The 144,179-nt window shown below is 42.7% G+C and overlaps 1 protein-coding gene across 1 annotated transcript; it reads left to right on the forward strand.

Annotated features, from left to right (window-relative positions):
* Positions 1-14,705: 14,705 nt before the first annotated feature.
* On the forward strand, positions 14,706-103,021 carry LOC127585235 (RNA-binding protein with multiple splicing 2). The gene is made up of 8 exons (XM_052042535.1): positions 14,706-15,367; positions 43,159-43,236; positions 46,070-46,108; positions 71,457-71,519; positions 78,577-78,727; positions 83,060-83,208; positions 98,620-98,689; positions 102,066-103,021. Exons 1-7 carry the CDS (start codon positions 15,323-15,325, stop codon positions 98,680-98,682), a joined length of 588 nt encoding a protein of 195 aa, XP_051898495.1. The 5' UTR covers positions 14,706-15,322; the 3' UTR covers positions 98,683-98,689; positions 102,066-103,021.
* The last annotated feature ends 41,158 nt before the right edge of the window (positions 103,022-144,179 follow it).

Below are 144,179 nucleotides of genomic sequence, written 5' to 3' on the forward strand. Positions count from 1 at the left end.
TGATTGTTCATGATGACCATATCGCTCTCCCTTCAGACTGCAGTGGAAAGATGGTTTAGATTAATCTGGACTGAGACTTGAACCCACTACTCAAGGGTGAGAGTGTTACGGTTAAGTTAAAATTAATAAGGGCAAGCTGTTTTAATCAGAGATAGGAGAGCTATGCGATCTGGAAGCAGTGCCATAGGTTTCAAGTCTAGCAAGACTGAGATTAGACTATACAATCGTCCCAATTTCGCAACCTGTTTTTGAATGAAGGAAGCCCTAAGTTCAAGTGTGAAACTTGCTGCAGTTACTGTCACTGAACCAAGTGGGCCTGTTGCTGAGTTGAGATAGTTACCCAATCTACTTGCCCTATTCAGTTTAGTTGAGCTAATGTGAGAGGCATAGGAACAGGAAGGACTTATTTCCTTTTGCAGCAAGGTCAACTGAGGGCGCAATAGTGTGGTGGCTAAATTACAGGATCAGCAGCCAGCAAACTGGAGATTGATCCAGCAGCAGGAGCTGGAAACCCACTTTGGCAACTGAGGAATTGCAATTCAAGTAATTAATTACATCTGGAATTTTTATCTAAAAAGCTGGTCACCGTAATGGTAACTATGAAAATACCAGATCATCATTTAAACCTAGCTGCTTCACCGATGTCCTTCAGTTAAGAAAATTTACCCAGTCTGGCTATTTGTGACCCCAGACCCAACAAGACATCTCCTCAGTTCTGGAGCCAACAGGGACAATAAATGCTGACATTACCATTGTACAAGACGTTGGTGAGACCACATTTGGAATAACGCATTCAGTTTTGGTCACCCTGCTACAGAAAAGATGTCATTAAGCTGGAAAGAGTGCAGAGGAGACTTACAAGGATGTTGCCAGGACTCGAGGGACTGAGTTACAGAGAGAGGTTGGACAGGCTAGGACTTTATTAATTGGATCATGGGAGAATGAGGGTATATAAAATAAAGGGTATATAAAATCATGAGGAGCATAGACAAGGTGAATGCATTCAGTCTATTTTCCAGGGTTGGGGAATCAAGAACTAGAGGCCATAGGTTTAAGATGAGAGGGAAAGATTTAATAGGAACCCGAGGGGCAACCTTTTCACCCAGAATGAGCTGCCAGTGGAAGTGGTTGAGGCAGGTACATTCACAACATTTAAAAGACACTTGGACAGGTACAAGGACAGGAAAGGTTTAGAGGGATATGAGCCAAACACGGGCAGATGGCACTAGCTTAGATCGGAATCTTGGTCAGCATGGACCAGTTGGGCCAAACGGCCTGTTTCTGTGCTGTATGACTCTATGACTTATTACCAGCGACATCTGCATGAATGAATAAATTAAAAAACTAGGGGACTAAAGCACTTGGGAGAGGGATGGTTGAAGGGTGAAGCAAGTGCTTTTCATCCAAAGAGTGAAACAGAGAAAGGGAGATAGGGTGGTACAGAGAGAACATTCATCACATTTAAAACACTTCAGTGCTAGCGACTGAGAGCTGGAAAGTGGGATTAGTCAAAGTACCTCGTTTTTGACCACATGATGGGAAATGGAAGCAAGACCCTTCATCAGATGTTTGATCCAAAATATTTTCTCTCTCTCTCTCTCGATACCCGCACCCCACCCCCCGCCCCACCCTCAACAGATGCTGCCTGAACTGCTGGATGTTTCCAGCAATTTCTGTTTTATTTTAGATTTCCAGCATCTTTTTAACTGTTCATGTTACTGGCGGGAAGTGGACGTTTTGTGCATCATTGATTGCAATGATATTCTAACCAGTGATTGTAAACCACCTGAACAATGAATATGGTTCACAGTATTATCAGAGAAGCTTGACGCAGGTCACATCCGGATATCATCCTTTACCCATTCAATTACAATAAACTCAACTTTGACTTTTTAAGCAAGATACAACTTGTACTATACAACAGGATCACAGGATTAAGTAATTACAGTGAATAATCACCCAGCACTTACTGCATTTAAGTGATCAGAAAGAGGGATGCCGTACATGTAATTCCTGAGGACACATCATGCTGCTCAGCAAGAAGTAACTTTTTGAGCTGCAACTCTACACAGAGCCGTGTTAATAGGTCACCATTTGTTTGGGTATTCAGCCCCCCATCAAACAAAATTACAGCCCCAATTACCAGGAATCAGGGCATTGCTGTGCAATAACTATTTGCAAATGTACAACACCTTCCCAAAGATGTTTCATCGGAGTGTTATCAAACATGCCACACAAGGAGATACAAGGGCAGGTAGCCAAAGGTTTTGACAAGAAATGTGGGTTTTACAGGATGTATTGAAAGGAGTGCAAGGTGCAAAGATTTAGGGAGGGAATTCCAGAGTTCAGTGCTGAGGCAGTGGAAGGTAAAACTGCCAATATAGAATTGATGAAAACGGGTTATTCCACTGGCTGGAACTGAAATCATGCACAGATCTTAAAGGGTTGTACGGATTGGGGAGATTACAAGTACTGTATTAACTGAGGTTTGCATTAGTGAGATGGAAGAATAGAGCAACTTGGCTGCTGCTGTCGTTTGGACGGGAACTGGGGGTTTGTTAACCAACAACCAGGAATGCAAACTTGTCTGGTTTCAGTTCTCTTCTAGAAAACATTTGTTGACTGGGCCCGTTTTGGATGTCAGCATTGCACCACCACTGGTTTGTTTGAATTGCAGAGCCCGGGGACACACAAGAGGTTACAACCTTCTCCATTGTGTGGGTAGGAATCCATGTGCACTACACTGCAACGACACAACAATCGTTTACTAAACTAACAGTGATTATGTGTGATATCTGCCGACAATAAAGGTCCATGACAAGACCCTAGATAACGTGAATGTGAACCAGCCACCTCTCAATGAAGTCAGACATCAGTGAAAGTCAAAAGTCAACACCACCTGGAGTGCATCAATACAGCCTTTGGGAAAAATAATGCCAATCTAGAAATTCTATTGCTTAGCGCAACATATGTGTGCACTAAATCATAGTCATAGAGTAATACAGCATGGAAACAGGCCCTTCGGCCCAACTTGTCCATGCCAACCATGGTGCCCACCAGGCTAGTCCCATTTTAAGATTTCTTTATTAGTCACATATACATCGAAACACACAGTGAAATACGTCTTTTGCATAGGGTGTTCTGGGGGCAGCCCGCAAGTGTCACCACCCTTCCGGCGCCAGCATGGCACGCCCACAACTTCCTAAACCGTATGTCTTTGGAAAGTGGGAGGAAACCGGAGCACCCGGAGGAAACCCACACAGACACGGGGAGAATGTACAAACTCCTTGCCCGTGTTTGGCCCATATCCCTCTGAACCCTCCCTATTCACGTACTTATCCAAATGTCTTTTAAATGTTGTTATTGTACCTGCCTCAACCACTTTCTCTGGCAGCTCATTCCATATAGGCACCACCTCTGTGTGAAGATGTTGCCCCTCAGCTCCCTTTTAAATCTTTCACCTCTCACCTTAAACCTATGCCCTCTAGTTCTTAGTTCCCCCTTCCAGGGAAAAAGACTGTGTGCATTCACCCTCTCTATACCTCTGATGATTTTGTACACCTCTATAAGTTCACCCTCAGTCTCCTATGTTCCAAGAAATAAAGACCTCGCCTACCTGATGTCTCCCTATAACTCAGGTCCTCAAGTCTTGGCAGCATCCTCATAAGTCTTCGCTGCATCTGTCCAGCTTAGTGATGTCTTTTCTATAATAGGGTGACCAAAACCGTACACAATACTCCAAGTGCAGTCTCACCATTTTGTACAACTGCAACATGACGTCCCAACTCTAGTGGTTAGCATAATGCTATTATGGCGCCAGCGACCCGGGTTCAATTCCGGCCACTGTCTGTAGGGAGTTTGTACGTTCTCCCCATGCCTGTGTGGGTTTCCTCTGGGTGCTCCAGTTTCTTCCCACATTCCAAAGGCGTACAGGTTAGGAAGTTGTGGTCATGCTATGATGGCGCTGGAAGCGAGGCGACACTTGTGAGCTGCCCCCACATCACTCTACACAAAGGATGTATTTCACTGTAAGTTTCGATGTACATGTGACTAATAAAGATATCTTATCTTAGCTAAATGTTTGAGTTCTATCAAAAACTCAATCATTGAATCCTATTGGGTTCAGGTAGTTCTGCTGATAGTTATGCTCCTAAGAAACCTCACATTATGGAAAGTTGCGTTATAGCAGAATAGGCTGTAGTTGACATTAGAGCACAGATTTAAACAGGTTTTCACTATCGCACTATAAACAATGTGGCCCAATCCATTGCACTATGGAAACTCATGTTATGGCAGAACTACCCATACTTAGTTTGCTGGTGGTGCTGTCCACTAAAATAGATGCAGCTTTTCTGTGTATGTAACCTGCCTTCACACAGAAGCCACCATACACAGTACACGCTTAATGACCAGTAACAGACATTCTGGAGTCAATTCTGCAAAACACTCTCACATGCAAGGTCCACACAACCCAGGGCTTAGCGTGTCAAGGCAGGTCCAAGCCGGCTTCATGGTTAAGGGGCCAGACCTTTTCCAGCTCTTCCAGGTAGGTTGTCCATGATGTAGTTTGGTTATTCATAAACCAACTTTGTAACTTTGAGTTACTTTTGCTCATCTTATTTAAGAGCAGTTAAGGGATTCACCACAGCATGTTAATACCATAGCTTCATAAAAATAAGTCCCTGCCCCACTCCCTTGTTGCCAGTTTTCCCAGCGACTCACCCCCTGCAGCCACCCCTCCACAACTATCCTCCCGACACAGCTAATCCTCTGATGCAGGGTTTCAACCTGAAGCATCAACAATTTCTTTGCCTCCCCACCCACAGGTGCTGCTCAACATCTAAGCTCCTCTGGCAGATTGTCTGTTACCCCCAACCTTCACCCTGCCTGACTCCCAGTCACCCAACTTCCAACCCGAGGTGCAATCTTCTGCCTACCCTTTCCCACCCCAACGCCACTCTCTATCTCAGCTGAATCCTATCTACCCACTACCCTGTACTGCAGCATGTCTGCTAACCCTGTCAGGCAGGTGAGCAATGGAAAGACCCCAGTGGCCACAACATCCAAGTTACATTGGAGCTTATGTTAGTCAATCAGTCGGCTAGGGAGACCTTTCACTAAACTTGCATTGGCCCCCAATCCAATTCTACCTCCCACTGCCTCATCCACAGCAACACTTTGACATGTTTTTTTCAAATAACATCCAATCTGTTGTCTTTCTTATTAGGTAAAATGTATCCCTAGTTGTGTTTATAAATCAATTTGCAGTTTCTAGTGCAAACACACTGGCGGTCCATATCCACAGATCCCTGATAGAGGTGTACAAAATATTAAGAGGACTAGATAGAGTGGACAGCCAGCGCCTCTTTGCCAGGGCACCAATGCTCAATACAAGAGGGCATGGCTTTAAAGTAAAGGGTGGGAAGTTCAAGGGAGATATCAGAGGAAGGTTTTTTACCCAGAGAGTGGTTGGTGCATGCAATGCGTTGCCTGGGGTGGTGGTGGAGGCAGGTACATTGGTCAAATTCAAGAGATTACTAGATAGGCGTATGGAGGAATTTAAAATAGAAGGATATGTGGGAGGAAGGGGTTAGATAGTCTTAGGTGAGGTTTAAAGGTCGGCACAACATTGTGGGCCAAAGGGCCTGTACTGTGTTGTACTGTTCTATGTAAGCTGGTTGGTGAGGCTGCACTTGGAGTACTGTGTACAGTTTTGGTCACCCTGTTATAGGAAAGACGTGGTTGAACTGGAAAGAGTGCAGAGGATGTTGCCAGAACTAGAGGGCATGAGTTAGAGGGAGGGGTTAGCCTGCTTAGGTCTTTATTCCTTGGAGAATAAGGGGTGATCTTATAGAAGGTTATAAAATCATGAGGGGCATAGATAAGGTGGATGGTGGCAGTCTTTTCCTCAGGGTAGGGGAGTAAAATCACTAAGTAAAACCTGTATTACATCACTTAGTAGATCTGTATTACATCGGTAATAATAAACCAATTACCAATTAACCGTACCTGCCTCCGTCACCTCCTCTGGCAGCTCATTCCAGATAACTACCGCCCTCTGTCTGAAAAGCTTACCTGTCAGATCTCCTTTACATTTCTCCCGTATCATAATGATCCAGCTTACAATACTTACTTTCATTTGATAGATCTTGAGTGAGAAGTAACAAATAAGTCAACATTTAAAATGTACTTATTTAAAAATTGTAAGCCTAACACTAGCATGCATTGAACTAAAATCAGAAAATGCTAAAATAGTCAATATCTGCAGAGAGAGGACCAGAGTTATCATTTCACAACCATGACTTCTCAGTGGTTTTAGCAAAACAAATGAACACATTTTTTTTGAGTGTTAGGGGAGAAAAGATTGGATGGTGAACGGGATGTTTCATGCAAGGTAAAAGTGGTTGGTAAAAGAAAAAGTTATGAGTCTAGTAGAGAAATGGAAGCATCAGATTCATTACCCTGATGTAGTTGACCTCAGTGTTGAAGGTAAAAGGTTACCTTGTGAAGTAATACTTATTGCAGACTGGAGAGAGTGTCCTCAAACCACATCAGAAAGTTCTAAAATTAGTCACTTTCCTGGTGGTTTCGTGAATGTGATGCTTGAAACTTTCCAGATTGTTATAACTCCTCAGAAATTATATAGAAGTATATTATCCACACCACTGCAATGAGAGAGCTGCTAATGTCTAGAGTGTTTTGATCATAGTCCAGGATTCATACTTCAAAGTGCCACAATGTATTACTATTACGACACAAGCTTTTGATTTTGGTTGCAATGTTAAACTGAAGCCCTGTCTAGTGAAGAGCAGAGGAGTTTCCAAGGTGTCCTAGCCAATACTTATCTGTCAACCAACATCAAAAAGATTTTATTTTCTTTAAATTTATTCACAATATGTGGGCGTCACTGGCAAGGACAGGAATTACAGCACATTCTTGTTTGAATGGAATGGTTTACTGGACCACTTCAAAGGGTAGTTAAGAAGCAACCACATTATTGTGGGTTTGGAGTTATAGAGTAAGAACAGTAGGTTTCCTTCCCCAAAGGGCATTAGGATAGATGACAATTAGGTTAGGTCATGGTTACCAGTAATCATACTAGGTTTCTTCCATTCTAGATTTACTTAATTAGTTATTTTTAAATTTCCATGGACTTGAACTTTGGATTATTAATTGAGGGGTCATCTTTGTTTATCCAGTGACACAACACTTACTAATGCTAATGAAAACTGTCTGTGTACAAAGTGCTGCATTATGTAAGAGTAGGGAAGTCAAACTACGACTGTACAAGGCACCAGCAAGGCCACTTCTAGAACACCATGAACAGTTTTGTTCCCCTAATTTAAGGAAAGGTGTATCATCATTAGAAGCAATTCGGGGAAGGTTCACTAAAGCCATACGGAATGGGGAGAGGCCATTCGGCCCACCATGTCCACACCAACCAGTGGGCACCCATCCATACTAATCCCACCTTCTAGCACTTGGCCCTTAGCCTTCTATGCCTAGGCAATTCAAGCGCTCATCTTGCACTTACTAAATGTCAGCAACTCTGCTTCCACCACTCCTCCAGACAGTGTATTCCACCAATCTTCTAACACTCCCATCCACACTCTCAACAACTCCACCAACCTTTGGTTGCCTTTTACGCCAAGTTAATATTTGGGAAATTGAAATCCTCTCGATAACCCTGGGTTTGGAGAGGTTGTCTTCTGAAGAAAGGTTGAATGGGTTGAGTCTATACTCATTGGAAGTTAGGAGAAGCTAGTTAGTTGAAACATGTAACATTCTTAGGAGATTTAACAAAGTAAATGCTGGGAGGATATTTCCTTTGGTGGGAGATTCTACAAGCAAAGGACATAATTTCAGAATAAGGAATCACCCACTTAAAACTGAGATGAGGAAGAATTTCTTCTCTCAAAGGATAACGAACCTTTGGAATTCTTTGGCCAAGAATCCTGTGGAGGCCGATTCCTTGAATATAATTAATTAGCAAGGAAATGGAGTTGTTATGACCAGAGGGCAGGAAAGTGGACTTGAGGAAAGTCAGATGAGCTGTGACCTTATTGAATGGTGAGGGGCTAAATTGTCTACTTCTGATTCTATTTATTATTGTCTTATCTGGGGAATGGCCCATCAATGACAACATTTCAAGTGTACTTCAATGATTAGAGTGCCTCATAATGTCATGATGTTGAAAAAGGTTTTACAACAATACAAGATTTTCCTTTCCTTACTAATGTCTACCATTTATTCCTGCATTCCCTAACTCGTTGCCTGAAATTTACAAGTGGCTACAATTATTCTCCTGATGCTTGAAAGTAACACAAACTTGAAAGCAAGGGGAAGGAGAAGTCAGGAAGAGGAAGTTGGGAGAACACACACCAGTCCACATTGAGGGGTCAGTGGTGGAAAGGGTGAGCAGCTTCAAGTTCCTGAGCATCAACATCTCAGAGGATCTATCCTGGGCCCAACACATTGATGCAATCACAAAGAAGGCATGCCAGTGGCTCTACTTCATTAGGAGTTTGAGGAGATTCAGTGTGTCACCAAAGACTCTTACAGATTTCTATAGGTGTGTGGTGGAGAGCATTCTGACTGGTTGCATCACACCTGATATGGAGGCTCCAATGCACAGGATTGCAAGAGGCTGCAGAGGGTTGTAGACTCAGCCAGCTTCATCGTGGGCATAGCCCTCCCCACCATCAAGGGCATTTTCAAGAAGGTGGCATCCATCGCTAAGGACCCTCACCATCCAGGGTATACCATCGGGGAGGAGGTACAGGAGCCTGAAGACCCACACTCAACAATTTAGAAACAGCTGCTTCCCCTCCGCCATCAGATTTCTGAATCCCATCAGATTTCCATTAACCCACAAAAACTACCTTGTTATTCCTTTTGTTTTGCACTATTTATTTAATTTTGTAATTTACAGTAATTTTATGTCTTTGCATTGTACTGCTGCTGCAAAACAACAAATTTCACATCATACAGGTCATTGCTAATAAATGAGAATCTGATTCCATTCCCCCCTAACAAACACCCAATGACTCTACATGGATAAAGGAACATATCATGGAGGAGATCCAATGTTCCAATCAAAAGTTAAATTAAGCAAAATAATAATTGGCAATTAGTTTATTATTATCACATGTACCAATATAGCATCTATGTGGCTGGACTAGGACAAGCTATTAGTGATATTTACACCTAGGAACTTAGACTCTCAACCATCTCCACCTCAGCACCATTGATACATACAGGGGCATGTACACCACCCCACTTCCTGAAGTCAATTCATTGCAAAACTTTTCTTATATTGTTCATAATTTTGTAAACCATTTAGTCTCAGTTCCATGTGTAATTTCTTAACAAATTAGTACTTTTTATCCATTTACAGGATGATCCAACATTTATTGCCCATTCCCAATTGCCCTTGAGAAAATGGTGGTGAATAAACTTGAAACACCACATTCAGTGCACATTACACAGACTTATAGAGGACCCCAAGCCTCACCTAAGCTTCTCTAGACCTTTGCCAGCCTATCCTCAGGTCTGCTACACAACCACAGACAAGTTGCACTATGCAATATAGAGCATTAGATTAGGACATCAATGCCCCAAAGTTACTTGCTAAAAAAAATCTGTAAAATTATTTTTAAACCATCTCTCTGAGATCATTGTTGTGATCCTTTCAAAATGAATGGTCCATCACCAAGGTGGAGTGTAATTCCGAAATCTGAATTGGATTGCCTATTGTTAATCATTTAAACTTCTCAGTGCACTTATACTAATGAATGAGTTTGCTTTGAATGACTTCCAATCTGATGAGGGTCATTATACAGATGCACACAATCCTGGTGGTCAATGACTCCAAACAGCCAGGCCCCCTTGTTTTGGGGAGGTGTTACACAAAGGACATATCTCCTTACTTAGGTTTGCAAACTGGGTGTTAAAACTCTGGGGACAAGCATGGTAAAGTTCGACAGGGTGCTGACATAACAGAAGTCTTTTCTTCTTATAATTAGAGTGAGGGTGGTTCAAGGAAAACAAATCTCTGGTGGCAAAGATGGATTATCATAGAATCACGGAACAGTACAGCACAATACAGGCCCTTCGGCCCACAATATTGTGTCGACCCTTAAACCTCGCCTAAGACTAACTAACCCCTTCCTCCCACATATCCCTCTATTTTAAATTCCTCCATATGCTTATCTAGCAACCTCTTGAATTTGACCAACGTACCTGCCTCCACCACCACCCCAGGCAGCGCATTCCACTCTCTGGGTTAAAAAACCTTCCTCTGATATCTCCCTTGAACTTCCCACCCATTACTCTAAAGCCATGCCCTCTTGTATTGAGCATTGGTGCCCTGGGAAAGGGGCGCTGGCTGTCCACTCTATCTACTCCTCTTATCATCTTGTACACCTCTATCATGTCTCCTCTCATCCTCCTTTTCTCCAAAGAGTAAAGCCCTAACTCCCTTAGGGCCAAAGGGCCTGTTCCCATGCTGTATAACTCTATGAATCTTTAACTCTAGGGACCTCTGGGAAATGGTCAGAGCAAGAAGGATTTGGGGATGTCTTATCTATTTCCAAAGTCCATGGCAGCTTAGGGGTCCAGTAGAACCTGCAGATGGACAGGTATAGCATCTATTCTGAGATCTTTTTCTATGGAAGAGCTGTATTCCTTTAAAGGCATAAGTAATAGAAGCAGAAGGCTATTTGGTCCCTGTTGCTACTTCCTCATTCGGTTTCTCTCTTATCACAAGGACACTTTCCAACACTCATCCCATCCCCCTTAAGCACCTGGGATTAGTTAAACACAATAATCAACTTGAATTTATGGAGCATCTTGAATGTAGTAATATCTCCCAGGTAACTTCATCAGATGCAATCTGACCTACCACACGGCAGATCGAAGGTCAAGCAATCAAAGTGCAGAGAGGTGAGGGTTCAGGAAAAGGATATTTCTTTTGCTTTGAGAAATAGGCACAAGCCTTGCTTTTGGGGAAGAGAATGTGGGGCTGAAAAAGTTCAGAAATGGAAGAATGCAAAGCTTTCTGCTGGTTTTAGCAGTTTACGGAGATTGAGAATGTAGCTCTCAATCCTATTGTACTCCACCCCCACCCCATACACACCACCCCCCAGAGCTATTAGAAAGTTACAGATATTCCACCTCTAATGTTACATGAATGATTTTTGTCCCTTTTGTTTCTTATTTGGTGTCTGAAAATATGTTTGGCAGAACATAATTGCTGGAGGTACAGTTTTCAAATTACAAATGGAGAATTAAAGTTGTAACATTATTGCATCAATCAATTTAAGGCAACTAGGGTTCCTGTGCATTCTTTCTATCCCGGCAGTTTACAATGCAGTCAAACAAAAACCAAACAAAATAGATAAATTATTACTTCAATTATAGATCAATAAAACGAGGATTTCTCATATCGCGCGGTCAAAGTAACTCGGCTCCCCGGAGCCACGTTCTTATCTTAGAATGCAGTCGCTGTACAATGAAAGGAAATAGTTTCAGTGACAAAATAACATGACAAAATACAGAGCTTTTAACAAGGAGTTCAGCAGTGCTCGGATTCGAGATAACGTGGGGGAAAATCGGACAGACATCAACCACACTGGCGGTTGAAGTTACCATTCGAGAAAAGAACCTTTAATCCATTTAATAACACCAGTATTTAATAGATAAAGGATACGAGTCGACGTCGGCGAAGTTAATCGAGTTTAGTTCCTGGGTAGATAATGCTGCCAACTCCGGGATCACCCAATTGCAATCAACAAAATATTTTCCACAGAAAGGAGGTACACTTCTTTGGAGGTACCTTCTTTGCCAATTAATTATTTATAGTTTTCAATGGGATGACAGTGGATTGCACCCTTGGAGATAAAACCGGAGACAGCGCACGGTTGCATCGCCTCATATCCCCTGGCAAAGATATCTTTGATTGATTCGATAAATATTAAATATAACTAAAATTAATGTATTTCGTTCGGGAGTTTTAGGAGTAAATTCGTAGAATGCAGTCTTTTCCAATCTTCAGCTCCCCAGAGTTTACGAATTTTAGTCATAATATTGATTGCAGTTGTTAAATTTGGAAATTCGGTTGTATGTATTTACGGGGGTAAACAGGCTTTATAATTTTAAACGCTTAAGTTCGCACGAATAAATGCAGGATATCCAGATCTTAAATTACAATGAAATGCAAAAATAAAACAATCGGCGAGAAGATACTGAACTTCTTGCCTCCCTTAGACTCAGTCTTAAGCGCACCTTACAGCTAACTCCCTGATCTGGTCCCATTGAGTTTCCTCGTTCTTTTGATTCCCTCCAGAGATCTGAGAGAGACGCTCATCCTTTGCGCCCCCTCCACAAACGTCTAAGTCCCCATTCCTCGATGACTTGTTAGAATTAAGAAGCCATTTGCAAAACGGTGACACCTTCTCCGGACACACTTCCCACCAGCCTTCCCCCTCGAGAAATAAAACAAATTTAATGCCCGAAACAAACTAACTGCAGACAAAATTAAACTGGTGGAACAACAAACAGTTAACAAGCCACCCTGGATATTGAAATTCCACTTACACTTGAGATACATTTTTCCCTATCAAGTTACAATTTGCTCCGAGTATTCATTGTATTTATTCCTATATTCCTTCTTGATCTGTCCTTTCGCCAACTCGCCATCCTCTTCGATCTTGGAGTTCGCGGGAACATTTTTGTTTGGCCTTAAAGAACGACATTTTTAATGATCATTTAAAGACGCTGGTCTCTGGAGGATTTGCAAGAGTTTAAATTTGAAGTAACACACAAAATGCTGGAGGAACACAGCGGGTCAGGCAGCATCTGTGGAGGGAGACGGACAGTCGACGTTTCGTGTCGAGACTGGAAAGAGGGAAGGCAGCCCCCCCCCTCACCTGGATCCACCAATCACCTGCCAGCTCTTGTTCCACCCCCTTCTCCCCACCTCTTTATACCATCTCCCCTCTTTCTTTCCTGATGAAGGATTTCGACTGTTCATTTCCCTCCATAGATGCTGCCTGACCCGCTGAGTTCCTCCAGCGTCTTCTTTTCTGTTGCTCTAGATTTCCAGCGTCTGCAGTCACTCTTGTGTCTTAAATTTAAAATACAGGGGATAGCAACCTGGAGTTCTCTGAAAACAGGCAACCCAGGAACCTCACAAAGCATTTTTCCTTGCTATGCAAACTCCTAAGCGACGTAGGAGAGAATTCACCCTCCTATGCAATTTAACTTGTTTGTCTTTTAAATGAAGCTATTTTACTTTTCAGTTTAACTGGACGTCACCGCTGTTTACGCTGGCTTGTATTTCATATGTAGCGTGTTGCAGTATTTTCCATTTTTACCGGTTCTGTCCCGCTCTCCCAATTCCACACAAAATGCCTAAATTTGTCTCGAGCCTTGCTCTCCTGGGAGTAATTCAGCCAGGAAACAATGAGCTCTTAGAGTCGGAGGTTTAATTGCTCCTATATATGGACTTCGAAACTGAATAAATGCTTAATCAATCACGTATTACCCAACACACAGGCCTGACAACTCAACTTTTTTTTCAAAACTTCTAATAATCTTCCTTCCTCTCACCCCCACCAAGAAATGACACTTTAAACAGAAATCTTAATATTTAAGATTTTGACATTATGAAATCTTTTTCTCTAAAATACACTGAAATCTGTCCGAAGGTGAGGGAGCGGCAGTTCCATTGCTCGGGGGGAGGATGTCCGCCAAACATTAGCTGGTTGGAAGTGTACGCCGTACCCGTAAATGACAAGACTTTTTGTCTTCAGATATTATGGATCTCCGCAGTAGCGATAGTGAATGGGATTACAGCAATCTCTCACCCCTTGTAGGAATATCTCAGCCCCGCAGGAGTCTTCATTTGCGTGTTTCAGGGCTCCCAATGTTTTGCACCAACGAATTCGGAATACGTTTGGAACTGCAGCAATATTATCCATGATACGATTCCCATTATATCCATGTATTCTCCAATCTCGGGATCTTGGAATTCACGGGAACATTTTTGTTTGCCCCGAAAGAACATTATCTGCCACAATGCAATGTCCCATTAATATATCACAAGTACGCAACAGCACTGGAGGGGAGAGGTTCACAATAACTTTATTCTCATACGCTAGCGTGCATTTAATATCTATACAACCACCCTGTGTTTATATATTTACGGCAAATGGGGATTACTTAAAACTCCCAGGATGATATCTGCTCTCAACAAATACTAAAACCGGGGGACAGTGCATAACTTTAAAGCTTCTCCAAACACTCACTGTTGTTCTACAATGACATTACAGAATCCGACGGGAACGCATTCCAAGAAATACACATCCCAAAATTACACATTCCAGACTACAAGTTCTGCCTTTTGAAAAGGCAACCCTTTTTTTTATACGGGTCAGTTCTAGGGGAATGATACTTGAAGGCGAGTCTCCAAGGTTCTCTTGATAACACGAGAAGGAGACACCGTGTCTCTTTTTGCTTCACCATTCCTTTCCCGGCGTGGGGGGGAGGGGGGGAGGGGGGGGTGGTATAACATGCGAGAGGAAGGGATGTTTACAAGGTGCGGGGACAAGCAATTCTCCACGCCAGCAAGCAACGAGTTAAACTGCAGTGATCACAATCAGCTTAATCGTTGCCCCATTTAAACATCTCTCGCGCTCTTTAAACTTCTTCGCTCGGTGTATATACAAGACACTCAATCACCAAACACATCAAAGTTAACTTTTAAAAAAAAGAGGGCTACGGAGCGGTCTGATTGGCGCCGGGTTTCCAATGGAGACCATGACGCAGGCGGTTTGGATGGTCTCCCAGCTGAACTAGATTGTTACATTAAATTCCGGCCAGTTTCCTCGTTGGTGATCAAATTGGAGAGGAGTTTCGCTGGGTTAGGAACTGACCGCCCGTCCTTTGACCAATTCTGCTCCTAATTGATAACAAACACGTGAACAGCATTGATGGGAAGAAAAGGGTGGGATTAAAGGGACACTGTTCTGCTCCTTCACCTTCACGGCGCACATCCATGCACTTGGAACACCTTTAGGGGGGGTTTTTTGTTGTCTTTTGTGGTGTATGGTCTATCTGTCCAATCAAGCAAATTCAACTCTTCTCCAACACCGACCACGGCTTGCCGCGCTACTGTCTGTTACCCTGGCACCGGCTCTGACCTCGGACACCACCGACCCCAGTTAATTTTTTTGCTTTGCTTTTTTTGGGGGAGAACCGTCTCCTATCGTTCCTGGAGACCACGACGGAGAACCGGCAACCTCCAGAGGAAAGTTTCAGCATGAGTACGAAAGCTGATGACCACAACAACAATAACGAGGAAGAGGTAAGAAGTGACTGGGATGGGGAGAGGGGGCGCAGACTTGTGTGTGTGTGTGTATCTGCGCTCTGACTTCGTCCCTTCGCGTTCACCCCACCGATCTTTTGAAGAGTTCACGCAGTTTTTGTTTGCCTCTTCAATCCGCTGGAATTCTTGGCCAAGCTTGTAGCGAGGGGGGGGGGGAGGGGTGTTTACTTGAAAGTATGGGACTTCCGATGAAGTTTCACTCGTGCAAATCCTGTTAAATTCCACCCCCCCCCCCGTTAAATGAGTGAACGTGCAAACCCCCACAACCCCTAAACCCACTTCGTTTAAAATGTTGCAGCCTGTGTGTGCACGCTGGGGAGAGAACCTCCTGTTTAAGGAGCGAGGGTGGTGGCTTAAGTAGTTAAGCGTTCTAGCACCCTAATTAGAGGTAGGGTAAGAGTACTGTGATGTTTGTCTGCACCTCCGAGGGTGCGTAGGATGATATTTTCCACACTCCTCCCGGGATCTGAAATGCTTCCGAAGTGGGCCCGTCCTACGGGCGGACGGGTGGCTTCAGTCTAACGCTCCCTGCCTCGAACGGGCGACATCTCGCTGGAATAGCCCGAGCTAATCTCCCCACTTGCACTGAGAATGCCTGTTCGGTTCTCCGGAGGTGACGGCAGTGTTTGTTTAAAAAAAACATGATTCTGCCGTCCAGATGTGAGGCTGAGGTTTTGGCATCTCAGGCAGGCTATAGTTTGGGCTCCAGTCTTGCTTCTACCGCCGTTTAGAATGCCTCTCCTTGTATAAGGAAGTGATGCACAATTTGACCGGCAAACGTGCCAAACCGCGGAACCTGGGCCACGGAGAGAGCCTCGTCCCGTCTCTCAGCTGGGATTGAACCATTACTTCAACTCCGCTGGAGGGGATGAGTGCTTAAGCAAACCCATCTCTATCGCTGGCTGAACAATATCAGGGTGCTGGGACCACTGTCTCCCGGCTACAAGAGCAAGTCGCTGCCGAAACAGCTGGACGGGTATCTGTTGTGTTCTACCTTATCTCCTGGACGTCTTAGAACCGCTGATCCCCTTCCTAATCGGAGTGGATGTGGGGTCGATCCCGAATTCTTTCTCTTTCCCCCCCCCCACCCCCCAAAAAAAAACTTCTATCAGCTTCCATCAATAGACCACTCGGCCCATAAGACTCGTTCAATCACTCTCTCCACGGCCCTACATTTAGTGGCATTCGCTTCTGCTGATTCTACTGTTGCAACTGGCTCGGTAACAATTGTCCTCTTAAACCGGTCAACTTGCCCTGTAGTCTCTAGTTACTGGGAACGCTCTCTTTATCGATTACCTGCGTTCAATCCAACTGACTTCTCAGCCTGTTAATGCTGTCACGCTCAAACTATTGCATTGGCGACACACTCTCCTCACTTCCACTTGAAGTTGCTAAGGGGCTGTACCGAGACTCGGGTCGCTCTGGCTGGACCGAGGCAGTGAAGGGCATGTTGGAAACTTTTTATTAAACGGCGCTCACTTCCATTCCGTGTGGGGTGGTTGACGGGGGTAGTGAAATGTTGTCCGGCCGAAGGGCACGGTTTAGCAGCGAAGGCTACAAGCAACTACTCAAATCTAGTTATTTTTTTGCGAAAGAGTACTCCTTGCAAAAAAAAAATTAATGCAGTTATCTGACTCTCGATTGCGCCGTCAATAAGAGTCCATTCTTGAGCCTATTTCATCTGCAGGGCGTTAATTAACAGGCACAATTCCTGCGAATACAATTTCTTGCGGACAGACACCGCATTGTTCCTCGGGCAGGTAGCGAGGACAAGCTGCTCGATGCCGTTTGTGCCTTTTTTTTAAAAAAGATCCGATGCAAGATCGTGCATTTAACTGCAGCTGCGTTCAAGAACAAAATGCCGATAGAATTGCACTCTCAAACTTGCCAGACTAGTTAATTCCCCCGGGTACCGCTTTCGATGACTGTCTTTGCAGATGGTCCTATAACGTAAGCTCAAGAAAATGCTTCCCTTCCTCCCCTTAGCCCTTACAGTAAGTCTCAACTCCTGACACTATGATATCCCGGGAGCGTTACTCTTGTGTCCCAGGGTACTCGTCACCCACACTAAACGTCTGCTCGCTGTAACGATTTGTGCCCAACCTTGGGTGACTAAATTCCATGTGTAGGAGACTGGGCCGGTCTGTGTTGGAGACGGGATCTCGTATCTAACAACAAACTTCGCCTCACACCAGGGTGGGAGCTTCGCATACTCGCGGTACACGGTGTAGTATTGGTGGGGAACGCGCAGGTTTGAGGTTGGGTCACCTGCCTTACTGGCCTGAGGAATTTCAAGAATCTGGTTACGTTTTTGGGGCGCTGTTGGACTCCCAGGAATCCAGCCTCCCTTCAAATATCAGGAGACAATCCTGTGACTTTTTAACTACACGTGTAGCTCTTTGGAGCTGCCAGTTACAAGGAGACCCCTCTCTTGAAGAAAAGGATCTGCCTGAATTTTCAGCAAGTGGTTCGCGGGTTAGGTTTGTCTGAAGCTTCAGTAACAATCTCTCCCGCCCCATTCTAAAGGTAATTCCTGCTGGGAAATATTGGGATTTTACACGAGTCATGTATGTCTGAACTGATGGGTAAAATGGTTCATTTTCCTTACTACAAAGGAAACTATTCAACCCAGCGAGTCTGCACCAGCTCTGAGCAATCCCATTACCGACCTGCAGCCCATTCTCTCATGTCCACTGACGCCACCCTAATTCTCTCTCCATCCATCTACAGTAGCCAATGAACCATCAGCCAGCACCTTTTTGGGGATGTGGGAAGAAGCCAAATCATCTGGTGAACAAGCAAATGCTGTACAGGCCCAAGGTTAAGATTGTACTGGGTTACCGTAGCTGAAATGGTGATACTTCTGATTGTACCATTATGCCACCTACCAATGGTACCAATGAATGTACAGGACCCAGAACTAACTAATCTGCATGAAGTCTACCAGACAGTAGCTGACAAGTTGTTAGTCCTCCAGCATGTGCCTCCTTTCCACTGGTTCACTATCTACCCTTGTACATTGTTATAGTCAAACAGTACAGATGGGCCCTTCAGCCCACTAAATCCATGCTAACCATTGTACTTGTCTATATGTAGCTGCATTGGATTCATGTGCTTGTCTGGATGCTTAAATGAGTTGTGCATTCCAGATTCCAACCACTGTGCGTGTGTGGGGGGGGGGGGGGGTGATGTTCCTTGGATGCTTGCTAAACTTCCCTATCTCTTTGTATTTCCTCAATTGGGGGGGGGGGGGGCGGAAGGTGGTGAAAGGTGCTTGCTATTTGCCTTGTGTATCACAGTGTTTTATATACTCCTTGGACTCCTGCTCTGGGGAAAACAAGCCCATCCAATTTGGTCAGTCAGACTTTTTCCCCAGTGCGACAATGGCTAACACAAGGGGACATCATTTTAAGGTGATTGGAGGAAGGTATAAGGGTGATATCAGAGAAGTTTTTTTAGTGGTGAGTGCATGGAACTCACTACCTGCAGAGGTTGTGGGGGAAGATACACTAGGGACATTAAGATAGATAGACACATGAATGATAGAAAAATAGGGGGCTATGTGGGAGGGAAGGGTTAGATCGATCTTGGAGCAGGATAGAATGTCAGCACAACATTGTGGGCTGAAGGGCCTGTGCTGTAGTGTTCTGTGTTCAATCCAACCTCTCCTTTATAACTGAATTAAAACTGTTTGTAGCTGGATATCTGCTGAGGCCACAATGTGTAGTTATAACTTGTGATGGATGCTACTCACACCCAGATGTCTGGAGAGACAGATTGAAGATGCTGGGATCTGGAGCAAAAAGCAAACAGCTGGAGGAACTTGGCATGGTCAGGCAGCATCTGTGGAGGCAAAGGGATGGTCAGCATTTTGGGTTGAGACGTCGATTGTCCACTTCCCTCCAGAGATGCAGTTTGACCCTGCTGAGTTCCTCCAGCTATTTGTGTGTTTTCTCCAATCACCAGTCTCTCCCTCAATACTTAAAATGGGGGTCCAACCAGATTATGCAGCCTTAACTGTTGTTGAAGCATTAATAAAAGCTTTGCCTTCTCAAAGCTTATTAAAGCTTGTAGTCTTGACCTTACCGATGTTATTGGTCCCTTTTGACCAGCACTACAATAAACCAATTTACCAATACTGCATGTGTGGTATCTGTGTGAGCTTAAATGTCCCACAAGTTTTGGTTTTGTGCCCACTGCCCCAGTTGATATTGGATGTCCTCTAGGTTTTCTCACCCAAACACAATCCACTAGGGGCCAAACTAATTCTGTCATTAAAGCTCCTAACTTGTTGAAATGCAAATTGCTAATAGTTTGGACGCTAATCCTCATCCAGAAGTACAAATGTAGCCAAATGATTTGCGATGGCGGTACTGTGCTTGGAAATGCTGTTGGTAGATGTGCAGTGCATGGATTTACAACTCTGTCTGATTCTGACTATTGCTGTAATTCCTTAAATATTTTAAGCAGAGTTTGTAAATCCAAGTCTGGGTGAAATGCATCCTGGATACTTCAGTACAATGCCTTCCTATGTGTGGAGAGGAGTGCACTATTTGTAAATTGAACTTGCATACTCTAAAGAATTAATGGCTTTATTGCAAGAATTAGTGATGACCAAAGCAGATGACTAGTAATTTTTAGACCAAGTGCACTGAGCAGCAGACCATGTATAGAGCTTGGGTCTGTTTTGTCCAAGGTTTGTATGTGTTTTGAGGAATCCAGATGCTGAAGTTGGTTGTAGAGCAGGAGCTGATGGATTGCTGCCTTTTCAAATTTGAGCACTGGACTAGGCGCTTGTACAACTGCAGCCCAATTAAGGTGATTCCAGTCACAACTAGAGTCGTAGAGTAATACAGGATGGAAACAGGCCCTTTGCCCCAACTTGTCCATGCTGACCAAGAGATTCATCTAAGCTAGTTCCATTTGCTTGCATTTGGCCAATATGCTCCAGCTTAATAATGTCAATAACAGGTGAACCAAAACTGTGTACATGGTACTCAAGATGTGGCCTTGCCAACACCTTGTACAACTGCAACATAATGTCCCAACTCCTATACTAAGTCCCTTGCCCTACCAGCATGCCAAATGCTGCCTTCACTCACATGTCAACATGTGACTCTAGTATCCTGACCAAGCTATCCAGTATAAGTGAGCTTTTACTTTCATTGGACACTCCATTTGCTGCATTGAGCAATGTTCGGTAGTGTAGCGGTTAGCATAACGCTTTACAGCGCCAGTGACCCGGGTTCAATTCCAGCTGCGCTCGGTCAGGAGTTTGTACGTTCTCCCCTTGTCTGCGTGGGTTTCCTCTGGGTGCTGCAACTTCCTCCCACATTCCAAAGATGTACAGGTTAGGAAGTTGTGGGCATGTTATGTTGGTGTCAGAAGCGTGGCGACACTTGCGGGCTGCCCCCAGAACACTCTACGCAAAAGGTGCATTTCACTGTGTTTTGATGAATGGGGAACTAATAAAGATATCTTACTCCTATTAATTTGGCCAAGCCTAATAGTTTTTACAACAATCCAATTGAAATCAACTTGGTGCATGGTCCTAGGATTACCACGTCAAAACCCTGTTTAAAAAAAAAATTACCTAGTGACCAATAAATATTGCAAACTGCCATTTAAAAGGACAGTAACATTTTGAACATGTTAACAATGGAATTTTTGAGGGGTGGTGGCAGGAGTGATGTAGATCACTTGGAATGAAACTACTAAAGAGTCAATGCACTTGGTATAAATGTATTTTCTTGCTCTGGAAGTAATTAGCAAATTGATGGGCCCAAAGTCATCCCTCAGTGTTTAATCTCCAACCAGGAGAGCAGTTGGATGTAATGGGTTTGAATCTGCTGTGTTTGTACACAAGTTTATTAAAATTTGAGTATAAAATTAGTGATCCAGCCGATCCTGATGGGCTTGCCCATGTGACAAGTGTAAAATTCTCTTCCCCTCTGAATAGCAGCATTAATTTTGGATTCTAGCTCTTGCATTTAACATCTATTGCACAAAACAATCTTCTTTGAAGTCTCAATATTGAAAGAAACTAAAAACAATTACTGACAAGTTTGCTGTAAACACTATTTACCAGTCACTGACACAGACTTCAATGCCTTTTTGGAAGCATTCACTTCAAAGTGTCTTCATTTGAAGGATGCATGAAAATCTTAAATCTTTTATCTTCCATTACACTTGAGCTCCTGTACAGTCATAATTGTTTATAGCTGGGCAATGGGCAGGCAAACCCATCAGGTTTGGCTAGATTGCTAATTTTATACTCCAATTTTTTTAAAAGTTTGTACAAATACAGCAGATTCAAACCCATTACATCCAACTGCTCTCCTGGTTGGAGATTAAACACTGAGGGATGACTTATGAGATGCAAACCTTTTTGAGGCACTCCCACAGGTGCAGATGGGGAGAGTTCTGGAAGCTATATTTGGTGATGAAGGAATGGTAATATTTCAAAGTTGGTGGTGTGAAAGTTGGAGAGCCTGCAGAATGGTGTTTCAAGCGCCTACTGTCCCCACTCTCTAGGTGTTTGGTTGCCTGGTTTGGGAGGTGCTATCAGAATAGCCTAGGCAAGTAGTTGCAGCACACTTTATGGATGGTATGCACTGCAGCCCCTAGTGATGCAGGGAACCAATCCAGGATGGATGTTGTCAAGCTTCTTGAGCTGCACTCATGCAGGTAAGTAGAGAGTATTCCATCATTCTCTTGAACAAGGTGGAAGGGCTCGGGGGGTGTTGGGCGGTGAGGCTTCCTGCTTGTCATCACAAGTCGTGGCTGGTCCAATTGAGTTTTGATCCATGGACCCATCCCCACAATATCAGTGGGAGCTCAGCAGTGGTAGGTGATCACTACCTGGTGTTTGTGGTGCATGTTACTTCCCACTTATCAGTCCATGCCTGAATGTTGTCCAGGTGTGGTGTGGAGGGTTTCATTTGAGGTGTAATTAGCAAGCATTCCTACTTGTGTTGTAGTAGGAAGGTGATTGAAGCAGACAAAGATGGCTGGGCCAGAGTTATTTAGCAATGCCTGAAGTGATGACATTTCAACTATACAGGTAACTTTCTTCCTCTGGGAGATGTGACTCCAACCAAGTGTTCTTCTGGTGCTAAAAACAAACCACTGAAGGAACTCGGTGGGTCAGGCAGCATGTGCAGAGTAAATGTTTCAGGTTGATGCCCTTGGGAATATTCTGAGAGCAACTGTTTAACTTTCCACCATTCATGCATTAGAGCTTTGCAGTGCTGCCTCTTCTATCTGAGCTGTTGATTGTAGGATCACTTGGGTTTTGGTGCACACTTTACTCCTGTTGTAGCTTCAGGTTATTCAGGTGCTTGTTGCTGTGTCCTTCTGTACATCTACTTGAGCCTGGGGATTAACCCCAGTTAATTGTAATGGTAGGGTGATGGATATGCTGGGTCATGAGGTTGCAGGTTGTGATCCACATCCCCTAAATGCATCACTACTGTGATTGTAGTGCCACACAACATGGAATGTGTCTTTGTGGTGATGGGACTGTGCAGTGGTTACCTGTACCACTGCTATTATGGGCAGATGTCTGCCACTCGAGGCCAGTCCCCATATGAGAGGAGGACTTCTGCAAGGTGGACTAGGCTGGGAGTGACCATCTAAATTTGGTGCTCGCACAATGCTGGGTGGTCTGTCTAGTTTTATTAACTGCTTCAAAATAATGGTATGTGGCTTGCTGGGCTGTTTTGAAGGCTGTTTAAGAGTCAACTATTAATGAGCCAGATGAGTGTTTACAGTAACCTAAAATGCAAATATTAGAAATACTCAGCATATCAGGCAGCATCTGTGAAGTGTTGGAAATCTGCAGTATTTTGGTTTTTTTTGTAATGATCTGCTGGTTTCATTCTCACAGATGTGTGATCCAGATTATTAACTGACTTTAAGTTGCCATAATGGACTTTGAACTTGATCCTCTTAGCCCAAGGCCACTTGGATGAACAGTTTGAGAATCCTACCCAGTGCACTGTGTACAGTTACCTCTACGCTCATTAACATTGACTCGTCTCCGATTCTGGAGGTGTATTATGGCCATATCCACTCCTCGGTCTATCACCTCGCCAGCTCTATAAACCCTTGTCTCCACGCTCTAGTCTGATCTCTTGCATTCTTGAATTTTGCACAGCCTTGATTAGCTTTGTCCTTATCTGCTTGGCTCTAAGATTTGGAATTTATCCTCCCTTTTTAAAACACCTACTTGGACAACCATTTCAATTGAGCTTTTGGTTACTTGGCTGAGTATACCAAGTAGCTTTGTCAGTTTGGTACTCTACTCCCTATACACGTGACTGCAGGGCCAGATTCTGCTCTAAAGCTATCCACAAGTTTGCAGATGATACCACTGTAGTACCCCAAATAATAAGACTGAGTACAGGAAGGAGAGTTTAGTGACATGGTGTTATTGACAAGCTTTCCCTCAATATCAGCAAAACGAGCTGGTCATTCCTTTCATGAAGGGGGCAGTGCACATGCTTCTGTCCACTTCAATGGTGCTGAGGTTGAGAGCTTCAAGTTCCTAGGAGTGAACATCATCAATATCCTATCTTGGTCCAACCACTTAGATGCCATGGCCAAAAGCTCACCAGCACCTCTTCCTCCTCAGGAGGCCAAAGAAATTTGGCCATGTCCCTGTCAACCCTCACCAATTTTTAATCAATGCACCATAGAAAATATCCTATCCAGATGCATCACAGCTTGTTATAGCAACTGCTCTGCCCATGACTGCCAGAAACTGCAGAGAATTGTGGGTGCAGCTCAGAACATCATGGAAACCAGCCTCCCCTCCATGGACTCTGTCTACTCTTCACACTGCCTTGGTAAAGCAACCAGCAGAAGCAAAGACCCCTCCCTCCCTCCCTCCCTCAAAAAAAAAATCAAGGTAGAAGATACAAAAGCCAGAAAGCATGTACCAGCAGGCTCAGGGACAGCTTCTATCCCGCTGTTATAAGACTATTGAACAGTCCCCTAGTACGATAAGATGGACTCTTGACCTTGCAATCTACCTCATTATGGCCTTGCACCTTGTCTGCTGGCACTGCACTTTCTCTGTAGCTGTGACACTTTATTCTGCATTCTGTTATTTACCTTGTACTACCTCAATGCACTGTGTAATGAATTGATCTGTATGAAAAGTATGCAAGATTAGTTTTTCACTGTGACCAATTCAAAAATGAAACTTCTGGCTCTATTACAGTACACTCATAAATTTGTCTCAAGATGCTGTAATTCTCTTATGAAAAGTTTAAAGGAATCTTGGCCAAATTTCATAAGTGTTTTTGATGGCTTACTAGTTCAGAATTGAATGGTGCTGCTGTTGGTTTCTGCTGTAATAGTTGGATTGGTCATGTGCTCTTAAAGTTGAAAGGAGTTGAGGGTTGCATTCCAAAGGTGAGCTGTGTTACTATGGAGTCGATTTAATATTTCAATCTAGTCCAATGGTATGTGCTTTTCTTCAGGCTAGCTTTTGTAGAATATTTGTTCTAAATGCTGGGGTGGCTAACTGACTAGAGGATGGTGGCTAACTGACTAGAGGATGTTGGACATCTCGTAGATGAGAACCAGAACAATGCAAAATGACAATGGCCATACTGGTGGTATGAAATTGCTTTAGAATGTCAGTGCTATGTCTCCTTCTCTGGTGACTCTCATTGCCCAGTGCATTAGTCAAGACAACCAACATGTCTTGCAGAACGAAGCTTGCATTGTTAATATCCAGACATTAGTGCCAGTACTACCAAAACTGGTAATGTTTTTGGGTCATTAAGTCTTATCAAACCACCTCTAATAAAAAGCCTTGTATGGCTATAACCAGTATGCATGTTAACTTGGCTGCGATCAAGCTGCCCACTTATCAAGCAGAATAAGACTGCTACAAATGATTCACAGGAGGTTTAAGCTAGGCTGCCAAAATTGCTATTTTTGGATCAAAACTTCCATAAATTGACTTGCAAGTGTTAGCAGCTTTTTGAACTGCTGTGTTCAAGTCTTCCACACTTGTTTTGCCCACTGGAGATCTTGGAGGGTTATTCAATGTTTTGACTTTGTTTTGTTTTGCTTTGACTGATGGTAGAATGGCTTGGTTTCATTGTGTGTAGTCTTTTAAAATAAGAGACTGCAATTTTTTTTTTAGCCCTGCAGTTTGCCTGGTGGGATGAGTGTGCAGTTATTGAGGGGTGTGGGAAATGATACAACTAGCTCTTGTGACCACAAGGAGGTAGATTTCTGGGGTTGGATCTTCCGTCTCGGTAATGGTGACAAAGGAACTACTACATTGGCTGCCTTTGGGATGGAGCCCATGGATTCGCATCTTTCGGGGAAAGGGATTCTGCCATATGTAACTTCTGACCTAATGAGGCTGCATCTTTTTACAGTGCCCAGGTTCTGCTGAGCTGTAATTGGAGTTTCATCCCAGTGCTGAATGAACCCTTGCTGTCTCCCTAGGGACAGAAGGGACATAGTTTTGCATGTTTTTTGATACAATACTAGATTTGATGTCTTTCTGTATTGCTGTGGATAATACAGAATGTATTCTCCCCAGTAATAGTTTGCTCTATTCTGATACAGAAATGCTCATTGCTGCATGCTGTAGATTCTAATGCTGTAGATTCTAATGCTGTAGATTCTAATGCTGTAGATACCTCAAATAGTTGAGGGCAAAGGTTGCTTGAATGTTCCATTTCCAAAGGGCTTGTCTACCCAAGATGGCTGTCAGTGGGGGAAGGAGATCGTTCAGAGTAAATTCCAAGGTGGAGAAGTCTACATTTTGCTGATGTTTCTGCATTGTTCCACATTGATGTCTGAATGGGATAAGGGACCTAAAGGATAATGGCTTTATGATTTTTCAATGTAGCAAGATGAGTCCAACATCTGCTGTTAATTGCTTGTTGGCACTCATCATGTGCATGTATCGTTCATCACTTGTGACATGGAGACCATTTGGTCCTTTGAGTCCATGATGGCACTTAGAATTTCAGTCCTACTTCTGCACTGGATTTTCTTCCTGTAAACCACTTGTTCTCATTAACTTCCCAGTGATTCTCATGCCACCAACCTCTTGGCTACAGTTTAAATTATTTGTAATTGGCAGCATACCTTTGGGATTGTGGGGGCAATCAAGCATCTGGAGGAAATTTGCACAGTCACAATATGTAAACTGCTCAGCTGATGGCAGCTGTGCAACAGCAAATATGGAACCTAGGACTGGGGGGGGGAGGGGGGTGGGATGTGAGTATAATGGGTGTTCCATCAGCCTAGCCATGATGGGCTGAAGCACCTGTTTCTGTACTGTTTGCCTCTGATCTCTGCAGTACACTAGTTTTACCCAATCTGTAAATGGAGGACCAGATGCTGGTGTCCTTGGCCATCAATCAACACATTGGCATAAGGATCCCCTGAACTGGTGCTTTGACAGCACTTGTGAAGGAGAGGCATCTACTGAGACTAGATCTGTTGGGCAGCTTTCTTTATGATGGTGCACAGCTTTGTTTTGCTGAAATCCAGATCTATACTATTCGGCCCACTATCCTGAGATTTGTGGGATATGGTCTTTGAGAAGATTTTGCCTATCCCCCTGATGCCTCGAATCTCCAATATGCCACCAGGTCATGAGCCAAGTTCTTGGGGTTAAATTCCTATACTGAAGGACATGGTGAACCTCCAAATGCATTCTCTTAAAGGATGGCTTCCACGCTGGTTCTGTTGTGGTTAATGTGGGAACTGCAGACAGATGGGGGCAAGTGGTTTGAGGTGGTGGTGCACTCCTGCTTTGGAAGGATGTCTGTATTCTTGTTGCATGGCCATCTCCACTTCAAGCAGTCATTGGGCAGAGATTCCCAGGTATCAGTGGGATGTTGCATCCCTTAAAAGAAGCCATATGCACATCCCTGAATCCTTGATTAGTAATCTCCTGTGAATCATACTAACAGCCAGTCAAGTGGCTTTTTTAGTTACCAGTTCTGAAGTTGACATTTCTACAGATTAATATATTATCATACACTCCATTGTTTTTAAACTCCTGAAGATTATGGCCTCCATTTTGGTGAGCTGCACTTGCACCCTTTCTAGTTAACACTTACTGTAACTGTTTTGAAATGGTTGAGTGCCTACAAGTAGTTGAAGCAAATAGCATTCAGCTAGATAACAAATGAGGTATGCTGATGGGCTTAGATTAGTGGGAGAGATGCCAGCAACACTTGCCAATTGGGGCAAATAGCCTGTTTCCACCCTAAATCTTGGATCTCCTAACAGTTCATAAGATCACAACTTGTCACCCTTGTGTATCTGTTCATTGATTTTTTTAATTTTATAAATCTCTATTCCTTCCTAACATCATGCTCTTTTGAAATCCTGAAATGAAGCATCATATCACCTTGACGGCTTCTAAATATTTCCTCTATTTAATGTTTATCCTAAATTCCCCACAGCTTCAGTACTCTGCATATGTAAATAGTGTAGATGGCAAATCTATACAATTCTCTCTAATGTATCATCCTGTTTTTAACTTGAGTAATCATGACTGATTTTCATTGAATTTTAATAAGGCTATTACTCAGTTTTAATTTATCAGCTGAAGTTTTTTTGGTTCCTATAGCAGTGAGAGTTTAATCTTGGCTGTAACACTGGGATCAAAGAACTTTTCCTCCATTGTAATCCAAGGCTTTCCATCTGGGGTAAGGAACTATCTTGGAGTGCAACTGACTAGATCTGTACTTCAATCTAAGTGCAAGTTTTTAGATTGCACAATAACTGTGGAATGCTCATTTATAAAGCTCTAGCAACCTACTTGGAGAATCTCCAGTGACAGTCCAGACTGACAATAGCTGTGGTGCAATTCAATAGCAACTCCTCCTGCCATGTTGAGCTAGTGTCAAGTTGCAATTGTTACAGAACTGATGACTTTTGATATTCGTGCCTTTTTAATCCTGCAGAAATAAGTTTGCATCAATGTAAATACTTGCTTCAGAGGGAGACTCGCCCTCCCTGAAATGTACTACATCTAAAAAATGACTTGGCTATATGGCAATACCCTGTACAGTAATGTATCCAACCAAGGTTTCCTATTCTTCTATAAGAGGAATGAATGCTAGTTAAGCTAATGTAGTTGGCTGTTTGACTTGATTACCTGCTGAAAAATAATAATCTAAAGGTGTATGTTCTTCCTGCATCTGCATGGGTTTCCTCCCACATTCTAAAGATGTACGGATAGGTTAACGTGGGTTTAAAATGGGTGGTGTGGACCCATTGGGCTGGAAGGGCCTGTTACTGTGCTGTATAAATGTTTTTAAAAGTAAAGTTTAAATATTGATCTTTACGGAGATGCTTGAGCTGAATTAATATTTTGAATCTGAATTGCTATTAACTTGCCAAACTACAGGAATTCGGGGTTCCTGGCACATACATACTTTGCTCTAGGTCAGCTAGAAGTTTCTTACTTTTTGAAGACCAAGCAATATATAGTTTAATGGTTGAAACACCACTTGGAGTCCAAATCTATTTAGTCGTGGAGTAATAATGCACAGATACAGGCCCTTCAGCCCAATGAGTCCATGGTTCCCATCCATCTAGTCCCAATTTCCTGCATTCAGCCCATATCTCTCCAACCCCCACCCCTCCATATAACTATCAAAGTGCTTCTTAAATACCATTGTACCTGCCTCACCCACTTCCTCGGGCAGCTCGTTCCACATACTCACCACCCTCTGCGTGGTTGGGGGAAGAGTTGCGCTTCATCCTTTAAAGCTTTCTACTGTCGCACTAATTCTATGGCCCCTAGTTTTGGACTCTACCCTGAGGAAAATACTGCTACCGTACACCTTTATCTATTCATCTCATGATTTTATAAACTTCCAATAAGATCACCCTTCATTCTCCAGGAAATAAAGACCTAGCCTGGCCAACCTCTCCTTATAACTTGGAGGTCTCTAGTCCTGGCAACATCCTTTGTAAATCATTTCTGCACTCTTTCCAGTTTAACCACATCTTTCCTGTAACAAGGTGTTATAAACTGCACACAGTACTCCAAGTGTGGCCTTGTCAATGACTTGTACAACTCCTATACTCATTGTCCTGACTGGAGGCCAGTGTGCTAAATGACATTTTTGCCACAGTGTACCTGTGACACCATTTTCAACAAACGATGTACTTGTACTCCTAGGTCCGTCTGTTCCATTTCACTCCCTAGTAGTTAAAGTATAAGCTCTACCCTGGGTTGACCTTCCAAAGTGCATCACCTCGCACTTGTCGATATTGAAATCCATTTGCCAGTCTTGGCCCACTTCCCTAACTGATCAAGATCCTCCTGTAATCTACTATATCCACCTTCACTATCAACACCATCTCCTAATTTTGTCATCTGCACATTGCTGATCAAGCCTTGTGCGTTCACATCCATATCATTTATATTTTATATAAAAAAAAAGGATCCCACCACCAACCCCTGCAGCACACCACTAGTCACTGGTCTCCATTCCGAGAAACAAGCTTCAACCACCACCCTCTAATTCCTACCTCCAAGCCAATTTTGAATCCATCTAACTACTCTCCCTGGATTCCATGGGACCTAACCTTCCAGACCAGCCTACTATGTGGGACCTTATCGAAGGTCTTGCATCCACTGCCCTACCCTTGGTTGCCTATTCAAAGAACTCCAGAAGATTAGTCAAACATGACTCTCCATGCACAAAGCCACACTGACTCCTAATAAGACAGTTTATCCAAAATGCTGGTAGATTCACTCCCTCGGAATACCCACCACTGATGTCAGGCTGACCAGTCTAGTTTCTGGCTTGTTCTTACTACTTTTGAACAATATTAACCACCTTCCAGTCTTCAGGAACTTGTGGCTAAAGATAAAGCAAATATCTCCGCAAGAGCTTCTGCAATTCCTTCTCTAGCCTCCCACAAAGTCAGGATGTATTTGGTCAGGCCCTGGAGACTTGTCCACCTTAATGTGCTGTAAGTACCTCATCCCTGGTAACATGAATGTTTTCCAAAATATTTCCACTTGTTCCCCTTGTCTCTTGAGCAACCATAATTTTTCTCTAAATACAGAGAAATATTCACTTTTAAAATCCCACTCATCTCCTGTACTCAAGATAGGCAGTCCTGCTGATCTCCAAGGGGACCTACTCTCTCCCTAGCCATCCTTGTATTCTTAATATATCTATACAACCTCTTGGGGTTTCCCTTGACTTTACCTGCCAGATCCAACTCGTACAGTGTGTTTGCCCTCCCGATTTCCCTCGTGTATTCTTAATTTCTAGTTATCCTGGGATTTGCTCATCCCTGGCCACCTAAACCCAATGTATCCTTTTTCTTCTTCACCAGAACCTTCATCTCATCGGCCATGGTTCTCTAAAGTTACCAGGTTTGCCTTTCACTCTTAACAGGAACATGCTGCCCTTGGACTCTTGATATTTCACTCCTAAAAGCCTCTCACTTGGCATCTGTTCCTTTCCTTTCCTTCCAACAGACTCTCCCAATGAACTTCTAAATCCTTTCTATTTCCCTCAAAATTAGCCCTGCTCTAGTTTAGGATTTTTCATCACTATCTTAAAACTGATGGAATTATGGTAGCTAGAGCCAAAGTGCTCCCTGACTGCTACCCTGGTTGCTTGCTCTGCCTCGTTCCCCAAGAAGAGGTCCAGTATTGCACCCTCCCAAGTAGGGCCCTCTATATTGACTCGTGAGACTATGTGTGAGTTTTCTGAAGAGTAAAAGCAACACCTTTGATCAGGTAGAAGAACCTCTCCAGAGGTCAAATGTATTGATCTATATTTTCTCGATGCATGATGGGTGATTGACAGCCATCACATGACCATATTTGATGTGCCGAGCTATCAAAAGTAGACAATTTAAACGTGGCTTTGGCCCCTCGGTATTAATGTTGGGAAGTAACCATTTTAAGTAGGAATCTATTAATTGCATCAAATCTTGCACTGTAAGTTAAAGATTCAGATCTATGAATCTGGGTGCATATTTGAGCCACTCATTTGATCTAACAGTGAGATTAGTTGGTTAGTGAATCAATTTGATCATTCAGCTAGTGGAATGAATTGCACAGAAGTTAGAAATATTTGTGTTGGTTAAGATCTAACAAAGGACCTAATCAATTCTATTGATGTAATGTGATTTAAAATATCTAGATCGTCAATCTTCCTACCATTATGTGGTCCTCCTTCAGTCTGACCATTTGAGGTAACTTCTGCCAGGCTAGGCAATGTTCTGAGGAAGGGTCTGCGATCTGAAACATGAATTCTATTTCTCTTGCCACAAATGTAGCCGGACCTGAGTATTTCCAGCATCCTCTGGTTTTTGATATCCAGGATCTGCAGTTTTCATCTACCAAGGAAAAATCCTATCATCTTTTGAGGCTATGACAGTATAGGTAATTACTCTTCAATTCCCTTCTCCCTCCAAGAGCCTGATATTCCAACTATGGCCTCTGCTGAAATTAGCACAAAGCAGGGGTCCTAAGGCTTCAACACAAGGTGCAGAAGCTGGTCGCTAGAGGAGTGCAGAACCAGTGTAATGACTACACACTGGACTAGTAGTTGCACACCTAATGCAAAATTATTTTCAAACAATAGTGGAAAAGTAACCCATGTTGAGTGCACTGATGGTACAAGCATGGAACACCTACTTGTTCATAAATCTTTAGTTCGATAACCTGTATTTGAGTGCTTTTGGTGTTGAGCAAAACTTGGTTCCTCAGTGCTTTATAACAGTACGTCCAATAATGGAAGGTGTCTGCCAAGGAACTGTCTTCCAGCAGAATGGCTGGAAGTGGGTGGGCCTTAACCCTGGGATTTGTCTCATTGGTGACATGCTGTGGTAATACTGCATGACGTTGGAAACGTGTAGTCTGACTGCTTGATTTACATCCCATCTCTGGTCTTGTGCATTCCATGAATGCCTTTGAGCAAAACAGTACTGGGTTTAAATATAATATCAGATGACAAAGTTAGTTGAAAAGGATACTTGTTATATTAGTTTAAGGTGCTTTCAACAATAGTCTTAACAGATGTATTGGTTTGGCAATAAGGACAAATATGAAACTTGAAGCAAAGACCCATGGGGTAATAGTGTATTGGATTACAAGGTTGCAGGCTGATTTCATTGGGAGAGTAAGTTTTAAGTGGCAATATTTAAATACTATTTTGCATTTGGGCATCTCTCCTAAGCAATGATGGTGGATCAAGGGATGATCAATAAATCCACTGGTAGGCCTAGCAGTACAAAGTCCAAGTATAAACTTGACCACTATGGGAATTTGACCTTGTAATGACTGCAGTTTTTCTAACCCTGTGCTTGTTCAGAGGCTCTGATGCTATAGAGGCTCAAGTTGGAAGGATGGGTTTGAATTGGTTCTCTATTTTTCTGGTGTGGATGTGATTTAATGAGACAAGCAAACTTGCCAAGAAGCTGGATCCACTTGGTTATGCTGTTGGTGAGAGTTTCCTGTTATCTTGGAGCCAACATTCAGTGTCCTGAATGAAGTGTGAATTTCTACTTCAGTTGGAATAGTGTTTGTCTTTTGCGCTAAGAAATTCTGTTTCTAACCCTCAATTGTCATGGCCAATATGATGCTTGCATTGCTCATTCGATTTTAAGGAATAGGTGCCAGTCTTTTTGTATCAGCTGACTTCAAATGACACAGGAAGCAATTTGCCCTGTTGGGTCTATTTCTGGCTCCTGGAGAGCAGTACCATTTTCCTCCGTCTTTCATTTCCTTAAACTCCCTTTGATTTTTGGATTGTAAAATCATACAGCATAGAAACAGGCCTTTTGGCCCATCTCATCCATGCCAGCTATGATGCCCATCTATGCTCATCCCATTTGCCAACATTGGGGCCCATATCCCTCTTAACCTTCCCTATCCAAGTACCTGTCCAAATGCATTTTAAACACTAATTGTACCTGCCTCCCACCTCTTCTGGCTCATTCTGGATGACTTGCCTCTGATCTCAAGTTTCTCGCCTCACCTTAAACCTGTGCCCTCTAGTTATAAACTCCTGGCCAGGGGGGGAAAAAAAGACTATATGCCCTTCAAATTTTATAAACCTAAGGTCAATCCTCTGCCCCCAGTGAGAATAAATCCAATCTCCTTGTAACTACAGCTTTCCATTCCAGACGACATCCAGGTGAATCTCTTCACTCTCACTACCACATCCTTCCTGTAGTGTGGCAAACAGAACTCTACCCAATACCCCAAAACATTGGTTAGACCACATTTGTACAACTGCAACATGATGGCCCAACTATTATACTCGATGCTTCAGCCTATGAAGGAAAGTGTATCAAATGTCATCTTCTCTAACCTATCCACCTGTGTTGCTACTTTTGGAGCTATTTATCTCGCCCCAAGGTCTCCCTATTCATCATTGCTTCAGAAGTCCCTGTATTTACTGTCCTACCAGAATTTGACCTCCCATGTACTTGTACTTATCTGGGTTAAATTCCATTTGTCCAACTTTGCAGCTAGTCTACATCCCACTGTATCTTTAGATGACCATCTTCACTAGCTACAACCCCACCAATTTTTGTCATTAACCTATACTAGGAAGTAATTTGCAGCTACCAGTATATCTTTGTGTGAGGAAACCAGACTACCTGGAAGAGAAGTGTCTTGGAGAACATGTAGAAACTGTACTGATGGCAGGAACTGATTTAACCTAGGTCTCCAGAACTGAGGCAGCACTGTTAACTCTGCTACCATGCTGCTCTGTACCTCAATGAGTTAGTACTGTACTAAACAAATGTGACAAGATGCTGAATACAGACTCCCAAAGTCAGTCATTCATAAACTTGCAAGTTGTATACTTATTAACCAGATCTCAAATTGCAATGGCTAAACGAGTTTTAAAAAAACTAAGAGCAAATCGCATACTACTTTCATCAAACGGACCTCATTGTTTAAATTTGCCTTGATTAAATCTTAGACTTGTCCTAAATCCAGTTTTTCCCTGGAGCCACATTCCACCAATACAAAAACTTGGTGCTATGGCAAAGTTGCATAAACAGCATTGAAGCCAGTATTGTCTAACTTGGCACAACTATTCTTGCAACAGCACACATGCTGGAGGAACTCGGCAGGTCAGGCAGCATCTACGGAGGGAAATAAACAGTCAACATTTCAGGTTGAGACCCTTCAGAGCCAAGACACTATTTCCCTCCATAGATGCTGCCTGACCTGCTGAGTTCCTCCAGCATTTCATGTTGTCCCAGATTCCAGCATTTGCAGACTCTCTCTCTCTCTTGTCTCTGACAACTGTTCCTGCATCTGGTTCTTAAAGGCTGAGCTCATTCTGCTTTTGGTGTTTAATCGCTTGGGTGCCTTTGCATATTCTAGGAATGACGTCAGCAGTACATACTGGTGCGCTAACAATGGAATGTGGTAAGAGGTGGAGAACACTATATAGGTCAGATGTTGCTTGTTATACTAGGCTGGTCTCCCAGTACATTGTAAGTGAATGTTGCTGCCTGGCACATTCCAGATTGCAGGAGTACATGCTGAGGGAGGCACTGAAGTGCAGCCAATGCAAGTGTTTTGTAGAGAACAAAAGCAATCAAAGTTCCTGCAGTCACTGGACAGTAAGGGGTAGGATCCTGTGGGGGGAAACCACCTCAAACATGACCTCTTTGGAGGATGCACACTTCATGAGTGACAATAATGCCTTGTACATAGAATTTGCAAACACAGACCTGTTACACAATGTATAGACTAGATGATGCAATGAATGTAGAGAAGGCTATGCACTGTTATTTTATGAATTCTTTTGAAATAAAAATTGTACTCTGCTAGTGCTGAACACAAAATACTTCAATGATGCGCTCTCCTTAGTACACAACATTCCCATTGCCTTGATCAGCCATGGGTCAGGGATTCTTGAAATGTCAGAGCAGCAAATGCATTGAGCACATTGGTCTTTATAATAGGAAGATGTGTAGCGAGCATGCAATGTCCCAAACACTCCACACTAAGCACTACTGTAGAGCAGCATGGGATTCCCAAAACAGTCTCCAGAGGAAGAGAGGATTTTAGTCATCCTTTTGTTGTAATAGTAGGCCAGATGGAATGAAGCAGGAAATGTAATGGAGAGGGCCAGTTTTAATGTAATTTGTGGGGTGAGGGCAAACTGTCAAGTTGGTGGGGTAAGTATATATTGTCTGACTGAAGAATCTTCCCTCTGTGCCAACAAGCTTGTTTTAAATGTATGAAGGATTCCTCCACTAGTCTAATCGTGTACCTATCCCCATCACAGCCTAGTTTGCTGATCCTTTCACTACTCCTTCAAACACTTCACCTGGTATACTTTGCCCTTGTCTCCTGTTTTCTCCCCACCCCCCCTCTCTCAGCAATAATGACGGTAATAGGATAATACAATGACACTCCCCACCCCATGTGACCAGCTGCTTTTGTTTACTGAGGGTGGGAACATAGGCACTGGAAGAAAAGTGACACTTGTTTTTCCCTGCATCAGAGCATGTTGGTTTTGCAGGTAACTGTTTATCTTTGTTTGGGGAGGGGAGATAGAAAGGGATTGTGAGGAAAGTTATTAAACTGTGAAACAAGACTAGGTGCTAGAATTTCCAGCAACAAACACAATGCTGGAGGAACTCTGCAGGTCTACCATTATCTCTGGAGGGAAATGGACAGTCAACATTTTGAGTCCAAACCTGCATCAGGACTGCCTCCAGTTCCTTTCCCTCCCACAGATGCTACTCAGCCTGCTGAGTTCCTCCAGCAGATTGTTGCATTGAGCCAAGGCTGCCTGTTTAAGGTGGATCATTCAGCATGAGGGTATTCCAGAAATGTACTTTAATTTTAAAATTACTAAATTCTGCTTTGATATCTTGAATTTTTTTAATGGGGCACATTGACAGGGATAAAGATTCTCTCAGTGAGAAGGATTTGAGTTTGAATGCTCAGAAGAATTGAATTTGAGGGCATGTGTGGGGGTGTTGTCTGGTAGGTAAAAGCTGAACGTGCAGCAATGGGGTTGAGAGATGCTGCAAGCTTATGAAAGTTTGGGGGGGGATATTCAAAACACAACACGGCAGCCTTGCCTCCTAATGCAACAATCTGCTAGAGGAACTCAGCAGGCTGAGCTGCATCTGTAGGAGGGAAGAACTGCACAACCAGATCCAATAAATTTGGTTTATTGTTACATGTACTGAGGTACAGTGGAAAAACTTTTGCATGCTATCCATACAGATTACTTCATTACAATAGTGCATTGAGGTAGTACAAGGGCAATAACAGCAAAGGGTTACAGATTATAAAGTGCAAGCAGACAATAAGGTGCAAGGTCACAATGAAGCAGATTGAGGTCAAGTCTATCTTATACTAGGGGACCATTCAATAGTCTTATAACAGTAGGATAGAAGCTTGCCTTTGGTAATGCTTTTGTATCTTCTGCCTGATGGTTTGAGAGGTAAGGGAAGAGAGAATATCCAGGGTGGGGTCTTTGATTACACTGGTTGCTTTACTGAGGCAGCAAGAAGTACAGCCAGAGGACATGGGGGGGAGGCTGGTTTCTGAGATGTGACCACAACTCTCTGCAGCTTTGTGCAGTCACAGGCAGGGCAGTTGCTGTACCAACCTATGATGCATCCAGATAGGATGCTTTCTATGGTGCATCAATGTCACTAAAAAAAAAATTAGTGAAGGTCACAGAGGAGATGCCAAATTTTTTTTAGCTGTCTGAGGAAGTGCTGGTATGCTTTCTCAGCCATGGCACTTACTTGGTTGGACTGGGACAGGCTATTAGTGATATTCAGTCTAACAACTTGAATTTCTCAACTATTCTTGGGCTGTGTTCCCAGGAATGTGTGCACTAGTAAAGTAGCACTATAAGAATCACTAACATTAATTGGAGTCTGGTTCTGCACTTTGGCCCACCTGAATCCACATTTACCATCAAACTCCATTTTGTACTAATCCCACTTTATTCTCCCTGTATATTTTCACCTCCCCAGATTCTACCACAAACTCCACACAGCACCAAAGATCTGACTTGAACCTGGGTCACTGGAGATGCAAGGCAGTGGGTCTACTAGTTGTTACTCTGCATTATTTAGTGAAATAGTACAACATGCTTCTGTGCCAGGAACCTGAATTAAAGCACTGCCATGCTGAGTCTGAGGGCTCTGCCCTCCCTGCAATAATAGTTACAATACAATGGTTCGTTCACCAACTGGCTCACCATAGAGCTGTGTGCAAAGACTATGCCAACTAGCTGCAGTGCAGTATGCCCTGCACTGCTCACAGGTAGAGGTACAGCACCAGGCTGCATCCCACCAGAATGAGCCCAGCCATTGCTGGGGACAAGCAGAACGTGCTCTGTGATGGGCAGCCTAGATGCTACAGTTGCTCTCCTCCTGTCTTCCCCCTTTCCATTGCACAGACCTTCCCCTGCCCCCAGTTCATTCCTCCTATGCTGACTCACTGTCAGTGATCACTGAGCTTGTTATCACAGAAGTCTCTGTACTAGGGAGAGCTGTGCAGCTTCCACACATCCCAACAGTGGTGAAAGGTTTTTAGAGGACCTGCGTGTGAAATGTCACAACAACCTAGCACCATTTTTAATTATTGTTTCCCTTTTTTCTCTAGCTTTGGGAGATGATTTGGTATCTTGAAAGTCCAGACTTGAGAACAGCTTCTTCCCCACTGCTATCAGACTTCTGAACCAATCACCTCTTTCACGTTCCCTTCCCAGTGGTGCTGGCACCTTCTCAGACTATAACTCTACATCTGTCAGTTATTCCACTATTATAAATCAAGCACTTTTGTTTTGCACTACAGATTGCAATACTATCTTTGCTCTCTTGTGTGCTGGTTGCTGCATTTATTATGTGTAGTGTTTGCTGACCTTCACATGAGCAAGGAATTTCACTGCACCCTGGTGCATGGGACAATAAACTGATCTGACAGTAACTTTTGGTTCCAAGTGGTGTCAACACAGCAGGTGTCCATCAATGGCCCTCTCTTACCAGTCTGATCAAAGTGCAGTGCTGAGCACCACTGCTCCTTTCAGCCCTTGTCATCAGCCTCTGCCCATCGCCTCAGTAGTTGACACTATGTGGCAATGATGTCACCACATCATTGCCGAGGGAGCTCCGGATAAGGGGTGTGCATCAGGTTCCTGGCGAGACGAGTGGATGCCTTTAACATACAGTAGAGGGGAGGCTTTGGACTCTAGGATCAAGAGCTCTATTACAAACTGGTTCTCTGCAGGGTGCTAGTATATACAACTATTGATTATTTGGAGTCTGCTAATGAATAATATAATGATGCTTTGTACATAGTGAAGACTAGGTGACATGCAATGCAGCCAACTAGGCTCTTTCCATTTGAACAGATGGAAAGACAATTGATCACAATTCCAGGGCACTGCATGAGCAGCTGCTATTCATGCAGAGGAGGCTCCAGCTCAGCAATAGATGAAGTAGAGTTGAAGTAGGTTCATTAAAAAAAAATAGACACTGCTTCATCAAGGGACTACCCTTGATATACAAGAGCAGTCTATGCTAAACTTAATCAAAGTACTCTTGTATCACAGCAGGCAGCTCTGGGGTAGGATCCCTGTAGCTCTTGGTTAAAAGCAATACATTTTCTGACCTTACATAATGGGAATACTGCCTGGTCTGTAACTGTATAACTGCAAATGCTGTCATATATCTGCCTTATAGTGCATTCACTGTGGTCGTCTTGCCTTTGTTCTGAAGATTGTAGATCTGGTATTGTAGCCTTAAACTTGAATTCATCTGAAACACAGAGGCTCAAAGCTGAGTAAGAGGAAATACTTGTTCATATTGTCTCTAGTTTGGGATGAATTTGCCCTTGAGTGAGCTGCTGCTTACTGTGTGTAGAGATTAATGTTTGATCTGGTACTGAGCTATGGTGATAAACCACAACTTGATACAGGAACATTCCTCTTGAGGGAAATCCTCTACTCCCTAAAGAGTCTGGATAAATCTGTCCAAACCATTAGTTCCTCTCAGTGCAAGTGTCAAGAGTCTCCAAATTGCTGAGTTCCATAAGGTTGGGCCTGATTTGGGATCTACAATGTGGAATGGAGACAAGTTGCATTACAAAGACTTGTTTCATAACTTTTCAGAAACTTTAAAGCTTTGACTGTCTGTACAGGCTTCTTGAGCTGTCAAAGGCATCCACATGGGTTTCATTGGTAAGGGATGGTTTACCATGCAGGACCCTATTTCATCTTTTGACCTTGCTGTTTGAGGCCACCTGGAGTGTAATTGGTGATTACACCCCTGATCAAGTTTCAGTGTTTCTTGCAGTTTTTTTAAAAACTGGGGAAGCTGGGGTTTGTTGTGAAATGCTGCCATGAACTTCTGGGTAGACTTGTCAAACTTTCTGCAAGCTGTCCATGTATGCTGGCAAAAGTGTGGCACTATTCATGGTTAACCTTGTAAACCTATGCATTGAGATCATGATCTACTCTGGCAGCTTCAGAACTTCCCCTGCAACTGGTCCAGCATGCTAACTAATAACCAGATGCACAGGTCACGAGGCCTTCTGACTGTTGATCTCCAAAGAGAAACCCATTGTTGCAATAAATGCATCTTGCAAATCCTAAACCACTAGTTGAAGGACAATTGGATTTTTGGGTGATTTAAAGGTTATATTGCTGGCTTTCAGCAGTAAGAGTTCCTGTTCTATAAACAATTGCCACCAGTATTGATTGGTGTAATGCTGCAGGTGTAACACTTGGTGTGAAGTCACACTGTACATATTGCTGGTTGTCAGTGTTCTGAGACTAGCAGTGCTCAATGGACTCTGCTGCAGTTGCACTTGACCATTTTCCCCACCTCTGGAGCCAAATAAATGGTGGACAAAACCAGGGTACAATGTCACTGGCTGTAAAGGGAAGCATTTGTTCTTCTGTTTGGTGCCTTGCCTGTTGCTGAATTGGCAGTCTTGAGCTTTGCAGTTTCAAACTGGAGCATCTTCCTGATGAGATTTAAAATTTTTTTTTTCTGGCAATTCCATTTGGGTTTTGCAACATTCTGGTTGTCTTTACAGTTCAATTATTCTGCAAGTTTCTGTGGGGAAAACTGCAAAAGTTAAATGGCATGTGATATTTTAAACTCTCTATTGCTCGCTCAGTGTTGGACATGGGGTATATTGGTCATAACTGTAAGTGAGGAGCTCTATTTGGGTGGAATTCCATAATGTGTCCCAGTATATGGTCCCTTCATGCTACAGAAAGTTGGTGCTAAGTATTCTTTGGACTTTTTTGTAATTCTGGTATTTCAAGGTCTTGTTCCTCCAGAGGTCTTATCTATTGAATTGTTATAGAGCAAAGTCTATTTGGAGGGGGCATCAAATTTGTACTATTTCCTGATGAGGCTGTCTTGTTCCCCACTGCCTTGCAAATTTGAATGTTTATTCAATTTCCTGTTGCTCAATTAAAACAAAATATTGTAAATACTTGCTCAGCATGAAGATTTAAAATCTTCAGCCTCTAGTTTTGATTTTTCACCCCTTAAAGCTGCCTTGGTCCAAATGAAAAACATTATTTTTGGGTGTTTTGATCTTAGTTTGTCCTGCCTTGTTGCCTGGCCAACTAATATAGGAACATTTGCATGTTAGCACCTCGTGTAAAACTGTATAGCTTCTAATGGATATTGTAAAATTTGTATCTATCTGTTAGACTTGAGATTTACCCTAATAGAATGATAACTGTTTTAATGAGGTAGCTTTGAGTTTGGGTTCCACATTAGCTATCCTGAATACTAACTGAATCTTTGCAGTGATGACTGGATTTGTTTCCAGTTAGCCAGATTGACAATGAAGAAAAACATTGCTGGAGAACTCAGCAGGTCAGGCAGCATCTGTGGAGGGAAGTGGACAGTCGAAGTCCAATTGCAGAGTCTCAATCCGAAATGCCGACTGTCCACTTCCGTCCACAGATGCTGCCTGACCAGCTGAGTTCCTCCAATTTGTTTTGTGCTCCAGGTTCAGCATCTGCAGTCTCTCACCTCCAACTGCAGCAGTGGAAGACTCCTTTTTTTGGACTGCTATTTGCTTTGTTTTTCTCATCAGTGGCACAACAAAACTGCCATGATTTGCCCCCTCCATCCCATTACTCAGAATTGGCTTTGTATAACTGAGTCATGAGCCTCTACCTTGACTATCAGTATAACTGTCCATTAGCATTGTTCAATCTTAAAATGGGATGATCTGCTATTGAATGAACAGTCAAACAATAATTAGCTGGCTGTAGGAACAAGCTTTTGTACCATCTAAAGTAACCAAGGTCTGACTAGATCCAAATTATTGCTCTTGTTCAAGCATAGGACTTGCATCACCAAGTTACGAGTGACTAATTTAATGGAATTCTTATTGCTCCTTGTATGTTTTGCAGCTTGACTGTCTTTAATGTGCTTTCAAACATGTGCATCAAACTCTTGTTGTCCTTTGATGTATGCTGGCAGACTACTCCTTCAGTATTGAAATTGAAACCTCAATTACTTGTGTATTCATCCTTTGACTGTATTTAAATTTAGTTGGATGGAAAAGCTACTCAGTTAAGACTGACTGTCAAAGCAGTCACAACAAGTTGCTGCTTCTGATTATTCTTCTCATTCCAATGAACAGATGGGCAAGCAATTTAGAATTGCTTCACAATCCAAAAACAGGCTTCCAATGTGCATTGATAAGCCTTTCATCTAGACTGGTCTGTTTAGATATGACTGCCTTGCATTGGGTTTCTTTGGGAATTAAGGTTGAAGTAAGTGTATACAAACAAGTTTTATTTTCATGCACACTCTGGAAGTGACAAACATTTAAGAATCTCTATCAACTTGAGATGCAGGGTCAAACTCCCCTGGAGATGGTCTGAATGGGTTGGTGAGATTCCTCTCAGCAGCTTGCCTGTAGGTAAAGGTGGCTAAAGCACCAACCGACACTACTCTGGTCTTAAAACCACTCGCTATTCTCTAACCGCATTTTGTGGTCTACCTTTCTGCAGCAAAGGACTGCCAGAAGGCTTTTTTTAACTTCATCTTTGTCCATGCTAAGATGGTGATACTTTAAATGACAGGATCACTGGGTTTGGCTGGCTTTGGGGGAATTTTCATAATGGCACTTCTGGCAGAGAAGTGGCCCAAGTCCTTGCTGGTCAGAGCAACTTGCCAGATATGCCCCTTGCCTCTAGGTTACAGCTCTTCAAGTGTTGTCTTTAAATCTGAAATCTCTTAATAGTCCTTGCTGTTAACCCTGTTTAGGCCTTTTTTTTTATTGTTGGGTACCTTAATCTCCCACTTTCCAAGATAACAATGCTAGTCTAGTCAATCTTTACTATATATAATTCAACCCTTAATACTGCCCCTGGTGCCATTGCATCCTGCATGTGAGTAGTACTGTAAAGAGTATCGTAGCTGTGGCTTGTTCTAGCACAACCATCTCATCAATTTTTAAAGTGTCTTGTTTTGACTTTGGTCTAGCCATCCTGGAGGGATCTATGAATGTACATTCCAAGTTCCTCTACTGTCCTTTTACCTGTTATCATCCCTTTTTTATCCTTGAGCATGTTAAATCTTAAAACTGTCTGTTAGGGTAAATGTCTTCTGTCTAACTGGATGCTATCTTTGATCTAAAATGTCATTCCATTCTTCTTTAAATTTATTTGATCCTTTTTTGAAACTGGACCTGTTTGCATTGATGGCTATATTTTGTTAATGATTTTGCTATTTTCCTTTTTTAATAGGTCCGCACACTTTTTGTCAGTGGTCTTCCCATGGATATTAAACCACGAGAGTTGTACCTTCTTTTTCGACCTTTTAAGGTAAGGTTAGTGTAATTGTACAGATACACACTGCTTCCTAGCTTGGTTTGTTGGGTGTCCTCCCAAGGTTATTTGACCAAACCAATCCTTCAGCTCCAGTAGTTTATAAATATCAAACTATACAACACCTATCTGACAGTTATGCAATTTGAATATTTTTAGTATTCCAAAACTTCGTGTTCCAACTGCCTCACTGAATTTATTCAAAGAATCGGTGTTGAAGAAGTTGCAGTGTAGTGCCACACTGACTTTTTGCCTTGAAGCAAATTCTCAGCACTCCAATGAGCTGTTGAATCCATTGTTTGGGAGAACACCTTTTCAGACCAATTGGGCCACACTGTTAATTGAACACCTGCTAATATCCTTTTATTCCACCCTGTTGCCTGCCCCCCCCCCCCCCCCCCCAATTTGTACTACACACTAGGGGCCATTCACAATGACCAATAACCCTACCAACCTGTGTCTTTGGGATGTGGGAGCAAACCAGAGCACTCAGGGGAAGCCCACACAGTCACAGGGAGCATGTGCAAACTCCACCCAGACAGCACTGGAGGTTAGGATTGAACCTAGGTTGCTGGAGCTGTGAGGAATTTGCTCTAGCCAGAAACCCTTAACTTCTGTTGCATCTTTTCTTGCAATCAATGATCCCATTACTCAAGGTTATATGACCATGGAGCTTTACTGCTAAAACTACATAACTGGTACCCAATTAGTGGTGTAACTATAATTGGAGCATAATATGGAAGTAAAGGTGCAAATTACCGTGTAACTATCGCTACTGCAAATTTTTGCTCATTTCAGGGGAATCTAACGAGGGAATGGTTCCTTCACTAGCAAAATTAGAACGGCCTGTATAAACATGTTTGGCTTTAATTACAAGGGGAACAGAGGTGGTCTCTCTCACTGCCCGTCATGCTTGTTTTCCCCTTCCTCCATGGGGATGCTTGGCTTCTGAAGACTGCTAGTTAGCATGAAGAGGCCTTTGTACAAAGCGTGTCATCCCCTGGGCTAATGTCTAAGACTTCAACATTTGGAGGACTGGTATGCAAGTGTGTTTAATAAACTGAGAATTTAATTGGTAGATTAATCCAGCAGTGCTGACTGAGTCCTCCTGGTAGTCATAACAACAGCTGTCAATCTTGCCACGGCAGTTTGGCTTGTTTTAGAGCACTTTAATCATACAATCCAAGATTTAACCTTGCTGAGCAGCTTTTAAAACCCCATTCCTTCCGATGCAAGAAGAGGTGATTTAAAATGGTTGTTATTGCAATGACTGTGCCCTGCAAAAGGCAGCATGTCATCCTTGGATTACTCTACTACATTCTTGAAGCTTTGTATTTGTGTAACTTGGTTTAACCACTTTGAGCTTTGCTCCTTGAGCAATAGTGGAAACTTTGTGGTTACAGTGCAAACCCAAGCTGCAGATCAAGAGGAAGTAGATTTAAATACTTTCAAATGAGTCTTTAATCCAAATAGTGAAGCCTGTCATGTCAAATGTCCACTTAGCAATTCTGCCAAATGGTGCATCATTTGAGAAATGAAGCAGCCTTTCACAACTTTGCTACATCAGAGTGCTTTTGATCACTAATTAGGGCTGTGAACAAGCATATTTGAATGGGGTGGGGGGGGGGGGGGTGACATGTGACTAGTATTATTTGAATTGAGTTGTACATTGGAACCCTTGCTCTAAGGTGGCCTGGGGTTCTTTATGCCCACCAGTGAGCCCCTGAGGCCAAACTCCTAATCCCTAAAAAGGGTATTCACCTACATCTTGCAGAATCCTAGAGTGGTTACAACACAGGAAACCATTTGTCCATGCCAGCTGTCTACCAGAGAAGCTAGTTATACTCAGCAGTTTGGTCTGTAACCTTATTGTCTGCACTAGGAAGCAGATGCAAGTAAGTTTTCAGTGGGAGGGATATTAATGGCAGTCCCACCACTAAAAACACATTACACAGGCCTGGTAGCTAAATGTGCCAATAATTATCTCTCAAACCATCTGATGTCCTATCACAGGCACTGTTCTACATATCTTTCCCTCCCTACTGAAAACCCACTCTCATCTCTTCCCAGTACTGACAGTCAGACCCGAAACAATTTCTCAGAGACAAGACTGCAGACACTGGAATCTGGAGGAACTCGGCAGGTCAAACGGTATCTGTGGGGCTAAAGGAACAACTGTTTCTCTTTCCATGGATGCTTCCAGACAGTTTTTACCAGCATTTTGTTTTTGGATTTCCTGCATTTGCAGTCTTATTTTCACCCACCAGCCCTTTATCTCTGGCGTGGAACTTGCAAGCACAGCTTTCTGCTACTTGCCAGTCACAATGGTTCACATTGTCTCTTCAAAGCCCCTTTGCCCCCACAACCTTTTAAGAATGGAGACTGACCAGTTGTAAAGGCTGACTACAATGCTGCCCTATGAACATTGCATTAAGATGTGATACCTAATCCCATTTAAGCTTTCGCAATGAACTGTTCTGATCAACCTGCAGCTTAAGGAGGCCTTGACATTGGAGCTGGCCTGATTCTCTGCATCAATGCACTACCTTGAGCCCAAACAGTTTAAGAAACAAAATTTAACCAGTTGTGTAATTTTGCTGTGCAATGTACACCAGTGTCACTTGAATTTATGCTAACAATTTAGGTTCTAGGGTAGTTTAATTTGCAATATCCTTGCCCCCCGTATTCCTCTACCAGGTTGCAAGTTTTGAAGTTTACTGCTAATGTTAACTACCAGTCAATGAGTTGAATTGTTGTAACTGTGTGCTTTAAGAAGCAATAACTCTTGTGTATATTTTACTTCTTATAATCATTGTAATGTTCTCTTCAGGGGTATGAAGGGTCACTGATCAAACTCACCTCAAAACAGGTAAGCATTTTTTTCTACTAGTGTCCCAGGTAACTAACATTCTGAAGGATTTTCTCGTGTGTCTTTTTTTTAAAAGAATCCCTGATGTGATGGTATCTGAGCTGCCCCGAGTGCTGGGATTTGTAGGGCTGATTTATTGTATTCTACAGCTAGCCTTTAGCAACTTCATGACTATTTTTGTAGCCTGAGGTAATATGTTAGTTTTTAAAACTTTTATTTTAATGTACATTTTGCCCCACATGGAGAGAGAAAGTGAGGGAGGGAATTGACTTAATCAAAACATGTAGGTTTTGTTGGATTTTGAACTATTCCTTCATATCCAGTTTTAAATTCCCAAATCGAGGATAATATCCAATATTGCATCCTTCTGGGGTGGTAAGATTAAGTGTAGAAATTGTTTGCACAAGAGTTTAAATGTGTTAAGCTGAAGTAGAATAACTTGTGCTTTAGGAAATTTGTTTAACTTTTCAGGAATCTCAATGTTCCCAAATGGTGTCAATGATTTGTATGCAATTTGTCTGAGGTTTCTGCTGTTTGGTCTGAAAATTGGTTCTTGATTTTAAACCCATTGAACAAGTAATTCCATTCTCTAATACCATGATATTTAAAGGCCAATACTTCAACTGTTTCCTCTGATCCTTGGGCACATTCTCATTCCCTCCCTGCACCTGGGAGTTGTGTCCCTTTTTAAAGCTGGTTGCAAAGATTACATCTGTAAAACCTAGCACCATGAAGTTCTTGCCCAGTGTGGCTGTCACCGATAGCACTAGGATGACCCACAATACCGTCTTAAAGCAAGTTGTGGAGCAATATCTAGGCCTTAATGTCAGCAGAAAATAGTGTTCCTTATAAGTAGGACTGGTTTTAAGGGGTAGTTCCTGAGGCTTGTGGAAAATTTAGAAAGTTAAGAGTCATTGCAAGTTTGAAATGGTATTAGGCAGAGCAATTATAGACTAACCGTGGGAGGTGGCTGCTGGTCAAAAAGTTGAGTTTGTAATGTGCATAGGTGTGAGGTGCTCTCAGGGCTGCTGTACTTGGCACAGGTGTGGCCTGTTCCTCGCTCCTCCGGCTTGGAAATCACCCGCACCGTCTTCCGGTCCGTCTGGGGATCCAGGATGGAGCGGGTCCGACGGGTCACCATGCACAAGTCCCTAGACAATGGGGGTAAAGGTGTCCCCAATGTTGCCCTCATCCTGATGACCACCTTCGTCTGTGGCTGCATCAGGCTGTGTGTGGAACCCAAGTACGTGGGCACCAAGTGTCACTACGTACTGAGGTTCTACCTGTCCCAGCTGTTGCAAAAGATGGGCCTGGTCCCGTGGCCACACGGTGTGCCAGTCAGCTGGACGCTGCCACACTACCTGTCCTTCGTGGAAAAGTTCTTCTGGACCAATCCCTTGGACCATAAGTCCATCAGGAAGTGGTCAGCACGGAACATCCTGCAGACAATGCAGGAGAAGGGCTCAATGGATACTGTGGGGTGGTTCCCTGAGCAGACTGTCCAGACCATCTGGCAGAATGCCTCATCGCCAGAACTCACCAACAAGCACAAAAGACCTCGCTTGGCTGGCAGTGAGAGGGGCCCTCCCAGTCAGATCTGTCCTGCATGGTTGGGGCATCACCCCCAGCGCACGCTGCCCCCGGGAGGACTGAGCTGGGGACGAGACAGTCGCCCACCTCTGTGGGCTGTGGGTTTGCGAGGAGGGTGTGGTGAAAGATGCAAGGGTCCTTGTCACATTTCATCCCCAGCAGCTGTGTAACAGAGGATTCTCTGATCTGGGCTGTTCCCGGGGACATAGAGACGGACATCAACTGCTGCCAGAAGGTCGTCATCTCAGTGAAAGACGCCCTTTGGTCTGCCTGAAAATTGTTGGTCTCCCAGGACTGCGAGATGCCTGTAAGGGAATGCTGCGGACTGGCACATTCCAGGTTGCAGGAGTACGTGCTGAGGGACGCACTGAAGCTGGGTGCAGCCAGCGCGAGGTCTCGGTGGGGAAGGATGACAGTTTAGGGTTCTCCTGCCACAGGAGGAGGAGGGGTGGGGTCAGGTGAGAAAGCCCCTCAAATGTTGTAAATATGGGATTGGGGTATCACCCCAGGGAGCCATGTGTGTGGCATCTGTGCTGTATTTTTAATATACGAAAAGGTAACACTAAAAATGGAACTGTACACGAATGTAAAGGTTTGAACAGTTATTATTGTATATAGTTTTTATTATGAATAGTTTTTAATTCAAAAATAATGAAAAACTTGCAGCAACATCACAGACACATGGCATCAGATAAGCAGCATTCACAAGAAAGATGTAAATTATACAGTTTTTACAAAACGCAATTAGAACAAAAGTCCATTGTTGTGCAGTAGTCATAATGTTGCTATACTGAGATAGTGATTTAGGGTTGTGCAGATCAGTTGAAGTAGCTGTTCTTGAACCTGGTGGTGTGGGACTTCAGTTTTCTGCAGCTCTTGCCTGATGCCATTTTAAAAGGTGGAAGTTGGCCAACTTTGGAAAAATTTGCACTATTTTCACGTGAATATTTTGCCCTATCTACCAAAGCTTGTTTTTGATTTGTCTTGGAGGTTGAAAATGACAATGTTTTTGTGGGTTACTAGTAGATAAGGATTGTAAATCAGCTTCAAGTTAAGCTGCACATTCCCAGTAGTCAAATCTAAATCATACTAAACAATGAACAGTAGATGCCTAGAAACTCCTTTTGGCTCTGATTCGCTGTACTCCTAGGCAACACATGCTGTTGTTGTGTAGTTGTAGCCTGTGGTACTCTGAAATCCATTTTGATTTGAATCTTTCCAGCCACAATTCATGTTGACACCTGTATAACACATCTAGTGTATTGTCTGGGAGTAACTCCTAGACAAATGTATCTGCTACTATAATAGAATACTTTTGATCTCCATTTAAAGGTTATCAAAAGTTCATGTGACATTTGTGAAGAATATGTAGTTCTTGGCAAATGCAGTACATGTTTAGATTGTACCATCTAACTTGGACAATTCACCTCGACCTGTGTAAGGCACCAAAGTGTAACCTTTGAGTTTGGTTTCTGCCATTCATCTACAGCCCTGGTAAATACTACACCCGTCTGGTAGAGTTTCACAGTTCTAAATCTGGAAATAATTTTTCAGGAGTTTGTATTCTTTAAGTTGATCATATGTCATTTGGTGCAGCAGTACTGGCTGAACAAATCACTTGTAATTGGGTCCATGTGTTAAATTGCACTGGCTTTATTGATGCTTGCTATCAACCAACCCAGTCAAATGGTGCATCTTGGGTACCAGTAGCATCTGGTTCAGTTGCTGGTTTAAACATCCTACTACAATCTGCACTGTCACAAACAACTGTCCCCTCCTACTGAATTTGTTTGACTGTATCTGGTATTCCAATCTTTGAGAATGCTTAAAATTTACTCTTCCATTTTGATAGTAGGCCTTATTTTTAAAGTGGTATGTCTTCAGTGGATGTTTGCAGCCAATAAAGTATGAGTTTACTCCAATTTGTCCAGATGATCAAGGGATAAATACTGGCCAAGGTGCCAGTGATGGCTCCTCCCCAAAGTTCCAGCAGCTGAATGGGAGCTTGGTGGCACCACATGCAGCTGAACCTGAACTTGGATGCAACCTCAATATTTACTTGCGTTAAATTCTCTGGAGTGGGCCTTCTGGCCACTTCTGCAACTTTATTGCAATCAGTGTCTCTTTAAGGGGTTGAAAATTGAAACTTGACTTGCTAAAAGATGCAAAGGGCACTTGTCCTATTTGAATACAAAATCTTTGGCTTTTCATTTAGATCTTTGCACCCTGGTTTCTTTTAACATTGTTCCAGTGGATCAGAGTACCTTTAACACTCCTTTTCTAAAGGAGACTGGTCTCTTTCTAAACTTTTCCTTGACACTCTGCAAGATTAACAAAGCTTTTCAGTTTTGTAGAAATAGGGGGGCTGGGGAAATACACACCCATAATAAAAGTAAGGCAACTGCTTCAGAGTATTGGAATTCAAGGTTGATTTGATGCTGAAGTTAGAGTACCATGACAATGCTGTACACCTATAAATTTTTCTTGCATGAAGTATTGGTTTATTATTGTCACTTGTACTGAGGTACAGTGGAAAAACTTGTCTTACAAGCCAATCGCACAGGTCAATTCATTACACAGTGCAGTTACATTGAGTCAGTACAGAGTACATTGATGTAGTACAGGTAAAAACAGTAACAGTACAGAGTAAAGTGTCACAGCTACAGACAGTGTAGTGCAATAAGGTGCAAGGTCACAACACAGTAGATCGTGAGATCATAGTCCATCTCGTTGTATAAAGGAACTGTTCAATAGTCTTATCACAGTGGGATAGAAGCTGTCCTTGAGTCTGGCAGTACGTGCCTTCAGGCTCCTATAATCTTCTATCCAGTGGGAGAGGAGAGAAGAGAGAATGTCCTGGGTGGGTGGGGTCTTTGATTATGCTGGCTGCTTCACCAAGATGACGAGTCTGAGTCCAAGGAGGGGAGGCTGGTGTCTGATGTGCTGGGCTGTGTCCACAACACTGCAGTTCCTTGTGGTCCTGGGCAGAGCAGTTGCCATAGCAAGCTGTGATGCATTCCAGATAGGATGCAACTTGGTTGGTTCACAACCAGCAATCAGCTAAACTTTCCTGATGGCACCCTGCTTTCTAACAATTCCCAAGCATTCAATGTCTGTGTTTCATGCAGAGTAAGATCTGACTGCTCATTCCATCCAAGCAGTGGCATGAATTAATACTTTACACAAGCCAACATTTTGCTTGGCATCTGGGTTAAAATTGACATGACCTATTGAAGCAGCAGGTGAACCTTTGCTCAACATCCCTAATTTACCATCTGTGCAGAGATTCTTTGAGTTGCATCAAGCTCTCTGCAATAAACCAACTAAGTTGAGTAACTACTTCTGAGACAACATGACATTTACTATTGTTGAGTTTAGAACAGGCCACTTTATAGAGCTTACCCAGCTAACTCTTACCAGTTACCAACATGCCTCAGTTCTGTATTTGATCAGACTCTGTGCATTCTCACAATATATGCACATCTAGTGCTCAGGATGCATTCCCAGGTAAAAGAACATTTGTAGATCATATTACTATGCTATGAGCCCCCGCCTTCAAGTTCATGGCACAGTAATACCCTAACAGTACTTGGGAATGCACCCTGCTTGCTGTGCCAGGTGTGAGCTCACTAACGCAACTCAGTGTGGAGAGCCCACCTGGGTATGGATGGGTTGGGGGTGAGAGGTGTGGCTGCTCAGTACTGAGATGTGGGACCCAGGCTGGTGTGGGGCAGTGACTGGGGGCTGTCAATGGCTGCTCTTTAGGGTCCCTAAATCCTATAGAAGCTTGCATCACCCCAGTAGAAGTTGTTGTCTCCCCCTCTGTTTTGGCTGCCCAGCTCTCCCCAGCACAAGGATTTCTATGGTAATAAGCTCAATGCATGTCTGTAAGGAAACTAATAAAAGAGCAATGGCTATGTTATATTGGGAAATGTTACTTGATATTTAAGGTAAGCAATGACCAGCACTTGCAATTCATCTTTGCACTCCAATAGACGATTAAAAACATCATTGCAAAAATTGGGAAATGTGACAAAACAAAATTAGGGATGGTATTTGATCCAAAGAGAGAATGCTGGGGCTAGGGAGCAGCTTAATTTGGCAAAGGAGGATGAAGGGGAAAATAAAGGGTCGTCTTGCAAAGAACACAAACTGATAGTAAAAGCATCCTGTAGATCTGTGGAGAGAGTGAAAATGTTGGTCTCTTGCAGTCAAAAATGGGAGAATTTAATGTGGCACAAAGAAATGGTGGATCAGTTGAATATATTGGGTCTGTCCTTGAGGAAACTCCCTAGTATGGGATCCAATGGAAGGGAGGAAATCTATGCAATTGGTAGGAAAATTGTACTAGGGAATTGATGGAATTAAGTCCCAGAATACTTCAGTGGTTCCAGAAATCGATGCATTGGTCATTTTCCAAAGTTCTATAGATCTGGAGCAATTCCAAGAGACTGGAGTGTAGCAAATGTAAATCCATTACTCGTGAAAATGGGGTATTATAGACCAATTAGCCTGACATCAGTAGTGGGGGTGAAAATGCTAGAGTTCATTATGAAGTAATGGAGCACTTAATGTTGACTTTGTCCAGTCCTGTCTCTATTTAATGGGGAATTGTGCTTGAAAAATGCACTGGAAGTTTAACGAACTGAGACTGGGAGCACCAGAGGATGTGGCGCACTTGGAATGTCAGAAAGCCTTCTAAGGTCCTGTGAGATTGGCATGCAGAATTAAATGCATGGAATTGAGCAGGGTACTGCCATGGAGAACTAGTTGAAGGACAGGAAACAGTAATTTGAGTGGCAGGCAATGACTAGTGGGATATTGCAGAACTATGCTACAGCCTAACTATTCAATGTATTAATATTGAGATGAGGGAATTAATCTATCCATATTTGCAGTTAACACAAAGCTGGGTGGGAGTGTGAGAAGTAAGGAGCAGAGCAGCTCCAGTGTGAAGTGGGCAATTGCATTGCAGATATAGTATAACATGAATAAATGTCAAGTTACCCACTTGGGTGCTGAAAACAAGGAAGATCAAAGAAGATGGCTACAGATGGCATTTCCTTTCTCAATGAGATCTGGGTGCCCTCATTCACCAGTCCAAGTAGACTTGGAGATGCAGCAGGTGGTTGAGGATGTGGTATGCTGACCTTCATGGAGATTTTGGTGCAAGACCATAGATGTATTGCTGTTACACATGGTCTTGGTGAGATCATGCCTTGAGCATTGTGCACAGTTTTGGTCTCCTTATCTGAGGAAGGATGTTCTTGCCATGGAGGGAGTGCAGCAAAGGATTGCCAGATTGATTCCTGGAATGGTAGGTACAGTGAAGAGGGATTTGCTTTGTACTAGTAAGTTGAGAAGAATGAGAAGGAATTTCAAATGTACAAAACTCTTAACAGATCGGGACAGTAGATGCAGGAAGGATATTCCTGATCGTTGGGGAGTCTAGGACTTCATTAGTCCAAGGACAAGGGGCAAACCATGTAGGACAAAAACACTTCACTCAGGGTTGTGGAATTCCTTGCTGCTGAAAACAGTTGAAGCCAAATCGTGTGTTTGAGTTGATTTCTTTAGACACAACCCGCCAAGGGATATTGGAGGGAAGTGGGTACTCTATTTGAATGATCAGCTGTGATATTGAATGGCAAAGCCAGCTTGAAGGGTTTGAATTGTCCACTCCAATTTTTGAGATAGAGGGGCACATACCTGTGAGTATATGGACTGGAGCAAGGTCATGACAAATTGGCATCCTGCAGGGTAGTGCCAAGCAAGGTGCTAGTGTAATACACTTTACATGCTTTAAAAAAAAATCAATGCTGTTGTACAATATTGATATCAAAACAGAATTGACCTTTTGATTCTTGTAAAGTTCATCCTTTTTTTCCCCCTTAAATCTGTTGCCCTTGCTCTAAACCTATTCCCTCTAGTTTTGTCACCCCTGCTGTGCAGGAAAAGTTCCTTGTCCATGTCGGTCATAATCTTGTTTACCTGTCAGATCCCTTCTCTGCTCCAAGGGAAAACGGACCCAGCCCATCTAGTCTCTCCACAACTGATGCAGCATCTTGGTGAATTTCCTCTGCATCCTCTTGTGCAATCATGTCCTTCCTATTTTGTGATGACCAGAATTGTACGCAGTCCTCCAGCTGTGGGCTGACCAATGTTCTACAAAGTTGTACCAATAATCACCTGCTGGTGTTCCACATCCCAACTAGTGAAGGGAGGTATCCCATATGCCTTCATTACCTTGGGTTTGCTGCTACTTTCAGACGTCCTTGGCCTTGTACACCAGGATTCTCCTTCCCCCTTCTTCCTAGAGACCTACCATTCATTGTGTTTGTCCTACCCTTGGTCTTCCCAAAGTGCATGACCTTGCACTTCAGGATTAAATTCCTAATGCCACTACTATGCCAATCTTGCTGATCAATAAAATCCTGTAGCCTGACCATCCTCACTGTCGACACCAATTTTTGCATCCTCTGCCAACTTGCTAATTGTACTTTCTATCAATCTGTCTGCTTCCTATTCCCAAGCTAATTTTGGATCCAACTCTCCTTGTATCCCAAGGGTGTAATCTGTTTGGCTCGTGGGACCTTGTCAAAAGTAGTCTTGCCAAGTTCAAAGTTTGCATCCTTCTGTGTATGCAGTAAACTTCAGCTTCCCAAAAATACAGACAGTTTTCACCCCCCCCCCCCCCTCCCATAGCTGGGTAACACAGCCTCTTGTGTTGTTCATGGACCACTCAACCCAACAGAAATAAGATTATGCACCCTGTTGTACAGTTTCTGGTATTGCATGTATCCATCTTCCCACTGAATCTACTGTCCTATTTGTGTTCTCTACAGTACTGCTTTGTCCAAAGCTTTGGTCTGTTAATGCTATAGCACCTAAATAACCTTGCAAATTATCTGTTCATCTGAAGAATATCAAATGTACCATTTCTTTGATCAATATCTAATCTACTGTACAGCCCAATATCAAGTGCTGTTTTCCTTTTTAATGGACAGCTTCAATCACTTTTTCCTGATTTGCCTATAACTTTGCACAGACCTTCCTAAATAACTTCACACCTGGTCACCAACAGAGTAGGTGCAAGTAGTTGAGCAGTTTCTTTCAATGGAATTTTGGTGGCCATGCCTAATCTTCACACTGCATGTTATAGGGGACATGTTTAGATATTCAATGTTGGAAGCAATTGAATAAATTTGGCATAGAGACAGACATCAATTCCAAATTGTTTTAATCAGTGAGTGTGAACAGTTCAGATATGCTTAATTTTTGACAAGTCCTAACAGTGGAAAAATGGTGCTGTAGGTGGAATTGCCCTCTATTTGGAGTTTCACTGAAGACCTATGATGTTTTCAAACCCTTATGGTGAATTTGCCACAAAAGCCATCTAATTAATGTATGGTGGGTGAAAAACCAAACTTTGCTTAGCCTTGGGGGTTTGTGATCTGAACCATACTGCTGATTCATTGTCCTTTTGAGCTCTGGGTTCTAGCTCCATCTCCAGCCTTGTTTTTAATGGCTTCTACTTGGATCCAAGATTAGCCTGAATAACATCTTTGGCCTATAAAGGCAATCTTGTTTCAAATGCCTTCATTCCACTGATGCATTGTTGGATGACACTTGACTCTCTCCACTGCTGGCAATTTGCTAGTGGAAGTCAACCCTGGGTTCAACTACAAACAGACTTCACCTGAATCCTTTTGGGCAGGTGTGACACCAGTCTGGGAGATTTGGAGTATATTCATTTACTTTGATCTGTTGCAGATTAAAAATACTTCCTCTCTTGGGTCAACACCACACAGACTAGCAAGAGAGGGAATTAAATGACCAATCTTTTGCTTTCAACTGGTGGATGCTGCAATCTTTAAAATCCTGAGCTCTAGCTGGACCAGATTCTTTGAGTACTTTTTAATGTTGACCATAACTCCATTCTGCTGTGAGATGTGGTTTCTGTGATGGGGGAAGCAGATTCAAGTCAGTTTCTGCCAACTGGATGAAAATTCAACCCAGACTAAGTCAACACCTCTCTTCCGCTGAAGGTTTTTGCAGGAGCTCTTGTTCCCACTTGGCATGGCAAGCACAATAGTGAAATCCAACTCTTTCTTGGTATGTGAGTAGTGTGGTAGGATATGGTTTCCTTGAGATTTTAAAGGTATTGATGGTGGAGAATTTCCTGTTCATTCATTGTGACTTGATGCTGGATGTACAGTGACTTCAACCTGCCAGAGCATGGCTTGCATTGTTTTATTCTCAATTACCTGCCCTTTGGTTACATCGACAGCCTCGTTGTAACATTAGGAGCTCTTTGAAGGTATGGGGTGGGTGGGGGTGGTGGTGGTGCAGGCAGAATTGTTAGTTCACCTGCTTCTCTGGTATGATAGCAACTAGATTACCTAGTGATATCAAAGAAACTACCATGTAGATTAGGATTAGTTTATGGGCATGTACACCAGGGTGCAATAAAATTCCTTGCAGGTGAAGCTAACTTCATCACATTGCTTTTGACTGGCAGTGATCAGTGATGGGAATCTCTGCTATCTTGTCCCTTTTTTTTACTGCTTGGGCTGGTCTGAGTAGTAAATCAGTTGCTACCCCTCTAGGTAAGAGGGTTGATGGTGCTTTTTAAGTGTACACAATAACATAGTGTGCTAAAGTCCAAATATCAAACAATCTGACCACTGAATTTTGAGGAATGCTATTTTTGATGTGAAATGTTTTCAAAAATTACACTTGGAATACCACAAAACTGCAGGAATCTGACAGCCAAGTTTCCATTTTTAACTACAGCAGCGACCAACTGGCCCATTCAGTCTGTGCCAACTACACAGTTCAGTTAGTCCCACGGCCCAATCTTCCTGCAATTTTCTGATGTTTATCAATTCGAAGGCTACTATGAATCTGTATCCAGTTCAGTCAGTGCACAGTCCTGACTAGTAAAGATGTGCTGTTCAGAGTAGCATTGGCAAATGCTGACTGTTTTGCCATAGGAATACTAAAATCCAGGCTGTTGAAATGGGTCCTGATGCACTCTCCTGCATACAGTCTGGCCAGAGCCATGATGACTGCCTTTGGGGTGGATCAGCTGTGCAGGGGAGCAGGAATCCAAGGCAGGAGTGGTAGGTGACTCAAGTGGAGATGGAGATTGCACTTCCATAGTTGCAGATGTGAATCCAGGCTGGTGGTGTCCTTGGTGCCAGGATCAGGAATGATTTATAGGCACTTCGAAAGGTGGAGGGGAAACAGCCAGATGTTGTGGTTCATAGTACTAATACATGGCATGAGTTCCTTTAACATGCATTTGGAGAACTGGGTCATAGGTTAAAGAGAAGGACCTCCTAAGGTTGTGATCTCTGGATTATCTGTGCTGTGTGCTAGTGAGGATAGGTTGTGTGGCTGAAGGGATGGTGTAGGAGGGAGGACTTTATATTTCCAGGGCACTGGGACCATTTCTGGGATACAAGCAGGATGGGTTGCACCTGAACCAGAATTCCAGCATTCTCGCAAGGAAGTTGTCCAGTACAGTTGGGAGAATTTAAAATTTGGCAGGGGAATAAGATATCTTTAGTCACATGTACATCACAACATAGTGAAATAACCTTCTGCCAGAATGTTCGGGGGGCAGCCCGCCAGTGTCGCCACACTTCTGGCACCAACATAGCACGCCCACAACTTCCTAACCCGTATGTCTTTTGAACGTCAGAGGAAACCGGAGCACCTGGAGGAAACCCACGCAGTCACGGAGAGAACATACAAACTCCTTGCAGACAGCAGCCAGAATTGAACCAGTCACTGGTACTGTAATAGCTTTACACTAACCACTGTAGTTTTCCTTGTTTATCTGTAGCTCCTCCCCAACAGAACATTTAAGTCTGTTCAGTAGAGATACCAGACTTGCCCATGATGGGGCACATGGAAGCAATGCAAGGCTAACTGCAAACATTAAGGCAGATGAACTTGCAGCATTGGGATCTGATATTGTTATCAGATGTGATTGAAAGGGTTAAGACTGGCAACTCTACACAGGTGTAGAGTCATTGGGGGACACTGCAATATTAAGGGCTCCATCACTGTGGTAATGTGGGAGGATGTCCAAGAAAGTTCTTCAAGTGAGGCCATGTGGTTAGAGATCTGGAACAATATGATCACTTTGTGGGTGTATAACAGGCCTCGAGCAGGAAATGAGAGAGCAGACAGACAAATTGGAGATGCAAGAGTAATAAATTGGTAATGACTGGGGATTTTAACTACCCCAGTATTAACTTGGATTGCTTAAGTGTGACAGGCTTAGAGTGGAGTTTTTAAAGTGCATGCAGGAGAGCTTTTGAGCCAATACATTCCTCTACTAGAGGAGGCAGCACTGGACCTGTTGGGGGAACATAGCCAGGCAAGTGGTTGAAGTGTCAGCGTTTTGGTGATGTTAACTATAACTCCTTCAACTTTAAGGTGTTTACTGGAAGGCACAAAGTTGGTCTGAAAATTTAAGGTCCTGAATCTGGGGAAGGCTGATTTCAATATCCTAAGACAAAAGTAGACTGGGAGCAGCTGTTTGTAGCCATGTCTACATCCCAGTGGAATTCATTTAGAAGTAAAATAAGAGTTTAATATTGGTGTTCCTATAAGGGTAGATGGTAAGGACAGCAAATCCTGGATGTCGTGGGATATTGGGGGCCAGATAAAGGAAAAGTAGCATGTGATGGGTATATAGAACTGAAAACAAGGGAATTGTGGAGGAAATTGTTTTGGGAAGGTGAAGTGGGGTCATAAAATATCTCTGGCAGATGAGTGAGGAAAATTCCAGAGTATTTTAAATGATGACGAGGGTAACCAGGGGGGAAAATGTTGGGAGGTGGAGGGCATTAGGACAATCTGTGGATCTAGAACTAAAGGATGTGGTGAGGTCTTAAATGAACACTATTTCCCTCTAATGAATACAGATGAGGGCATTGTAGTTGATGTATTTGGAAGGGGTTGGGGGAAGAGAAAGTGAAATTTTAGTGCATTTTGCCATTTTAAAAAAAGTACTTGTCTTGGTGGGCTTGATAAGACTCATTCCAGGATGCTGGGGCCTTGACAGAATTTTAAATCCCTTCTGACTCCAAGTAAGATGCTGGAAGACTGGATAGCGAATGCGGTACCCTTGTTCAAGAGCAGCAGCAGGGATAAACCAGGTTAAAGCACAGGCCTGCGAGTCTAAACTCTGTGCTATAGAAGCTATTGCACCAGGATTAATCTGCATTTGAAAAGGCAGGGATTAATCAAAGATCGTTGGTGTAGTTTTAGGAGATCCTATCTGACCACTTTTTTTGGGAAGAGGTAACACTTGAGGAAAATGCAGTTGATATAATTTGCATGGACATCAATAAAGTCTTTACTCTGTTCCACAAAGGAACAATTCAAAATTTGGAGCCCATGGGCTCCAGAGAAAATCATCAAATATGAGGTGGAGGGTTGTTCTGTTTTAAGCCTGTGACCAGTGGTGTACCATGGATCTGTGCTGGAACCTCTGCTGTTACATACTCTCATTCAAATTGTTAATGTATGAGGTGTGATTAGCAAGTTTGCAGATGATGTGAATTGCGTTGATAGTGAAGGATCACTGTAGGCTAAAGGATGATATTGAGTTGGTTTGGGCAGAGCAATGATGGATGGAATTAATCCTAATATGTAGAAGATGATGCTGTACTGGTAGGGCCTCGGGGAGTATGGAGGCACTGATCTTGGTGTACAAGTTAAAGGTGGTAGCACTGGTAGTTGTGTTGGTAACAAAGGCATATGGGATACTTCCACTAGTCAGGAGACAGAATATAAACGTGGAGGTTCTTTGTACATTGGTTAAGCCACAGCTAAGAGTACTGTGTACAGTTTTGGTCACTGCACTGTAGGTATAAATTGTGTGTAATCTGTTTTTCTTGTGAATGCTGCTTATCTGATGCTATGTGCCTATGATGCTGCTGCAAGTAAATTTCTCAATGCACCTGTACGTGTACTTGTGCATATGACAATGAATTGGACTTTGGAATAGTACTGGAGAGGGTGCAGAGAAAATTTACCAAGATGTTGCCTTGGAATGGAGCACTTCAATTTTGAGAAGAGACTGGATAGGCTGGATTTGTTCTCCATGGGGCTGAGGGGGCCTGAAAAAGTGTTCAATGTTTGGGGGTATGGGGTAAATGGAGGAAACTTTTCTTCCGCCCCCCCCCCATGGCTGAGATGCCTAACACTAGAAGGTTTAGGTTAGAAGGGATCTGAGGGAGAACTTCCCCATCCTGAGGGTGATTTGAATCTGGAACATGCTGCCCAAGTGGTAGAAGTAGGTTCTCCAAGAATATTGAAGTACCTAGGCAGGCGCTTTAATCCCATTTACCACCACTTGGCCCATGGCCTTCCGTGCCTTGGTAATTTGCATGGAGGTAGTTGGTCAGTATAGATGTGGTCCTCTGACTGTTCTTTTGTGCTGTGACTGCATGTACTGCTTTATCTCTCCAGTGCTGACCAGGCAGTACTCCAGTATTTTGTATATGCTGCCTTTCATTAAAGCATTCTTCAAATTCCAAACCTCTCCAAGCTAGTTTCCTATGGAAGATAACACTAGTTTAGCAAATGCTTCCCTCCAAATGTTTTGCTTTCTGAGTTTGTTTTGTATGGGCTGTCATTTTTAATTGAAGCTTAATCCCCAGTTTCCAAACATTAGTGATAACTTCAGTTGCACTTCTATTACAATTGCATTTGTACCTTCTGGAGTTTTGGCTCGAGTACTGCTGGGAAGTGGGTAAAATTTTGGTATTAATTGAAATCTGAAATGTGCAAGATTCCCTCAAACAAGCAATTAATTTCTAATGAGGGAAGTTGCGAGGTTTGTTTCAGTGCTCCAATGATGGGGATAGGGCAGTTGAATGAAAGGAACAGATTCTAATTAAACTCTTCAACCCTGCTCGCAGGAGGTGAGGGAGTCCCACAGCTCCCATGTAAGGGAGAGGGAGAAAGCATTGAAACTGGAATGCTGAGGCCACTTCCTGTGACAACCAGATTAGTGAAATGCCACTATTATATTTGTCAAAACTTCATCTTAAAACATCAAACCCTTGAATGAAGAAATCCACTTTGCCAAGATCAAAGTAGACTACACTCCACATAATGCTTGATGCTGAGCAGAAGTCTCTGAACTTTGAGGCTGTTAGTGGATCAGAACTATGTCCCATTATTCTGCACTTGCACTGACATTGGCCATTCACTCCCCCTCCAGATGGGGGAATGTCAGATCGTAGCTGGCCATAAATTGCAATGAAAAGTTGCTTTTAAATTCAATATCCAGTCTGTACTTAATGGGTTTGATGCCCAAAGCATTTAATATTAGAAATTGGTGTTTCTTTTCCATTCATTCAAGAGATGTGGGCTTCATAGGCTGAGCCAGCATTTAATTAACCCATCCCTAGTTGCCCTTGAAGGTGGTTATGAGCTGCTGCCTTGAACCACTGCAGTCCTTGAGATGTGGGTATCCCCACAATGCTGTTGGGAGAGTTGCAGGATTTTGACCCAGCTACTGAAGGAACAGTGATATCGTTCCAAGGAGGGATGGTGTGTGGCTTGGAGGAAAGTCAATTCAAGTTTGTCATTTGCACAATACATGTATGAACAGATGCAATGAAAAACTTGTTTACAGCAGAATCACAAGTGCATAGCATCATATAGGCAGTATTCACAAAAACGTTAAACAAATTGTACGAAGAACAGTCCATTGTAGTGCAAAGTGTCGCTATACTGAGGTGATTAGGGTTGTGCAGCTTGGTTCAAGAAACAAATGGTTGAGAGAAGTAGCTATTCTCGAACTTGATGGTGTGGGACTTCAGGCTTCTGTACCTCCTGCCTGATGGTAGCTGTGAGAAGATGGCATGGCCCGCTTGGTGGGGATCTTTGTTGTCTTGTTGAGGCTGCACCTCGTGTAGATACCGCTGGTGAGGAGGGATGTTCCTGAGAGTTGGGGTGAGTCCACTACTCTCTGCAGCTTGTTCTTGTGTGTTCAAATTGCTGTACCAGACAATAATGCAGCCAACAGTATTTCTGCAGAAGTTTGACATGCTGAACCTCCTTGACCTTAAAGTAAACAACCTTCAGGAGGTGGTATTCCCATGGTTTTGCTGCTGTTCTTCTGGCTAGTTGAGGTCATGCGTTGGGAAGGTGCTGTCTGAAGTCTTGGTGAGTTGCTGCAGTGCATTCCTGTAGACGGTACAAACTGCTGCTATTATGTTGGTGGTGAATGGATGGGGTATCTTATCAAGTGGGCTGTTAAGTCCTGCATAGTGTGGAGCACTTTGTGTGTTGAAGCTACACTCATCCAGCCAAGTGGAGAGTATGCCATCACACTGATCTTCGCCTTTCGGATGGCGAACAGGTTTCGGGGAGTTACTTGCTACAGGATTCCTAGTGTCTAACATGCTCTTGTAGCTATGTGTGTATGGCTACTGCAGTTCAGTGCTCTCCCAACAAGATTGAGAATATTTTGCACCAAAGACTTGCACAGTGATGGATATTCACTTTCCAGGCCACAAAGGTTTATTGCTAACCTCAGCTTTTTAGCACAGCAGCATGACCTGTCCAAAGGTCAAGAAGTGGTTGCTCGTTAAGCTAAAATCCCTTTGTAAAAACAGCAGAAATTGTCCAAGGCTCAAGGTGTCTGTTTGCCAAGTTAAACTTTCAACCAATATTCCCTGCTCAGCCTCTTAACATAGAACAGTGGGATCCACATTTACTTACACTCCATTTATCTGGCCTGAAAATATGGTTGTGGTGGGGGGGGGGCAGAACATCACATGCCAATGATGCCCACTAAGTGGGGGGGGGGGGGGGGGAATAAATATTCAGAAGCAATCAGCGTAGGGGAGAAATGACAGAAGGGGTTACAGAAAGAAGACCTAGAATTCATTCATCAGCCTTTGGTTTTTGTGACAGACGACTTGTTTGTCTGCAACTTGTTTGTATGACTTTTTAGTTTGTAAGAATTGCACTTGTAGCTCACAAAGGATTTTCAAACACAAGTCATTAAGAATTACTTATTAGAATTAAATGTGTCTCACTTAAAACTGTTTAAACTGCTTTATTAGCTGGAAGTATCTCTTCCTCAGTTGGGAGGAGGGACCCATAGTGACAACTGGCAACAAGACTCTTCTGTAGAGACTAAAGAAGTGAAGTAAACTAGTCCTTGAAGTGTAGGTTGACAGAATCTCCCTATAGTGAGGGTACTCGTAGATACTTATGCCAGATAGAACTTGGTCTTGACTTAAGTTGAGAGCTCTCAGATTGTACACTCAATATCGTCACAACCCTACAGAATGGATGAGTTGTATTACCAATATTATCTAATTGAATAGCCTCCTGTGGAATCTTAAAAACAAATGCTTAGTGTCAAGATGGCTCTTGTCAATTTGTGGTTTATTAAAATAAATACTTGAATGACAAGTGCCTAAATTGACTGCAGGAAATTCCCAGTATTTGACGGTAGTGGTATTGTGGTTTTGATCCTCAGCAGGGTGTATACAAGTCTGGCCAAGGCATAATGTGCATGAATATTCTGAATAATATTTTAGCAATTATAGGCAGTGCTGTATAGTTTTCCTTTGTTCTAAGTAAACGTCAATATAAGTGGAATTCAAATCATTACTCTTTTGAATAATTTAGTATGTGAGCATTGCAAGCTACAGGGAATTATTTATTCTGTAGTAAATGTTTCAAACTACCTGATCTTGGAACAAAGCTTGTCAGATTTTTGGCTACCAGTATCAGTATAATGTCATAAACCTGTGGTTGATGATTATTTTGCTTGCAGTTTGGGCATTGGTACATTGCACAGGTGATGGAGATATCTGCATGGTCCCTTGGGTGGGGATATCAAATGGGTGCCAGTGGGCAGACATGAGGCTCTGCTTGCCCAATGTGGGTTATGACAAGATGTTCTCCAAGCATTCTTCTTGGAAGGTCCTTGTTGGAATTCACTTTTACTTCTGTTGTCCATGTCTTGTCAGAAGATTCTCTTTACTGGCCTGGTCATTGAAATGACCTGGGAGGAAGGTTTGTCTCACTCTGGATGTGGATCAGCAGGTCTCCTGTCCACCTGGTCAGAAGTCCTCTGCCTTGTCCATATCTTTTGGGTTTGGAGTGACTCGAGTGTTGGTTCTGCAAGTCAAAGTGTTCGTTAATTCTGCAGGATAAGTCGCTGAGCTGCCAAACTCATTCCGGACAGTGAAGTTTGTACCATGAGGACATTCCTTTTCTAGTTGGCAATGCCAGATCAAGGGTATCCACCATGTTCTTTGAACTGACCATTCCCTGCCTGTCATGTCTTTCTCTGGGTGGTAATGTCAACAACCAAGAAAAAGTTCCTGAGCTATAGCAGGATGACATTTGGGTCTGACAATGTTTGGGTGGTTCAAGAGGCTTCTGGCATACCACGATGTGGAGTAGATGTTATCTATACTTGGGTTCTTACAACATAGGGTAGCTGTTACACACCAGCTTATCACCTGACCTTGATCAAGTGGCAAGAGACCAAGACTGGGGATGGCCACGTGGGAGATCATGCTTGCACTCATTGGCTCTGTCCTGGCTGCAGCCTAATCTTCCAATCTCAGCCCTAAACCTAGCCCCCGTTGAAGATGTTCACATCAGAGGTGGGAGTGATGAAAGGCAGTATTGACCTCCAGCACTAGTTACTTGATATAAATGACTTGTGCTGGCTGAGTAGAACTAATTAGATGATCACCCTTGGTAAAGGGCAGTTGTCCCAAATCTGAAATGGGCTTGCTAATACTCCTGTAGGTATTTTTAGATGGTAGACCTCTCAATATCAGCCCATTGGGGTCACCATGCACAAGTCCCTGAACAGTGGGGGGTAAAGGTGCCCCCCAAGTGTCGCCCTCATCCTGATGACCACCTTCATCTGTGGCCACATCAGGCTGTGTGGAACCCAGGTACGTGGGCACCAAGTGTCACTACATACAGAGGTTCTACCTGTCCCTGCTATTGCAAAGGATAGGCCTGGCCCATCACACGGCATCACAGTCAGCTGGGCACTGCCGTGCTACCTGTCCTTCATGGAAAAGTTCTTCCAGACCGACACCTTTGACCACAAGTCCATCAGGCAGTGGTCAGCACGGAACATCCTGCAGACACTGCAGGAGAAGGACTCAATGGATACTGTGGGGTGGTTCCCTGAGCAGACTGTCCAGACCATCTGGCAGAATGCCTCATCGCCAGAACTCACCAACAAGCACAAAGACCTCGCTTGGCTGGTGGTGAGAGGGGCCCTCCCAGTCAGATCCTTCCTGCATGGTCGGAACCTCACTCCCAACGCGTGCTACCCCCAGGAGGACTGCACTGGGGATGAGATGGTCACCCACCTCTTTGCAGGCTGTGGGTTTGCGAGGAGGGTGTGGCGAAAGATGCAAGGGTCCTTGTCACAGTTCATCTCCAGCAACTGCGTAACAGAGGATTCTCTGATCTATGGGCTATTCCTGGGGACACACAGACACAGCTGCTGCTGGAAGATCATCGACTTGGTGAAAGACTCCCTTTGGTCTGCCTGAAACTTGGTCTTCCAGTACTGCGAGATGTCTGCAGGGAAATGCTGTCGACTGGCACATTCCAGGCTGCAGGAGTACGTGCTGAGGGATGTACTGAAGCTGGGTGCAGCCAACGCAAAGGCTCAGCGGGGAAGGACTACAGTTTAGTCCTCTTCTGCCACTGGAGAGGGAGGGGCAGGGTCAGGTGAGAAAGCCCCAAATATTGTAAAAACAGGACTGGGGAGCCACGCATGTGGCATCTGTGCTGTTTTTGTATAGAGGTAACACTAATGAATGATGTGTACAAGAATGTAACAGCTTGCACTGTTTTATAATTGTATATAGTTTGCCTTTTTATTATGAATAAAGTTTATTGGAATTTAAAAAAAATTTCATCCATGGTTTGAATGGCTTGAGGCTGCTGTTACCTACAAACTGGTCTTCATTTTTTTTTTTGGGTTGTTGTAAGGAAAATCCAAAAAACCTTAAGCACTAGCAACTCCCAGGACAAGGTCTAAGACAAAGTTCTCTGAAGGAAACCTCCAAACCATTGGACCCAGCATTGAGTAAAAAATATTTTTTTAAAAAATTACTGTAAATGTAATTGATGTTCAGCATGGACTCAGTAGGCCGAAGGGTCTATTTCTGTGCTGCATCTCCAAATCGGAGTGCTAGCTTGTTGAGGAAGTGGTGCTATTGTTTAAACATCAATACGTGGCAGCCTGAATTGGGTGTAGTGAGTAGTGGCTTCCTGTGAATCCATACTTTGGACTTGAGGAGCAACAAACAAAATGCTGGAGGAACTTAGTGAGTCAGGCAGCATCTGCAGAGGGAGATGGACAGTCAATGTATTGGGTTGAGACCCTTCATCTGGACTGGGGGATTGGCTTTGAGGGTACTTTTCTGTCTGGGTCTTAACAGCTGAAGTAACAGATGTTTTTAAACTCTCATGTGGTCTTAAACTCTGCTTGGGTGGTTTTGCCTTTGATAGTAACAGAAATATTGCCATTAGTGTCAGAAACTAATGATTCTCTGGGATGAACCTAGGGAATTATAGGCCAACCAACTTGAGTAGGAAGATTTGTGTTTGACTGGCATTCAAAAGAGGGCGAGAACTGGGAGCTACAGGCTAATTGGCCTCACTGATTAGACCAAAAATGCTAGAATCTGTTATATGATAACATCACTTTGCAATGTAGTACTGTTTATGAAGGGGAAACACTTAACAAATTTAGTTTGAGGATGTAATTAGTAGGGCAGATGAAAGGGAGCTGGTGAATGTAGTGTATTTGGATTTCCAGAAGGCATTCAGTCAAGGTACTACAAGGTTACAAGCACAAGATACTGGGCTGAGGATTGGTTAATGGACAAAGCAAGGGTTTGTGAAACATTGGCAAGGGGTAGCTGGGGATTGGTGCAGGGAGTTTTGACTAGTTGCAATATCCTTAACTGAAGGGGCCAGCTGCAAAGCATCTTGGTGGGAAAGGATTAACAATATCTGAGGACTTGGCTACCTGAAATGCTGACAATTCCCTCCCTCAAACCACTCCCCTTCCCTCCCCCACCCCCGCCCCCCCCATGCTGTTCGACCCCATTGAGTCCCTCCAGCAGATTGTAGGTGGCGTGTGTAAAGACTGGGTGGGCAAAAAGATGGCAGATGAAAGGGAAATTTGGATCATCCATACAAGGATGGTGCTTAAATGGGTGTGACTAAATGTTGGCACTTCAAGATCTTGTTCTTGTGTAAGAGCATTGTGATAGCTGGACTAGACCATTTGACCCCTCATCAGTCGTATAGCATGGAAACAGGCCCTTCAGCCCAACTGGTTCATGCCAACCAAGGTTCCTATCTAAGCTAGTCTCATTTGTCTGAGTTTGGCCCATATTGTCTAAATTTTTATCCATGTACCTGTCCAAGTACTTTTTAAAATGTCGTTAATGTACTTGCCTCAATCACTTCCTCTGCAATTCATTCCATTTACTGACCACTCCATGTGGAAAAAGTTGCCCCTTGGGTTCCTATTAAATCTCCCTCCTCACCTTGAGCCAATGCCCTCTAGTTCTTGATTCTGCCCTACAATTCAGAAAGATCACAACTGTTTTTAGCCTCTGCCACTTCACCAATCCCACATCCCTTGGTTCCCTTTTTCTTAAATCCATTGTGTCTAGAATATGCTCAGCAACTGAGCCCCTGCAGCTCTTGGGCCATAAGTCACAGAAATCAAATACCAAATTCAGAAGCTGCTTTTATTCAAGCTGCAGAATCTGACCATAAAGTAGTTGAAACCAATCCTTGATGAACATGTGGTGAGAAATGCTGGAGGATTGATGGTTGTGTGAAACCTGAACACCGTGGACACGAGACCAGATGAGTGGCTGTTTTTTGTTGTGTTCAAGGATGTACAAGAGGCTGAAGACCGTGGTGACAAGTCACCAAAAATTTGTAAGCAATAGGGGAGGCAGGGAAGGGGTTAATAGGACTAATAGCTGAGCTTGGTGGTTAGAAGTGATGGCTCAAATTGTGCAACCTTAAACTGGGCAACCTTCAGTATTTAATCCACTTTAAATGAATGGTTAACATTTTTACCAATTTAAATGCTTAGCCAGGATGGATAAAATTGCCAAGCAGGCATTGGAGCTTGGTTTTGGCCAGTACACTGTGCATGTGTCCAAGTACTTCCAGTTTGTATGTACAGTAGTGTAGCGGTTAGTGTAACGCTATTACAGTGCCAGTGACCTGGGTTCAATTCTGGCCACTAAGGAGTTTATTTTACCCATGTCTGCATGGGTTTCCTCCGGGTGCTCTGGTTTACTCCCACATTCAAAAGACATGGGTTAGGAAGTTGTGGGCATGCTATGTTGGCACTGGAAGCATGGCGACACTTGCGGGCTGCCCCCAGAACACTCTACACAAAAGATGCATTTCACTGTTTCAATGTATGTGACTAATAAGATCTTGTACTTGGTAACGTGGCTACTCAGCATCTGCTTATAAAAAAATCCCCTCCCCCAAGGTCTTGTTTCATGTTTTCTTAGGACACCAGGAAGTGACATTTCAGCCTATTTGTGTCTGTGCCAGTTTACTGAGCAATCCATCCCCCACAACCCATTCTCCCCATCAACTATGACTCTCCAACATTATATGTGATCTACAGCAGCCAACCTGCACTAGTTTGGGGTGTGAGGAGACTGCAGTGCCCAGAGAGAACCCATGGGTCATGGAGAACATGCGAACTCCTCGTACTACACCCAGAGGTCCAGATTGATCCTGGGTAACTGGAGCTGTGAGGTAGCAGCTCCAGAATCGGCACCATTATTACCTCTAGACTAATCCCCAATACTCCACTGGCTTTTACCCTGGCATATGGTTGATCAATAATTCTAGTCCCATTCGCCATCACTCCTTGCATGTTGAGGGTGATCCATGTTGGTTCATGTATGTCAACACTTAAAATCCTTAAACAATTTGATCCCTGCATGTCAATTTTGGCACCTTGCACTGCTACCTCAACTATTCCTGGTCACATGCTGGTGCCCCCAGAGCTCTGGAGTGCTATAGCATGTTTATTCCTTGTGTATCACCTCCAGACTTATCTCTGGCTTTAGGTCCTGTTCGATTTGTCAACTCATTACAAACTCCCAGGATCATTTTAACCTGGACTGGGCACATTGAACTAGATTTTCATTTGGTTTGCTCTGAACTTTCCAGTTTTGTCTTCCATCTGCTTGGGGGATGTGCTAAAATTCAGTAGTATAATTCTTGAGGCAGCTCCTCCTGTTCATCCTAAACTAGGATGCTGTATGCACAGGCTGGTTTGAGGTATAGCTTGTAACAAAATATAATGGATGGGTTGTCTTGAGACAAGGTTGGACAGACAAGTCTTATAACTGCTGGGGTTCAAAGAGAGAAGTGACCTAATTTTGAAATCCTTGGGGCTGTCTGTAAGGTTTGTATTTAAGTATTTCCTCCGATGGTAGAATTCAGAACTGGGGTCACTGCTTTTTAAAAACAAAATTGTAGAGTTTAGAGAAGGTGCAATTCATTTTGAAGGTTTTGTCTTAGAGCTTAAAGGATGGTGCAAGCAGTGTTTGTGTGCCTTTTAAGGTAGAATCATGAGAAGGTGAAGGGTTATGGTACCAAGTGAGGATGCAGAGCTGAAGTTGCAATCTGATCAGTACTGATCGTGCTGAATGGCAGAGCTGGCTTGGCCACAAGTGCCTTGTCCATTTGTCTCCATTCATTTTGACCTCCTCTTTCCCACCCCTTCCCCTGCCACCAAATCTTCCCCCTACCACCAAACAATCTTGAACCATTATACAAATTTGTCAGAGATGCAACCTGGAACTGGGCCCTTCAGCCCACTTCTGCTGACTGTCAACCATCCCTTTTGTACTAATCCTGCATTAATCTCATCTTCACATTGTCAACTCTCCCCAGATTCTGCCACTCACCTACACACCAGGGAGACTTAGTGGCCAATTATGTACTGACCAGCATATCTTCAGGAATGTGTGAAGCAACCCATGGGGACAATGTGCAAACATAACATAACACCAGAGGTCGAGATTGAACCTTGGTCTCCGGCGCTGTGAGGTAGCAGCTCTATCAATTGTGCTGCCTTTGTGTATGACTAGCATAGCATGCACATCAATCATTCTTCGGTGAGGGGGGAATGTTGGCCAGGATAAGTGGTGATATATGAAGAGAAGAGCTACTTGCCTGTTACACTATGGTGTGCTCACATTATAAATTGGTAGATTGTAACCACTCAATTGATGGGATGGGGAATCTTGCATCCAGTTGAAGCTTGGTCAACAAATAAGGTTTGTTGCTGAAAGTACAAACTAAATCTTGTTAAATGAGTATTTAGCTTTTAACAATTCTTGGAGCTTTTGATTCTAAATTTATAGTTGTGGAATGAGTTACTTCCAATAATGTATGCTGATGATATGGCTTTAGCCTGCCCTTTTTCTAAAGCTTAGTAAGTGTGAAACAAACCCACACTTGATCGAATTTGAGCCATTTGCTAGAGTTTCAAAAGAACCCACATCAAGTTTAAATGCAGACCCAAAACCCACTTCAGGTCGATTTGTATATTGATTGTTCCAAGGTTGCAATTACCACAGCTGCTTAGAATGGATGGTTTTGGATTGCATATTTTGCCTTAATCGTAATTAGAATTTCCTAGCTAGGAAAAATCCAAAATTTGAACAATTGAGTCTACGATAGTCCAATTGTGCTTCACTATTGCCAAACTTGAATTGGATATACTTCGGTTTTGACTATTAGTTCACGTAAATTTAGACTGTCTCTGTTTGGATCTGGAAGACCTTGATATTTTTAACACTGATTTCCCAATGTGTGTTAATTTATTCATTAGCTTTCTACTTGCATACCATTCAGAATATCCAACTTTGTGGCCCAAAAGCAAGATACAGATGCCAGAAATCCAAAAAAAAATGCTTGTCTAGATATTTTGGATCCTTGGCCATTCACTGTCATTCTGGGATATTAAAATGTTAAGTAACCTGATCTTGTAACCAAAATGAGGAAAGGGTACTGACCAAGAATGTCATGTCACAGATACTGCCTGTCCAGAGTATATCCAGACTTGGTTTCATCCACACCAGTGGATGGCTCTTCTCCACATGAGTAAGAACTCCCTGGGGAAATGGAAGTCCTTGACCTGTCTGATAGCCTAATAGGAGCCTATTCAGAGGCTCTTTACAATAATTACCAGGAAGATAGACCTACCCTTGAATAGGAGCACTACATTTTTGGACCTACTTTTTCCACAAGCAGCTGTTCCAGATGCATAATCCTGAAAGAATTGCATTTATTCTTCCTGTCCAGCTGTCAACTGTAGGCACTTCCTCCTAAACTTAGCCTGTGTATATATAATCCTTCCATTTGTATGCCCTGGATTGGCTATCTTGTATTTCAGCACCTCAAAATAGAAAAATAGAAGTTGCTTGCTTTAGTCATAACAAGTGATGGTTTACCATAACTTCTCTATGAAAGTGGATATGACCAGAAGGGTCTAATGAGACTAAGCAACATGTGAAGTCAATTTAAATCAACTAATTCCAGCTTGGTGGCTGACAACCATGATATTTTGCCTTAATGTAGGGGTATTTGATTAGCTTTTAAATATGTAGCACTAAATTACTTAATTGCTTCCCTGTTTCTCTTCCAGCCAGTTGGTTTTGTAACATTTGACAGTCGAGCTGGAGCTGAAGCAGCAAAAAATGCATTAAATGTAAGTACTGACCTGTGTGATGCATCTTGAGTCAAGTCAATCAAAGAAGGGGCTTTCTGTATTAAATCCTGGCTGGGTCTTGTCTAACTGTCTACCTTCACAATGTGTCCCGACACTTACGAAATGGGTCAGTGCCTCTGGATTGAAGTGAATTTTCTTCAACCACATTCAACTACACACCACCTCTGCCTCTACTCAGAATTTGTAGTGAGACCAAGACCACATGCTCTCCCAGTCTTGCAGAATGCTTTTTGCACAAGTTGAACTTGCCAAGTCCATAGTTCGTTCATCTATTCTCCAAGGGATCATGAGCACTTAGTCTAACCTCGTCCTAAGCCAATAGACTTATGTCTTGGGGTCTAAGGTCTTTGCAACCTCTGGGCTGATGTGGAAATATTCTAGATGGGTTCAGTGATGTAAAGAGCTGTCATTGGTTAAGTAATTTGGGAACTTGAACCACTGACTCCAAATTAAAACAATCCTCATCCTGTCAGCCTGTAAATTTTGAATTTAAATCTGAAATATGAAACTGGTGAGGTCAATGGTGGCCATAAAACTGAAGGACTGTTAATGAACTGGATGGATGCAGAAGATCAGCTGGGGACTAATATCTTTTAGATGGCCACTTTCATATCATATTTCCTTGTAACATGTCCATTTGACATATTGGGTCTGACAGCTAAGCAATCAATCAATCCCACATGCACTCCCCTGTAAACCATTCTGTCGTGCCCAACAACTGCCCCATTCCCCTACAACCCACCTATACTAGGGTAATTTTCACTAGCCAATGGACCGTATGTTTGGGATGTAGGAGGAAATTGGAGCCCCCAGGTAGAATCTCAAGAGATTGAGATCAAACCCAGGTCACCCATTCTTTTTGAATTTTGAGGTTTGAACTGTCATTGCTAGATCAGTGTTCCAGAATTCTAACTGCTATAACTTGATCACAAAATGACCTTACCACAAGCCCACTAATGTGATTTAATTCTTGAGGCACACCACCTGTTGGATATTGGTAACAATCAGCCACTTGTCTAATGGTTACTGTTAGATGCCCAATCCTCTGCATGGTAATGTTACCTCCACATTGAGCTTTTATTGTTCACTATCTTTTGTAGCACCTTTTAAAATACCTTCTGGAAATGCTAGTATATCCACTAGTCCCTTTTCATCCACAGCACACGTTCCTACTCAAAAGGACTCTAGTAAATGATGAAACTCCAAAAGAACTTGCTCCCCCACCCCCCTGTAGAAATGTCAAGTATACTAGAGGACATGTATTTAAAGGAGAGATGCAGGGCAAATTTTTTGCAGTGAGGTGCCTGGAACAAGCCACTGGGGAGAGTGGTGGAAGCAGATATGATCTTGGCATTTAAGAGGCTGGTAGATATATGAAGGAATATGGATCAAGAATTAGCTGAATTCTACATGTCCAGTACAGACATTGTGGGCTGAAGGGCCTGTTCCTGTACTGTTCTATGTTCTATTAAATTAGACTAACATGATCTCACTTTTCTGACCATGTTGACTCTGCCTGATTATCCTACTATAATGCCTTCTGACATTTTAGTTTCCTTTGTTGCCCCTTTTGAATGAAAGAATTACATTTGCGATATTGCAATCAAATTCATAAATTCAGGAAATTGGGTTCAACTTTTGCACGATGTATTAGCCACCTCTGTAGCTGCCACTTTTAAGAACTTGAGATGAAGGATTCATTGGCTTGTCAATCCACAGCTACAAGCTGTTCAGTACTATATGTTTTCACTGAATTTTTTTCCTTTCCACTTCCTGGTCTGATTTTGTTCTGAGATGTTGCTTGTTTTCTCTAGTGAAGATGAGCAAAATTAATGCATCTGCTGTTTCATTTTTCATTATTAATTCCCCAGGCTTGCTTTCTTATAAGACACATGCCCATTTAAGTCTGGACACTTACTATCTTTTTGCATTTCTTCAGACTTGAGCTTTTTTGGATTTTCCTCATCTCAATAACTTTTCTGTACAGTCTCATAACACCTGCAATTATACACTGTCTTGATGCAATCCTTTAATTTTTGGTTAACCATGGATGTTGAGTTCTCCCTTTGGAATTTTTGTTGGAATGTTTTCATTCTGTATTGAGATGCCTTAAATGTCTGCTGCTGAATCTCATTGGGTCAGGACTGGTGTAGATGATTAAAGGAATGTTGGATGCTTTATTAGCTGAGGTGCAGAATATTAAGAGCAAAGTGTATCCTAGCACTATGCAACTAGCTTGGCCCTGGCTTGAGTACAGTGTACAGTAATGACTAGAAAACTCTGATAGCTTGTATCCTCCTGTTATCGGACTCTTGAATGGACCTCATGCTAAAAGACAGTCTTGTTCTTCCAGTCTACCTTGTTCTGGCCCTTGCAATTTTTGTCTACCTATATGGCACTTTCCCTGCAACTGTCACACTATCTTCTGTTTTCCTTTTACCACGAAATATGTGCATGAAATGATCTGTCTGGATATGGCACAAAAGCTTTTCTTGGTACACATAATAATATTCCAATCCCAAGATGTAATTGCACTGAAGCATCCTAAGGAGATTCCCATGTTGCCACTATTGAATAATTGTAGCTAAGGAAAGATTGGATAGCCCTCCGGAATGGAAGGCTGAGATTTGAGCTGTGTAACATTGACGAGCCTAATGGACTAAAAGACCTATTTCCCACAGTTGCACAAGTGGGGATATAGCTTTAAGTAATAGGATTAGAATTGATTTTCTTTATCCACCCAAAGGGTGGAATTGGCAGAAACAATCATTGAATTTTAATACTTAGCTCAGCAGTTGGTCTGTTACCTGCAGTTGGTCTGTTACCTGCAGGAGTGTAGATCTGATGCAGGAAGGTGGGATTAGGCTGGGTAACTTTCTTAACTAGCATCAGGTAAATTCGGATTCAAAAACCCGCAACCTTCTATGTCAACATCAATTCTTCATACTTTAACTATCTTCAAAGACTTGTCACGCTTGGAATAAAATACAACTCCCAGGAAATCTTTTGCCTCTAATGAGCTTCGAGTTGGTGTATTGAATATACAATATGTATTGAACTATTGGTTTATTATTGTCACTTGTACCAAGGTACAGTGAAAAGCTTGTGTTACAAACTGATTTGTACAAGTCAATTCATTACACGGTGCAGTTACATTGAATTGGTACAGGTAAAAACAATAACAGTACAAAGGGTCACAGCTACAGAGTGCAGTGCAATAAGGTGCAAGGTCACAACAAGGTAGATCGTGAAGTAGTAATAGTTTAAATTTAAAGTGTAGATGATTATAGTAAAGGTAATGAGTAGATCTGTAGAGAGCAGCTTGCAATGTGTTGCCACGCTCTAGCTCCATCTTGCATTTTATAGACACTTCCCTATCAGCTCCTGGTTGTCTCCTCCATGCAGATATTGCCTCTGACACAACACTTGTCCTACACAACTTTTGATCCAGTACCATCCACTTCAATTCTTGGGTAGGCCTTTTAGTGGGACAGTTGCCTCGTATTCCCACTCCTAAAAGATCTCCACTCCTGGTAAAGTTCCTTCTGGTCCATTGCAGAGATGTGTCGCAGTTTGCCCAAAACTCCTGTGAAATGCCTTTGCTTTCATCTTTAATGTAGTTAACTACATGTATGAGAGATTTGGCTTTTCATTATCAATGATGCTAAACTAGTGCCCTTTATCTTGCATTGAATAAAATAAAGCAGAACATAAATGTGCATTTCTTGAAAATAGAACTAAAATTTTCTAGTCTTTGGTCTTTAGGACCTTGGTACCTTGTTGCTAATCCCAGACTTGAGGACTTTGTCTATTCTATCAGTTGCTTTAAATTGTCAGTACTGGGATATTCCTGGTATGATGCACATGTTTGATCATTGACTTGTAAGACACTGGTGTGACTTGTAATGAAACTTGCTCTGAGAGGTCTGTCTTTTGATTTTTCTCCATTGGTATAATGAATCTCATTTAGTCCTATCCCTATGAATGTGTTTGCCACATCTCAGTTGGAGGGTTTCTTGGGTAGATGAACCCAATGGGCAGCTTTTTCTGGATTTGATCTTTGCAGGATTGAAGTATTGGTTTCAAATGCCCACTTCTTGATAAACCTGGAGTGAAGAGTGGTTTGCTCTTTGGGGTTTGATGAATATTCTGAATGTAGAATGCCAGTGAATTGTTAGCATTGCTATGGCTTATGATATTGAAATATGTTGGATGTTTTTCTAAGCCTAAATGCAATTGGGTGGTGGCTTGGATGGCAGTCTCTCATAGGGTGAAACAGAAGCCAACCTTTTGAGCTATGGAGAAAAGTAAGCTTCCAACAACTTCACCACACCTGCCATTTTTGAAAATCCTCTAAGATCTGGAGACATTAATTTGGTCATGATGGGTGTTAATATTCTTAAAGCAGTTTTTTTGATTTGATGTCCGGTATTCTTGTCCCATCCACATCTGGGAATCCTTGATTGAATGGAAGTTGACATGCTGTCGTGACAGACCCCATTTGGGTAGTTGGGCTGGAAAAGCCAAAACCTGAGGAGGTGGTGTTTGAGCAAGACTACTGGTAGGCAAGCATGTGGTCAAAACTGATGGCAAGGACCCAAGTGTTCACGTGAGAAGTATTCTTGCCTTGGGTAAGTGGAGTTTAATATAGTGTTGTTTTCAAATCTCTCAGCCTTCTCCAATATCCTACAGCTCTAAAGATATCTCTGTAGACAACTTAGTCTTGCCTCTTGGATCTCACTGCCTTTTACTATCTTGTGACTGGAAATTACCTTCAGCCACATCACAGAAAAGCTAGATTAACCAAAGTGCAATATCAGTACTTTTATGGGACTCCTTGCAGCAGCCTTCTGAAGTTTGTTTACGACTTCACCTGAACTCAGTTGTTCCTTTTATGTGGCCCTTCACTTCAAAGTAGCAGGCCTTTTGGCCCTCTGCTGGGATGTACTACAAGTGGAAATCCATCCTGTGCACAAATGTTTTATTGGGTCTGATTTTCAGTGTTTGAATTTTGTTGCATTTGATTTCATTGGAGGTTACATCAAATACCTAGAAATTGGTTTGGGAACTTTTTTATCCCTACAAAATCATTAGATGTTACTTGGCATCAATTCTCATCTTAACTTGCCTATTTAATTTTGTAGAAGTATTTTGTATCTCCTTGCTATATGGAACAGGTCACTGGTTTGCTGTGACACTACAGAATGAAAAAGTAACAAGTGGATTGCCTCCCCAAATGCAACTGAAACCTGATCTGACCACAACTGACCTTGGCCTGAAAGCATCTGCTGAATGTTGTTGGTCTTTACACTTTCTCACGTCAAAAGATGCTCCAAGCACAGGCGAACAGTTTTGTCCCTTGTTCCTTTTCTGTTCCATAGCCCCATCCACCTGTTGCAGGAAGTTGACACCAGTAAGTGCTTCCCAGCCAACATTCTCCTTCACTCCCTTGCAACTTGAACTTGGCAACCAAAAAACCCTAAACTTGATTGTCCTGCCCATGCCCTGCTAGGGTGTCTGTATGACAGCATCACTGATGGTATACCATCTCCTACTGTCCAAGATCTCTCCACATCTTCTCTTCCCATCCCCACCCCAAACCCTAGAGTGCTCTGCTGAACTCTGAACCTGACCACCTCTGAAGATGGATGTGGCTTGAGCTTTGGGTTGATGGGCTTGATCCAATCCTGTTGTGATTGGCTCCTGTCAGCTAACCAGACTGGCTTATTACTGCATGACCACTACAGGGGATGAGGATTGTTGCAGTTGTCATGCATTGCTTCCTGGTGTTGAATTCAATCCAGTTAATACCAGCTGAAAGCTGGATTTAAAAATAGCTGTGCATTCAGCAAAACTGTCCCGTCTCAATTTTCAGCATCTGCCCAATGTTTCTTGTATAGAGTGTATATAAAAATCCACCCACTTTTGATAGGAGATTGGCCTTGATTTCAAACGTTTTCCCCAGCTTGTCCATCCTATAGACTTCACTAAGCACCTCTTGTCCTTCAGTTTGGATCAAATTGCTGCAGCCAGTGAACAGTTCCAAATTTGTTGCCATAGATACTGAGGTACAGTGGAAAAACTGTTTTGCATGCCATCCAGACAGATCAGTTAATCACAACAGTCCATTGAGGTGGTAAAACAATGCAGAATAGTGTTCCACTTACAAAGAGTGCAGGCAGCCAATAAGTTAAAGACCATAATGAGGTAGATTGAGGTAGGGGACTGTTAGCAGGAGAGAAGCTGTCCTTGAGCCTAGTGGTACATGTTTACAGGTTTTTGTATCTTCTGCTTGATGAGAGAAGGGAGAATGGGTGGGGTCTTTTATGTTGGCTGCTTTACCAAGGCAGTAAAATGTAGACAAAGTCCATGGAGGGGAGGCTGCTTTCTGTGACGTGCTACCCCAAGTGGAGGACCAATTGACCAAATTATAAGGCATAAAGAAATGGCATGCATCCTGCCTTGTGTATGTAAGTGGGAGGAATATTCCAAGACCAGACCAGACCATTCAAGCGCGCACTGGGGAGATAGTTGCTTGGTTTGGCTGAACACCAGCTTTCATTTTATTTGCCAAGAATCCCAAGTACAAGAAATTACCAATTATGGTTTGAAGTGGGATGATTATATTGTGGGAAAAATCCATTGGAATGATTTGAATTACCACCTCTCTATAACCGGGAAATAAGGGGTAGGGAAGGGTTGGTGATAGTGATAAGTAGCCCAGGCATCGAGCAGTTTCATTTATTTTGCAACATCTCTACCATAATAGATTACATCCTCACTAAAGTGGTAATAACTCCCATGCAGGCAATAGTCTCTCTCCAACTCCAAACTTGGTTATTTCTGTCAAACTTGGTTTTTTTAGGCCAATTGATTTTTGTGAATGTTCCATAATGATATTGCATATTGAGCCTTTGTTTCCAACAGGCATGTGTCTAATATAACTTGTGGTCCTGAGTTGAACCTAGTACGAATCTCAATGTCTTTGAAATTGTTCTTGACTCATCGGTTGAAATGTACTTCTTTTTAAAAATAGGGTATTCGATTTGATCCTGAAAATCCTCAAACTCTCAGGTTGGAATTTGCGAAGGCTAACACGAAGATGGCCAAAAGCAAGCTAATGGCTACACCCAACCCCACAAACATGCACCCTGCCTTGGGAGCGCACTTCATTGCACGGGACCCCTGTAAGTTACTTCGGTTTAACCTTCTGCCATATGACATCTGTTTTTAAATGTGTATCAAGCATTCCAATTATAGGCCATGTACCATGACGGCAACCTTGCCAATTCCAGTAAAGGGGTTGGAGAACCATGTGTATGACATTAAGCTAAGCAGTGCTTTGCATCAATTAGAAAAGTAGAAGATTGAGGACTCTTTCTTTCCCACTCAAGTCCCCACCGCTGTCTCCAACCACTGTGCTTCCTCCAGCTGTTGGGATGGGATACTGATCAATATTTTCTCCAGGGCCAGTCAGTTCTACCCTACATGTGGCTGAGAGGTGCATTTCAGTTGTGGTGGACTAGTGCTCCCTCTTAAACCTACTTGGACTGCCACCCCACCCCAATGCCTGTCCCAAGATGGTGCACTTTGCAGAAACCAGTATGCTATCTGGCAGATGAGCTGAAGTGAAATATGTCCAAGGGATTGCTTGATCTGTCCCGTCATGGTCTCTGCTGTTCTACTCTCTTTATTTCAAGTGATTTCTGGCTGAAAGCAATAAACTGAGGTTCCATGATCTACACTTCACCTCCAAAGCTGCATACAGCATTTGCAACTTGTTTCACTTTGTCCATTGTCTGCCACGAAGCATTGATCTTGCCAGCTTCCTTCTCTCCAAGAGGCCACTGTGCCTAAATAGTGGCTGTTTAACAATGGGATAGTGTTTTTTGTATCTGATGTCAAGTGCTATTCCAGCAATTTTGCAGAATAATCAGAAAGTGTCCCCCTCCTTCCCCTAACCCCTTAGATTAGGAATTGAAGCCAGAAGCAGTATAGGTTGTTACTAATTGGAATTGTTTTGAATATCTACTGGAATGGAGCACCTGGTTTGACTAATTTGATAACTATTGGGCTGAATGCAGAAATCATTACACCCTAATTAGCCTGAAGGAAGGACAATGCAATGTGAGCCAGCTTCAAGGTTAATGGATAATTAAGGAAATCTATAAACTGAAGTATCCAATTGTAATTATCCCCAATTGAGCAATTTTCAATGATTGCATGTCATGCAGTTATTTCCTTCAATGAATGTTATTGCAATGGAACTGGTATGGTCTGTAGGTTTAGTCTTAAGTGGCAGCAGGAATCTTTGCTACCCATCACCCCTTGCAAACAATCCTGAGGAATATGGAGCCTCTAACCCCTGGAAACCAGTCAAGATAAATTCAGCTAAATCTTTGCAATTGCTTATAGTATTACTTGGGCTTGGAATAGCCAGGGGTTGGTTCTAGTTGGATTGAAGGAGCAGGGGGGCCATCTAGCCTCCAAGCATCCAATTGGATTGTGGCTGATTTATGTTGACATCATCCTCTCCACAAAACCATATTGAGTTGCATGATCTATAGTGAACACTTATTGCCAACTTTTGTGATGCTCAAACTTTAAATCCTCAAACTTGGGACTGGGAATATTGTGAAAAGTAACTTCAAAATGGAAGCAGTTGGGTGAAGGCACAAAGGTGGATTTTGACTGTCATACTTGCGGCCATTTGCCTATCCAGCTTTTAGCTCTAGGAGTGATCCCACTTCAGTCTTCCCTTGTGTCCATCCCTTGTGATCCTTCTGCCGGCCACCTACGTGAGGGGTAATTTGCAGGAGGAAATTAACCTAGCAGCACACTGGGGGAAGAAACTGGAGCACTAGGGGGTGGGGAAGAACCCACTGGTTACAGAAAATGTCTGAGGAGTCTGCGTAACACCAGAAGTCAGGATCGAACCTGGGTTGTTGTGCATCTTTTAAACCTGACTTTCAAGAGAAAGCTATTAACTATGCTGTAGCTGATTCCTTGGTTTAAATTCTCTAGGTGCTTGAAACACTCAGTTTATCCTTGGATACAGAAGAGAATTTATTTGCCATTTCTACTTCCCCAAAGACAATCCAACAACCCAGATTCTAACCCTTCCAATTAAAATCTCTTCAGCGAAACTACTTAGGGTGTGATATTCCTTTCATTTGGAAATGAGGATAAAAGGTGTGCGTGGGAAGGTCAATGAAAAAGATTTGGTCAGGTTCTGTAAGATTACTTTCATTGTGACATGCTTCAAAAGCAAAGCCATATTTCTGGCTAGAGCTAAATAATGTGGATTAATTAGTTGGAGCCCAAGTTTGAGATGGAGGATTTAGATTTTTAAGGAATACTCATGTAGTTACATTAACTGTTAAATTGTTTGGCCTGTATAAGATTTGGGTTTAATTGTCTTGGATCTGCAGAGTAGGTAATTGCATAGTTAGTTAAATTGAAAGCATTGGCAGACTACCATCAAGTTGAATGTTTTGAACCAATACTTAAATTAAAACTGGAGTTTGAACTCTCAAACTGAGTGGCAATTGTCTAAAATGATACTTTCACTGGATTGCACAAGGTTCTGCAGGCAGATTTGCATATGCTGGTTCAAAAATTCTACTAACTGGCTTTAATAATCTGCATTCTACTGAGATGAAGAGCCTTGAGATCAAGTGATTATGATACAAGGTGTACATTTTGTACTAAGTTAGCTTTTGACATCAGTGGGAATGAATCTCTGATCAAATGTATTCATGAGTGGGTGTAAAAGTTTACTTTTGCTATTCACAAAATGCTGGAGAAGTCTTTTGTCCCTGAACCTTGATCTCTGAAGCTGAAACTCTCATGTTAATGGAGTTGGGTGTAAATTTATCCAGAGAACAATGTATTACATATGCAGCAAGTTTTAGGAATCATTTGAACAGAGAACTGGAAACCCAAAGAATTAAAATTGCTACATAACAGTGAGCTGATTCATTGTTGGCACAGAGCTGAGAATTTGCAACCTAATCTTGCTTTTTCTACCTGCTCTGGTACTGAAAGCAACTGATACAAAGGTTGCACTTTATAACTCTTGAATTGAGCTTAATTAACCATTAAGCTAAACATTTCTTGACATATGAGAACCTGCAAAATATTTGCCACTTCCTTTAGGCACTACTGTTAGACCAATGAGCTGTTGTGAGAATTTTTCAGGTCGAGGAATGAATATGTATCTTGCTCCACACAGCAATGGGCAGCAATTTGCTACACTAGAAATAAAGTGAGATTGGGCTGGGTGCTTAACAACATGCACTATCTAGTTTTGCAAATTTTTTTTTGAAACTTCAGTGAAATTCCTTTTGAACAGATTATTCTAAATTTTAATACTGTCTAATAAACAAGGGCATTGCTTTGACTGTTTAAATGTATGTAATCCTGTTCAGCTGATGAATTCTAAAACTCTATGCTGGATGCCAACTTGGCTTGAGGCTTTGATCTTAATGCAGACGATGGGTTAAGAGGCCATGGGTAGTGTCAGAATGTATTTGCAGAAACCAAGTTGGTGCTCTTAAAGGTGTGGCTGCTAAATGATGCAACAGTATAAATGTTGGTATGTAATCTAAACCAATCTAAGGGCAGCAGTGAGGCATATCTAGAACTGCAGCCTCATAGCTCCAGTGACCCAGGTTCAATCCTGACCTCTGGTATTGTTTGTGTAGAGTTTGCACATTCTCCTTGTGACTATGGGGGCATCCCCCGGCTGTTCTGCTCTTCTCCCACATCCCCCAAAAATGTGTGTGTTAATTAGCCACTGTATATTGCCCCTGGTGGTGCATGTGAGGGTGAGAATCTTGGGGGGGTGGTATAGAAGGGGATGTGGCCTGAATTATCAGGTAATACAGAAGGATAGGAAGACAAGGGAGTTGGGGGTAATGATCTTAAGAATGAGATCACGGTGATAGTGAGAGACAATGTAAGGTCTAGGGAGCAGAATGTTGAGTCCATCTGGGTAGAGATTAAGAATAGTAAAGGGGGGAAATCGCTGGTGGGAGTTGTCTATAGGCCACCAAATATTATTTATCTTTGCATGGGGGGAGTTTTTGTTTTTGCAGAGTAGGGGAATTGAGAGCTGTGGAGAAAAGGCAGGAAGGTGGAGCTGAGTCCACGGCCAGATCAGCCATGGTCTTACTGAACGGCAGAGCAGGCTCGACTGGCCAGATGGCTGCCTCCTGTTCCTACTAGTGTACTTGGAATGGAGTAGGATTGGTGTAAATGGGCAGTTGATGGTTAGCATGGACTTAGGATGTGTTCCCATGTTCTGATTCAAGATGGCCCAGTCTCAACCCAAAACCTTGACTGTTCATTTCCCTCCACAGATGCTGCCTGACAGAGTTCCTCCAGCATTTTTTTGCTCTGATTTTCTAATTGCCCAGAGTTGAGGGTTGGAGGTATCTGGTTAAAGTTTAAATGTTGCATTGTTTTGTTTTTTTTAAGTGACTAAAAAGCTATAAAATTTGTGTTCCATGTTTCAGATGACCTTGCAGGAACAGCACTCATCCCTGCATCTCCAGAGGCCTGGGCTCCCTATCCACTGTACACAACAGAACTGACCCCTGCCATCCCACATGCTGCGTTTACCTACCCCGCTGCTGCTGCTGCAGCTGCTGCACTTCACGCTCAGGTAACTAATGGTAGCTGTGTCAGCAGCCCAGCACTTCCAACACCACTCTGCACAGGTCCTGATTTATTCCTTTTAGTCTGATCACAATGCAACTTTTTATTTTTTGTACCTAATCGATCACAGTTTTCTTACTAATACACAGGCCCAATCCAATGGACTGCATCATTGCCAACCCCCTACTGCATTGTCAGATTTGCATGGATCACCTTTACTTTGGATCTGGGTGGGGTGGGGCATTAAAGGTGCTGTCACTGGTCTAGAATGAGCTAGACACGCCTTATTTTCAGGGGTCAAAGGCTTGTGGTTGTGCAGGATAAACTTCAAGCAAGAATGGATTATTAAAAGAATTCAGTAAGTAAATCCAGATTTTTTTGAATTTAAAACTGTATTTTTAATAACTTGCATATGAACAGTACATTGCTTTTAGGGAATTCCTTGCAGGTGAATTAAATTCTCAGTCAATGATTGGAAAAAGACATTTGCAAATTGCAAAATGTTTAAAGTCTTTGTGGGAGCAGTTTGCCAAGTTTCCTAGAGCCAAACTAATGCATAAAGGTGCACATGGCACTCCCTGGCCCTTGGACTGGGAATGGATGGTATTGCTTGGATACACAGCAACCAAGGTAGGTGTTTCCTCCTGTGGTGACTTGGATGCATCAGACTGAAATATATCCTTTTAACAAAGTGTGTGAAGATATTTCCCTCAATTGGGTTCCACTGAAGCCAGCACATTGCATTTGCAGCATATAAATAGACTTCTACCTAATTGAACTCTCTCCAGTGTTTGTTCAAGTGTGAGCCTTTAAACCTGCCTGTCCTTGTAGTAAATAAAAACCTACTGCATAATTTGACCTCTTTGAAGGAAGACTGGTGTTTGGGTGAGAGTTGTGGTCAGGAAGTTGTCCAATTTGTAATTTCACTTGGAACTCCTGGGAAAGATCCTTTCCAAAGCATTTGCCCATTCATTGGTACAGATTTGGGGAGCAGTCATTAAAATTTTGCAGATGGATTAACTGCAAGGAAGCCTGCACTGACTTGCCAATGGGGAAAACACTGCAGTATTGAAATTTGCCCTAGTCAGATAATTGGGTTGTTTTGAGCTGTATGTGATCTCCAGGAGCAGAAATTGGTAGGTGGGGGGTGTGTGGCTTAAGATCTCTCTACCTGGGGATGATTTAGTCCTCACTTTTTTAAAAATGATCAGGGCCCAGGTGCAAAGGAGAGGCAATGGAAATCTGCTACAAGTTGTGTTGAAGAGCATATGAGCTGCTGAGGATTTTGGCCAACATTTGCCCCTCGAATATTTAAGTAACATCGCCTTCCTGGGATCTTGCTATGCAAATCATTTTTTCTAAAGTAACAGTATTCCATTGGCTGAAAGCACTTTGTCTTGATGCAGTCTTTATGATGCTGGATGTGTTGCTGCTGAGATCATGCCAGATGGATGTGTGAATTTTCATTGGTTTCACCCAATGTATCTGGAGCACATAAATTGTGGACCAGATACCAAGAGGATTAGTTAGTTAATCTGCACACTAGATTGAGTTTAGGTTTCAGCTTGGTACGTGGACCTGTTTGGGGCCAATTCTTTTGGATTGGCGAGTTGTGGATAGACCAAATGCACCAGCAGATCCACCCTGTCCCTTTTAAGTCGTCATGACCTGCTCCATCACTGGAACCTATTTGAGCTCCCACTTGAGCCAGGATCAGTGTTAGTGAAGCTTGTTCTTAAATACTGACCACAAGTCTAATGTTACGGAGCTCCCGTGGTCCTTGGTAGCACCCATCCTCTTGAAGGCAGACTGCCACGCTTCTAGTTTTTTTGTGAATTGCCCTCTTCTGGCATTTCCTTACACATGAGCATCCACTGAAGTTTCTGCATCTCTGGTTTGAAACTTTTTTTAAAAGCAGTTTATTCTCAGCCAGACTGCATGCCCCCTGCTAACTGGGGACACTGCTTTGCAAGAAGGAACTGAAATTCTTGAAGTGGTTCTCTTGTGATCAAAGATTGATCAGAACGTCTCGACACTGGTGTTTAAAATGAGCAGTCTTACTGAAACATGCTAAGGAAGGGGCTTGATGGGCTGTTTGAGAATGTTTTTTTCCCCCCCTTTCAGTGGGGGTTGAGGCTAGACTTGGAATTAGGAGATAATGTTGAGTTGAAGGAATACTCATTAAAGACTGAGGAATTCAGAAGGTTGTGAATCTTGTTTACTTCATCTGTGGATGTAAAAATATTCATTTAAAGTGGAGATTTTTGACTAGGTGCTTGGAAGGACTGAGTAGAAAATCTAGTTTGGGACTAACCATTGTGTAAGCTATTATTGAATAAATTGGAAAGTTTGAGGGGTTACATGCCCTTCTCCACTGAACATTACTACGTTACACTTGGCATGCTCCATCCCAAAAATGCATTGAGAGTGCTTTTTTTAAATCAAATGTGGATGGCATCTTGCAGCAGTGCTTTATAAAGTGGTAAATGACCTTATCCCAAAAGCCAACAAATAAGGAAGTTGTAGCAACACAAAATGCTGGAAGAACTCAGCATGTCAGGCAGCATCTATGCAGGGAAATGTACAGTCGACGTTTTGGGTCAGGACCCTTCAGGAATGGAGAGGAATAGGGCAGAAGTTGACCTTCTCTATCCCTTTTTGCCTCTTCCACATGGACACGGACACACCTTTTAGTATAGCGGTTAACGTAATGCTATTACTGTGCCAGCAACCTCTGCATGGGTTTCCTCCCATGTTCCAAAGATGTACAGGTTAGGAAGTTGTGGGCATGCTTTGGCGCCAGAAGCGTGGTGACACTTGCGGGCTGCCCCAGAACACACCATGGGGAAAAGATGCATTTTGATGTACATGTGACTAGTAAAGATATCTCATTCTGGCTTCCACCCTCTTCCTCTCCAGTCCTGATGAAGGATCCTGACCCAAAATGTCAACTGTTTTTCCTTCTATAGATGCTGCCTGACCTGAGTTCCTCCAGCATTTTGTGTTGCTCAGATTCAAGCATCTGCAGAATCTCTCGTCTCCAAATAGGGAATTGGTATTGGAGTCGTCTGTTTGCTGCTTTGTTTGCCTTGAGACTTGCACGATTCAAATTTGTCTAGCAATGGTTTAAGCAACTGACTTTTAAATTCAGTTCAAAAGCTGCCTGAAACCCTTGTGGAAAATGCCTTCCATTTGATCCTTGGTGACATTGACCAACTTGGAAGGGGAAGTGTCAAATTTACCTATTAATTAATCTTTAAATCATGGAACCCTCTGTAGAAAGATGGGCCTTGTTGGTGAGCTGTTTCTGATTTGATCATTTGTGTAAAGCTTGCTGGCAATGCCATTGTTTCATCACCAAAGATTTGGCTAGATGGGCAAATGTTGCAATGCCCAACTTCCACCCTCTAAACTTGAGTGCAAAATCTTGGCTATTCCTAGTCTAGTCTAGCCCTGTGCAGAGTATAGTGTCATCTTTGTGCTTCCCGACATTGGCTCCTGCTCTAGCAAATGTCTTGTTATCTCAAATCTCTCCATCTTGGTAACTGCTCCAGCCTTGCAACACTAGATCTTTGCTCCTGCAGTTTAGTTCTTTCTGTTCACTGGTTGCTGTGCATTCTGATGGAGCCTGAGACAATCTTGTTCTTGATCAAGAGATTCCCATTTTGAATATCATTTTAATTTTGCTGGGTTAAATTTAACACTCCAGTGATTCTCTTTGCATTAGTTGCCTCCAAGTTTTAAATGCAATTTTGGACTGTTGAAGTCCAAAGAATAGAAATTGAGCTCCCTGATAAGGGCTTGGATTCCTTCCACTGATGTTGTGCATAAACTGCTCTGCAAAGGAGAATTAGCATGTGCTCTTCTATGACAGTTGCAGACTACAGGTCAAGAGCAAATAAGCTCATTCTTGTTTGCTTGAAGGCCAATAAATTACTGGGACCTGATGGCCTACATTCTACAATTTGAATATTGCTATGGAGACTGGATTCACTGGTTGTTATGCAAAATTCCATGGATTATAGTCATGCAATATGGAAATAGGCCCTTCAGCCCAACTGATCCATGCAAACCAAGATTCTCATGTAAGCTAGTCCCATTCACCTGCATTTAGCCCATCTCTCTCTAAACCTTTCCTATCCCTGTACCTGTCCAAGAACCCTTTTTTAAATGTTAATATACCTGCCTCAACCACTTCCTCTGGTAGCTCATTCCATATACTGACCACTCTCTGGATGAAAAGTTTACCCCTCGGGTTCTAAACCTATGTGCTCTAGTTCTTCATTCCCCAATCCTGGGGGGGGGGGGCGCAAGGAGGAGACTGAGTGCATTCACCCTTTCTATGCCCCTTATGATTTTGTACACCACTAAGATTTCCCCTCATTCTCCAATAGGGGAAAAACAAATCTCAACCTCTCTCCATAACTCAGTCCCTTGGGTCCCAGCAACATCCTTGTAAACCTCCTGCACTTCCAGTTTAATGGCATCTTGAATAGTTCCCACAGGATTGGAAGGTAGTAAATGTAACCATGAAGGGAGGAAAAATTGGAACTAGCTAAACACTAGTAATCAACATGCTGGAATTTATTAAGTGGTAACAGTGCATGGAAAATGGAATTGGCTAGAGTCAACAATAGCTCAGGAGGAGGCCATTAAGCCTAAGTCCATGCTGGCTCCCAATGGAACAATCCTATCAATTCCCCTGTACCCCATCTATATGTTCCCTCTCCTGCTCAAAGATTTCCATTTTTTGTTTGGTTCTTTTGCCATTTGCACTAAAGCATAATCTGTAATAGCCAGTGAACCTACCAGCATGTATTTGGGGTATGGGAGGAAACCAGAGCACCTGAATGAAACCCTCAGTTACAGGGAAGGTTCAGTGTCCACACACAGCATCCAAGACTGGGATTGAACCTGGGTCCCTGGAGTCAAAGCAACTGCTAACTATGCTTCTGCTCTCCCACAGTGATTGTTGGCTCAGACATTAAGTAGAAGAGGTTATGGTGAACCAGTTGGTGGTGGTGTTGGGTGTCCAGGAGGTCTTTAAGGATCCACACAAGACAATTAAAACTTAGTGTATTATGGGTGATTGGACTGAGTATTAGCAAGCAAACAGGAATCAAAAGGCAACATCAAACTGAAGATGACTGTAAGATACCCTAAGTATTGGTGTTAGGTCCCAGCTGTTCCCATGTACATTAACTGTTTGGGTGATAGGATAAATTGTAGTAATCAGGTTTGCTGAAATAAATCTAGGTGGCAGTGTGGGCTGAGGGATTTGCAGGTCAACTTTTAAGGGTCTGTAGACAGGTTAGGCAAGAAGATGTGGAAAAATTAATTTTTAAATGGTGAGAGATGAAAGTTGAGGTCTTGGTTGTTAGTGTGCACTAATCTGATTATGCAGGCACAAAGCACATTTAGGAAAAGTTTGTCCATCCTTGCAAGAGGATTTGAGTGCAGGAGATTGCTTGATCCAATTACATACAGCCTGGGTAAGACTTCAGATTGGATACTGTGTACAGATCTGGTCTTCCAACCTGAGCAATGATGTATTTCTGGGAATGCAGTGAAGTTTCCAGATAGATTCCAGAGTGGTGAGTTTATATGAGAGGCTTAGCAGACCAGATCTAGACACCCGAGCTTAGAAACATGAAGGAAGATCTCACTGAAATGTCAAGCCTTGGAAGAATTTTGCACAGGGTAGATGTGGCATGCTTCCTCAGGCTGGGTATCTAGGACCAGAGGTTGGCCTTAAAATAAGGAGCTAGCCATTCAAAGCTGAGATGAAGAAACTTCAGAGGCAGGTGAATCTAACCAAAAAGGGTCAGTTGCCAAGTGCATTCAAGACCAGTTTATTTTTTATGAAGGGTTAATGGACTATAGGCTAGTGCAGGAAAAATACCAAGTTACACTACCCACTATGAATGTTAAAACAGGTGCGAGAGACTGGGTGGCCTACTGTCTGAATATTTTTGCATCTGATGCTAATCAGAACCCTAATGGAAAGGATCTGGGTCAAGCTTTTTGTTTCATTCAAGTGTGTAATAATCCTAAATTGTTGGGAGCTCTTGCAGTAGACTAATCCCTTTGTCCAAAGCTTTTGCATTGAATACCTCTGAGTGGGGAAATGCTGTCAAATGTCTTGGATGCTAATCTTAGTACCTGTGTTACTGGCTCTAGATTTTCTCAGCTCCCTGTATTCCATTCCATTCTTATGTACTTTAGAATCAATCTGACTCAATATCTGCTATGGATCAAAAGTAGGAAATGTTGCGGGATGTCGATGTGCACAAGTTAGAGCATTGGTGGCTTAATGTGCCCATTAAATTTGATGCATGTATAGTACAATACCAGTCACTCCTGGATGTTAAATTTGCCAGAATGGTGGGATCATCTCTTACCAACCCAAGTTTTAAATTTCTCATGGAGACTTTGGAAAGTGTTTTATGGGCAGAATGAAGAAAGAAAACTATTGGAGAATAGATGATAGAATGTCTGCCTTTTAAAACCAAGGAGCTAATCACCGCCAGAGCAGTGCTATTGAAAATCTAGTCCTGTCAGCTGGTCAATGCTTCATGAATTGAAACACAGAATTCTATGGAATATGTTCAGAGATCTGCTTTTAAAATATTTTGCTTCAACATATTTTACTTCTGCCAGGGTTTCCTCAAGCACTTAAATCCTCATTCAGTAGCATTTCCATGTATAATATTTTAATACATACGAACTAAAAACAATGTTGAAGCACTTTTTCAGGCAGTGTATGTGGAGAGTTTGTTTTGGATCTGAAGCATTAAGTGTTCCTCTCTCCACAGATGCTGCTTGGCCTGAGTGTTTCCAGCATTTTTGTTTTGGATGTTCAGCTTCTGCACTTTTCTCTTCCCCACCCCCTCCCAAAATCTAGAACTTGTTTACCTGTTCTGCATAAACCAACTTCACAAATCTTGTGTTGAATGCATAATTGGACTTGAATTGACATGTAATTGAGGGACTCCCCACTTGGTTAGATTAGATTTTGAAGTGTAATTTTTTTTGATTTGCACATAACCCAGTTCTAGAGGCTTGATGGTAGCCACCTTGGTTGACCTGTTGAATATTGCTGGTCTTGTAAGACTTGTAATGCAAAATTCATCATATCTATGTTCTAACCCTGGACCCCCATCGGGGTTCTGGCTGTAAAGCCCATTGTAGAGTTTCCCTAGAGTTTGACCTGGGGAATCTTGCCCTGATCCTCCAAGTTAGACCCGGTGCAGGGCCCAGAGGTGAGCTGCAGGTTGAGGCAAAGAAACAATTCACTCTTAATGTCTTGGCATATTTTTGTTTTCTCTAGGGGAAATTGCCTTAAATGCCACCTGTCAGATGTAAACTAAATTTCTAATGGCACCAACTACCTGTAAAGCAGGAGATAGGAGCTTGCCTTTGAGACTGCTTCTCCACGCTACCAAAGCTACTTGGATTACATGAATAAGATGCTTTGGGCCATTCAGGTGGACCCTCCATATCTGGGCAAAGGGCCACTGACCACAGGCAAAGAAAGCATGTTGGGGTGGGTATGAGTTGGGGTGGGGGGAACCATGTTCCCATCTTATTTGAAGTGTGGCAAGGAGATTGCAGAACCAGTGTTTTCAGTATACGCAAGAACCATGGAGAAAAGAAAATTGCTGGAGGAAGTCAGTGGGTCAGGCAGCATCTGTGGAGGAGAATGGACAGTCACTGTTTTGGGTCAAGACCCTTCATCTGGACTGATGAATAGTCTTGACCTGAAACATTGACTGTCCATTTCCACCCTCAGATGCTGCCTGAGTTCCTCCAGCATCTTGTTAGTTGTAACACTTGTAGTCTATCTCTCCCAAAGAACCATGACTTTAGATCAGCGGTAGGATCTTCTGCAGGCTGAATCATTCCACTGGACTCTTGCATGTCTCTCCAAACACACTTGTCCACTAATGGCACTGGGGTCTTGAAGCAAATCACATTCTTAAGTCTTGGACTAAACACATTTTTAATCTGTTGCATTGAAGCTTCAAAAAAAGAGGCTTAGTTGAATAATGGTGAAACTAGTTGCCATGGCAGTTAAAAGCAATTATTTTTAAGACTGGAACTGGTACCTTATTCTGCCTTGGTTAACTGTTCTGAAATCCTGGGATTGTTGGTAGGTCTTGTCTTCGCTATTTTTTTTCCCATGAGCACTGCACGTAAACTGGGGGTGCGGAGATTTGCTAGAATGCTTCCAGATGAGCCTGTCTCCTTGGCATTGGAGATGATTAAAAGCAGTTGCTGGATCTGTTCAAAGTCAGCTGGTTTTGATTTGAGAAATTTTCACCTGATCTACTGGCAGTGATTAGCTCCCTTGGGGTCTTGATTTGGTGTAGGTTTCCTATGTGGGGAGGTGGTGGTAAGAGGAATGTGATGAGGGACTCCTAACTCTAGTCTTGAGCTGCTGCATGTCATCAGGAATGCATTTGTTGTGATTTTTGCATAAATCCTTAAATACTTCCATCCTATCTCCTCCACCACACAGCCCCCCCCCCCCACCAAAACACAGTTGATGCCCCCAAGAATCTAAATTTGTTTTAGCCAGGAATTGTCTGCAGATCCAATCACCCTTTTTAGGTGTCTCCCAACATTTCCTTCCAGGAAACTTGCATCTTTTATCTCTTCCTTTGATGCAATTGTTTGTTGACCATTAAGGATATAACAAATATCATGGTAATATCTATGGACAATGATTTGTTCTTCTAAACAGTCCTTAAAGGGTGATATTTAATGTGACTAGCTGCTAGTTGACATTGCTACTAGTAAATTATAAATGACCTAAATATGCTTGGGGCAGCAAGGATAACTTATTAACCATGGACTTTGAGCTTTGTCACTTGTTCTCTTCTGCTCCATAGGTCTAGCTAGTTGGTTTGTACAGATAATGAGGCCTATGTTGATCCATTGTTAACATCCATGCCTTTTGCTGTTTCCCTTGTCTTCCACTATAAGATGCACCATTCATATTGGCCCTTGGGGGTTTGCACAACTGCTTGTAGGCACTAATTATTTAACTGCACATGCTAATATTGGCTGTTCCTACCAGCTTGGACTGTAAGGTTACTTCACCTTGTAATTAAAATGCATGAAGCCTTCTCCAAATTAGAATGTCCAGTTTTAATTCTAACTGAAATTACTTCTCATAGACACTGTGGTTAATTGTACTTATGGTTGACTGGCTTCAAAATCAAATCCTAAATGAAACTTAAGAGTTCTAACCATCTTTGCCCAGTTTTAGCACTTTAAGCAGTCTGTCACATGCTATTTTTTAAATCAAGGCTGTAATGTTGTATTTTAAGGAAGCTTCCCTATTCTTGGTCTAATCTTCTGTTTGCCTTGTGCTCTGTTTTTAAAAATTGAGGGAACTTTCCACTTTGCTTCAGATATTGCCATAATGAAATATCCAAAAAGGACACCACAGTAATGTTGATTCTCAAATCAAGTGAAGGTCCACCAGATGCCTATACACTTCACAAACTGCTTCAGAATTGAGACGACAAACTGCTGGAGAGACGACCCTTGGATGCATAATTTTTTTGGTCTTTAAGCTGCTGTACCTTTTTTTTACAATGTTTGAGTATGCAAGGTGTGGGTCCTTCCCAATGCCTCATCTGCAGAAAGAATGCCAATGAGTCCCTCTGCCATTCAGTGAGTGACTTGTAACCCAACTCCATATACCTTCTGAGATTAGTAATCAAAATTAATTGATCTAGAATTGGAACCCATTGCCCTTAATGGAAATATTTCAAACAACTTCTATACTTTGTCTGAAAAGCTTTTTCTTAAATGCCTGAATCTTGTGTTTAGGCTTGGTTCACTGGCCCTGCACTTTTTGATTGTAGTTGTACAGTAGTAGGCCCTTTCACCCACCATTATCTATGCTGACCTTTTGTCCCAATCTACACTGATCGAATTTTGCCCACGTTAGGTCTGTCCTCTTAAGTACCTCTATTGTATCTGATTCTTCCACCTCTAGTGCAGTCCAAGTATCAACTACTGTACATTTGTGTGCCTAACTTGCCCTTCACACCACCCCCCCCTTTTTTTTAGAACTCCCTTCTCCTTGATCAAGAGGGCACAAGCTTTTGATGCCCACATAGGGCAAATCAATCTTTTCCCTATCTATGCCTCTCATAATCTTGTATATCAGGTTAAGTATTTGTATCCATTCACAAAATTCCCTTTTTGAGCATGCACCTTGTTTAGTGCTTGGAATGTGTTCCCAGGAATGTGCTTATAGACTGTGCTAAAATGGTTCATTGTAGCATGTGGAGGTGCATAACTGACAGTACTTTGCCAGGAATCTAGCACAAACTCACCTGGCACTTGCCCACAGTTCACTGTAGAGGTGCTACTTGTGAGTTGAGCTAATCAGCACTGAGATGTGGGGCTTGACTGCACAGTGAGTGTGGGCCATTACCAGGGACTTGTAGCTCCATTTGTTGGCAGACTGCCTGAACCCTCTAGTCTCCCTTATCACCCCCTGATGGTGATGGAAGCTGCTGACCCCACCTGGCTGTGCAGCACTCCAATACGAAGACTTCCCTCTGGTTACTGGCTCAACGGCCAGTACCCAGTGCTGAGCTTGATCCTGTAGAAGTGTCTGGGTTGGGGGCAGTGGCAATTTCTGCCACATCCACCAGGAGCTGATGAGGGAGACCATGGATCTAGGTGGCCTGTCAGTACATGGCGCCAGTCCAGTCCCCAGCAATGGCCAACACGGGGGTGCGGCCCCAAGCCTCGCATCTCAATACTGATTGGCTGAACTGCATATCCTGGCCCTCTGAGACCATACTAAGCCATGGGTAATTTTTGCTTTGGGAACCTATTCTTGTCAGGTTCCTGATACAGCAGAGAACAGCTGCAGCAAGCACCTTAACTACAGGGGTAGCTACTTGTAACAGTTTGGAATCCAAGACAAAGAGCACCATAACAAATTGGTCTGGGGATGGAATTAAATGGGGTACTAATCTATCTTCAGTCTCCACACCCCCCAACACTGAATTCAAGGGAATTAAATGGTGTAATCTTTCATTGTAACTGGGCTCATCGTCTTTGACATTTCAGGAGATTGGTGCATGGAGCCCAGAACACTACCCCAGGTGTGATCTAATCATAGTTCTGTTGCCGTAGCATTCATTCAATGACCAGTATTCCATTAACCTTGCCTTGTTTCACACTTAAAGGTCACTTGGCCCATTGGATCCATGATGGTTTCTTGGAGTAATTCCGTGTCCCTTCGTGTACCCCTGCGACTTGTACTTTCTCGCATGCCCATCAGCTTCCTTTTTGATTCTTGCCTTTAACCTATACTAAGAGGTAAAGTACAGAAGCCATTTAGCCTACTGACATGTCTTTGGGATGTGAGAGGAAACCCATGTGGCTGTAGAGAGAATGTGTACAATCCACACAGACACCAGAGGCAAGCATTGAACCTGGAGGTGAAGCAAATGCACCATTGTCACCTATCTGTGCCACCTGGGTCCAACTTTTAGCCATCATTGATATTTAATGGTATAACTAGAGTTTTCCCACAATCACAACCTTGGGCTTGTCACAGACAAGAGCCTGGAGCCAAACACACCATGGGTATGATAATGTAAGGGTATCCTGTGAGGAGTGACTCCTGATGGCACTCCCACCACACAAAGAAGAGGCAGCATAGTGGTACAGCTAGTAGAGTGCTGCCTCAGCTCCAGAGGCCCAGGTTCGATCCTGACCTCGTGCTGCCTGTGTGGAATTTGCCTGTTCTCCCTGTGGCATTCCCCCCAGTGCTCTGGTTTCCTCCTGCATACCAAAGACCTGCTGATCAGTAGGTTAACTGGCTATTCTAAATTGCCTCTAGTGTGTGTGGTTGAATGGTAGAATCTGGGGGAGAATAAAATGAGATCAGTGTAAATGGGTGCTCGGGGTGGTCTCATTGGACTGAAGGACTTTTTTGTACTATATCTACCTATTTGCCATCTAAAATTGAGGCTAGAGTGAAACAATTTGCTTGCCTCAAATAACTCCCAAGTGCTCAGAAGTTGGATCCAGAATTGTTATCACACTTCAACCTAAATGTTTCCTCCACCTCTATTGTATCAATGTGTGTTGTCTACAAAACAGTTACCGTGCAGCATCTCCCAAACCTACACCTTCTACCACCAACAGGAGATAAGGGCATTGGTGCAGGGGAACACCACCAGCACATTCCCCTCCAAGTCTCTCACACCATCCTGATGGAATTATCACCATTCCTGCACCTGATCCAAATCCTAGCAATTTTTAACTAACATCAGTGTGGGAATGTGTGGGTTAAGGCAGCAGCTGATGACATCTGCTTGACCATTTGGGTATGAGCAGAAATGCTGGCCTAGCCTTTAGCCACAAATTTGGGAAGGAGGGGGATAAGCTATTTGGTTCAAAGGAAGGAAGGGTCCTACCTGATTCTGCCTAATTTTGTAATGTGAACTCATCAGTAAATTTGATGCTTGGCTCTCGCTAACCATCTAACATGCTAATTGTGTGTTCCCTGTACCCCTAAAAGTTTTTTTTCTCATGTGCCCATCATCTCTCCCTTGATTCTTCTTTTGCTACTCACCAACACTACAGGTAACTTGCAGCAGCCAATTAACCTCCCAGTCCATGTTTGGGATGTGAGAAGAACCCATTCCATCATGGGGAGAATATGCAAACTCCACAGCACCAGAGGTCAGGATTGAACTTGTGTTACCTGGAACTGTCGGTGACCAATAGACAGAACCCAGATTTCCTGACTGATCTCCAAACCTGATGCTCCCTCTTTATTCAGGGCAGCTCTGTGGGGTCTTGCACACTTCCCTCCAACTCATTTGACCTGTTAACTAGAATTTTATGTGCCAGATTTGGTTTTAAAGTTTGCTCTAGCAAGATTTTTTTTTGACTGAAGCCTCTGGTTGGAATCCTTTCTCATCAGTCTAGCCAGCAACAGTTGAGATTTGTTGCTTTAACTTGAACTGATTTGTCCTTTTGATTTCAAAAGCAAATCTCCCATAAGACTTCCTTCTCCTTTTGTGGACCAACACTTCATTCGTAAGCGACATGTGTGAAACTGGGCTTGACTTTTGAAGTGTTCATTTCGTAAATTGGTTTGGGCTGTTCAGTGGTTTGGATTTTGATTTGGATTGTGGTTGCAGTAAAGAGACTAGTCTGGATATGTTGACTTCCTTTCCCACAACCTTCAGGGCTCTTGTGGTTGAGAATTTGATCATTTGCACCTGACCTCCATTTAAGTGATTGGAAGCAAGATTAGAGTCCCATTTACCCAGCTGTTAATTTCAGCCTAAAGTATCATGAAAGGATTTCCCCTTAAATTGGTTTCCTGGTGGTTTTGGGGCAGTATTAGGGGGCTGTTTTTACCATTTCCTAGGTTATTTATCTGGTCACATCACATTACTTTGACTAAGTTACCCCACTTCCTACCCTATACAGTACCTATATTTGAAAGTTGACTAAATATGCTTTTAAGACTAGTTAGGACACATTGCTAAAACAGCATACATTTCTGGAGAATAAGTAGCTTCAAATGGAATTTTAGTAACCTTACTATAGGCACAAGGTTGGTTCAAGAGCTCCCAACACCACTTTCACTGAGGTATTTGGGAATCTTTACATATCGTATTCTACAACAAGATACTCAGCCTGTTAATGTACATTTATTCATTTCATAATCTTTGGCAAAGCCAGCACTTATCAATCATTCCTAATGGGCATAAGGTCTGGCCAGTGTTCTTTATGGTGCTTTTTGATCAGATGTTTTATGTACAAGTGTAATTCTAATATGAAAGCTTGATTCTCAAACTTGAAGTTTACTTTGTGTAATTTCTCATACATTCTGGTCAAACTCCCTGACGTTTTGTGAATCTTGGATTTTTTGGCTTTCATAGTTTTCAAACATCAGTTTGTTTTGGGTTGGAGATTAAGCAGTAAAATCCTGGCTTTAGATGCGCAAATTAAATCTCATAGCATAACTTTTCACCTGAGCTTCTACTCATTCATGGGATGTGGATGTCACCAGCAATGCCAGTCCCTGAATTGAGGCAATGGAGAGTCAACCACATTGGATCTGATATCACATAAAGCCAGACTGCAGGACAGCAGAGTTCCTTCATTTGAAAGAGTTTTTAAGGTGGAAGTGGTGAGGGAACTGGCAACAAATCTGAATTATTATGATAACTAGTTAACTATGGGCAGGCCCAGTTTTAGCTGTTCTCCAAACCAATCGATCCTATCAATAATTGTTGGATGGAGTGTTTTTTAAAAAAAACAGATGGGATGAACAAAATGGTTTCCCCAATAGTGTCACTTGCAATGTTGGAAGCACTCAGTAGGTCAGGCAGCATCAGAGGAAGGAAACAGTCTTGCAGGTCTGGGGCACTTTCTTATAACAAAGTTTAACAGCAAAGTAGGTGTTGGGGGGGGGGGGGAGGGGAAAAGAGACCAGATGAGTAAATGGAGCAGATACCTTGGCATCACATTACACAAAGTAAGAATATGGGACATGCCCAGCAAGCCAGACAATACAAATAAAGAACAAGTGAATGCTAGAAAAAGCCAGTTCCCAAAAATGTTTGGGTCTCTTGATGGTGGGAAGGGAAGAGGCTGGAAGGGCAAGTGTTGCATCTTGTGCAGTTGCATAGGAAAGGCCTGTAAATTGGGGACTAGTTGGTGGGGATAGAGGAGCTGACAAGCTTCAAAAGGTGCAATCCCTTGAAATTGCTGGAGAGGGGATGTCTGGTGGTTGAAATCGTGAAGGGTGATCTGTTCAAAGCAGAGGCTGCTTAGTGATAGGTGAGGACAAGGGAAACTTGGTTCTTGCTTTCCCCAGAAGAGTGGGTGAAATGCAGACGAGGGCCTCGAGACTGACATTGATGCAACACCACTTTTGTCTTGACTACTTTGGAAAATCCCAAATATTCCATTCAAATTTTTTTTTTAATCCTCAAGTAATTTGCTCCCAATTATAGTTTAGACCACTTTTCCAACATATACAATCAAAGGCAATTTTAGCTTGCCCAAGATACTTTTTAATTTACTTTTGTAAGTTCACGAGCCAATGGCAAACTGGTATGGTTTTCTGGTAGTCAACATTGTTGGCTGCTCTAAATAAAACATTGACACTCTCCAGACATTACAAAATAAATAGTTGAAGATTAACTAATTTATAGTAATTTTGTCTTTGCGCTGTGCTGCTGCAAAACAAATTTCACAACATAAGTCAGTGATGATAAACCTAATTCTGATTGGTGCCATTAGAGTGCACAGAATATCAGTCTGCAAATTGAAAGCCAAGATCTTTCTGCTGTGTGCAGACTTCCCTGTGGCAGTTTGCAAGTACAATGAAGTGAATTTTTTGTTTCAGATGCGTTGGTATCCTCCATCTGAAGCTTCTCCACAAGGATGGAAGTCTCGTCAGTTTTGTTAAGTATTTAGTAAGTATCCTGATATGTATACTTACACTGTTTTCCCTTTTCCTGTCTCTTCTCTTCCCCCCCCCCCCCCCCCCCCCCATTGCCAATGCTCCTCCCTTAACTCCAACTTCCTACAGTCAAGGAGTATCTTGTTTAGTTTAACATCCTATCCTGAACCTACAAATGGGCTGAAATTGCTCAAATTAATGCAACGCCAATATTTGTCTTGACAGCTTTGGGAAGTCCTTCCAATTAGTGGCTTTCTCCATGTTAAATCTGCTCAAAATTGTATTCCTCCACCCCCAAAAGGAGTAATAGTTTGCTTCCCATTTGTAATTTGGAATATTTTTTCCAACATGTGATTTGCTGTGTTTGTCTAAGCATACAGTTCACTCCCTATTCGCAGGACCATTTGTAATACATAGGAGGCTTTATGGTCTGTGGGACCCTCCACCACCCCTCCCCCAAAAACCTTTGCTTATCCAGTTTTGTGCAGAATTGATGAATCTGCTTTCTGTGGTAATCTGATTCTCTTCAGTATTCTAGTTGCACTGCTCAGTGGAAAACCTTCAGGATTTTAACATCTTCCCCCCTCAGTACAAAAGGTTTACAATTTTCTCTATTTAATTGGACTTCCTAAATCTCTGGCTCTTATTCTGGTAAATCTCCTGTATTCCCAAGACCTCTGCATCCTTCCCAAAATGTTGGGGAGGAAATGGAGGTGCACTCTGGCTGAGGCTCTACCAATAATTTATAAAGGTTCATCCTTGTTACATGTTGTAAGTATCTTGTATTGCAGCCCTCTTCTCTAGGTATATCAAAGTCAAGGAGTTGATAGGGTGGATGTGGGGAGGTTTCCTCTTGTAGAAGAATCTACAACTAGGAGGTCACTTTAAAAATAAGTGGTCACCTTAAGTGGGGGGGGGGGGGAAAAGAGGGTTGCAAATCTTTGCTTTGAAGGGTGGCAAGGACTTTGTATATTATTAAGACTTTTAAACTTGGTAGAACACTAAAAATGGGCACAAAGCTATCAAAAACAATACTTTATTCAAGAGTTTGGAGTAGACTGGGGATCAGTCCTTTCTGAAGCCTTTTTCCTGGAATTTCCTGGCATGGCACCTTATTACAACATTAACCAGCAGCTCATGTAAACAATCCTTCCCATCTGCAGACTTGTATTCTTAGTGGGTTCTTTTTAAGTAGTTGACTATGAAAATTCAACTGTCACCCATATTTTACCATGTAGGTTGATGAAAGCAAAGGGATTAACGTGGCTAGTGTAAATGGGTGGTTGATGGTGGCATAGATTTGGTGTGCTGTATGTCTTGGACTCTGGATTTGCCTGTTGCCCAAGATCTGCCTGGTATGATGGAAATGAAGCTGTAGAGTTATGCAGCATGGTTTTGGGCCCTTCAACCATTGAGCCAATGTCCACACTTTTGAGATCTGTGGTCTGGTCTTTCCACACATGGTCACTGTCCATTCATGACCTGTAGATACTCTGTGCACACATCTCTTCACTTGCAGATGTCTTGTGTCCTTTTGCAGCTTGGAAGCAATTATCTTGTACTTTGGGTCTCCTTGTACTCAGTTCCATTCCCTTGAATGGTTTGAGGACCTGTCAATCTTCCTGGTCGGATTCAGTTGCTTCAGGCACTACATAGTTTATTTAGTGGCCACCTTGATCTTGTATTAGTGGCTGTATTAACTAGAATATGCCCTTGATGGGCTTGGCTTAATGTGTTGGCAGCATGCAAGCCTTTTCCTGAACTGTACAAAGTCCTTTAATCTATTCTCTAACCTGTGGAGGATTTCAACAGCAATAATCCATAGTTTTGATCTTGCACATTATTAGCCCAATTGGCCTGTTCCACCATTCAATAAGGTCATGACTGATCTGACTGCATTCCTCCTTGCCTTTAGTGACTTTTCACCCCTTTCCTTACAAATGTCAGTCTACCTGTCTTAAAAATATTTGGTCCTTGCCACACTTCAAAGCAAAGATTTGCAACCATCTTTTTTTCCCCTTAAGGTGACCACTTTTTAAAGTGACCCCCTAGTTGTAGATTCTTCTACAAGATGAAACCTCTCCACATCCACCCTGTCAAGACCACTTTATCTTGCACTTATAAACTCCAGCAGATACAAGCCTTAATTGTGCATCCTTTCCTCAAGACAACCTGCCCATTCCAGTTTAGTAAAGCTTCTCTGAACTGCTTTCTGTGCATTTGTATCTTAAATTGGATTTGGACACATCACACCATGCTCCTGATATAATCTCACCAATGTCCTATGTAATTGAGGCATAACATCCCATGTTCACATTCTTCGAACTGGGGAATTTTCAGCAAACAGCTGTTTGTGAATGGCACATTTCCATATCTGTTGGAGCCAAGTACATCCCATCAGCTGACCCTCCTGCAACTCCTTTTGAGGCCCTTTTTGTCTACCTGTGTAAATTACTGCAGCTTTGCATAATGGTGTAAACTAATGTCAATTATCTTGCTTTGTAGACATTCCCCCTGAGCTGGGTCTGTAGATTCCACATCAGATTTGAAGGATATGCTCAGCTGAAATTTCAGTTGTTTTAATATTCACAGCCCTGTTAAAGTATCAAAGGATTCTCCCTCCTGGTTGTACAGATCCAGTAATGGTCAACAGTTGTCTTTCTGGGTGGACTGAAATCTGCTTAAAATGCATCCATATTCTCTGGGGCTGAGGGTTGTATGATCCAATTCTTTCCTCTTGTAACCAATAGTATAATAGTATATATAATAGTATATAAGCTGTTTGTTCTGTTGCATGCTCCCTCCATGGAATCTCACAACTCTGCCCCTAATCATTGTCCAACTGTTATAGTAGTTGGGAGGGATAATTTCCAATGTTTAGTATTGAATTTGGCCATTCTCATCAACTGGCACTTCTGATGTATCTTAGCAGAATGAGATGCCCTAACACCAGAAATGGTCAGCAACTTGAACTATTAGCTTGGATACTTAACGAAATGGTCTGGAGCCAGCTGGCTTTTTTGCAACTTTCTTTCCAACAGCCTCCTAGAACTTGCAGGCACCCCGCCCTGTTGTGACTCCTCATTGAAACATTCCTCTGAGGTGATACAATTTAAAGGAAGAATTATTATCCCCAGACCAATAGTGCAGATAAGGCTGCTTACAATTCCTGAACCTTCAGACCATCCTATTTAATATCTTAAAGGCCTCCACATCCTTTCTAAAAATGAGTTTCAGAAATTGACACTATTCTAATTTGGCATAACTTGCTGTAAATATTTGACATTGCATGTCTGTCTTGTTATTTTGCACTTCTGCAAAATGTAAATATGCTTTGGGCGGTCAAATGTTTGAGATGGTTTAGTATGTTTTAAATGCTTGTTCTGCAGACTACCCCAATTCAACAATTAACATTTCTCCATGGAGTGATTATGCAAGGACAGACTGGATTTTGTTTTGGGGGTCGTTGGTTGAAGGAGATCTTGAACAACTGCTTCACTTCCTCTGCACTGGAGCAGTCACTGGCCTGTGGATTAAAGAACTTTTGAACTTTCAAGTGGGAGGACCTGTAAACTGGCAGTCTGATCAATCCATCCGGTGCAAGGACCAACTGTAAAATGGCACCATTGCTGTGAAACTTCAAAATTTAAGGTTGACATTGATGGAACTGAAGTACAAAGACCAGCATGGAATGCTGGTGCTCTTATAAAATGTTTCTTTTCATAAATGCCTCCATCTGGTTCTTCTACCTCCATCCCTGCCCCTCCTCCCCACCTCTCCACATTCCTATTGATCAGGACTATCCAATGTATGAAGATGGCTCAAAGAAGTGCAATTATCCTCCCAATCTGTGGTGCTCTTCTGAGAAGGAGCCTTGTCGACATTGCCATTGGAAGACTTGTTTTTTTTGGGATGTCTGCCTGTATGTTGAAGTTCTCACAGCCTCTGTTTTAGTGCCCTGGCTAGTTAACTTGCCTCCTCTGGAGAACCCATCTTGCCAAATATCAGCTGTTCTTGTTAAAAGTATTTTGAACAATATTGAGTACAAGTATTTTTGTACTGGTGTAATGAAGAATATTTATGCATCAAGGACTTTTTGTGCAATTAAAATTGTAATCTGTATTATAACTTAATGTTAGTTCAGTTGAGTTTGGAAATGCTGAATATAGCCTGTAATGGTAGTTTAAAAGTGCAATTGTATTGTGTTTTTTGCTTATTTTGCTGTTAAGTACTTAAAGTATTAGGAGTGTGGTTGCAATGCTTGTACAAGGACTGCAAGACTTTGAGATGCAAGTTGCTGATCCTTTAGAATGTGAAACTGGATTATAAAAGACGATGTTAAATAGTTTCTGCTGTTGTGTATGATTCTAAGGTGCTCTCGGAAGTGCAGATCTTGTGCACACTCTGCTGGATTAACTTTCAAACAATGCTTGTGCAAACTACTTAAATAAGGAAACCAACTAGTAATGCTATTGTAAGTTTTTTTTTGTATGGGAGAAGTATCTTTGGCACATGTATAGACCATGGGTGTGAGTGAGCTACTTGGGACTTCCAAAGGTCATGACTAGTCTAGCAATGGCAGTACTGTAATACTTTGATTTTGCAGGTATCCATAAATCTGCCTGGGATGTATTTACCTGTCATTCTCTCACTTTGTGAGTTTGACAATGATAGGGCCCAAGATGCTCAACATTTTAATTTGCAGCCTAATTTTATTCCATCCAGGAAATCTAATTTATCAATCCCCTTGATTTTTGATTTGGTGACATCCCCCTCAGGAAATTGGCCTAATGTACATGGCTCCCCTTCCCCACCATCTCCTTTCTCTACCCACTCAAATCACCAGCTGTTCCTGGTCTAAGTTTTCTCTAGTGTGGCAACAATAGCCTTTGCTAAAACCGAACGCTTACTAGTTGAGAAGTTACAGAACAATAACTTGCTGTCTTTAACTTCCCAGTCTTTAATTGCCTGATCCGGGTGTCACTGGGAAGATCAACATTTAATGCCCAGTCTATAGTTGCCCTTGGAGCTGGTGGTGAACTGTTGCAGTCCTGGTGAAAGTGCTACTGCAGTGATGGTGGGGAGGAAGTGCAAGGATTTGGATAATTGCCTGACTGTTCATCAGCGCCAGGTCAGAATAGTGAGACCAGGGAACATGGTGATGACATTCTGATGCATTCGTTGCCCTTAGCAGTTAAGTGCTTCACATAACAGGCTGTCCAGATCCTTCCTATTGATTAGCAATTTTTGTTTTCTGAATGTGGATAATTTGCACTATAATGTTCTGCCATGTTTTGTTCACTACCTTAAGCTACCCATATCTTTGAGTCCTTTACACACTTCTGTAAGTTTCAGATGTTGCATTTGATATAGGAAATTGCTGCTGATAGCTGGTGTTGCCCTACCAAGTAGGAGTTGGCTATTCAGCCCCTTGCACTGGCTGTTTTGTTCAATAAGATTACAGGTGATCTTTTAGCTCTGCCATTTTCCTGCATTAACCCTTGATTACCCTAATCGATAGTTCTGTCTTGGAACATGCAAGGTAACCTGTGGGTAAATTCTGTACCTTCTGGCTAAGGGAAAAGATGAAAGGTTAGTGGCTTGTTACTGACAACTCCAATCCACTTTATATAACTCCATTTCCATGAATACAACCAGAGTTTTTATTCTGGGGGGATCGACACTCAGTTCCTCTTGTTCTACCCTCGTGGCTATCAAAATTGGATCTGATGGGGAATTTGGAAGTCGCTTTAACCAAAGTACAATGAGAATGTGGAGCTTGTTTCCACAGGAGTGGTTGGGATGTGTAATACAAATCTAAAGGATTTGGACAAGCATACAAAGGAGAAAGGGATAAGTTTGTGCTGATAGATGAAGGAAGACTTGAGTGTAAACTAGTTAAGCTGGATAACCTTTGCCCCATATCCTGTGAATGATTTCCTGTTTGTGTATTGGACTCTGACCAAATTCCCTAACGTATTGCATGATTTTTGCTTAATTTGAAGCTAGCACTTATCATCATAGCATTTGCTACCTTCCAGTCATTTTATGCTAGTATTCCAGGAGGTTGAAGCCAAAGCATCCAGCTCACCCTTATCTCAAAAATTCCACACTCATTACATTTGCACTGTTTTTGCTTCTGTGGAAGCAGACAAGTTTTTTTTTAAGAAAGCGCATCTGCCATTTCCTTTCTCTCCCTGTATAAATGTCTTGTTCCTACCTGTCAGGAACCCTTCCTTCCATTCATCTCCAAGCTTCTCTCTAGTTGCTTTGGTCTGAAAATTGGGCACCACAAATTTCTGAATCTAATGCTAATTTCAGCCTCTGCTACATTGGGCCACTTTATATGGGCTTTACTCCTGTGATTTGTGATTTCTAAGTGTTGACCATCCTTTACCTTCTAATTTCCTGTGCTATTTTGGCCATATCTTACCCCCCCCCCCCCCCACCTACCTTTATAAATTGCTTTGGTCAGATGCATGTAGTTTGGGAGTAATATAGTGGAACCAGATTTTCCAAAGACCCCTTTACAACATTGTTGGCCCAGTCCCAAGGCACAGACAAGACCACCATTTTGTGATGCTGCTCAGAATAAAACAGCACAGAAATGGGCCCTTTGGCCCCACTCATCCATACTGACCAAAGTCCCCTCCCTAAACTTGTCCCATTTGCCTGTATCCCTCTAAACCTTTGCATAATGTCATTATTCTACCGACCTCAACCACTTTCTCCACCAGCTCATTCCACGTACCCACCACCCTCTGCAAGAAGTTGCTCCGTGGGTCCCTTTTTGATGTAGAAAACTTTAATTGGTCCTGCTCCACACTAGATAAAGATTTGCATGAACTGCAATAATTAATGTTCATACAGTACAGAACTGAGCTCTGCAGTCCATTGGTTCATACTGACCACTTATGCCATTCCCAATTCATGTGGGTGGGTTTCATTTGCACCCTGACTTATAAAAATGAAACTTGATTGCCCTGATTATTCTCTAGTTGGTTGTAATTTGTTCAGTAGTTTAATGTACTCAATTACCTGTAGCACCCTTGTATTCACTCCTAAAAGCAGGAATTAGGACTACCAAGTTTTAAGGTTACTTTTTTTTCCCCTGTTACCTCTTATCATGCCTTGGTCATTAACATTCACCATTCAATGGTGCCTAACCACTCTCTGTTCGATTACAGGCTTGCCAGAAGGCGTCAAATACATTCTGGAAGATGTGTATTTAACTGCTCCCGGCAGTGTAATGGGTTTCTATTTCCTTAAAGGACTTTGAAATGTTTCATGCAGTTAGTGTTTCTAATTTAAAACTAGTTAAATGGGCTGTAATTTGAAACCACCTCCAAACCTATCATGAAAGTTGATTCCTCTGATGCAATATTTAATACATCTGGATGTTTTTGAAAGTTGATATCAAGTGGTCAATTGTTTAAATTTGCCTGCACAGTTTAATTTCCAGCTGAAGGCAACAACAAAATATTGCAAGTTGTGTTACTGATTCTCTCACTTCTGGGAATTGCATTTGGGTTTTTAAGTAGCATGTAATGAGTAATAAATGCCAGTGCAATGATAATTTGTCATTGGGACAAATGATTAAACTTAAGAATGGCCATGTATTTCAACTTTGCATTGCAAAATCTTTCAAAGACAAAACTAATAGCCAGCTAAGTACTTTCATAATCTTTCACTTTTACCTCAAACCAGCCACTTCACAAATCTGACTTTAAGGATGGAGGACTAATCACAGCCAAGTTGGGACTATGACACCCCACTGTAGTATCTTATTGCTTAATGCTCAAACTTTTGGGACTTGGTTATCTTGTGTTGTGTAAAGGTCTTTCCCAGTTAGCTTGAATGTGTAAGGTGGGATTTTATTTTAGCTGTAAATAGCAGTTCAGGCCAATGATGCTCAAAGTTGTTGGTTTCCATCACTTTCTTAATCTATTTGTGGGAATGCAAAGATCTGGAGTATGAAAGCACTGATCATTGAATAGCAATAGTATATTGGTTTATTGTAACATACACAAGTACAGTGGAAAAACTTCTGCATGCCATCTATAGGGATCATTTCATCACATCTCCTACATTGAGGTAGTAGAAGGGAAAATCAATAATAAGCAGAATAGTTACAGAGAGTGCAGTGCAGGCAGACAATGTGCAAGGTCATACAGAGGTAGATTGTAAGGTCAAGAGTCCATCTTGTCATGCTGGGGGACTGTTCAATAGTCTTATAACAGCAGGATAGAAGTGGTCCTTGAACCTGGTGGTACATGCTTTCAGCCTTTTGTATTTTTTGCCCCATGGGAGGGGAAAGAATGTCTAGAGTGAGTAGAGTCTTTGATTATGTTGACTGCTTTACTGAGACAGCGAGAAGTGTAGACAGAGTCCATGGAGGGGAGGCTGGTTTCTGTGAAATGCTGAGCTGTGTCATTGTCAATTCTAGTAATATACATTAATCATATAAAGTCATAGTCCTGCAGCCTAGAACCAGGCACTTTAGCCCACCAAGTCCATATCAGCATCCACATTAATCCCATTTTATTCTCCACCTTCCCATCAGATCACCCCAGATTCTTCCACTCATCTACACACACTGGGTAAATTACAGTAGCCACTTCACCTTCCAACCAGTATGTCTTTGGACTGTAGGGAACTGAAGAACCCAGAGGAAACCTGTGTGGTCATGGTCCACACAGACAGTGCCAGAGTTGAGGATTGAACCTGGATCGCTGGTGTTGTGAGGCTGTATCTACCAGCTACCTCCCCAAAACTATTCTTAAACTGGCAAATACAAAGATTTCAAACAATGAAGTATGTACACATTGTGGTATTTTATTCTTGAACTAAATCCCATCCAAGTATTCTGTTTTTAGAATGGAAATTGGACTGAAATTGTGTATTTGACCTGGGAGCCTAAACTACACCACCACCACCCAAATGTTCAGCCACACTGCATCCTCTGGAACTTTGGATTGGCAGTGGAGGTTGCCACAAAAGTGAAGTTGTCGAAGTTTATACATCCCAGAGCCTCTGACTGCTTCTGTACCCATGACTGTGGTCTTCCTTTTGAGGAGATGACAATCTACAGCCAGTGTCTCTCTGAAGTAGAGAAACAACTAAGCTTTTATTTTTGCTGCTGTATAAATGTTATATTGGATCACTGTGAAATGAGCCAATACTATTTTATGGATTAGGTTTTTTTTGCTTCCTCCTGTTTATTGATACAATTCCCTTGTATTAAAGGTGGATAGCTGAGGGCTACTCTCAAAAATAGATTATACTCCACTAATTTAAATCCACTGAGGAAATATCCTATTTATAAACCTTTTTGCACTAAAAAAAATTGAGATTCTGATGTTATCTAGATTGTGTATAGTTGATGTTAGGCACTGGGCAATTTGTGCAAGAGTATTTTCCATCGGGAATTTGATGGGTCTTGCTTGGAAGGAGGCAGATTGGGCCCAAGTTATTCCACCTTCAGTGCTCTGTAAACTGGCAACTGAACTATAACCAGCCTGTGGTGTTTCTGGAAAGTGTTGCTTAATCATCGAATCAAACATTCCCTGTAAAACTGTTGGCCTGTCAACGTACCTTTAGAGAAGAGAGCAAGTCTTCACTTTACCTTAAAATGGTTAATGCCTTGTAATGGCTTGTTAATGCTCCATGGTGGGATAATGCAGTTTCAGCAGGATGAACTCCCAGTGGTACCAGAGGAACTGCTCTAGATCCTTGATTCTTCAACCTGCACCTAGCCTTAGGGCTGGGGGTTCTCCAAAAATGGTGGAAATCAGACTTACAGGCAACTGAACCATTTTATACAATAGTGTAAGGACTGAGAACTGTTCTTCAGACATGAGAATGAGAGGGGAGAGCTTTTATAGGAACCTGAGGGGCAACCTTCACCCAGAAGGTGGTTGATTATATTGGAATGAGCTGCCAGAGAAAGTGGTTGAGAGCAGGTACATGGACAACATTTCAAAGGCATTTGGATAGATACATGGGTAGGAGAGGTTTAGAGGGATATATAAAATGTGAGCAAATGGGACTTGGTCAGCATAGGCCAGTTGGGCTGAAGGGCCTGTTTCTATGCTGTATGTCTCTAACTCTATATCGGTTGCAAGGATGAGTGTATTCTGAGTCTGGAACCCATGTGCCAGCACCTTATTCTATAAACTGCTTCTCCTATTGAAATGATGATGCTGCAATTCTAAAATGTGCTAGGGGAGCCTTCCTTTACGTGTGTGGAGAGCTTCACTCTAGGCCATCTTCATCCTTTGGTTATAAATGCAACACTGAGTGCATGTGAGGCACTTGACAGAATATACAGAATGATATTACCATGCAGCATAGAAGATCGATCTATTTCGGACAGTTTCCAGTTTTCTTTCAGGTCCTAGGCAGTCTGCGCTTCTTCCTACGTACATCAAAGGTATGTGTCACAGAGGTTTCAGGATGTCTCTGCTCCTGAATCCTTTGAACAGTACATTTACATAAACTGGTGTAGTTGTTTACTTCAAAGATGCCTTTCTGAAGCACGTCTTCCTGATTAAACTGTTCTCAAAATCCTTTGAAGCAGATACTTTAACTGTTAGCTTGCTGTAGCTCATAGGTCCCTCTGTAGACAGCAAGACTCCAATAATCTGTTGTTCAACTGTTCAGCATCTGCCTCATTTGCCGTTCTGACTCTGGGCCTGGTCCTTGTGTTCCCTTTCACTCACCAGGTTCCTGCACACTCCAGCCACTCACTGGGGCTTGGATTTCCTGCACTCTCTTCAGCCACCGGAGCCCCAATTCCCACGCTACTTTAAACTCAAAGTTAAAGTTGAGCTTATTGTCACATACACAGTACCTGTATGTATGCATAGGCACAATGGAAAAACTTCCAGCAGTATCAGAGACCCAACATTCACAAGAAAAACATAATTATACACGAAAAGCACAATTAGAACAAAAAATCCAAAGTCCATTGTATTGCAATGTGGTTGTAGTGTTGCTATACTGATGTAGAGATTAGGGTTGTGCAGGTTGTTTCAAGAACCAAATGGTTGAAGGGAAATAGCTGTTCGTGAGCCTGGTGGTGTGGGACTTCAGGCTTCAGTACCTCACTTGGTTCTGTTGTCCATCCTCCCTCAGTTTCCCATGCTCCCTTTAAACTTGTTGGATTCACTGGAATGTCACTGTGGCATGTTTTTTACACAGTGAATTAAAAATGTATCAGAGTGTTAATAATGTAACAAATGGTCATCCAAAAAATCTGCTGGTCTGGCACCACCAAATTCTCAAAGCTTTAGATTAACTGACTTTACTATTAAATTCAACTTTAATAGTGAAGTCAGTTACTGTTACTATTTAAAATGCAAGGGCCACGACAAGGTAGATGAGGAAAGTGGGCAATGGCAGATGAAATTTTACTGTATAAAGAGTATACAGTAAAATATACAGAGGGATCTACTGAGGTAGAGGAAAGGAAGGCCCAGATGGAAATGAGGAAGATAGTTAGTAGTGTGTGTGTGGCGTGCTTACGTCAACCAAAGATAAAGGATGTAATGACGTTGTTGAAGAAGTCAGTCAGAGGAGAGAGAGAGAGAGAGAGACACCAGCCTGCTAGTATAGAGGGATCTATTAACCACAGCACAGCAAGCTAGCAATTTAAAAAGCCTCTGCTTCAGAGGAATTTGAGACAAATGTGAAGTGGTGCATTTTGGGAACCAGGGCAGGACATACACAGTGAATGATAGGGCCCTGGGGAGCATTGTTGAACAGGGAGACCTTTGGGGACAGGTACAGAGTTCCCCAAAGGTGGCCACACAAGTAGGGTGGTGAGAAAGGTGTATGGTGTGCTTGCCTTCATTAGCTGAGGCACTTAGTATAGATGTTGAGGCTTCATGTACAAGGCATTGGTTAGGCTGCATTTGGAGTATTGTGTGCATTTGTGGCTGCCACACTGTAGAAGGATGTGATTAAGCTGGAGAGGGTGCAGTTAAGATTCACAAGGGTGTTGCCTGAATGGGAGGGCTTGAGTTGTAAGGAAAGACTGGTTTCCTCTGGGTGCTCCAGTTTCTACCCACATTCCAAAGACTTAGCATGCCCACAACTTCCTAACCTATGTTGGTGCTGGAAGCGTGGCCACACTTGTGGGCTGCCTCTAGAACACTGCAAAAGATGCCTTTTCATTGTGTTTTGATGTACATGTGACTAATGAAGATATTGGTTCTCCCAGAGTGAAGGAGTCTGAGAGGGAATGTGATAGAGGTGTATAAAATTGAGAGACATAGGGTGGACAGTGAGAGTCTGTTTCCCAAGGTTGGGATGTCTGAAACTAGAGGGCAAAGGTTTAAGAGGGAGGAGGTTTAAAGGGGATCTGAGAGGTACATTTTTTTTCAGTGGTTGGTATCTGGAATGAGCTGCCAGAAGTGGTGATGGAGGCAGGAACAGTCAAAATACTTATTAGTCATATGTACATCAAAACAGTGAAATGCATCTTCTTGCGTTAACAACCAATGCAGTCTGAGAATGTGCTGGGGCAGCCTGAAAGTAAAAGGCATCTGGACAAGTACTTGAATGAGCAAGGCATAGAGGGGATATGGAATTAATGCAGGCAAATGGTGTGATGGTGAGCAGACACGGTGGGCCGAAGGGCCTGTTTCTCTGCTGTGCAACCCTTTGACTCTTTATTAACATGCCCATTGAAGCTGCAATATGGATGACGTTGCCATTATCGTAGAGTAATTGAGAATCGTATGACCCACCAAATCCATGGCAACTATCAAGCAAGTATTTACACTGATCCTGCACTAATCCAATTTATTCTTCCTACATTCCCGTCAACCCCCACCCCCCTTGATTCTACTGATCACCTACACACTGCTAAAGGTGGGCAATTAACTGGGTAAATAAAGTACAAATGGCAAAAATGGGTTACCTGGAATATTGTAACACCCCAGTATTGTACTGTTCTTTGCTGCTTAGCCACCAATAAAATTGTCTTTAAATTGATTTAAATTGTCATTTACACATTAGGGGCAATTTACAGCAGCCAAGTAACCTACCAACCTGCACGCCTTTGGGATGTGAGGGGGAACCCATGCATTCACAGGGAGAACGTGCAAACTCCACACAGACAGCACCTACCTCTGAGGTCAGGATTGCCAGAGCTGTCAGGCAGCACCACCACTAGTTGCATCACTGCTCTGCTCACAAGTTTGTGCCGCTTGTACGTGACCTGTTTTACAAACGTAGTTCTCGCCTCAACCCAATGTACTGAGTGACAAAGTGCCGCCCACTGTCATAACATTTTTATAAGATTTTCTCTGAGTTAACAAGACATCAGAAACTGAAGGTGACCTGTTTTTGTACAGCTCAGAACATCCCTTGGTATTCTATTTATGTTGGGATTAGTGTGTTTATCACTATCACAGTGAAAAACATTGTTTTGTGTGCCATCCAGAAAGATCATGTCATACATAATTACATTGATGTAGTGAAAATAAAACACAATGCAGAATATGCCACTACAGAGAGTGCGGTGCAGGTAGACAAGTAAAGTGCAAGGGCCGTGGTGAGGTAGATTGGGAGATAAAGAGTTTTAAGAGTTCATCTTTAGGGTATGAGTCTGATGATGGTGGGATCGAAGTTGTCCTGGTGGTACGTGCTCCCAAGCTGTTGTATCTTCTGCCTGATGAGAGAGGGTAGAAGAGAGAATGACTGGGGTGGGAAGGGTCTTTGATTATGTTGGCTGTTTTCCCAAAGCAGCGGGAAGTGTAGACAGAGTCCATGGAGGGGAGGCTGGTTTCCATGATGAACTGGACTGCGTTCACAACTCTTCAATTTCTTGTTGCCTTGGGCAGAGCAGTTGCTGTACCAAGCTGTGATGCATCAGGATAGGATGCCTCCTATGGTACATCTGTTTTAAAAAAAATGGTGACAGTTTTGTTGCTCAAAGAATTTTCCACTTGTGGTTCATAACCCTCCAATATGTCCAACATAGTTAGAATCTACTTTTGGTAAACACTGCCGGTCTTTCTAGCTTGGGTTAGCTAGAGCAGGGGTTCAAACTAATGGACAATCTCAGCAGACTGGTGCTGCTAGTAGAACTGCTACCTCATAGCAGCAGTGACCCGCTTCAATCCTGACCTCCAGTGCCGTCTGTGTGGAGTTTGTACGTTCTCCCTGTGATTGCATGGGTTTCCACTAGGTGCTCCAGTTTCCTCCTCCTCCCCAAAGATGTGTGGGTTTCAGGTTAATCAGCCACTATAAGTGGCCCCCTGTGCAAAGGTGCTATACTCATTGGAGTACAGAAGAATGTGAGGGGACCTCATAGAAACATTTTGAATGTTGAAAGGACTGGACAGAGTAGATATGGCTAAGTTGTTTCCCTTGGTGGGTGAGTCCAGGACTAGAGGGCACAGTCTTAGAATTAGAGGATACCCATTTAGAACGGAAATGAGGAGAAATTTCTTTAGCCAGAGGGTTGTGGATTTATGGAATTCGTTGCCACATACAGCTGTGGAGGCCTGATCATTTGGGGGTGTTTAAGGAGGAGATTGATAGGTATGTAATTAGTCAAGGTATCAAGGGATATGGGGGGGGGGCCGGAAGAAAGCTGGGAATTGGGGCTAGATGGATTAGTTTAGTTTATGGTGAAGTGGTGGAGCAGACTCGATGGGCCAAATGGCCTACTTCTGCTCCTTTGTCTTGTGAACTTGTGACTGGTGTAATCTGGGGAGAGTTGATGAGAATAAAAGAAAGGGATTAATGTAAGATTGGTATAAATGGGTGGTCGCTGGTCAGCAAGGACTCGGTGGGCTGAAAGGTCATTTTCCATGCTGTGTATCTCCACAGCTCTCAATGACTATCTCAGTCAAGCACAAGTATGATGGGCCAAATGGCCACCCTCTGTGCTCTGATTCAATGAAGCGGCAATGTGGGAGTATCTCCTTCTGTTAAGAATTTCCTCCAGCTGCAATGTTAATTCTTCTGTGGGTTGTCGTAACTCGTAGAATGTTGGCAAGGATCCCAGTTAATCACATGCAGTTCTAACATGCAAAAGTTCTTGCTAAAGGTGGCTAAATAAGGGAGATTTTGGTAAATATGGGTTATCTAGAATGTTGTAAAACCCCAATATTATATATATTACTGTTAGCCACCAAATAATTGCCTTTAAATTACTTTAAATTGTCAATATATTAAAAGCAATAAATCATCTACTAATTATGGACACTTTGTGTTTCACTTTAATTCAGAACCATTCCTTAAATGCTTATTTTTAAAGTGCATTTTTGCATGATGTGTCATGGTATGCACTGAGCCATTTTGAATTTATTGTTCTGTCCTTAGATAATCTGTTTAAGTTCTGCTGTAAATCTTCTGCTGTATTTGGTTTCCATTGTTCTCTCTCCTTAACATATTTACTATACTCCATGTCATTATCATGCATCAGGAACAAAATGTTTTGAGAACTAACCTCTGGGACTCACCCCTACCTCCCATGGATACTGGCTGTCCCCATAATTCCTTTATCTGATTCAATCCCATATTCTAAGCTAGACTGCTGCCACTTTTAATTTATTTGGACATCTTTAATATGAAGCTTTCTAGAATCTCAAAGAAATTAGAGGGAACTTGGGACTTTGTCCAAGAAACCACATGAATTTTATTAAGCTAGATCTTTTAAGTCTGTGCAAAAGATTCTCTTGGTGGCCCCTATCACCTGAATGTGAGTTTATGCAATAAAATGTCACAGTAGGAGCTTAATGAAAAGTGGACACCAAGGTTGTTGAAAAGATAATAGAGAAAATCACCAAAATTTGATCAAAGAATTCACTGTTAAGGAATTTGAGAGGGGTAGAAAGTTGGAAAGGTTTGCAGAATGAATTTTGGTGCTTGAGGCCTTGGCATCTGGTTGGGGAAACACCCATTGGTGGAATAATGACATAAGCAAGTCGAGCTTTCTGTTGTCATAGACATACACACACGGTATAAATGGCATGAAAATTAGTTTCTTGCAACAGCAGTGCAGTACGTTACAAGACAAGAACAAACAAGTTAACGTAAATTTAAATTAACATAAATTATATATAATTTACAACCTGTGGCTGGAGTTGGAGGCAGGCAGAGAGGTTGCAAAACCAGAGGCAATTGTAGATAGTGGGAGAGATGCTGGACTGCTGAAGAGACATTCTGCACAGGGTCCCCCATCTTGTTGACACACTCCCCAAAGACAGTGGATGCAGGTGACCAAAGAGGTCAACCCCAGGAGTTGGGCCTTGGATTGGATGAACAAACTAAAAGCTGGAGGAACTCGACGGGTCAGGCAGCATCTGTGGAGGGAAATGGGCAGTCAACGTTTTTGGTTGAGACCCTTCGTCAGTCCTCCCCTCTTCCCACAGTGTTAGAATGCCCCTCTTACTCTGCCCCACAGCTCCTCTCACCAACACCATATGACTGAGCCTTTCCTCTTTCAGAAAGGCAAGAGGGGGGGTGGGGGTTACAGAAATCAGCAAGGGTGGGGACGCTCCATCATGGAATCCAGCTCAGAATCTGTCTCAACCTCAATTGCTAACTGTCCATCTCCCTCCACATATGCTGCCTGACCCGCTGAGTTCCTCCAGCGCTCTTGACTTGGATGAATTCCTCAAAGATCTTGCATTGCAGTCAAAGTCAGTGAATCGAGCAGTGCTGTATCCTGTGGCTCCTCTGCACGCTGAGGCTGACTGATGCATCATCCTCACCCTCAACCGTCTCACTCACTCTCACTCTCTCACTCTCTCTCTCGGCTTGTGGTTCGCACTTACCATCCATGGGTTGACCCCAGCCTCACGCACAATAATTGCAAGCCTCACGCCCAAATTGCCGCACATGGAGTCACGGCGAGAAACAGGCACTTCGGCCCACCAAATCTGTGCTGACCGTCAACAGCCCATTTACACTTGTCCTACATTAATCCCAATTCTTTATTCCTCCCACTTTCTCAAGCAACTCCCCTCAGATTTCACTTGGGGCAATTCACAGTGGCTAATTAACCTACAAACTTGCGCGTCTTTGGGATGTGGGAGGAAGCCGGAGTACCCTGAAGAAATCCACAAGGTCAAAGGGAGAAAGTGCAAACTACACACACACAGCGCCCGAGGTCAGAATTGAACCTGGGTCTCCAATGCTGTGAGGCAGCGGCTCTACCAGCTGCACCACTCTGCCACCCAGTGTGTAAATGACCTGTGTTACAAATGTAGTAGTCACACTAACCTGACCCACTGAGCGACCATCACTTGTAGGGTGGGGAGTGTATGCATGGCTGCATCACCTTATGCACATGGGAGGGATGTAGTTGATGTATCCCATCATCAAGCTGGTCACCACCAATCCTGAGCCTGCTGGATAGGCTGAAACCATTAAAGGTGATGGTGCTTTCATTTCTAACTCCTCCTCCCACCCACCCCCCCAACCAAATCCCTCCTCCCCTCTTCCCATAACATGCAGATGGTGTTCACATGCCCCTCTTACTCTGCCCCATGCCTCCTCTCACCCCCACCGTGCCACTGAATCTTTGCTCTTTCAGAAAGACAAGAGAGAGTGGGGATACAGAAATCAGTGAGAGTGGGGTCACTCCATCATAGAACCCAGCTCAGAATCTGTCTCTGCATAATGTAATGTTTAGCGAAGAGTTGGATCCACAGCTGGCAATTGGTTTATTATTGTTTGTGTACCGAGACACCGTGAAAAGCTTTTGTTTGCTGCCATCCAGACAGATCATTCCATACATAGTACATCGAGAAAGTCCAAAAAAAACCAGAATGCCGAATATAGTGTTACATTTACAGAGAGAGTGCAATGCAGGTAGACAAATAAGGTGCAAGGGCCGTGACAAGGTAGACTGAGAGGTCAAGAGCTCATCTTTATCATTCAAGAGTCATACAGCACAGAAACAGGCCCTTCGGCCCAACCGGTCCATGCCGACCAAGGTTCCCATTTAAGCCAGTCCCATTTGCCCACGTGCACTTGCCCTCGTCATTACTTTTGTTTTGCACTATTTATTTATTTTTATAATTTATATTTTCTTTGCATTGTACTGCCACCACAAAATAACAGATTCACATCTTATAAGTCAGTGATAATAAATCTGCTTCTAAGTTCTAAATATCCTTCGACGCAGTTCCTGTCCAAGTACGCTTTTAAATGTTCTTAATGAGAGGTCTGTTCAAGAGTCCTATAGCCAGGATTGGGTGTAAGTGGAGCTGCCTGTTCAGCAGAATTGCTGAACTAGCTACGGAGACTCATATGCAGATGGCACTGTGGGTAGTATCAGTCAAACTTCACTGTGTACTCTTATGGGATTAAACACCAGAAGACATGGAGGGACTGTGATCTGTGTTGGGAGTGCCATGTGGATTGTCCAAAGCAGCTGTAGTCCTCTTGAATCTGCAAGTTTGCTCTTGTCTACTTCCATCCAGCAAGAAAGAAGGAAAAGTAGACAGCTGTCTTTGTGAAAGCAGTCCAATGCACAACTGCAGTGACTTGATCGGTACTGGCATTGCAGCCCTTGCCCTGCTCTTATATTACAATTGTTGATGGCGCGGGAGGCAGATTTCCTACACGTTGGCCCCCTGGGAGGAATGGGAGGAGAATGGCTCCACAAATGCTCTGGGGAAACTTAACTCTTGTGCCAAGAGTCCCTTCTCCCCTCACTCTCTTGTCCCTCCAGTAGATAGTGCTGCTCGGCATGTCCTCTGCTCATTCGCGCAGCTGTGCTGTACTCCGAGGGCAAATGCCCCCTTTCATTGGAAGCAATTGCTTTGTGCAAAAAAAAAGTCCTCCATCACCTGTCACACTAAACCCTGCAGAATTGCTGTGGGTTCCAGTCGAAAGTTGGTGGGCAAAAGGGCCTGTTTCCGTGGTCTAAGACCCAAATCAAAGACCAACCTGTAACTAGTGAGTGATCCTATTAAACAGTGCTGATAGGCAGTTCTGTGCTAGCTTAAGAGAGGGTATTAGCTGGAATGTTGAACTTCATAAATCAGACTGCTGCATTGTAATTGGCAATGGAATGGCACAGTGCTACCTCATAGCTTCAGGGATTCAGGTTTGATCCTGGCTTTGAGTCCTGTCAGTGTGGAATCTGCACATTCCCTCTGTGTGTTTCTGGTAAATACTTCAGTTTCCTCCCACATGCTAAAAATGCGTTGGTAGGTTAATTGCTACTGTAAACTTCCCTGAATGCGGGTAAGTTGCACTTCTTGGTCTTTTTGGCTGAGGGGTGACCTTGTGGAGGTTTATGAGATCATGAGGGGCATAGATAAGGTGGATGGTTGCAGTCTTTTCCAAGGGTAGGGGAGTCTAAAACTAGAGGGCATGGGTTTAAGGTGAGAGGGGAAAGATTTAAAGGGGAACTGAGGGGCAACCTTTTCATGCAAAGGGTGGAGGACATATAGAACAAGCTGCCAAAGTGGTAGAGGCAGGTTCAATTATGATATTTATAAGGCATTTAGACAGGTTCCTGGATAGAAAAGTGTTAGAGGAATGTGAGCCAAACACAGGCAACTGGGATGAGTTCAGGTAGCATAGATGTGTTGGTCTGAAGGGCCTGTTTCCATGCTGTGTAACTCTGTGAATACTTGCAGTGGGGCATTGGGTAGACGTGAGTTAACAAGGTACTAATTGGTTACCATCTTTGAACCAATATAACAACCATGACTCCCAAAAAGTCTTGCAATGGAAACACATGTTATATCTTTTGTTTATCTCTGAGAAATTACAAACCTCTTTAGAACAGTGCTCCCTAAATTGTTGATAGTGGGCAACATTTCTGGGACCCAGCAACACTTGAATCGTGGATCATGATCTATGATGTAATTGTTGGCTTAATCTGCCCTGCAGGAATGTGACACTCACAAATGTACCACGCAATGTCCACACAGTGAACAGAGAACTTGTGCTTTGATATAGTGTCTTCCAAGATCTCCAGACATCCCAAAGTGCCTAACAGCCAAAGAAATACATTTAGCACTATCTAATCGATGCTGTATTGCAGAAATGTTTATTACCTATCTTGCATAACTCAGCATAAACAACTTTAGTTTTGGGATCTGTGCATTGCTGACAAGGCCAAAGTTTGTTGCTCTTCCCTAGCTGCCCTTGAGAAGGTCATGGTGAGCTCCCTTCTTTAACCACTGCTGTCCTTCTGGTGAAGGTACTCCCACAGTACTGTTGGAAAGGGAGTTCCAAGACCTAGACCCAGTGATGAAGAAGGAATAGCAACATATTTCTAAATCAAAATGGTATGTGACTTGGAGGGGAACCTGAAGGTGATTCATTGCTCATGGCAATTGTTGGTGAGGTCAGTACATGAGATATCCTGAATTATCCTTGGAATGACCAAGCCATTTCAGAGGGTAATGATGAGTCAACCACAATACTCAATATGTTAGGACTCGCATACAGGCAGCCCAAATAATGGCAAAAGGGTTAGAGAGTCATAGAGTAATACAGTATGGAAACAGGCCCTTCAGCCCAACTTATCCATGGTGCCCACCAACCCAATCCCATTTGCCTGCATTTGGCCCATATCCCTCTTAAACCCTTCTTATCCATGTATTTATTCAAATGTTAGTGAACCAATTTTTTTTTACAACAGTTTTGTGGTTTGATGGTCAACATTATCGACATTAACTTTATAATTCCAGATTTTATTTAACAATCTGAAATTAAATTTCCTAGCTCCACTGATGGGATTTGATCCCAAGTTATTCAATAGTCCAGGTCATTTGATTGCTAATCAAATCACTTACCCATTACACTACCATCTGTCTTCGAGTCATGGAGTTGTACAGCACAGAAATAGGTCCATCAGTTCATTGTTTCATTGCTGACCATCAAGTACCTATCTATACTAATCCAGTTTACCAGCAGTTGTTCTGTATCCTTGGTGATGAAGTGCTCATCTGGATACTTCTTTAATGGTGTGGGAGTACCTGCCTCAATTACCTACCCAGGCAGTACATTCAAGATTCCAACTACTCTCTTGGTGAAACTGTTCTTCCTCTGGTCCCTTCTAATCCTCTTGCCCCTAGCCCTCTAACTTTAAATAATTCTGCTTTGGGGAAAAAAAAAATTCTTACTATCTACACTTCATAATGCCTCTCATAATTTTGGATAACCCTATCAGGCCTCGCCACAGCATCCCCCACTCCAAGGAAAACAAACCCAACCTATCCAGTCTCCCCTTATAACAGAAACGCTCCACCCCAGGCAACATCCTGGTGAATCACTGTTTGCACCCTCTCCAACATAATGACATCCTTCTTACGTCTGGTTGGCAGACTGCAGAAGACCATGGTTAACGTTGGTTATATGTTTCCCATGTGCAAATCATTTGGAAAAGTAGTGTTGTAGAGTCATGTTTATTTTATGAAAAGAAAGGGCATGCTTGTGGTTAGTCTACATTTCATAAACAATGTCAAATGGTTGGAAATGTTGCTATCAATCTTATTGAGTGGACTTTTCTACAGTTATTTTCTGCAACGATCTTTACCATTACCAAGCAGTTAACAGTTGTTTGTTAATGTTGAAAATCTGGGCCAGATTTTATTCATGCAACCCAGAGAGCCTATTGAACAACAGCATGTGACGGGAGATGTGAGAGTTTCCCCAACCCAAGCCTCGAAAGAACCCTAGGTAGAAAAGTTAACGGCCACAGTAACTGTGACAGGCACTGACGATGCTGTTCTTGCCCTGCTCTGTGGTTACAATTGTGGCTCGGTTTGGGAGAGGAAGTCTCACCTACTATATTTTGCATCTTAAATACTGTGACCTCTCGCTGAAAACCCATCTCCCCTTGTCTTCTTCCATCTTCCCTGTATGGTTCTGAGTACCTTCTGCTTATTGTTCTAGTCACTCCAGCTATGCATACAGAGGAACCATGCCTAGGAACAACTGATGGTTATTCAGTTAAAGCTTACACATCTTGGTCTTCTGTACATCACTGTTGTTGTATGTTGTGTACATTGCAAATATAAGCAAATATAACCAGGTATTAAAGTTGCTTCATGGGGAACAACTTTAATAGTTTTCTTTCTCCTGCACCACTCCACAAAGAGATGTTTAACATTGATAAAAAATTCTCTCTTGCCCAAATATTGGACGACTATTCCGGGAACAAAAGTCCAATTTACACCAGCTCTAAGACCGTTGTTTTACTGCATGTTAGATAAGGTAATCCGTACACACATTCCAATGAAATATATCGATCGGAAAATCTATACTCAGCATAGGGATCTCACAAAGGTTACTGGTCATCTCCAAACAAAATCCAGTGTGGCCGCTTAACAAATCAATAATTCGGGCATTAACCTATCTATTCAGACTGAGGAGAAGATTGCTGATGGTTTTGAAAGCTGCTCTAATGACCAGGAGGTCTTTTCCTGATGTTCAATCTCCCTTAATAAGAACAGCAAGTCAGGTGGCATCTATGGAAAAAGGAACAGTTAATATTTCAGGTCTGAGACCCTTCATCAGGACATTCTCCCTCTGAACTGATCACAGGGTGGTATTGGTATTGGTTTATTATTGTCACTTGTACCGAGGTACAGTGAAAAGCTTGTCTTACAAACCCGATCGTACAGGTCAATTCATTACACAGTGCAGTTACATTGAGTCAGTACAGAGTGCATTGATGTCGTACAGGTAAAAACAGTAACGGTACAGAGTAAAGTGTCACATCTACAGAGAAAGTGCTGCAATAAGGTGCGAGAATGTTCAGAATGTTTGCTGATGGCCTCTGCTTCATGGGGAACAACTTTAATTGTGTTTTGTTACTTAACTTTGCAACCAGCACTTGGGACTATATTCCATAATGTGGACCCTTCTCCCAAATCTTGCTGGCAACGTGAAGAGAATTGTTGATCAGTCTTAATATTCCAGCATACTTATCTCAGGCTGCTGGAAGTGCTTAGAACCTTATGGGAGCTGTGCGCAATGGGGAGCACTCACATCTCTGAAGGTTGGGAGTTCAAGCCTCTCCAAAGACATACATATGTAGACACAAGAGACTGCAAGTGCTGGAATCTGGAGCAACACATAAGATGCTGGAAGAACTCAGCGTTGTTGAAATCGTGCAGCTGTGGTAGCCATAATTGAAACCACAGAGTAGGGCAAGAACAGCAATGTCAACTCCTGTTACAGTTACTGTGGTCATATGTAACCCATGCTGATACTAAGGAAAGGCATTGCTGTCGGAGGTGTGTTATTAAACCAAAGTTCCGTCTGCATCTTCAGTGGATGTTAAAGATTCACGACAGCATTTCACTCACCTGAGGGTTCAAAAACCAAAGGACATTGATTTTAAGTTATGTATAAGTATTAGGAGAGAAATGGGGAAGAATTCTTTACACCCAGAGGGTATGAGAGGAGCAGAGTCACAGCTGGAAGGGTAGTGCAAGCAAAAAACTTTCCCATTGAAGTTAAAAATGTGCCTGGATATGTACCTGAAGAATCATGAACTGCAGGTCTCCAGACCCACTGCTGGAAGGTGGGATTGAGTTGAAGGGCTCTTTTTCGACTAGCACAGGCCCAGTGGGCCAAATGGTCCTTATCCCTTCTATAAACGTTCTATGGTGCAATAACTTTAAGGTCTTAGTCATTTTCTGTAATTAGTGAATCTATATTCTTGAAGGGGCATTTTAAAAGTGGAATAATCTGCAATAGTGTGAGATCTATCACAACTCTCTTGACACTTCATTGTGTGACTACAGCCAGCCTTTAAGATCAAAATTAATTAATTCAGAAAAAAACAGTGTAAATATTAAAATAAAGTTCTACAATGCAGTTGCTCCATTTAGAAGATGATGTACAATAACTGTAGCAACAAGATGCTGTTGATAACGTTAGAATGATTTTATCCTGCAATGAACTACAACTCACTGTGGTACCAGACAGTGGGAAGCTGGAAGTGATAAGCTCTCTAATTGTAGTACAGGGCTCATTAATTCCAAAATGCAGTCAGTAAATATTAATTCCCTTACCTGTCACTGTCAATTGCTGAAACAAGCCTTGACTGGACTGTTTGTTCCCTGGGTAAGTGTTTGCATATTTTCTACATTCACACATTAGAATGGGGAATTCTAGGAAAGTTGGAAACATCTGTTTACTGGAATGGGAACATTTAATTTGGGTATTTTCAAGGATGGGAACATTTAATTTGGGTGTTTGTGTGTGGGGAGGGTGGCAGAAATAATCAGCAGAGGCAAAATCTAGAAATTCTTGGCAAATTAATCTGATTCATTTCAAAATTGTGCACAGTTAAACAACCAGGTATTGGCAGCAAATTCAGGGATGACTGATTAGCTATTGTGGGAACTGCAAAGGTTGATCCCAGGGATAATTGGACCAGAGCCAGTTGAGTTGGTTCAACAGCCCAGTGGAAGGATGGAATTAATCTAATGGCATAGGGCTTGATGGATAGCCAGGAGCTCACAGCACTACCCAAGGATCCAGGAGGAGGAGATGAGATGGTCCACAGTCTAGAGAAAATTGTTCCAGAAAATTTGTGGAGGAACAAATCTAGAAATCAGGAAATATTTTCTAAGTGATTAATGGGATGTTGGTACTGTATGGGTTTCTGTCATGTTGCTACTTGTGCTATAAGTCAAACAAGTCCGAACTAACAGGAGATGGAAACACAAGAGACTGCAGTTGCTGGAATCTGGAATGACAAACAAACTGCTGGAGGAACTCAGCGGGTCGAGCAGCATCTGTGGAGGCAGAGGGATGATCAACATATCAAGTCGAGAATCTGCATCAGGACTGAGAGTGTAGAGGGGAGATAGCCAGTATAAAGGGGTGAGGGGGGAGGAGTGAGGCAGGGGCTAGCAGGCGATAGGTAGGATCCAAGTGACGAGGGGGATGATGGGCAGTTGGAGCCAGGTAGGGGGGAGGGGAAGTTGGAGGGTAGTGACAGAGGCTGGAAGATGATAACTGGAGACACGAGGCTGCAGGTGCCAGAGTCTGATAAGGGAAGGTGATAAGTAGAACTAGATAAGAGAGGGAAGCCAGCAACTCGGGTTCAATTCCCGCCGCTGTCTGTAAGGAGTTAGTACGTTGTCCCCGTGTCTGCGTGGGTTTCCTCTGGTTTCCTCCCACATTCCAAGGATGTACGGGTTAGAAAGTTGTGGGCATGCTAAGTTGGTGCCGGAAGTGTGGTGACACTTGTGGGCTGTCCCCAGAACACTCTACGCAAAAAGATGCATTTCACTGTGTGTTTTGATGTACACGTGACTAGTAAAGAGATCTTATCTTAGGTGGGTAGATGGAACCAGTGAGGGAAGGGATAGGTGACCCAGTGGGTTAAGTGTGTGGGTGACGGGTGCCCTTTATTGAAGGCAGCCGTTCCTGCACTAAACAACAGAGTCTGGTGCAACAATGTATCAGGGTAATACAACATGGTTCGTTCAGTTCTTCTAGATGCTCCCATGCTTATGTATTCTACTCTTTGAAAAGTAATAGATACACGCAAACAATAAACTGTCCATATGCATTAAATTACACCATTATGTAACTATCTACTGCTATATAAAGCTTACTTAACATTAAATTGAATCAGTTTTTTGGTCCTGTTCTCCAAACAAAAAGATTCTTCAATATAAACTGTACTTAACATCTCTGAAATGTCAATTTCAGGAACTAATGATTCCAATAAACTAGCCTTTTGTGTAGGTCTTATAAGCATTAGGCCTGGCATTCTTCTCTATAATTGTTGCATTAATGTAGTTATCTCTATAATTTTAAGCACAATGTGTGCAGTACACTGTTTACATAAACCTTCCGATAACTAATTGATAACCACAGCAAATGAAATTAGCACGCAGCTAAGAATCCTGAACTCAGTGGTAGCAGCCTTTATTTGCCTCTTAGCATTCTCCAACATAAGGTCAGAAGAAAGCAGCAGCAGGAGTCAGCCACTCAGCCCCTCAAGCCTGACCCACTGTTCGATATGAGCATCTGTATTCAGTCTGCAGGAGTGGCCCTGAGCTTCTGGGTGCCTGTCACTTTAATTTACCATCCCACTCCCACTCTGGCCTCTCTGTCTGTGGCCTCGTGCACTGTTACAGTGTGGCCCAATGAAAGCTCAAGGAACAGCACTTCATCTTTTATTTGGGCACAACACAGTCAAGCAGGACTCGATGTTGGATTCTCCGACTTCAGATAAGTCACTCTTTCGTTTTGTTTGTGTGCAGTTCTGGTCCCCCCCATTATAGAAAGGGTGTGAAGGTTTTGGAAAGGATGCAGAAGAGGTTTACCACGATACTGCCGGGATTAAAAGGTATGTGCTGCAGGGAGAGGTTGGTCAAACTTGGACTGCACTGTACTGCTGCCACAAATTTCACGTCATATAAGTCAGTGATAATAAACCTGATTCTGATTCTGTTTTCTCTGGAGCTGCAGAGGCTGAGGGGAGACATGATGGAAGTTTATAAAATTATGTGAGGCATCAAGAGGGTAGATAGTCAGAGGCTTTTTCCCAGGGTAAAAATGTCAAATATTAGACGACATGCATTTAAAGTGAGAAGGAGAAAGTTTAAAGGAGATGTACGGGGCAAGTTTTTTACACAGAGAGTGGTGGGTGCCTGGAACAAGCTGCCAGGGGTAATGGTGGAAGCAGATACAACATTGGTGTTTAAGAGGCTTTTAGATAGGTCCATGAATATGCAGGAAATGGAGGGGTATGTACAGCCAGAAGAGATTTAGTTTAATTTGGCAGCATGTTTGGCACAGACTTCATGGGACGGAGGGCCTGTTCCTTTGCTGTACTGTTATATGTTCTATGTTCAGAACATGTTCATTTGTGCCTGCCATTGTTTTGGTCAGTGTTTCCTTTTTCACTTTTCCTCTCCTTGGATGGTTCACCCTGTCAGGCATGTCCCACAGCAACACATTACACAGACAAAGAACCTTAAGCAAGCTGCCAGAGAAACTCAGCGAGTCAGGCAGCATCTGTGGAGGCAAAGGGATAGTTGACATTTCAGATCGAAACCCTTCATCTGGACCGAGAGAGTAGAGGGGAGAGAGCCGGTATAAAGAGGTGAGGCAGGAGCTGGCAAGTGATAGGTGGATCCAAGTGAGGTGGGTTGATGGGCAGATGGAGACAGATGGGAGAGGGAGAGGTGGTGTTAACATCTTTAAACATCTCCCTCAAGTCATATAGATGCTGCAAGCAGGTTCGGTAGGAACTGTCTGGTCATGTGACCGCTGAAAGTAGGATGTTTATGGGCCACACTCTTACCTGTTACAATTCTCATTAGTAGCAGCATCCTAACCTACATCAGTATAGTGCCTATGGATTTATTAGGGGGTTGCTCAGACTGAACAGAACTAATGTTAGATATGGAGATGATGTTGTGCAGGAGTTTCTTAAGAAGTCAAGAATGAGGTGAAAATCTTATGATTACAGCTGTTTCATTAGATGTTCAGCATAGTACAGGTCAGACAGGGTCAGCCAGCTACCACCTAGCAAGGCAAGTAAAGCAGTGACAAAGAACTTGACCACATGCTCTCTCTTTATACAGCAAACCGATTTAAACCAGTTTAGATAAGGAAACCTGTGAACAGGAACTGTCTGAGTCACTCTTCAGCTTTCAGACAAGGAAATTACAGACTTAACTAAAAGTTTACAGACAAGCAGGTGATTATACAAACGTATAAGCAAGCGTAAAGAAAGCTAAGACTATCAGGAAAAACACAAGTGGACCCTAATCCGACACTAACAACACATCTATAAAAGGCAGCCATTCTCAGCCAGTATTGGCAAGGCTACCAGTAGTTGTTCGCCCTCAGTTACCCTCGAACTGAGTGGGCAATAGGACATTTAGGAGAATAGTTATGAGTCAAGGGTCACATAAAACCAGGAAAATGCAGCAGATATCTTTCCCAAAAGAGCTCTTTTCATACATCAATACACTAGCATGGTCAACCATTATCGCTACTAGCTTTTTAACTCAGTTAAAAAGCACACCAGTGCCTCTACTTCTTCAGAAGGCTAAGGAAATTCAGCATGTCCCCAATGACCCTCACCAATTTTTATAGATGTATCATTGAAAGCATCCTATCCCAATGCATCATGGCTTGATATGGCAACTGCGCTGCCCAAGACCGTAAGAAACTGTGGAGAGTTGTGAACACAGCCCAGTCCATCACAAAAACCAGTCTCCCCTCCATTGACTCCTTTTACACTTCCCGCTGCCTTGGAAAAGCAGCCAACATAATCAAGAACCCCTCCCAGCCCGGTCATTCTCTCTTCTCCCCCTTCGCATTGGGCAGAAATGACAAAAGCTTGAAAACAGGTACCACCAGGCTCAAGGACAGCTTCTATCCCGCTGTTATTAAACCCTCAAACGGACCTCTTGTACATAAAAGATGAACTCTTGACCTCACAACCTACCTTGTCATGGCCCGCGCATCTTATTGTCTACCTGCACTGCACTTTCTCTGTAACTGTAACACTGTATTCTGCATTCTGCTATTCCTTTTCCCTTGTACTACCTCAAAGTACTATGTTTTTGGAATGATCTGTATGGATGGCAGACAAAGTTTTTCACTATATCTCAATACGTGTGACAATAATACACCAACACCAATACCAATACCAAATTAGGATGTGGATTCCAGCTCTATAAATTATTTCATATTTTTGTACAACATAGAAGGACACCATTCAGACCCATCACTACCATTCTCCCACCTATAACAGTATAAGAAATAGAAATGTGTGTATGCCATTTTCCACATGGACCCATACACTGGAGAGGGAGCAGAGATTTATGTTGCCTGTATAGACCATTACAGTTAAAAAGGAGAGACTAGGTAGGCTGAGAGGTGCCCTGATAGAGGGGTATAAAATTATGAGGGGGGATAGATAGGATAGATAGTAAAAGTCTTTTCCTATGGTTGAGGTGTCAAAGACAAAAGTTCACAGGTTGAAGTTCAGAGGGGATATAAGAGGGGATTTATTTACACAATGAGTGGTTGGAGTCTGGAATGCAGTGCCTGTAAGAGTGGGGGAGGCATTAAAGAAACATGTTGACAAGTACTTGAATTGCCAAGGCACAGAAGGTTACAGGCCTAATGCAAGTAACTGGGATTAGTGCAGGTAGGTACAATGGGCGTCATGGACACAATGGGCTGAAGGGCCATTTTCTGTGCTGTACCACTCCTTGACTCTATTCTCTCTCACATGCCCATAAACCCACCCCCAACTACCACTTATCTATGCACTTGGGATAATTAGCACCTCAACCTGCATGTCTTTGGGATGTGGCAGGAAACCGGAGCTGCTGGGAAAACCCACATAGCCACAGTGAGAACACGCAAACTTCACGCAGACAGCGCCCGAGGTCAGGACTGAACCCAGGTCACTGGAGCAGTGCAGCAGCCACTAGCTTGTCACTACATCGGCCCTAAAGAAGGACAATTATAAGTTCATAGTGCTGATGGACTGAGATCAAATGTAGAGCGATGAATGGGACTTGGTGCAAGATAGGATAGGAGTAGAAGTTTGAGTGAACTGAGATTGCAAGGTGGGACACTATCTCAGAGGAGCTGGTGCAGTTGAAGTTAAACTAATAAAGGCTCAGAGGAGGAATTCCACAGCAGGTCAGCTGACAAAGGACAACGTCGGTCCTTTATAATACTTAGTTTGCCGTTTGCTTTTCACAGCTTTGTCAACTTTCTTTTCCAACTCTTCTATATTACTGGAATCCCTGAGGAACGAGAAAATGAAACTCCTCATTTGTTGAAAGCAGGTCAATAAGACAGTGAATGTGCTCACTCAACGTTCCGCTGCCCAGCTAGTTTAGTGGAGGCATTAACCTGTTTATATTAGAGTGAGGTGGCACTTAAAAGACAGATGGAGGAATACGGTATGAAGGCATTACTTTGTTATGCTATTATTACACAGAGGAATTTCTAGGCTGTAGTGTGTGCCAGAGGCCTGAGTATTGTCAACAGATGATTGAAATGACCTTATTATGAAATACTTCAGGAACACTGGGCTTTTGCGGTAAAACAGCAAGCAAATGTTTTAAAAGGATATCCTAGCATCAGTTGCAAACTGGTTGTGACTCCCTCACCGCTGTCAGAGGTCCCACTCCAATGTGGCACCAGTCCTGTAAATGAGGACGTTGGCCATGGGTCCATTTGCCTTCGTGGATGGATCTAAAATATCCTTTGGTCCTACTTCAAAGAGCAATTCACCCTTGAGTGTAGGTCGGTATTTGGACCCTCATCCAAGTTCACTAGGGCAGATTATCTGGTCATCATTATGTTGCTGTTCACGGGATCTTGCTGTGTGAAAATTGCCTGGCACATTTCCTTAGCTCATGAGTGACTACGCTTCCAAAGGTCTTAACCAGCTATAAATAGCTAACATGAAATGCTTGAGCTACTCCACAGAGCAGGCAGCATCTGCAGTGAAACAGAGTTGATGGCTCACGTCCTGGAACTTTCATCTGAATTGATGAAAGGTCATCAGCCTAAGGCGGGAATTCCATTCCTCTCTCCACAGACGCTGCCTGACCTGCTGAGTGTTTCCAGCATTCTTTTTTTTTAGATTTCCAACATCTGCATTTTTCTATCTTTTCAATATAAATTGTTGAAGCATCCAGAGCCTCTGAAGGGTGCTATAGAGATGCAAATCCTAATTTTTGTAAGGTGAACATAAATACATGGAAATTTCTCACATTAAAGGAGGCCATTCAGCCTGAAGATTACTGATTTCCTTCTGTGTTGTTCCTGTGTCAGGTGCGACTGAGACCAGAGACTTCCTCTTGATAGTTCTTGGCATGTAGTAAAACTCTGATAATCCAGCACGCTCCGGACTTTGGTGTGCCAGACTGTCAGATTTTCCGGACTATTGGAAGTTATTTTTTTGATTCTCCAACACACTGTTAATTCACATTTTTTAGATGTTACACAGTATTAAAATTTCAAAGTGAACCAAGTAAGTTTAAAGGGAGTTCAGGAATCGGGTCCCCAGTGAGTGTGAAAGGAGTGCAGTAAACATCACCTGGTGAACCAGATGCCAAACCTTAGGAATTTCTGGATCCTCGGAGAGTGGATCATCAGAGTTTTGCTGTATTTGCCTGAACCATCCATATTTTGTACTTAATCATTTTTCACAATCTTGACGTCACTGGCAAGAGCAGCATTTATTGCCCATCCCTAATACCCCTGAGAAGGTGGTGGTGAGCTGGCTACTTGAACCACTACATTCCCGATAAAGGTGCTCCCACAATGGAAGAAGAGGTCCAGCAGTTGAATGCTGCAAAGATGAAGAATTATTGAGTCAATTACCTTCCTGAATCTCTGTGTCTCTCTACCTCTGTCCCACCTTTAATAGACTTGTTAAAACCTGCATCTATCCTAATATGTGTGGTCAAATTTGATTTGCTGTCAAGCACCTTAGGATTTTCACTGTGTAACAGACACTCCAGAGGTCATATTCAGTGAAGTCCTACCGCAGATGATTGCCCGGTTTTAGTTTCTCCTGACCTGAGCTACTCAAACAGCAGCTCTCAAACCCATGACCTCGACTATCAAATCAGGAGGCTGTCCAACTTGGAGGGGAACCCGCAGGTGGTGGTGTCCTGATGTGCCAACTGCCCTTGTCCTTGATGGTAGAGGTCATGGGATGGGAAACTACTGTCAAAGTAGCCCAGGTACTTTGGGAATAGTGCACACTGCAGTCACTGTGGTGTTTCATTGTAAATATTAATCTGTTCCATATCTAAAAGGATGTTGACCACCAAGGAAGAAAAAGGTGCCACGTTTCTAGTTTCCTGCTAGGTCTTTCGCTGTACTGTGTTCATGCAGACTTGTGTGAGTCGTTTACATTTCACTAAGTCAATCCATCACCCAATAACATTTCCATTATTGCTTTAAATTCTCCAGTGGAAAAGCTTTATCACGGACTTTTAAGTATATGAGAAAATGAGTAATTGTCACAATTGCCCAAAGGGAAACAAGCTCCATTTCCTACTTAACCCTCAGTCTGTCAACCAACTGAAAATTTGTCCCAGGGCCTCTGTGTAAGGAACTGTTGATGTACAGAATGGTTTGGTAGCTTGAGTAGTAAATATCCATTCACTCAACAACGAATTGGTTGCATTCCCAACTCAGTAATGAGAAAAATGGATATAAATTGAGTAGGAAAACCTAAAACTGGGCAATCTGTTCTGTGGTAGGACTTAATTGAATATGACCAAGATAATAATGGTTACAGAGCATCCCAGAACGCTAGACGGCAAACCAAATTTGACCACACATATTAGGACAGGTGAAGAGGCAGATTTTAAAAAGTCTATTAAAGATGGGACAGAGATTGAGAGATGCAGAGATTCAGGAAGGCAATTCTATCACTAATTCTTCATCTTTGCTGGGTCTAGATTCTGGACCACCTCCTCCACTGTAGAAGCACCTTCACCAGGACTACAGTGGTTCAAGATAATGGTCAACACCATGTTCTCAGGGGTATTAGGAACAGGCAATAAATACTGGTCAAAGTCGAGTTCATTGTCTTCTGCACAAGTCCGTGTGTGCACAGGTGCAATGAAAAACTTACATGCAGCAGCATCACAGGCACATAGCATCATTTCCATTATTGATTTAAATTCACCAGTGGAAAAGCTCTGTCACTCACTTAAAAGTGTATGAGAAAATAAGCCATTGTCATAACTGCCGTAAGGGAAACAAGTTAAATCAGATAAAAAGCAGAAAATAGGAAGAATCCAAAAGCAAGGAAGAGGAGTAAATTTTATTGGGCATTTTTACCCTGGTTTGGAGCTCAAAGCAGTTTGGATCGGTAAGTTCCCAGCATAATCCATCCATCCTATGAAAGGAATTGACACACAGAGCCCAGTGATGTCTGGGATTCATTTCCTGACATGTACTTGGAACAAATGTGAACCTTCGTGTGACGACTGCCCATTGAAGCCACTCGAGGGCTTGTTTTTATCAACCCTGCAGAACCTCCGAACCACAATCTCCGACATAGTTTATAATTACATGGAGCAAGTTGCTGACAAAGTTCCCTCTTGGTTTGGAGTGACCAGACCAAGCTTGACAGAGCCCAGCTATAAGTGTTGCCCTTGAGTTTGGTTTGGATAGAGCATCATTATTTGGGCCCAGTCAGATTCAGATTGGCCAGTGATTGGGTTGGGTTTGGGTTGTGTTTTAATTTCATGTCAAAGCAAATCACGATGTTAGTTTTGATTTCATAGTTTGCTTTCATATGCTTAGATCTTTCAGTTATAATTTGCTGTTCATTTTAAAGGGCTAAATAGCCTTTACTAGGACACAGCATGGAACATAGAACATAGAACACTACAGCACAGTACAGGCCCTTCAGCCCACAGTGTTGTGCCGACATTTTATCCTGCTCTAAGATCTATCTAACGCTTCCCTCTCACATAGCCCCCTATTTTTCTATCATTCATGTGTCTATCTAAGAGTATCTTAAATGTCCCTAATGTATCTGCCCCCACAACCTCTGCCGGCAGTGTGTTCCTGGGTGGGGAATTTCAATATCCATCACCAAGGGCGGCTTGGTAGATCCACTGACAAGGAGCTGGCCAAGTTCTGAAGGACAGAGCAGCCAGACTAGATCTGCAGCAGATAATAAGTGAACCAACCTACCTGACTCCGTATTCACTAATCTACCAGTTGCAGAATAATCTGTTCATGATAGCATCTGTCAAAGTGACCACTGCACAATCTTTGTGGAAAGAATGTCCCATCTTCACACTGAGGACACTCTCTGCCATGCTATGTTGGCTCTACAATCAGGCTCTCAGCGGAGCAACGCACAAAATACTGGAGGAACTCAGCAGGTCAGGCAGCATCTATGGAGGGAAATGGACAGTTGATGTTTTGACTCCTACCTCACAAGGAAGTCCAGATGAAGGGTCTTGACCTGAAACATCGACTGTCCATTTCCCTCTGTAGATGCTGCCTGACCCGCTGAGTTCCTCCAGCACTTTGTGTGTTGCTCCAGATTCCAGCATCTACAGTCTCTTGTGTTCTAAATGGAAATCTAAAAAAAACTACAGACACTGGAAATCTGAAATAAAAACAGAAAATGCCGGTAAACTCGGTAGGTCAGGCAGCGTCGGTGGAAAGAGAAACAGTTAATGTTTCAGGTCAGAACTGAGAAAGAGAGAAACAAGCTACTCTATGCAGCTGAGAAGGTGGGGGGGGGTGGCAAAGGGTGGATGAAATAATTTGGCAGCTATAAATGGGATAGACTCTGAGTCGATCTGGTGGCTCAAACTGGGCATCGATGACGAGCAGCAGCTGCAGAAATATACACCACCGCAATGGTCTGACTACCCCTCACCCTACCATTACTAACAGGCTAAGGGATCAAATCTGATTCAATTAGGAGTGCAGAAGGGGACCAACACCAGTTATCCTTGAAAATGAAGTTCCACCCCGGCGAAGTTACAACACAGCTGTTTTGCAAATGCATGCCAAACATCAAAGACCATACTTCAATTAACAGAGCTGAGTCATCCCACCAACAATAGATCAATCATGTCACATTGAGTTGTGAATGGTGGTGGACAATTACAGGTCCTCCCCTAGGTTACAACAGAGTTCCATTCCCGAAAACCGTTTGCAACCCGAACATTTCGTAAGTTGGAAATGTGACCGGGAACCAAGTTCCCACCCAGCAGAAGATGCCTGCAGCCCTGTAGCAGCCAGTAAATCCATCCTGCCAGTCTCCCAAATGCTCGCTCGTATGTACGTGCTGTACATAAATCAAGCGCTCGTAAACCGGAGAGGACCTGTAGACAGCTAAGAGGACATGGAGGCACCAGGAACATCTCCATCCTTAATGGCATGGGAGTGCTAAAGGAAAGGCTGAACCATTTGCAACCAGGTTCAGACAGAAGTGTTCAATGGATGACCCATCCCGGCTCCGTCCTGAAATCCCCACCGTCACACATGCCCATCTCCAGCCAATGCAATTCCATCCATGGGAAACCAACAAATGAACAAGAGCACAGGATATAGCAAAGGCTCTGGGACCAGACAACATCCCAGCTGTAGTACTGAAGAACTTTGCTCCAGAACCAGCTATTCCTCTAACCAAGCTGTTTCAGGACAGTCAAAACACTGTGAAAAATCTCCCAGATATGTCCTGTTCACAAAATGCAGGACAGATCCAATCCAGCTGGTTACCGCCTAGTCTACACTCAATCATCAGCAAACTGATGGAAGATATCATCAACAGTGTAATCAGGTGGCTCTCATTCACCAATAACCCATTCACTGACACCCAGTCTGGGCTTTCCCAGGACCAGTCAGCTCCAGACGTCATCACAGCCTTGTTTCAACATGGATCAAAAACATGGGGTGAGAATAACTACCCTTGACATCAGAGCAGCGTTTGACCAAGGAACTCTGGTAAAACTGAAGCCAATGGAACTCAAGGGGAAAGCATTCCAATGGTTGGACTCCTACCTCACAAAGAAGATAGTTGCAGTCCTTAGCAGTCAATCATCCCAGCCCTAGGACATCACTGCAGGAGTTCCTTGGGGTAATGATTTAGACCCAAACAGCTTCAGCCACTTTATTGATGACTTCCTTCCAGCATCAGGGCAGAAGAGGGGAGTTTTGCTGATAAGAAAAGATAAAGAGATAAGAAAAGATATCTTTATTAGTCACTTGTACATCAAAACACACAGTGAAATACACCTTTTTGCATAGAGTGTTCTGGGGGCAGCCCGCAAGTGTCGCCACGCTTCCGGCGCCAACATAGCATGCCCACAACTTCCTAACCCATACGTCTTTGGAATGTGGGAGGAAACCGGAGCACCCGGAGGAAGCCCACGTAGCCATGGGGGGAACATAGGAACTCTTTACAGACAACAGCGGGAATTGAACCCAGGTCGCTGGTGCTTTAATAGCATTGTGCTAACCGCTACACTACGGTGCCTGCCCTAACTGTAACACCACAATTGCACAATGTTCAATTCCACTCTTCAGCAAATAGTGCCTGCATGAATCATCACCTCGTCCACATTCAGGAAGGGGCTGCTAAGTGGCAGTTAACTTGCATAGCACAAAACTGCAAGGCAATGAACATCTTCAACAAGAGAGAGTCTAACCATCTACTGTTGACATTCAATGACATTATAATTGCTGAGATTCTCAATGTCAACATCTTGGGGTTGCTATTGACCAGAGGTTCCACTGGATCAACCATATGAATACCATGGTTAGAAGGGCAGGTCATAGGCCAGGTATCCTGCAGCAAATAACTCACATCCTGACGCCCCAAAGCCTTTCCACAAGTGTGATGTAATATTCTCCACTTGCCTGTAAGTCTCAAATAGTTCAGTATCATCCAGAATAAAGCAACACGCCTGATTTGCAGTCCATCAATCACCATTGTACAATAGCTACAGTGTGTACCATCTACAAAAGTAAGACAGTAAGTTAAGGAGTTTTAAGGAGATATGGTATATCACCAAAGACTCTTGCAAATTTCTACAGATGTACGGTGGAGAGCATTCTGACTGGTTGCATCACCGCCTGGCATGGAGGCTCCAATGTGCAGGATCAAAAGAGGCTGCAGAGGGTTGTAGACTCAGCCAGCTCCATCACGGGCACAACCCTCCCCGCCATCGAGGACATCTTCAAGAGGCGGTGCCTCAAGAAGATGGCATCCATCACTAAGGACCCTCACCACTCGGGACATGCCCTCTTCATGTTACTACCATTGGGGAGGAGGTACATGAGCCTGAAGACCCACACTCAACGATTCAGGAACAGCTTCCTCCCCTCTGCCATCAGATTTCTGAACGGTCCATGAATCCATGAACATGACATTGTTATTCCTCTTTTGCACTGTTTATTTATTTTTGTAACTTGGTAATCTTTATGTCTTGCACTGTACTGCTGCCACAAAGCAACAAATTTCATGACAATGTCAATGATAATAAACCTGATTCTGATTCTGAGTTACTACCCACGCTGCTCCAACAGCACCTCCTAGATCCACGGCTCTACCAACAGGAGGGACAAGGGAACACCACCATCCGCAGGTTCCCCTCCATGCCACGTACCACCCTGACTTGGAAATATAGCTCCAATCTTTCATCATCGCTGGGTCTCAATCCAGGAATTCCCTCCCCAACAGAGCACCTTCAATGGTAAATTAGTGAATTAGTTTATAATTGTCACATGTCACAGTTCAAGATAGCCCCACCTTCTTAAGGGTAATTAGGGATGTGCAATAAATGCTGGCACGGCCAGCATAGAACATAGAACATAGAACACTACAGCACAGTACAGGCCCTTCGGCCCACAATGTTGTGCTGACATTTTATCCTGCTCCAAGATCGATCTAACCCTTCCCTCCCACATAGCCCCCTATTTTTCTATCATTCATGTGTTCAGTAACACCACATCCTGAAAATTCAATGCCAAAAAATTGAAATTGGCGCTAATGGGCTCTCTGTTGCACTTCTGACATTTGTTCTTTATTAAAATTCAATGGTACCAAGAAGCGGAAAGGGAGCCCAAACCACTGTACCCATTAGTGCTCATGAATAAAGAGCAATATCTATTCCTTCCCCCCACTGCCCAGTCTTTTGTTAGCACTATAAGTGAAGTAGCAAAGTGTGCACAAGCAATTTTCAATTAAATAAGCAGCATGGAATCAATGGGAATTGGTAATTTGGTAATTGATTTATTATTGTCACATGTACTGACATACAGTGAAAAGCTATTGCTTGTGTGCCATCCAGACAGATCATTCCATACATAAGTACATCGAGGTAGTACAAAGGGGAAAAAAAAGAATGTAGAATATGGTGTTACAGTTACAGAGAAAGTGCAGTGCAGGTAGACAAATAAAGTGCTGGTCTGGGACCATCAAAGTTTGGAACAGGCTGGATTATCAGTTTTACTACATGCCAAGAACTATCAGGAGGAGGTCTCCAGTCTCAGTTGGGCAGACACAGTAGTGTAGCGTTTAGCACAACGTTATTACAGCACCAGAGACCTGGGTTCAATTCCGGTTGCTGTCTGTAAGGAGTTTGTACGTTCTCCCCATGTCTACGTGGGTTTCCTCCGGGTGCTCCGGTTTCCTCCCACATTCCAAAGACGTAAGGGTTAGGAAGTTGTGGGCATGCTATGTTGGCGCCGGAAGCGTGGTGACACTTGCGGGCTGCCCCCAGAACATTCTATGCAAAAGATGTATTTCACTGTGTGTTTCAATGTACATGTGACTAATAAAGATATCTTATCTTATCTTACCTGAACAACACAGAAGGAAATCCGTAACCTGCAGGCTGAATGACCTTTCTTGCAAGAAATTTTCAAGTTTGTATGCTCTCGTATAAAGACCTTACAAAAATTAAGTCTTGCATTTCTATAGCATCCTTCACAGCCTCTGGATGTCTTCGCAATTTATGTTGAAATGTTAAAATATGCAGATGCTGGTAATCTGAACTATGAGCAGAGAATGCTGGAAACACTCAGCAGGTCAGGCAGCATCTGTAGGGACAGAAGCAGAGTTAATGTTTCAGAACAAACATCTAATGAAGGGTCTTTTACTTGAAGTATTAACTCTGTTCCTCCTTCCATAGGTACTACTTGAACTGCTGAGTGTTACCAGTAGTTTAAGGTTTAATCACCCATTTTAAAAAGTATTGGCTCTGAACTTGAGGTATTATGACCGTTTAAGCTATGAACCAGGAGTTCTGAACTCAGATTAGCTTAAATAATTCTTTCTTAGCCTCGTAAGCAGAATGTCTCCTCCTAAATTGTGGAATTTAATGATTATGATTAGAAGCCGCCAACACTCACCACCCCAACACTGAATGTTCTATTGACACTACCTTTGCTTCTCAGGGACATTGTCTTCACAATTACCTAGAACTGGCTGTAGATAAGAGACTAAGGTTTGAATTAGAACAATGTAGAACATAGAGCAATACGGCATAGGAACAGGCCCTTTGGCCCACAATGTCTGTGCTGACTACGATGCCAAATTAAACTAACCCGATCTGTCTGCGCATGATCCATATCCCTCCATTTCCCACTTGTTCATATGTCTGTCTAAATGCCTCTTAAACACTACTATCGTATCTGCTTCCACCACCTCCCCTGGCAGCCCGTTCCAGGTACCTACCACTCTCTGTGTAAAAATACTTACCTCGCACATCTCCTTTAAACATTCCTCCTCTCACTATACAACCCAAGCCAATTGGAGATTTCCACCTTGTAGGAAAAAAACTCTGACTATCTACCCTATCTATGCCTCTGATAGATTTATAAACTTCTATCAGGTCGCCCCCTCAGCATCTGATGCTTCAGAGAAAACAATCCAAGTTTGTCCAACCTCCCCTGATAGCTAATGCTCTCTAATCCAAGGAACATCCTGGTGAATCTCTTCTGCACCCTCTCCAAAGCCTCCACATCCTTCCTGTAATGCGGCAACCAGAACTGCACATAATACTCTTAATATGGCCTAACCAAAGTTTTATACAGCTGCAACATAGATTCATGGAACATAAATTCATAGAGTTATACAGTACGCAAACAGGCCCTTCAGCTCAACTCGTTCACGCTGAACCAGTTGTCTACCTGAGCCAGTCTCATTTGCCTGCATTTGGCCCATATCCCTCCAAACCTTTCCTACCCATGTACTTGTCTCAGTGTCCTTTAAACGTTGTAATTGTACTCACCTCTAACACTTCCTCTGGCAACTCATTTCATATGCCCACGACCCTCTGTGTGAAAAAAGTTCCCCCTTAGGTCCCTTCTAAATTGTTCCCTTCCCCCTGTCCTTATTCCCCTGTAACCCTGCAATTTATTCTCTCCCACACATGCCCATCAACTCCCCTTTCATTCTTTTCACTTACTTCCCAAAGGGGTAATTTACAGTCACCAATTAATCTACCCACACACCTTTAGGATGTGGGAGAAACAAGATACCTTGGGTTCATGCAGAGAACATGGGGAGAACAAGCTCCATCCAGAAAGCACCTGAGATCAAGCTGAAAGGAAATTGATAAAAAATATTGAAGATCACAGAGTTTAGAGTAGGGTTTAAGTACAAAGTACAGTTGGAGGGGGAGGGGTGTAGGTCAAGAACCAGAGGATGTAAACTCTCAAGGTCACTGTCAAAAGAAGCAATGGTGAAATGAGGAAAAGCTTTTTCACACAGAGAGTAAACTTGTTCCGAAATGAAAGGACAGCGGAAGTGAACTCATTGTGAGGGCTTCAAAAATAAATTAGGTAAGCACGTGAAGGAATTTCAAGGCCAGGGAGAAAGAGCCAGAGAATGGAATTATCTGGATTGCTTTTACAAAATGCTAACATTGACTGAATAATTGAATGGCCCTTTGTGTTGTAACAATTGTATGATTCTTTGATTCTACAAATTAGTTTGTGGATTCCATGCTGTGAAATTCCCTCTCTAAAGCAATCCTCTCCCTTTTATGATTCTCTCGTTAATCAAGTTTAGGCCAACAATGTATACTGTGTGTGTTGATTTATACTTAACCCTGTTTGATCACGGATATATTTTCTCAGTCCTAATCTATTTTGAGCAAATTCTCCAGGAAACTTATAATCAAGGTTCATATTTTACCTGGGTTGGGTGCTTCTTTAGGTCACTTGTTTAACAGGTATGTGGAACTGAATTTACACAATCCTCACACCACCCTGAAGTACCTTGGGTTGTGTTTCTATGTAAGGATGTAGATTGTATTGAGTCGTTTGGAGTGTGGGTGTAACAGGTCTTCATTTAGCACAAGCAAACACACTGGGGAGATCTGATGGAAGAATCTCCCCAAACTCAAAATACGTCGAGAGTTTACATCTTTCAGGTAAGTCGATAAATTAAATTCATAAATTGGTTTATTATTGTCACCTGTACCGAGGTGCAGTAAAAAACTGTTGCATGCCATCCATACCGATCACTTCATTACAACAGTGCATTGAGGTAATACAAGGGAAAACAACAACAGAATGCAGAATAAAGTGTTATAGTTACGGAGAAGGTGCAGTGCAGGCAGACAATAAGGTGCAAGGTCATAACGAGGTAGATTGTGAGGTTAAGAGTCCATTTTATAGTACTAGGGAACCATTCAATAGTCTTATAACAGTGGGATAAAAGCTATCCTTGAGCCTGGTGGTATGTGCTTTCAGGCTTTTGTATGTTCTGCCCAAGGGAGGAGAAGAGAGGATGTCATGTAGAAAGATAATAATAGGTGATTGAATCTAATTCCAATAGTTACAATGTGTAGTTTCCCTCAATATTTTCTGTAGGGACAAATGGTTCCATAGAATTGACCATTTACAATGGGAGCGTATGTTAACTGGCAAGGCAAACTCTGAATATTCAAACACCTTTCTTGGGACAAGGTAGTTCCCATCGATATCCTAAAGCTTCTGGGGACACAATCCTGACACTCAAAACATCCTTCGTATGCTTTGTGTTGGGAGGGGTGGAGACCCTTATAACCCAGATATTGCGTTACAGAACAAGTATGACATGTTTGAAGTGCTAAGTAGACAGTTTGAAGCTTCCCATGGTCTCAGTCCCGCTTTGGAGACACTGGATCTCCATTATCTGTTGTACCCTCCTGTCTGTGTTACAATGGAACAAAACAGGTGCAAAGTTCAGGATGCCTCACTTCCAATGCCTGGTTTTAAAGCAGATGACTTCATCTTTTGCTTCTTATTATTGATGGATGTCACAATTCCTTCTGAAGGAAGTCATGGTTGGGGTCTTATTATGATCCAATTAACCTAGCCCTGTTGTCTGTACCTTTGGCCAATGCTTATGAGAATGTCTCATTTGCTTTGTCCCAGTATTTAGCAGATATCTTTACGCAGGTATCTATTGAGAGTATTACCTTAGAGTCTAGAGTCATAGAGTAATACAACGTGGAAACAGGCCCTTCAGCCCAACTCGTCCATGCCAACCAAGATGCCCATCCAAACTAGTCCATTTGCCTGTGAATCGCCCATATCCCTCTAAATTTTTCTTATCCATGTACCTGTCCAAATATCTTTCAAATGTTATCGTACCAGCCTCAATCACTTCTGCTGGCAGCTCGTTCCATATACGCAGCACTCTTTGCATGAAGAAGTTGCCTCTCAGGTCCCTTTTAAATTTTTACCTTCTCACTTTAAACCTATGCCCTCTTGTTTTTGATTTCCTTTCCGTATGAAAAAGACTGTGTACATCCACCCTGTCTATACACCTCTGTAAGGTCACCCCTCCATCTCCCACGCTCCATGGAATAAAGCCCTAGCCTGTTCAACTTCTCCCTACAACTCAGGCCCTTAAGTCCCAGAAGCATTTTCGTAAATCTTCTTTGCACTCTTTCCAGCTTAGTGATGGCTTTTTTATACTAGGATGACCAAAACTATACACAATACTCCAGGTGCGGCCTCACCAATGTCTTGTACAGCTCTTGTTAGTTTCTCTTTAATGGCGTCCCACTGTGACCATTCACATGTGGTTCTTTCTCCAGCTGTCCTTGAAGTTTCAAGACTGATTGTTAGATACATTTGGAAGTAGTTTGAAGGGTGGTTCTTGCTTGTATTAATGGTTACTATACTTTATGCTATCTGTGGCTCGCGGCTAACAGAGCCATTTCCCTCAAGAGAAAAGAAGCAGAGAAAGAAATGGCAGGCAGTAAAAACAAAGATGTTATTTCCTCGAAAATATGAGGCTGATTTAGAACATGTCTTTATGAATCCCTTTACATGGGAAATGCATTATCAGATCATATTGTCTGAGATATAATTCAGCAAACCATTTCTTATTAATGAAATAATTTTTCACTTCAAAGTTCATTAAATCATTACTAGGAGCATTTTGATTTATTTAATATCTCAGAGTTCCCTTTATTTAAAATGTAGCTGTATTGAATCTATTATGCAAGACTGTTTATTTAAATATTTATTAATCTCAAGCTTACGGCCATTACAAAATGCGGAAAATCTTGGACAGTTTTCTCATTTAATACTGCTAGACCTTTAATGTCCCGCTTGCAATCCTAAACTTTGATGTTGGACTTCCTGTGATCCAGCTGATGAAAATTCTGTCAGAGGATTGTGGGTCTTTGGAACTCTCTTTCACAAAGTGAGGTGGAAGTAAGCAGAATCTTTCAAAGTTATTAAGGTAGAGTTAGATATATTCTTGAGAAACAAAGGGATGAAAGTCTGAGAGTTGAGAATGTAAAGCCGAGGTTACAATCAGATTAACTGTGATGATGGTCCGTATATGGAACGAGCTGCCAGAGGAAGTGGTTGAGGCAGGTATCATAACTACATTTAAGAGACATTTGGACAGGTACATGGATGGGAAAGTTTTAGAGGGATTTGAGTCAAATGCAGGCAAATGGGACCAGCTTAGATGGTATCTTGGTTGGCATGGAGAAGTGGGACTGAAGGACCTGTTTCTGTGCTGTATACTCTATCTCTCTATGATCTTATTAAATAGCGGGTTCAAGGATAAGATAAGATATCAAGCTGTGTGGTTTCTCCTGTTCCTAATTCATATGCTCATTATGTACGTTCATGTGTACATATATTCCCATTCGCTATGTGATAGTGAATTATGGTGATGAAGGAAAATCAGACTTGCATTTCTACAGCACCTTTCCCATCCCTTTCAGGAACTCTGCAAACGATTTACAATCGTTAAAGTAACCTTGGTGTGTAACCATAAATAAAGAAAAACGTGGCAGTCAATTTCTGGACCAAAAGCAATAATAACAAGTTCTGTCCAGTCCTGATGAAGGGTCTTGACCCCAAATGTCGACTGTTCATTTCCCTCCATAGATGCTGCCTGACCTACTGAGTACCTCCAGCATTTTGTGTTCATTGCTCCAGATTTCCAGCATCAGCAGTTTCTCTTGTGTCTCAATAATGACAAGACAACCTGTTTAAGTGATGTTGAATGAAAGATAAACAATGACCAAGATGCTTCTATTGATAGTGGAGGTAAATAAATTTTTGAAAGATCAGGAAATTAACAGCTATGAGGATTTGAAACAGAAAAGGCGATGAGACCTGGGGAATCAGGAAATTAACAGCCATGATCATATTGAATGGTGGGGCAAGCTTGAGAGGCCAAATGGCCTACTCCTGCTATTTTCATGCATTCTCTTGCTTTTCTTTGAGATAGCGCTACATGAAGCGTAATGTCCATACGAAAGGGGCACTACCTTTTGTTCCAAGGTAGACTCAATGTAGAAGCAAGCTTTTTCTTTGTAAAATGACTCAAGTATGATGTTTTCTATTTGTGCGCAAGATTTATTGTCTATGCTTAATATAGCTGCAAACCTTCCCTAATGAGTGAACCAGATGTTTATTTTAATAATAAAAGTCAAAGTCAGGTTTATTGTCATCTGCACAAGTACATGTATGCACAGGTGCAATGAAAAACTTACTTGCAGCAGCATCACAGGCACATAGCATCAGATAAGCAGCATTCACAAGAAAAACGTAAATTAAACACAATTTTTACAAGAAAGAACACAATTAGAACATTACTACTCAGGTTATTAATGTGGATGCTCCACCAGATTATTACTAATGCATCCACTGGTAATTGCTGTAGTTGCAAAGAGCAAAGAAATTCCAGTGATAAAGAAAAATGTTGCATTTATATAGCACCTTTTATCTTCCCAGGATGTCCTAAGTTTCTTCAATGCTAATCATTTACTTTTGGATTGTAGTCATTTTGCTTTGTAGGGGAATAGGGGTGTCACTTTGTACATAGTAAATGAAGAGCAAAATACTGCACCTACAAACAAAATGCTGGAGGCACTCAGCAGTTCAGGCAGCGCCGATAATCCGGCAGGCAGGGTAGTGTAGAGGTTAGCGTAACGCTATTACAGCGCCAGCGACCCCGGGTTCAATTCCCGCCGCTGTCTGTAAGGAGTTTGTACGTTCTCCCCGTGTCTGCGTGGGTTTCCTCCGGGTGCCCTGGTTTCCAAAGACATTCTGGTCAGGAAGTTGTGGGCACGCTATGTTGGCACCGGAAGCGTGGCGACACTTGCGGGCTGCCCCCAGAACACTCTACACAAAAGATGCACTTCACTCTGTGTTTCGATGTACACGTGACTAATAAAGATATCTTATCAGGATTTTGGAGACAATTTTCAGGACCATTGGATGTTATTTCTATTAATACCCCATCATACTTTTAATTCACTTTTTTTTAGATGTTACACACTATTATAATAAATTTTCCTGTGAACTAGATAAGTTTAAAGGGAGTGCAGGAACTGGGGCCCTGGTGAATGGAAAGGGAATGCGGCAGACATCACCCGGTGAGCCAGATGCTGAACCATCGGAATTTTTGGACAGTCAGATGGTGGATTATCAGAGTTTTACTGTAATTAACCCCATATTGAATACACAGAAGAAAGATGGGAGCATTCAAGGGTAACCCAAGGCCGGCGTAGTGGTTTGACACATTG

This window comes from Pristis pectinata, chromosome 32 (assembly GCF_009764475.1).
Source record: "Pristis pectinata isolate sPriPec2 chromosome 32, sPriPec2.1.pri, whole genome shotgun sequence".
Taxonomy (NCBI): domain Eukaryota; kingdom Metazoa; phylum Chordata; class Chondrichthyes; order Rhinopristiformes; family Pristidae; genus Pristis; species Pristis pectinata.

Coding starts and splice junctions, on each gene's coding strand:
- LOC127585235 (XM_052042535.1), top strand. CDS start 15,323: ATGAGTACGAAAGCTGATGACCACAACAACAATAACGAGGAAGAG. Junction 15,368..43,158: donor ACAACAATAACGAGGAAGAG/GTAAGAAGTGAC, acceptor CTTTTTTAATAG/GTCCGCACACTTTTTGTCAG. Junction 46,109..71,456: donor TCAAACTCACCTCAAAACAG/GTAAGCATTTTT, acceptor TTTCTCTTCCAG/CCAGTTGGTTTTGTAACATT.